The sequence below is a fragment of the Rhamphochromis longiceps genome, linkage group LG17 (assembly GCF_057381845.1).
Source record: "Rhamphochromis longiceps isolate RC_006_pf linkage group LG17, R_longiceps_female_GT1.1, whole genome shotgun sequence".
In the NCBI taxonomy this organism is placed as follows: domain Eukaryota; kingdom Metazoa; phylum Chordata; class Actinopteri; order Cichliformes; family Cichlidae; genus Rhamphochromis; species Rhamphochromis longiceps.
In genome coordinates this window covers 24,619,369-24,763,547 of record NC_140573.1, presented here as the reverse complement: position 1 = coordinate 24,763,547, position 144,179 = coordinate 24,619,369, and the positions used below count along the sequence as shown (strand labels likewise).

The window sequence follows — 144,179 nt, the reverse complement described above, 5'->3', positions numbered from 1 at the left end:
CTGCAGCCATATAAATCAGCTGTGTTGCATCAAGGACACATCTAAAACCTGCAGGACACCGGCCCTTGAAGCCTTGAGTTCCCCCACCCCTGATCTACATAATAAACAATATATAAATATTCACCACAGAAGTGGCATCTCATAAAAATATTCACATCCCCTTTACAGGATTCAGTGTGATGATTTTAAAGTAAGCAATCAATATATAAGTAAGTTTAACTTTGGTCTTTCTGCAAGTTAATCCATGTCTGAGGTGCAAACTAACCTTGGATTATGGCCAGTACCTGTTTGTTATACAAAAACAATCTGTTATGTATTATATATTCACATCTAATCTAGACAGTGATGTGACATTTTCAGCTTCTGGCCTTTCACAAGATAACCCCTTACAGAACATCACTGTATAAAAGGCTTATGACATGACTGGAAAATCTTAACATTTAGGATTGGCACAATTAGTTAAATAAATGAAGCATATTTATTCATTTTTCTACACAATCTAATAAGTGGTTGCTCTCAGTAAAAGTAAACCTTTACATTTGGATTTCTCTCCAATTATACTCAGTCTGTGCAAAGAAACTGACTTCAGAGTAAACCCACACTGGTGCAGTTGTCTCTTTTGTTAACCAGCTTCTCCCACGTAATCACAACATCTTCTGGAGTCCGAAGATGTTAAGCCCGATTCCTCCCACTTGCAGCTGCCTTTTTATTTTTGTGCCTATTACTTTTGTTCTCACTTTAGCTTTGATCATGAGCAGTGTTGCACAGGCACGACTCGCCTCTGTGGCCACACAGTGATTTTCAGAAACTGGTTAAATGACTGCAGCTATGGAGGAAAATTAACCATTGTAGGCTTGTACATCATCCGTACCACCCACCTCGAGAATCATATCTTCTTCCCACCTTAATCACTGGAATAGTGAAAAAACTACATAAACAGTTCCTGCTGTAGTAACTGTTGATCCCTCGGTGGATGCAAAGGATCCGTATTTAGAAAACATTTGGCGAATTACATCATCCTCAGTGTGTGGGCTGTGTATTGAAGACGGTATATGTGTATGACTTTGTGTCCACATTCACACTGTCATCCCACATAGGGTGATGGGGTGTCTGTCTAATTAACTGCATTTACTGTAAAGTTGCTGAAACACGCTCCTCACACACACACACACACACACACACAACACGCAGATTCTCCACCAATACAATTACTGGATGAGCTGCCGATGCTCCCGCTGTGCCGTTGTCGTGGCAACGCCGACAACCCACCTCTACAGGAAGAGGAGGAGGAGGCTGGAAATAAGGAGATGAGACAAGAAGGGAGGATGAGAAATGAGGAGGAGGAGGGGGGCAGAGGATGACAGCAGCGTGAGGGAGAGGAGGAGCGAAGCAGTGGGAGGAGAATGGAGGAAGATTAGAGGGGGAGGTATGAGAGAAGTGAAGGTGATGTGCACAATGACAAAGCAGAGCGAGAGAGAGGAAGGAGGAGGAGGAGGACTGAAGAAGAGTGATGTGTTCAGAAAAAAGAGGAGAGATGGTGAAGGGGAAAAATGAGTGAAAAGGAAAGGAAGAAGAGAGGAAGAGTAGGTGGTGTTAGAACTGGAATGAGATTTTTCCAAGTTTTTAGAAGTGACGTCCAAAATTAAAGTTTGATATCTCCACTGGAAGCTACTAAGGACGGGCACTGGGCAAAAATATAATTTTATATTGACTGATAATTTTACAGCTTTTCTTCCTTTGTTAAACTTGCAAAGTCATGAGCATAAAAGATGTGCGTGCTTTAAACCTGCATTCTTATGCCCAAAAGCTTCTGTATTATAGAGGTGTGTGGGGAAAACAGCCTGTGTCCATGACATCAGCAACACTTTGCTGATGAGTTTATAGGTTCAGTCAAAATTTTAGGGTCACATTGAATAGGAAAGGTTTAAATGTTAGAAAGGAGGATTATTATTGTGATCGATAACTTATTGTTTGCATCAAGGCGTTTTGTGTTGTAAGGTAAAGACCCTTCAATAATACAGAGACAACTCCTCGTTCAGATATCATGACCCAGTATGAGAAAGCACTTGGCGAAAGTAGGAAGAAAATAATAAATAATAATAAAATTAAGTAGATTTCTTTGAGGTACTTTAAGTAGAATCATATCCATTATATTGGGACTTTCATGGTGTAGGTAGAGATGTTTTTAATTTGTCTACTGCTGGGTAGCTTTTGGTGTAATAATACAGGATCATTTTCTACTGGTGCTTCAAACTGAAGAGGGTGAAAACCGTCCAAGTGCAATAAAACTATGTTAGAAGTTCTGCAGGTCAGGGTGAACCGTGCAGTGAATTGCTCTGTTGATTTTTGTCTTTACTTTAGACACTTCCTGTTTTTGGATTTGCAGTGTTGAGGAGTCGTTCCTGTTTATTTAACTGCTTTTGAGGAAGATTTATTTTCAGATTGATGGGCTTCTGCAGACTTTTTCTGGACAAATTTGCTTAAAATAACTCCAAGTCAGGCATGCCGTGTGTGTGTGTGTTTCAGAGACCACTTTCATTTTATGTTTAGATTTTTAGGAGCTAGCTATAATTCCTGTGATCCTGTCTGCTTTTAGTAGATTAGGACTCACTCAAATGTAATGGTGGCCCATGACCTCTGAATAAGAGAGTGATGCTAATGGGCCTTTTTTAAGGGTACTGCTACTTCTGTCTGTCTGGCTACAAGCCCCCCCCCCAAAAGGAGAAAACAAAACAACAAACCCCTCTCAGGTACACACTTTCATTTCAGGGTCATTTCATTATGAGTAAGAACTCCATGAACAACACACACACACACACACACACACACACACACACACACACACACACACACACACACACACACACTACTCATAATCAGTTTACAATAATCCTCGGCAGTAAGCGGCAGGGTTAAATGTGTTTGTGTCTCTCTGAAGGATCTGATTTTCCTGGTTTTGGCTGTCATCTGTGATAGCGATACTCGCTAACGTCAGTAACAGCAGCATTTATTAAAGAAAGAGCTCATGGTGCTAGAGTGCTGTGTATTTGAGTTTTGGGTTCCTGTTTTAATGTATTTGCTGTTCTGGAAATTCTTTCAGGAATTTACTTTTCGAGCTTACTTTCATTTTTATCCTCGCTTCTGTTTTTTGGTGTTTCCCTCTGTCTTGTTTTTTTTTCTGTGTCATCTTGTTTAGTGCAGGTCTGTCTACATAAAAAGTATATGTGGCACATCCATCCCAGAAAATGGCTCAATTAAGTAGAAAATCATAGAGTAAAATTAGCAAACAGTACAAGTCTTCAATGTAATAACAGTCCGTTTAAGTACAAATTTGAATAAAATACAACACTTCATGTAAAAAGTTTTATATGAAGGAAGACATGTTAATAATTTTAGTAAAAAGTAACAAAGTTAATTTAAAAACTAAGGTGACATTATAATGGCTCAGTATGCACAGTTTAAAGTAGTGTACAGGGCTGAAATGTTAACTGATGGTCATTTGCTCTCAGATGATGCATTGCATTGCAGAAAGTTGTTGCATTGCTTAGGAAAGATTTCCTTTGTCTGTGTTTCTGGCTCAGAGAAATATGAACACAATTGTCCAAATGTGCAGGTGAACACTACTGTACAAAAGTCTTTATATTTAGTTTCCAAGGAGCCAGACCTCCTTGCAATTTTGTAAAGTGGTCTTGAGGAATAGCACTTTACAGCAAGCAGTGACTGCTTTTTCACTGCTTTTCATTCCACTCCAACCATCTTTGAAAAATGCCAATGTTTGACAGGCATTAAATTATGTAAAATTTTAGTGTTTTGGCATAGTTAGCATAATATTTGTTTTCCCTACAGAGCATAGAAGAGTACTGTTAGATTTTGATGCAATACCATACAGTAAAAGCATACCTGGATAGAAAACCAGACAGTGGAACATAATCAGTCATGGACTGGCCTCCCCAGAACCCAGACCTCAACATTAATGAAGAAGTGTGGAATCATCAAACAGCAACCAACATCCAAATAAGAACTTTTCATTGTCCTTCAGGAAGAAGGACTATTGGAGAACTATTCCTGAAGACTACTTAAGGAAATTACAGGAAATCGGCCTCAGAGTTTCGGCTATGTTGAAGAATAAAGGTGGTTACACAAAATACTGACTTTAAAGTGATTGTACAAACAGTCTTTGCCTTCCGCTGTATTTCCATTCACGGTTGCACTACACCCATTTTCTTCACAAAACATTGAGAAATGAGGGGTGGTGAACACCAGCAATATGTCTGACTTCCAGTTTATTAGAAACCCTGTTTACTCATTTAATAGGTGCAGTAGGTCAAACGTGAATCAGCAGAAAATGAAACATTTTTCGTTTTCATTTCTCGTTTCTTGTTGATTTTTAAAATTGGTTTTGGCAAGCATCAAACGCACCATTGTCCCTAAACAAATGTGTGTCCGACCTCAGCAGACAAAATGAAACACAAACTTGTTTAAACCTGATAAATGTTTGCATATTCGCTTTCTGCCTTTCGTTTCACTTCTGAATAAGCAGTCCCAGTAAAACTCTGGGTTTGCTCAGTCTCGCTGCATGTGCTACTTCCTCTAATGGACTTACTGTGTTGCAGTGCCCTCAGAGCTGAGTGGAGAACTTTGTGAGTAACGAGGAGTAAAAGTGTAAAAATGAGGCCTTAAATAACGAGGTCCTTTAATCAGTTAGACTTCACTGGTATTTGTGTGTGGTCGCTGTTTTATGCGGCATATGTCCGGCCTCCATACGTCCTTTCATTTCCGGTCATCCACAGTGTGCTATTTTTATCTCAGGGGCTGTGAGCACTTGTGTGTGTGTGTGTGTGTGTGTGTGTGTGTGTGTGTGTGTGTGTGTGTGTGTGTGTGTGTGTGTGTGTGTGTGTGTGTGTGTGTGTGTCATCAGGTTACAGGGTGTGTAAGTGGACTCCTCTTTGTCCTGGCTGATAATTTTAGACAGAGGGCCACTGAAACTTTCAACAGGGGGTCAGATACTCCTTTTCCACTGACACACACACACACACACGCATGCACGCACGCATGCACACACCCACACACCTTTGGTAATGCCCATAATTACTAGTTACTATAAACATCTTGTTCATCGCCTCAACTCAGGATTTGTTTTAAATGTTCCTGATCTGCAATAGTTTGTATTCTACTGTAGTATATTTTAATATAATGAATAGTTATAAATAAATAGTTTAATCAGAAATCAAGCAGTGAGTTGTCAGTGTGTAACTTTTTTGCGTTTGAGCTACAAAGCTCTCTCTTTTTCTTTTCTTTTTGCCGTAGTGTTGGAGCACACCCTTTTCCTTTACAGCAGTACTCTTTTGCCCTTTCCTAAAAGCCCAGACTCATATGTGGTTTGGTTCAGGTTTAGCCACAGTGACAGTTCTCTCTCTTCTGTTAGCAGGTAACCACCTGCCAACTGGGTGGGAAATACACATTAAAGCATAAAGTTCAGTAACTACATCACTTTTGTGAAGTTAAGTTAATCTTGTCAAACAAATTTTCTGGCATCTCCATCTCCTTTACTAAACTTCTTGTTCATGCCAAATGATTAACTTCTCTCATTTTTACCAACTTAGTGTGAATTTGAAAGCCCCGGTCATAACACTTTAAAGAGTCCCTTGGTGTGCCTATAAAAAGCCATGCCAAACAGCATTCTGTGGGTGTGGTTTGCAAATAAAGGTGACACTTTGTCTTTATCTTTAATAGACACGTTAGGGTATTCACTGTTGTTCAAACAGGCCGGTTGTCTCGTCTTTTAAAAAGACAAATCCACAGATTTAACTTGAAGGAGAGCACTCATTTCATATTTTCACTTTAATTAATTTATTTTTTTATTTATTTTTTGCTTTCTCTTGCATTGACTGAAGCCAGTGAGACTGCAGAGGTGTCTGCGTAGATCAGCAGTTAATAGATGTAGACAGATGGGCCCTCTCATGTGGGTGACTGTACTGTGTACTTGCAGAAGAAGATAGATGAGCTATGAGATGAAAGAGTCGGGGACAATTGAAGTGGATAAAGATGTACTCGAGTCAGTTTAAGAAAACTGCAACAGGAAGTATAATGGGGCGAGCGTCTGCGAGAGATGACTGCTGACTCATCCTCTGACATAACAGATCTGTCTGCGACTTCTCTCGTCACCCCAAAGTGGCTCTGGCAGTCTCTCCGCCAAGCTGTTCCTGGTTCACCTCAAATATCTCCAGCTGAGCCCGCTTGAAAGCAGCCTCCTAATATGAATAATGTACTAAATTATACTGAAAAGTCCGAGAACTATGAAGTATCTTGACAATGATAACCGTGTGTTTCCTTCCGTTTCTTAGGAAAGCGATTTCCCGCTCAGGCCTCCATTACCTCGGCCCACCTCAGCCCTCGCTTCCTCCTGCGTCCAACGGCCCCACCAAGGAACTACGTACCTGTGTGGACTGGACGGTCAGAAATGCACATGCACATTTATTTTATATAACTGTGAATCTGAACAATGATGACATTTTTTTCCTGGTCCCAGTCTGTGTTGTCCCTATTCTGTCTGGCTGATTCACTTGTCGACATTTGCATTTTTATGCCAACAGATTTGTTAGCAGACTGGTTTCAACAGCCATATGTTCATGTGGAAATGGAAAGCAGTAATTTGATTTTCCTTCCTTTTTTTAATTCCTTACAAGAAAAATGCCGTTCTATCTCAGCGTGGGAAAGAAACTTTTATGTGTCACGACTTTGTGACGCGGTTTATTATTCGACATTTAATAGGTTATATTTAAGAAACATGAATCACGACTCAAAAGCACCAGATTAAAAACACTTTGGGTTTTAAATGTAGTGCTAATGCTTAAGGAAATGTCAACATGAATTGGAAAGTATTGTCAAAAATGCTGTTAAAGAACCCAATAAATGTATTTTTAAAAAGTCCTGTCTTCCTGTCTCCAGTTGCGCCACTCCAAACCTGAGCTTGTGATCTGGTGAAAGCAGGTATTAAAACAATGAATCTGCAATATTCACCAGATTGTGCAGTGTGTGGCACGGCAAGTAAACAGTCGTCAAAAACAGTCAAAGATGCATTAAAACAATGATAAAAATAATTGAAGCAGTTTTTTTGATGATACACCAGGATGACAATGTGAATTGAACCTAATCTGAAAGCAAAAAGACCAATGAGACAGTTTTGAATAGTATTACTGAAGCAGGCAGATAATTTTTTTATAATCATGAAATAATTTAAAATCTTTTCCATGTTGTTTTTCTTTCAAATTGTTTATCACCTTCTTTCTTTCAAATCTTCCATTGCCATTTAGTTTTATTTAATAAAATCAGATTACTCTGGGTCCAAGCTGTAAAATCATATGAATCATCTGAAGGTTTTTTTTTCTTTTTACTTACATAAACTCTTTTGTGCAAAAACTTTGCAGACTTGAAACAGATTTTTTTTCTTATGATTATGGTACAATAAAGCCATTCAAAAAAAAAAAAACATGACAAAGAAAAGAAAATAATAGAGCGTTTTCACACGAGCCTCCAAAATTCAAGAAAAAGACATCAAAGTGCTTCAAACTCAAGAAGAATATGTAAAGGTGAAAAGGTGCATTTCATAGAATTAGTCGTATCTATTGAAAATTTGCCAGCCACATAGAGGCTTTGTGAGGGTACTCTATGTTAATGGATGTCAAACTCTGTATACTGAGGTGTCCAAACATGTCATTAAGGATACGGGGGAGGTCGTCATGTGTTGTTTTTATGGGGGAAAGAGTTAAATGGGGTGGACATCTGAAAAAGTTGTGTAAAAATATATTTAAAAAAACCCCCCACCCTCTGTCCTTTAGTGTTAGTACCACTACCTCCATTAGTTATTTGATTTTATTGTATTTTATGTATTTATATATTTGTACTGTGAACCTACTGTCAAAAACAAACTGGTTTATCTGCAGTGATACAAAACATTTCAAAAACACCTTAATTTCTTATGTAGTTTCTTTTTTGTTTGTTTTTGTCCATCAAAAACGAACAACATTTACGACTTCCACTTTCCCCATTTTTCACATTTGCAAAGCCATCCCGCGGGCCGGATCGAAACCTTTTGCGGGCCATTTCTGTCCCACGCTCCATTTGTTTGACAGCCGTGCTCTAAATGATTCATGCATCAATAATGAAAAGCAAATGCAATGTGCTTTATTATTAATAGGAAGGTGTAAGTAGATAAACAGTTGTGGGCTCACATCTGAGATTTCCCTTGGGCTCCGTCTGTAGGGACACTTCCAGCACGTCATTGCTGCCCTTTATCTCTCTGCACGGCTCTCATGCACTCACTCATATATTATCACTGTGCTCAGACACTCATTAATATACACTCAGGGGTCGATTCATTGAGACCTTTAAGGTCTGCTTTTAGGTGCTAATAAGTCCAAAAGGGTTTGTCCATATTCCCAGCAGGGCCAGAACACTGGTAGAAGATGTGTAACAGGAAGTGGAAATTTAAACAAATGTCCATTCAAATTGATTTTCTAGTTTGTCACTAATTATTGTGACTTTATGAAAAAAGTGCTGCACTATGACAATAAAACCCACATTAATTACTTCATAAAAGATGCAGGAACGTCAGAATGTCTGCTCCTCACAGTAAACCCTAGAAAGTTGGTTGAGGTTAAAAAAAATTTAAGTGACTGATTCTTTTTAATTAAATTGTTATTTCAAAGTGCTTTTAAAGATTTTGGGGCATTTGCAGGTAATCCAGTCTTTAAGTGCTGACGTGACGAATCCAAACTACCCTGCATTTAATAAGGCTTTTGTGTTTTTAACATGTTTTAATACTTTGTATCTTGTTCTATTTAATCTCAAAAAGCCCCTAAAAACAGTCAGTGATCACTGTCGGTTTTTCTTACCACTACTCATTTTAAAGCTCAGTTTTTAAAACGTTACCATGTAACTACAGCCCAGCCCATGCAGCAGTATATGAATGACTAACCTCATATTGTGCATGGATTATGTCAGTTGTTCTCCTGACTGAAGTTCGGTCCGTTTACAGCATCCTACCATGCAATTGCACTTGTCCCTGACTAGAGATGGCACGATACCACTTTTTTATGTCCGATACCGATACCGATATCATAAATTTGGATATCTGCCGATACCGATATGAATCCGATATAGTGTTTTTTAATCAACAAAACTGTTTTTTAAAATATCTTGCTGCATTTTGCAAGTCTGCAAGTTCATACTCAAGTTTAAAACAACAACTACACTAAAGCTATTCTGTTATACCTGTATACAAAAAAAATATTTCATAGTTCAGCAATACTGATCAATCTAATAAACTTAGACCTACACCATCCTCCCTATTCTGGTATTTTAAAGAGTACTTAGCGTAAATATTAAGCAACCTAACTAACAGGGTTCCAACTCCCAGCAACAACAAAAATAAATAAATAAAAAATAGGGAACCACCCCTCACGCGCCACCTCATGATGCTTAATCGACGTAATCAACCTTAATTTGATGCAGTGTGAAAGAAAATGCACAGAAATCAATTATTTTTCAAGAAATATTAAATAGATTCAACATCTTTCTTCAACAAAATTGCAGACTGCACAGATGGTACCTTCCCAAAGTAAAAAGTACTATAGCTTACTAGGGTATATATATATATATTAGACTTTATAGTCACTATATACAGTAATTGACTTCTATTCATTTTACACCAAATTAAAACTTTGGGTGTCAGATAATTATTTATTAACAGCTCGACATTTTAAATGAGAATAAGAAAGAAAAGTATGTCTTTGTGCCCCCTTTTCCCAGTTAATGCCCTATCGGCCCCCCTGGCTAAACTTTGCTAGATCCGCCCCTGCACAGTTACCAGCCGTCAGCTACGTAGAAAAAGATCCTGGTGTAGAAAGTAATATTAAATAAATTGTAACAACAGCTTATCAAGCTTAAACGTGCTGCTGTTGTTCAGCCGCTGGTTTCCTCTTTCTGGCGCAAAGTGGACCAAAAACAAACAAGAGAGACGGACTCGCGACAGAAAACCCGATCAGCTGATCAGTTTCACGATTGAAGTAGCAGCCGGAGAGCGAGAGGCAGTCGCTCGTTAAGCTTAACGCAGGAATGCTTTACAAACATTCAGAGATGGACTTACACACTTGCTTTACTTCTCTCGGGGATAACTTTGTCGGAGATGAAATGCCAGGTTGCTAGCGAAGCTCCAAATGCTATCCAGACCACCGACAGGTCCCGCATGCCACAGCCGCTCTATCACGTGATGCATACTGCTCCGATGTGCTAACGTTCTGAGGTGAGTTATGGCGTGTTGCAAGTTTTGTGAGGTGCTTTCGTGATATTTAATGGATCGGATTACATTTTTTATTTTTCTCCGATATCCGATCCAGTAATTTAGGTCAGTATCGGACCGATACCGATACGTAATATCGGATCGGTCCATCTCTATCCCTGACCACCGGGAATCCTCACGTTAACTTTCATCGAGTGGAAAAAAGTTAGCGTTCATCCTCCAGCTTCACTGTGTTTATTATGCTAACATAGCTGTGTCGCTAGCGATCACGTAGCACATCGTTATATACCAGGTAGCCAAACTTCCTACAAACTCACTGTTGTTTAGTTTTCTGTCTTCATTTATGTCGGAAGTGATAGCAGAGCTGTACATCTTAATTTGTTTCCGAAACCCCGCAGTCAGGACATGCTATATTGTATTTAGATGGAAGCTAGCGAGCTAACTCCCTGCTAACTTCTAATTCCGTTAAATGTCATAAATTCCGTTTTTATGGATGCCTGGATGTTCAACTGAATTGTTACACCTGGTAGAGCAGCCACACTGATCATGTTATTACAGATGAAGGAATTTAGACAGTTTTTCAACTCTCAGTGATCGCTTGACTTATGGACCTGCAGCGGAGTTTAGGCCCAGACACGGCTAATGACGTCAGACTTAAAGACCAGATATAACAGTTTTTATTGCCTGTTTACTTTCTTCAACTTTTTGCCAGTAACTCTTTATTATAAATAAAATATTGGAATAATAGAATAGAATAGAATAGAATAGAATTCAACTTTATTGTCATTGCACATGCACAGGTACAGGGCAACGAAATGCAGTTTGCATTGAATAACACATTACTCTTGATGTAGGACCTTGAAAGGTTAGTGTATGTAGGTCACTGTTAAGTTGTAAGGCTGCAAAATTATATTTTACAATGCGTGTTTATAAGTTTTAAAGAACCTATATTTTTGCCACATTACATTTTGTAGCTCGTTAAATGTACAGGAGACAAAGAGTTTAGATGCGTATTGTGGAAATCTTTCTTCAAGCCTTGCAGATTCTTTGCCCGATTGCTAAAGATATGCCTGCATTGGCTTGGGAAGGAACTGCACTTCCTGTTGGACCATGTTATGCTCTCCTGGCTGTTATGCACATTATTCATAAAATTGAACTTGGATTGAAGTAAATAAGACATAGTGATTTAAATTAAACCCATCTTGCCAGAATCTCTTAGATCCTAACAGAGTAAAAGTGGGACAAAGACTGTTTGTGTGGGCAAAGTGGGACATGTCATGTCTTGCCAGGGGTAGTCTGAAATGTTCACATTGAACTTAAAAATTTTTGATCCATATTTTACAGTTGTAGTGATTTTTATCCAATTATGACATGGATAATGTGTCACTTTACATATTTTGCCCCAGCATAAAAGTTTAAAATAACTCTTGCAAAATAGACAAAAGCAATTTCTCAGAGTATTCTGCTGCTTCATTTCCTTTGTGGTTTTTTCCGTCATATTCAACAAAATCTGCAAAGTTTGTTACTTTCCTTGATGAGTGCTGCATTCGAAAGGAATCTTCTGACTGTAATAAAAACTTTTCCTTCATATTCACTTAGTAAAAAAGTGCATGTCCCACAGTACCAGTCAAAATGTGGGACATTATCTCGAGACAAGGGATAAAAATGCCATGCAGTCCCACATGAAGAGGGATATCTGGTCACCCTAGTCAATCCCCAATGTTATGTTGAGATGGAGGGACCCCACGGCAGAGATTTACCCTATTAATTATTATTTTTACTTCCCGGTTTTCTGGGCCAGCTTTTATATTCTCAAAGTCCTACTGAGCTGAGTCATCTTATTACCCTCCCATTTCAGCCAGGCGTTGTCCCAGATAGATATACACATACAAAGCCACATCCAGACCTATACATTATTAAATTCCATATATTTTATGTTTGAAACTAGTGTGAACCAGTAAAAAAAGTAATTATTTACTTTTACTTTGTAAGATAGTTGCCAAGCTGATAAATGAAGTTAAAGTTGTCATATACATACAACATACTGTTATTAGGAAATACAATCAGGGTTTTTCTTATGTTGCAAAAAAATCACAAAAGAGAGAGGAAAGTGCAAAATTAAGATAATTAAACAAATACAAGTTAATTATATAATTAGCAAATGAAACAAAAGGTCTTCCAATCCATTTTTCCATTACTGAATGAATGAGCAAGCAAAACTATTCACATCTGAGCTGAGGGAGCGTGATCACAGCTGTGCAGTAAACCCGGTGACACAATTTTACTCAAACATTCAGCCTGCATGCATTTACCTTGAATGTCTTTGTACGCATATACACTGACATGTATTACTCCATGTAGGAGTGTGTTTGCACATGAATCAGTAGTGTTTAAATTAACATGCACTGTGAAGTTACCCACCTACTCAGCAGTGGCTGTTATGTGCTTGACACACTTGTTGACCTCATTCGCTGCCATGTGCTCATGTCTATATGGTTGCAGTTAAATGTGAGTGAGACAATGTTGACTAATTTTATGATTATTCCCCGCTCATTTTCTCTCTCTTGTCTGCTTCTCCGTAGGAGAACGCAGTGAATGGGGATCACCTGTGGATGGAGACGAGCTGCTCAGGAGAGCTCTGTTATCTTGGAGAGGACACCTGCGTGCTAAAGACAGCTGTGAGTAATCTATAGTCCTTATACAAATCCTATGTTAGCATGTCAGATACAGTGAAAGACTTTTGTTTTTTCTAGAATATGTATATTTATTTCTTTTAAGTAATGGTCTTATGAACATTAAATAACTGGACTAAAAAGAATCCCAAAAAGATTTTGCTCCTTGTAATCAACTCGGTACCCAGATCCTCAAAAAAAGAGAAGCGAACTTCAGAAAAAAGACAATGCAACAAAACATGTATGGTTTAGAACAACTAACTAGTCTGACTGACTTATTGTTAGATTCAAATCCTCTAAAAAACTCCCGAAAGGTCCCGAAATCTTTTCAAGTACATCATCTTCAGGCTTTGGTATATATTTGTATTTTTAAAGGGAGGTTTCATATTTGTCTTATGCACTCATAAGCATTTGGTTTAGGCGTTATTCCCCCTAGACATTTAGCTTTTTGGTATGCAAAAACTGAGACTTATTAATGTTGCTCAGCTTTGTTATTTGTATTTATATTTGTGTCCTTCTGAATACAAACCAAGTAGAAGTAGTTTTGGGTCCCTCTTCGAAAATGATTTTCTCACACATTATTAAGAATTTTATCCTTTAGCAGCATCTGTGAATCATTCAGTGAAACTTTTTGAAACTGAAAATGAAAACTAATGCTAATTAATGCATTTTTAAAAAATCTTTTCAGTTTGAATTGATTTTTAAAAATGGATATAATGGCATCTTAAATTAATTTTATATCATGGCCCACATACAGCCCACTTTGGTCTTAAGTGGGCCAGACCAGAGAAACTCTCCTTTCTGTTATAGTGAAGACATTTAACTACACATTTAGTCCCTTTGATATCTTAATATAAGAAGTAACTTTTTTCTGCATAGTAAAGAAACACTGTGATCAGCGCAACTGTTTGGGTTTAAATTGTCAGAAATAAATGTGCAAAAAATACAGAAAAAGTTCTGGTAGCTCTTTACTCAGATTGTCCCTTAAAGTTTTAGAGTAGTTAATGAAAAAACAGGAAGTTGTCTGTTTATCAATTCATTACGGTTGTGTAGTATGATTAGCTATTGGGGAGGTCTTTATCGTCTACCAGCCGACTCAGTGGCCAGGTCAGTGTTGTGGCTGCTCTCGATATCATTCATCTGATTCACTTGCAAAGTTCAGATGACCTCCAACTCTGCCATCTGGGAGTGCAGCTGGTGACATTTATTGTTTTGGCCTCTGTCATGTTGGTGTTTTGGAGCCAGACGTTACCTTATATTGACCAAAGGTTGATGTGCCAATTTATCAGCTATTGCTAGTTGGCTTGGTTGTGGTCTTGTACACCCCATTCCCCCCCCACCCCCCCACCCCCTTTAGACTCAACCCTGCGACAGAATGTAAGACGGCTGCCATCAACATCGTGCTAGACTAAGTCAGTAGTTTGTCTGCAAAAATAGACTTTTATTTGAACTTCTGTAGGTTTTCTGTAGGTTTCGCTGTGTACAACAAGCAACTGTCGATGCATGTGTGGAAATGTGACAATTGCAGAGTTAATCAGCCTGAACCAACCATGACCAGAGTCTCTTATATCAGCACCTAATAATGCTGCCCGAAACACATCTGATTCTTAAAAGCTTTTTCATGCAGCAGAGTTTTGTCTCTTTAGTGCAGCTGCAGAATAAAAAGGCCTGTTATTGCTGGTGCTATGTTAATGAGACAAAAACAAAAAGCAAAAACATGATGACTCTAAAATGTGGCATCAGGAGCAGGTAATACAAAATTTCCGTGTAGTACCAGGTTGTGATTTTTAGTGCCACACATGAAACACTCATTGAAACACATCATTTGTGCTTCATTTGCAGAGCAGGTGGTCCCAGTGTTCTGCAAAAGGAGCGTTTCGTATTCTGTTGTAAATGCTAAAACAAAGCATTATTTTAAACAGGATGCCACACTCTGATTCAGGTGAAACATGTCCACAAAGCAGAGAATTAATTACTCCAAAAACAGAGAAGGAAGTGTGTTCTGAAGTGTCGTTGACTACAAGCATGCAGGGCTGCAAAGAAAGAGTCTGAATGAGAGCTGTTGTTGACCTTTTGTCCATCTATTCAGCTCTTACAAGAAAAACAGCACCTGCTATACAGAGCTGAGAAACAGCCTTTAATTCACTACACTAATGTAATGACATCTTTGTACATTTCCACTGATGGAAGGTAATTATAGTGCACGTATAAAAACACATTAAGACGCTGTCAAGATTGAGCTGCAGCAAGAAATAATCTCTCTGTGGTGATTTGTGTTAGATAAATGTCCAAGAGGATATGCCGACCTCAGAGGAATCTGAGATCGCTTTGACAAGTCGTGGCTGACGTAAGTAAACACATTCCTACCTGTTTTCAGCGGGATCAGCTCGATTTAATCTCAGTCATGAAGGAACAACCAGGCTGTCTGAAGGAAGCAGCTGAGGTTTTTACCTCATGTAAGGCAAATGCTGCAGAAAATACCTCCTCTCTCCTATTACATGCTTAACAAAGAGTGTTTTAAAAGGAAGTAAAGACCTCCATGGCATGCTTCATAATCATGGATTACCATCCACCCATCCATAAATCTGTCCATCCACCCATTCTCCATTCAGTCCATTCAATCCTCTATACCCTGGTATGTTTCTATTGGAATATTCCAGATTGCTGGGAATTCTGAAAGAAAGAGAAATCTGATTACAAATTCTAAACACCTGATTACAGCTAAAAAAAAGTTATGTAAAGTCTCAGTTATAAGTTAGTTTTGATTTACAGATCACAAGTAGCTCTTTAAAATTATATTTGACCAATTAAGATTTGTACAGTTGCACATTTCATAATGTTATTCTCATCATCTCTTTTCTGTTTTGCCTCCTACTCTTCATCGGCCTCCTCCACCACTGCTCTGTCCTCCCTCATCTACACCTCATCCTCCTCTTGAACTCAAGTCGTGACTCTAAAACAATAAAATGTGCATTAAAATGATGACTTATTCTCCATTTATTCTATTTATTTATCATTGTCAGTCATGCAACACTCCCATCTCCAGACAGCTGACAACAAGTCTGCTATAACCAAAACAGATTATGCCAGCTAAGGCTTGAGTGTCCTAAAATATGTTAAAATGTAGTGTGTACAAAACGGTTTTTATACACCAACAGTCGTAGCATCACGCCAGTTGGCCATGGCTGTTATGGGGTACAGATGGTTAAAGAAATTTTTTCAGAAATGATGGCAAACCTCTTTCTGGGACAAGAAGGGACTATTCCATCAGTGTTGTTTTGCCAATCTTCAAGCTTGGAAATGGTGTGAAAAGAATTTCCACCTTGCGTTACTCTTGTGAATGCATATTGTGTTGGAAAACGACAGATCGTTTTGGGAACCACCTCAGAAACCTCACCCCATCTCTGAGGCTGAGCCCAGACCTAGAAGCTTGTTTGCTGCTTGCATCTCACTCTTTAGTTCGGTACCCACAGCCTGTGGGCAGAGCTGAGGATCAATCAGACAGTAAATTCACATCTTCTCCTAAATGCTCAGCTCTCTATTCAGCAGAACAGACTGGTACAGTGTCCGCCTCACCTCAGACATGGTACTACTGTACTTAGACATGCCGGTTAGTAAACACTCATGAAGTCTTCTTAGTATCCTTCATGTTCTGGAGTTGTTTCTTTTTGATTAATTGGATTGATGTTTTTAGCATCATTTCAGTGAGGACCACCTTACTTAAAGGAATATTGTTATTTTTGTCTACTGAAATCTATATTTGATGGCATGGCTCGGCTCCTGCCTGGGACCTCCTCATTCTCGCTATATTATGATTATTGTCTTGATAGAGCGATGTGGTTGGAGGTGTGATACAAAGCCACAATCTGGCCCACCAACTGTATGCTGGCTGGCATTGAAATCAGCTGATCTACTGGGATTGTGGCTGAGTATGATTCCATTGATAACACATTTAAATGCCTCAGTCCCAATGCTTGTCTCTCTGCTCAGCCATACCTTAAATCCACTCATAGGTAAACTGAATGAGACTGCTGATCTGATTACAGCTCAGCGCTCTTCTGGGAAACTTCCCTATCCTGGTCCTGAGTTCAGCAGTGTTAGGCAGGAGTATTTATTCAAGGCTTTAATGCTTTGCCCGACTGGTTTAAAATTTGTAGTGCTTTATAACTACTGGTTATTTGGTGATTGTAAAATGTGTAAAGTAAAATGATGTCATACTTTGTTTCCTTTTCTGTGAAAAACATGCTGTTAAAAGGCTACCGGACATTAATTGTTTTACACAGCTGTTTAAAGTTCCCTGACAATGACCATTAAAAATGTATTTTGTGTGTAATAAATAAAGTTCCTCTGTTTAGAACCTTCATTTTTCTTGGAGTTTTAACTCTTGTGGCATCTTGAAAAAGGATGTCTTGCTTGTCTCAGCATGATAGTTCATGTAAGAAGCTGATCTTGTGGCGGGGCTTTCCAAGCAGAACATTCAGAGCTACTAACCCATGAAAAATGAGGGTGAAACGTTGTTTTTGTTGTTGTTGTTTTTTGGGGTTTTTTTCTTTTCCTTTTGTGTGTGTGTGTGTTCGTGGGAGTAGCTCTGAGTATTGCTCAGTGTGACATTCAAGAGTGAACTCATTGACTGGAGATGAGACCACTCCATTATTAGTTGTCATATTATTACTCATAATGAGTAGTTTGTCTGTTGCAAGAGCAAGGGAAGCACGGCAGTGTTATTTATTGAAGGCAAATCGCACTTTGGCATCTTGAGTGTTTGCTTTTTTTTTTTGTCAGTCACTGTGTGATAAATTACTCTGCGCTTTTAATTCATTCTTTTACCTTAGAGATTTGTTTTTTGTGGGTTTTTGTGTGTGTGTTTGTGTGTTTTTCCCAGCCCCACAGCAGTAAAGATTATTTTCTGGGTCTGGAAATTGAAGCTGAAGCTAAATTACCTTAAACCTGCATTCATTTAAATGGCCAACAGGGGGCGACTCTTGTGAAATAATTTTGTCTGTAATTATCTCACTGTAACCAGAACTTCAGTGCTGGTCTCGGTTAGGCCACCTGACCTTGGAATGTCTTATTTCAAATAACCAGGATACCAAAATTAAGTTTTAAAACCCACGTCTACAAGCCAGTGGGTCTTTCTACAATGAATTCGTCCAAGCCTCATTTGTTTTTTTGTACATTCCTTTCACCATAAAAGTCTATAAACGTTATGCAGTATGTGACTGCTCTAGATAAAATGGCTTAAATGTACGTAAATCAGCTTAAAACAAATTATCTAAATTTCAATTTAGATTTTAGAAATGTCAATGCAGGATTAAATTTCTTAATACAGTAAAAATGTAATATTTAAATGATTAAATATATTATTACATTCACTGTACATAAACTGTTAAAAGGTAAGGACTATGGTTGCTGATTTTTCTTTTTTATGTCGTTTGTAATCCATGAATGAAAATGTTAAAAAAAAAACAAAAAAAAAACAAAACCTGAATTAGTTATATAAAACTAATTCAGCTAAAAATATGCACAATTATTTATCAAATTGGTGAAAAATTATTATTTATTATTATTATTATTTTAGTGGTTCACAAAAAATCGTATGTATTTTATTAGTGATAAATGTATATATTAATAACATATGGCTTTTATTCATGATTTTTATGTATTTTTGCATTTTTTTAAAAAGAAGAACATACATGTCACGGCTGGCGGAGTGAGCCGTGTGGAGTGGAGGAAAAGGAGGACCCAAAATGCAGCAAACTGATGATACGAGTGAAGTTTATTTACACGGTGGCAGTGGCAAAAACAGGCAATGAAGCATGAGTAATGACAAACCTAAACTGGGAGAAACTAAAGAGCAAACCTGAAGTCTACAAAACGGAGAGTGGAGCAGAGAGACGCAGACTAAGGAACAGGATACCAAGAAACACAGAGGAGCCGACAAAGAATACAGACCGACACCCACTAAATATACACACACACACACACAAGGTAATCAGGTAATCACACACAAGAGGGAAGAACAGCTGAACCTAATACACATGAGGACCGGAGGAGACAAGCTGAACACAATGACAACAGACACAGACTTTCAGAACAAGACAGGAAATCTAGACCCGAACCGGACACAAGGGGGGAGGACACAGAATAGCTAGAACAGAGGAAAATAATCACAAAACACAAAACGCTGGGTCAAAATGACCCAGGACCATGACAGTACCCCCCCTCCAAGGGCTGGCCCCAGACAAAACAAAAACAGATGACCAACCCAGGGCGGGTGGCGGGGGGTCCAGGACGGAGGGACCTACACCGAACAAACACAAGCTCCAGCGAACCAAGTGGCTCGTCCAAAACAAACACACATGCTGGAGCACAAGGACAAAACACAGTTCAGGAGGCCGGCCCGGAGGCCGACAACTCAGAAGTCCAGGACAGTTCATCTTCAGAGGCCGGCCACGTCGGCGACACAGATCCGAAAGCCGACCGAGCGGAAGGCAGCGGTGGCGGAGTGGAGGCAGTTCAGGGGGCCGACCGTGCACACGGCAGCGGCGGCGACGGGGAAACCGTTCAGGTGGCCGACCATGCGGACAGCAACGGCGGCGATGACACAAGTCTGGAGGCCGACCGTGCGGACAGCAATGGCGGCGTCTAGGAGGTCGTCCATAGTGACGATGACGCTCCACCAGCGGCCTGGCAGATGACCGCCGACGTCGAGGCGGCAGTTCGGGACCCGAAGGTGGCGTGGCCGTCGCAGCACCAGACGAGACCGAAGCAGAGGCTGGACCAGGCGCGGCTGAAGCTGAAGCGGAGGCTGGACCAGGCGAGGCAGATGACGATGCTGCAGCCGGGCCAGGCGAGGCAGATGACGATGCTGCAGCCGGGGGCTGGACGGGCTCCTCGGGCCCTCCAGCTGACGAGTCTTGGGGCTGGACGGGCTCCTCGGGCCCCCCAGCAGGCGAAGCAGGAGGCTGGACGGGCTCCTCGGGCCCCCCAGCGAAAACAGTCTCTGGACCAGTGGGCACCGGGGCCCCTGGAAGACACAGGTCAGAACCAGCAGGCGCACGGGCCTCTGGCAGGAACGGGTCAGAACCAGCAGGCGCACGGGCCTCTGGCAGGAACGGGTCAGAACCAGCAGGCGCACGGAGCATTGACTCAGCTCAGGCAGCGACAGCCGGATGCAGTCCTCAGCTGGCTTCTTAACCTCCAGGGGTCCAGAGTCGGCCAGGGGCTGGAACCCAGCCTCTGGGGAGGCCCTGGAGTGTGTCACAGTCTCAGAACTGGCCAGCTCTTGAGGAATGTTTTCAGTATTGTGTGGTTTGTCTCTCTGCTTGGAATGAACAGATGAAAAATAGTTCTTTTCAGGTTGGATGGACTCAACTTGAAGTACCGGAGGAGTTGGTGAAGATGATGGCTGAATAGGTGGCTGAGCTGATAAGGCTGATGAGTCTTCTATCAACTGAGCTATAGACTGTGCTATGGACTGTAACATAGTTTCCAATAAGTCTGGCTGTGGTAATGACTGAGCTATGGGTCGTGAGGCTGAATGTGATGGAGGTGATGACCGAGCGGCTAACTGAGCTACCGGCTGGGCAGCTGACTCAACAAACAAAGCCCCGGAATAAACAGGCACACAGTCCAAAACAGAAAAAGGGTCCTTCTCACTCACCACAGCCGGCAGTTCCGAAATCCTAATCTCCGGCTGTGGGGTGACGCGCCGACGGCGCGATCGTCGCTTCCTCCCGGGCAAAACCTCCGGCGGGCCGGGCAAAATCTTCACCGCCGGGCTGGGTTGGGAAGCGGTAGCGGCTGGAGGGCGAAGGTGCAGCTCATGAAGAATGAAGTCCTGTGCGAGCGGGTGAAGAGAGTCGAGTAGCCAGCAGTGAGCAGACATCAGCTGCTGTAGCCTAGCTTCTACAGCGTGGTGAGGCTCTTCCTCCTCATGCTCGAGCCACAGGTTGACCAACCTGGAAACGCTGTCGATCACTTCCTCCCGAAACTCCTGGGACGGCGCGGATGCTGCTGGGTCCATGTTTGGTCGGCTCGTACTGTCACGGCTGGCGGAGTGAGCCGTGTGGAGTGGAGGAAAAGGAGGACCCAAAATGCAGCAAACTGATGATACGAGTGAAGTTTATTTACACGGTGGCAGTGGCAAAAACAGGCAATGAAGCATGAGTAATGACAAACCTAAACTGGGAGAAACTAAAGAGCAAACCTGAAGTCTACAAAACGGAGAGCGGAGCAGAGAGACGCAGACTAAGGAACAGGATACCAAGAAACACAGACGAGCCGACAAAGAACACAGACCGACACCCACTAAATATACACACACACACACACAAGGTAATCAGGTAATCACACACAAGAGGGAAGAACAGCTGAACCTAATACACATGAGGACCGGAGGAGACAAGCTGAACACAATGACAACAGACACAGACTTTCAGAACAAGACAGGAAATCTAGACCCGAACCGGACACAAGGGGGGAGGACACAGAATAGCTAGAACAGAGGAAAATAATCACAAAACGCTGGGTCAAAATGACCCAGGACCATGACAATACACAACATTAGAATTTCTTTTTCTTTTAATAGAAAAAAAATTAGCCAATAATCTGAAGTTCTTTGTAGAACCAAGCAAAGATATCAAGGTTTTTTTTTAGGTTTTTTTTTAAATGTTGATATTGACATGAAAGTAACATAAAAGACATTTTCTCTAAAGATTGGGTAGTGACACCTATACCTATAGAAGAGTCAGAAATATAAGCTAATGTTCTTAAAATCCTTATTTTTTCCATTTTGAATAATGGCTGGTGAAAAAAATAACAGAAACGGACTCCTCAAGCCTGGAGTGTCACTGTGCTGTTAATGGTGCTAATAAAAGTCTGCCACTGCTGTTCAAACTGAACTGGAGTAAAAGTAAAATGTTGGGGGACCTTGAGCACATCTTGCCAGTGTGTAACAGCAGGTTGCTGTTAGTGTGTTCTTACACTGCTTGCGTTTGTTTCATTTGCTGTGTGCTGTGTGTGGATTTTGTGTGTCTTACTCTGCCCTTTGTACTCTCTTTTTAAGAAGTCGGCCCCCAGGAGGAAATGTGCAGCCTGTAAGATTGTTGTTCACACCGGCTGCATGGAGCAACTAGAAAAGGTAACACACACACACATACACGCACAGACACACACAGTCATGTTGTCATATCCTTGTGGGGACATCTAATTGAAATAATGCTTTCCCTAGGGTTAGGGTAACCCTGACCATGATTGTAACCCTGTCACTAAAACCACATTTTGAGTCTTAAAAATGCCTTCAGACTTGTAGGGTTGGGTATTTTATCCACATAAGGGCTGTTGATCCCCACAAGTATTGCAAACTTCCAATTTTTCTTGTCCCCACAAAGATATGTAACCATAGTACACAGACACACACACACAGAGACACACACACAGTTTATTGTTCATACTTCATTTTTGTCATAGTTCTCGATCCCTGGTTTATGCTCTTGGGTTCTGAGACTCAAATAAATATAATATTAAATAGCTGTTCCATTATTTCTAAGATCTTTAAATGCCTTTGATAAGATTTGTTATTTTCTTTCCCTATGTAAATTAAATGAAGCCTAGGCATGATAAGAAAAAAAAAATATTTTATTTATCCCAAAAGCTACAGCAGCTGAAAAACATTAAACATAAAAAGTAATAATTAAAGTAATAATTGGTAAAAATTTAAAATAAAATTGAAAAGTTATATAAGAAACTGAATATAGAATCAAAATACCTTACTAATTATTAGCACAAGCACACATGAGACTAAAAACAACTCCAGGTTATACACAGGGTTTAACAGGGTTGTAGTAACCAATGTGCTGCTTATCTTACAGGTATTACCTTCCAAAGGGTTATTGCATGAAGTACTCCATGAAATCGGAAATTTTTCTTGAAATGAGTCTTACACTTGACAAAGCCTCTGGGCAGTTACAAGCACATGAAGGTTGTTTTTAAATCAATGCCGTGAGAGCCGTAACTTAACTTCAGTGGTCACTGAGTCATGAAAAATGTCTGCAAAGTACCTGAGTAAAGTTTAATGACTGTGCCTGAACATTAGGTTAAAAAGCCTTTTCCCCTTCAAGCCATACTTCTACTGTGCATGTAGAAGTCTGACAACATTACTGCTTTATTAACAGATCAATTCAGAGTGGTGATATGTCTCTGCTCATTTTCCAGAGCACTGATTATATGAAATACTTGTCCATATTATGCTAGTACTAGTAGCATTAGTAAGAATGCTACTAGTACTAGCACTACCCCTGTACTTAGCAAGGCAGTATGCTCTCCACCACACAGTTTAAACTGTCATGGACCTCTGCTGTTTACTTGCAACATGACTGGCTAATAAGTTTCCCATTTTGGCTTTTGATTGGCTCTTACTAAATTCTCACATGAACCTTTACAAGAGATAAAACAATAATTCGCCACTGTTTAAAAGTATAAAACATTTAATTGATGCATAAGGTTCAGAAAAGCCTAAATGCAATGTTGAGATGTGAGAATTCGGGCTCTCAGGTGGTTAAAGATGCTCTGATGTAATAAAGTTTACTGTAGCTTACTAATAATTTTTGAAAGGTCTTTATGTCTGTGCATCAAAGTTTCACTGATCTTGGTTTTGTCCTGGCTTCCTCTCCCCACCCCAACCAGTCACAGCAGATGCCTGCACTTTCCTGAGCTTGGTTCTGCCGGATGGTTTTTCCTGTTTAAAGGGAGTTTTTCCTTCCCACTGTTACCAAGTGCTTGCTCACTGGGGTCTGATTGTTGAGGTTTTCTCTGTATTATTGTAGGGTCTTACAATTTAAAGCGCCTTGAGGCAAATGCTGTTGTGATTTGGCACAATAAAATTAAAATGAGTTTTAGCATGAATATATTCCAAACTCTTTCACCCCTAAGTTTAGCCATCTCAGTCAAATACCAAATCCTAACAGTAATTCTAACTAACCCTAAGTCTTAAGGCAGTTGGAAAAGATATATAATTTTTGTGATCATAAATAAAACAAATTCCCAACGGCAGCTACAGATGATTTATGTTAATTTTTAGTCTGAATGAGCGATTCTCGGGAAAACTAAAACCCTAATCTGCCAATTTTGTACAGGCATAATAACACACACACACACACACACACACACACACACACACACACACACACACACACACACACACACACACACACACACACACATTCAGTGAGTGTATCATTATAATTATAGATGTCAGCTTTTCAAAATAGTAGCTTAACGATTGCCTGCATGTGATGCATTTATGGAGCATCTGTAAAAATGTAGCTGTGAAAAACAACCTCCCCAGATGGAAACTACAGCTTATCTCTTTTTTTAGATAAACTTCCGATGTAAGCCGACTTTCAGAGAGGGAGGATCCCGAACCCTGAGAGATGTAAGTGTGTAGCTGCATAAATGTGAGGGAGGAATCGGCTTTTTGTTTGAGGCGTTAAGTGAAAGAAATTGTGTTTCTGTGTTTGCCGGCAGAACATCCTCAGACACCACTGGGTTCACAGACGACGACAAGAGGGGAAATGTAGACAGTGTGGAAAGGTGAGTTTGCACTCAAAAACACATGCAGCTGCACACAGATGTTGTTCCTGTTCATGCAGACTGCCTCTTTGTTTCTGCAGAGTTTTCAGCAGAAGTTCTTCCACAGTAAAGAAATCATCGCCATCAGTTGTTCGTGGTGTAAACAGGCCGTAAGTCCGTTAATTCACGAGTAAATATGATATTTAACCCCACTAAGATGTTATTAGTGGGGAAATACAAGTTGTATTGTGCATTGAAGTGGATTAAATATAAACTTAAGCACTACAGGAAGTTTCTGTACCTATTTCCAAATATATATTAGAGTGACATCATTTGTTATTATTATTATTTCCACATTAACAAGGTCATGTAGACCCCACTCATGAATAGGCTGGTTGTACTGACACATCTGTAATCCCCCCAGTCTCTCATTTCCTGCTGTGTCTACAGCTGATTTTCTAATGTAGCCATACAGTAAAGTAAAGATAATCAATCATTTATGTACCCAATCTGTCTCGAGGCTGGAGGCGGAGAACTGCTAGTGTCACTGAAGGAAAGCACCTTAAAGAAAATGATGCATCACGTCCTTGTTTTTTGAAAATGTGGTTGCATTATTTAAAAATATTACATGTGTCATGGGCTCAATAGAGTAACTGAACCTATTTAATATTTTTGTATATGGTTACATAAATTCAAAATGTTCCCAGAACAGGGAATATGTCATAGGTTCAGTACTGTAATTGCACCCATTTAATGTCTGTGGCTCCCTTTATTTCCTGCTGTCTCTACAGCTGATTTTCTAATACAGCCACAAAATAAAGCAAACGTTGGGTACATAAATGATCAATAACCCGCCTCAAGGCTGGAGCCAGAGGACTGGTAGTATCACTGAAGCAAAGCACCATTTAATGTCTGTCACACAGAGCAGGGATGTCAAACTCATTTTACATATTGGGCCACATATATCCCACTTTGACCTTATATGGGCCAGATCAGTGAAACTGTCCTTACTGTCAGTGTAAAGAAGTTTAACTACATATTGAATCCTTCACATATCTTAGTATAGGAAAATAGAAGTGCAATTTCAACAGTAGATGCTGTAGTTAATGGAAGAAATCTGTCAGCTATAATTATTATCTTTTTATTTATTCATTACTTACTGCAGATCCTCCATAAAAATATTGAAAATTCTATTGTAGCTAAAAAAACCCAAACCTAACCAAAAAAACCCAGGAAGTTCTGTTTTTAAATGTGTATCTATTTCTCAGATTCTCTGGTGTCGCATGAATGGCAATGTCAGTAGGAGATGCTGTAAAACTTCTGAAAATACAATTAAAAGTCCAAAATCGCTGCCTTCCTTCATACTTTCCAAAGCCATCCTTGGACCGAATTGGAGCCTTTGGTGGGCCAGTTCTTGCCCCCGACCCTTATGTTTGACACCACTGAGGTAGCATAAGAGAAGCAAATATTGGCACTCAGGGTGTTTTGTTTTTCTTATAAACAGCTGTGTTAGAGCACCACACACGGACAATAGAATAGAATAGCCTTTATTGTCATTGTACAGAGTACAACGAAATTGGAGTGCCACTCCCTTGGTGCAAGTTTCAATAATAAATATAAATGTAAAATATAAAAAGTACAAAAAAAACAATCGTAAGTACTCAAACAATAGTATGTACAATATATACAGGATAGCAGCATTGGCACAACATGTATGATAGTTTGGATTGCAAGTTTAGCGCATGACACGACCCTGAGGAGTGTTTTTTTTGGCTTTTTTTCCTTGCAGTTCCACAACAAGGTAACATGTTTCATGCTGCACCAGATAGAGGAGCCGTGTTCACTGGGGGCCCACGCCGGTGTCATAGTACCACCGTCCTGGATCATCAAAGTCAGGAAACCACAGGTATGCTCATACCCTCGCCGAGCACCCTCCTCGATCGCTCTGCTGGTTGATAAAGTTCACTGGGTGTCATCTTGTGACAGTAATGAGAAATGATTTTGTCGATCTAAGTTTAAGACTCAAAAAGAAGGCGTGTCACAAGCTCAGTGTGTGCTAATGTGTGTGTGATTTTTGGGGTATGATGAGATGCGAACTGACACGTGTCTGGTCTGTCTGAGGGAACTCTGGGATTGTGTCTCTGTTATCACACACAGACACGCACACACATACTGCATATCTCTGTCGCGTCACATGCTTCATTGCACTTTTAATTACCATCACAGGGGACGTGGTGACAGTGAACTAACCACTGAACTCTGTGTGTGTATGTGTACCTTAGAGCTCCCTAAAGAACTCTGCCAGAAGAAAAAAGCGGACATCTTTCAAACGAAGGACAAGCAAGAAGGGATTAGATGTAAGTGATATTATCAGTTACACTGTCATAATACATTTTTAGCTCATGTTTATCCTTCATGTGATCTCGACTCAAGTAAAAAAAAAACCCATTAAACTAAATAAAAGTCGTTGCCGGCTGACTTCAAACTGTGTTTATAAAACATCGACTTCATTTAGGTATGAAATGAAAAATTCTTGCTTTAAATCTGCCTGGATTCTGATGGCCAGCAGGGGGCGACTGCTCTAACTGTGCAAAAAAATTAGATCGAGTAGAGGTATTTGGAGAAGTTACCTTATTTCTTTTCATTTTAAACACACTAAATGTTTTCTTAGTTATTTTTCTTTTATTAGTCTTCACTTGAGCATGATGAAAAAATATTTACAAAAAATATGGAGGAGGAAGTAGAATATAACTGAGGGCATGGCTAACCTGTGATTGACATGTCGGTATTGTATCTGTGCAGAGCTGTTTTTCAGTCATGTCCACACCTCGCTCTCATGCTTAGTTTAAAGAAGAAAAAAAGAACAACACCAAAATTGCCAAATCAAACCAAGCTCTAGGAAGCTATGTCCATCTTTGCTATACAGTCTATTATTGGATTATTAGGGTCATCTGATCTCAAAGCATCGCGGGCTTCTGCTCCACCATCTGGAACTGGATCGACCGACTGATTTTCATAAAATACAAAAATTGATATATCAAGCTAAAATTTCTCAGCAGTCATCATATATGCCCAAACTTTGCACCATATTGAATGGATCATGATTTTAACATTTATGTTATGTGAACATTCTAATATTTTGATCTTATTGATCTCTTAGGAGTCTAAATGGCGTCCGTTCATGCTGAAGCCTCTCCCCTCTCCCCTCATGAAGCCCATCTTGGTTTTTGTGAATCCAAAGAGCGGCGGCAACCAGGTGAGCAAATGTCTTTAATCTTCTGTTTTCATCTGTTTGAGACGCCTTCTCTTCTCATTGTTGTTTGGAGATATTGTCGCTGCCTCACCTCGTCTGTCCTCAGCCTGTCTATAATTAATTTTCATTGTGAGGATGTCGGTTCAGACAAAAATTTGGTTTATCAGATGAACTGAGCTGAGCTGTTTTCACACATGAACTCCAAACATTATCGGGAGATTCGGGCGGAAACATCTTCAGAAGTTTCACAAATGTATCACACAACAGGAAACGGTTAGCTTCAGAAGTGTTGGCGCTGCAGGAAATACTCCGTTTTGTTTAGGCGAGCATGCAGGAGGTAGGACACAGCTGTGAATCCACCGGAAGATTACCTGCACAGCTCTCAGATATATGGACAACACGCAGATTTGTACTGGGGAGTTAAACAAGTTAAAGGCTCATTCAGCTGAGGCAGATGTTTGCATCTTACCTGCAACTCCGTCAGGTAAAAGTTCAGGGCTCCACTGCTTACTATAATCTTTTAGACTTCATCAGCAACATCTTCAGAACATAACACTGGGTTTAGTTTAAGATTTGGAGATTCATTTCTCAGATTTTCACAGATTTTTTTTTAATTTGCTTGCTGTTAGTGGCAGCTTTTTAAATATTGTAACATGAAGGAAGCTGAATTTTTTTCTGCTTTTTCTGTAGGGTGCCAAAGTGTTACAGATGTTTATGTGGATCTTGAATCCTCGTCAAGTCTTCGACCTTTCGCAGGGTGGACTGCGCGAGGCGTGAGTAATCTTCCCTTGGGGAGAGTGCTGGTGTTTCATTACAGCCTACACAGTTAGGCTGAAATCACCCTGAGCTTGACAGTTTAGTACCAATTACCTACTTTAAATCTTCATTTCACATCACCCTTATCTCAGTCCACCTCTGAGGGGGGAAAGCCATCTTTTCACTCCTCTTTTATTTAAATCCAAAGCTCACAGGTGAACAATTTTCATAAAATCTGGACCAATTACACCCACTCAACACTAATCAGCAGTCTTTTATTCTATAATATTACCTCTCTGCTTTGTTAGGTTGGAGTTGTATCGCAAAGTGCCAAATCTGAGGATCCTTGCCTGCGGAGGAGATGGCACGGTGACTATACATCTCTAATAGCCACTATTTTCTATTCTAAATTTCTACAACTTACACTTTGCCTTCATGTCTCGCTGTAGGTGGGTTGGATCCTGTCTGGTCTCGATGAGCTGCAGATGAATCCCCAGCCTCCGGTCGCTGTGCTTCCTCTGGGAACAGGAAATGACCTCGCCAGGACGCTCAACTGGGGTGGGGTGAGTTCCTAGCCTTGACTTCTGCTGCAGAGTTGATGGAGAGCAGCAGGGCGCAGCGGTGTGCCCTCTCTGAGTTTATGTGCAAATTTTTTGCACAACATGACTAAATAAATTAGATCTAACGAAGAAAAAGAAGAATAAGAGCAACAACAGCTCTTTCAGCATAAAAAACAAAAACATATTTAAGGGATTTAGAGAAGGGAACATTTGCGTTCTTCATGAGAGAGATGGAAATTTCCTTCTTCAGATTAAACATGACAGGTTTATAGCCATGTTGAGTATGCTCAAATATTAATATGCAGTAAAAATAAATTCTCTATTCCCCACCACCTCGGAGAGCTACAAAATGCCTCACCCACATTCCAGGATGTCTAAAAGAGCTCCCTTCCTCCATATAATCTCCCCCCCCGACCCTTAAGCCCGTTTGACCTCTTCAAATCACAAATAAGATGACATGCTTGTTGGTGACATCACAGCAGCTTCCTGTAATTATGTTTCCTTTTTAATTCTAATTTTCTGCAGTTTTAAACAACTTTAAACACAACACAGAATCAACCCTCTGACAGCAAAACGGCTCGCTTAGCGCACCCCACCTCACTGGGAAACATCACAGCAGTGACACAGCTGCAGTGGGTGTTGTATTCAGAGCAGGTTTAAGTGTACAGAACAAACTGAGGTACAGAGTTTATAAATCCATAGGTCGAGTTGGCAGTTCACTCAGGGTTTTTCGTGCATAGGAAACAGAAAGGGTTTGGGTTTCCCTCAGGGGAAAATCACTTATACTGTAAGAAAAAACAAACCATTTCCATCATTTTTTTAAAGTAGGGTTTCATTTCCTGAAGCGTAAAATACACTGTTTGTTTTCACATTCCAGAAATAATAGAAAAAAACGCATGGATGTCTTTAAGTAAGGTATCCCAGACTCATTGTTTCAATTATATGTGGACCAGTTGTGCTCACTGAGACTCACACACCAAAATAATAAGCCGCAGTTCATTGCTGCAAATTTTCTGAAATCTCTTTGTTATTATATTGTTTATTGTCTCATAGGGGGTCCAAACAATCGTTTTTTCCCCAGTGAGCTGTAAAAGATCCTCGTCTATTGCACAACAAACACAAAGCAAATATCATGAAGACACAGCTGCTAAAAATGACAAAACAATTTCCAAACTTATACAAAGAAAGTTCTCTATTCATTAAGAAAAGCTTTACTCATTTCATTAAGAAAAACACAGGAAAAATATGACCAAGATTTGTTGAAAGTAAACCAGAAACCCCACCATTTTACTACTTTTAGAGATTTTGATTCCTCCGACTACCGCCCGGAGCACAGAAATGTGAATAAACGTGCTTATATATTTCCTGATATTGTTGCAAGTGCTGATTATCATCCAGCATTGACAGCTGAATTAAACAGTGGGCCACCAGCCCTACAAATAGCAAAAAAAACCCCAAAACAATAAAACCCCTCTGGGGTAAGAAAACGACTCAGTTGACCACAATCTGCAATCTACTGACATCTAGTGGTGAGATTTTACACACTGTAACTTTAAAGATGTCTAGAGGAAATAGTGCAATTAAGTACATTTTTCAGATGTACCTTTTTCACTCTTGAAAATTTACAGTTTACACAAGCTAAATTTATGGTAAAAGACTCGTATGGAGTCTCAAACATAAAGCATATTGTACTGTTGTCAAGGTGGAACTTTTTCTAGAAATAGCCTTACAAAAGCTGGAAGTGTGGCATTTGTTGGATTATGAAAGGCGAGCCCTCCTCTGCTGGTTTTGACCTTCCTCTCCCCAAAACTTTCAGAAAGTCTGACAAAAATCTGCAACTTGTTCCTAAAACTCTGATGAAGCACTAAAGTTTGAAGAATCTGCCTCTTGACACACGTTTCAATAACAGCACTGCAGCAGATCTTTTACGAGCACCCACATTCTTCCATGAGACTTTTCATGAGATCAGCTATGTAGGCTTGTAGTGAGGATAATACATCAAATATTTCACGTATGAGTCAAAAGTTAGAGTGAAAAAAATTGATATGTCAGCAATTTTTCTTCACATTTTTCAGATAATTGGCATAAATGTATTAGTAAATTGATAAGAGGTCTTTACAAAAATCTATTTTCTGGCTGACATGCTGCAGTAAAATGACAGCATGCAGTACAGTGGGGCAAAAAAGTATTTAGTCAGCCACCGATTGTGCAAGTTCCCCCACTTAAAATGATGACAGAGGTCAGTAATTTGCACCAGAGGTACACTTCAACTGTGAGAGACAGAATGTGAAAAAAAAATCCATGAATCCACATGGTAGAATTTGTAAAAAAATTATTCGTAAATCAGGGTGGAAAATAAGTATTTGGTCACCTCAAACAAGGAAAATCTCTGGCTCTCACAGACCTGTAATGTCTTCTGTAAGAAGCTTTTCTGTCCCCCACTCGTTACCTGTATGAATGGCACCTGTTTGAACTCATCATCTGTATAAAAGACACCTGTCCACAGCCTCAAACAGTCAGACTCCAAACTCCGCCATGGCCAAGACCAAAGAGCTTTCGAAGGACACCAGGAAAAGTATTGTAGACCTGCACCAGACTGGGAAGAGTGAATCTACAATAGGCAAGCAGCTTGGTGTGAACAAATCAACTGTGGGAGCAATCATCAGAAAATGGAAGACATACAAGACCACTGATAATCTCCCTCGATCTGGGGCTCCACGCAAGATCTCATCCCGTGGGGTCAAAATGATCATGAGAACGGTGAGCAAAGATCCCAGAACCACACGGGGGGACCTGGTGAATGACCTGCAGAGAGCTGGGACCAAAGTAACAAAGGTCACCATCAGTAACACACTACAACGGCAGGGAATCACATCCCGCAGTGCCAGACGTGTTCCGCTGCTGAAGCCAGTGCATGTCCAGGCCCGTCTGAAGTTTGCCAGAGAGCACATGGATGATACAGCAGAGGATTGGGAGAATGTCATGTGGTCAGATGAAACCAAAGTAGAACTTTTTGGTATAAACTCAACTCGTCGTGTTTGGAGGAAGAAGAATACTGAGTTGCATCACAAGAACACCATACCTACTGTGAAGCATGGGGGTGGAAACATCATGCTATGGGGCTGTTTTTCTGCCAAGGGGACAGGACGACTGATCCGTGTTAAGGACAGAATGAATGGGGCCATGTATCGTGAGATTTTGAGCCAAAACCTCCTTCCATCAGTGAGAACTTTGAAGATGAAACGAGGCTGGGTCTTCCAACATGACAATGATCCAAAACACACCGCCCGGGCAACAAAGGAGTGGCTCCGTAAGAAGCATTTGAAAGTCCTGGAGTGGCCTAGCCAGTCTCCAGACCTCAACCCCATAGAAAATCTGTGGCGGGAGTTGAAAGTCCGTGTTGCTCGGCAACAGCCCCAAAACATCACTGCTCTCGAGAAGATCTGCATGGAGGAATGGGCCAAAATACCAGCTACTGTGTGTGCAAACCTGGTAAAGACCTATAGTAAACGTTTGACCTCTGTTATTGCCAACAAAGGTTATGTTACAAAGTATTGAGTTGTATTTTTGTTATTGACCAAATACTTATTTTCCACCCTGATTTACGAATAAATTCTTTACAAATCCTACCATGTGGATTCATGGATTTTTTTTCACATTCTGTCTCTCACAGTTGAAGTGTACCTCTGGTGCAGATTACTGACCTCTGTCATCATTTTAGGGGGGGGAACTTGCACAATCGGTGGCTGACTAAATACTTTTTTGCCCCACTGTATATGTGACAGTAAGGATGGACCTTGTAGTTCAGTATCACTGAGTGTAATGAACTGTGCCGTCTCAGCCCTGCACCGAGCTGAACGATGAAGCAAGGACACGCGAATGACTTCAGCAGCTCCGGATGGAGCAGCAGTGAAAGCAATGATAAAACATTCCCGATACGTACAGAGATACACGCTTGGAGCGAAGACGGCCCTGAGTGGAAATTCTTATCTGCCATGTGATTAATTAGTCTAATTGCTCTATCCTTTTTGTCCTCTATTTCATCAAGTATTTCTGACTGCAGGCATTTTATCCACTTTGTCTATTTCCATTTCCTCTCCATTCCTCTGAGTTCTCATTTCTTATCCTTTTTTTTAACTGTTGGTGCATCTCCTTTCCTTTCCTTTCCTTTCCTTGCCTTGCCCTCACTGCTCTTCTCCTTGCTCCATTCCTTGTTCTCACTCTTTCATCCTCTTTTCTTCCTTTGACTTTCCCTTTTGCGCTTTCTTTAGAGTTTTTTTTTTCATTTCCTACCTTTCCTCTTTTTCCCAACTTTCTCCAACTTCTTTTGTTTTCATTTAATTTTTCTTTCATTTTCTGGACCTTCCTTCTTCATCCTGCTGTCTTTCCTTTACTGCTGTTCCCTCTCCTTCTTGCTCCTTTCTTTCTTCTCGCCTCTTTTTCTTTCAGTCTATATTGAAAGATAAATAAAATATATCTATTTCCTGTCCTCTATATTGTCCTTGTCTTTCCATTCTCTACTTTCCTCATATTTTCTTCCCTTTTCATTTATTTTTCCCCCCATTTGCTGGACCTTCCCTCATCATCTTGCTCTCTTCTCATTTAGTTTGCATTAGCTTTCTTTCCATTTCTTTCCACTTTTTTCTCTCCTCCTTCATTCTTCTCTTCTGTTTTGCTCATCTTTCCTCCTATCGCTTGTTTTTCCTTTCCTTCCCTTCCCTTCCCTTTCTCTCTCACCCTTATTTCTCCCTCTTCCTGCTATTTTATATTGCTTATGTCTCTTTCCTTCTTCTGTCCTGATCTCTCTCTCATCTCTCTGACACTCAGTTGTGTTACTCACCGCCGTATCTGTTCCACCTCTCGCTGCGTGAGTGTGACTGTCCCTGTGACTTGCTGTTTGAGTGTGAGCTCTCCTGCTGAGTGTGTGTCCTTGTTAGTACTTACATTGCGGGGACATAAATGGTGCGGACTTGTTTTGGACACACAAACGATCGTTTCCTCCATGCAAATGACTTGATTTGAGTGTTAATAACCTGTTGGGTCAAAGGTTAGGTTTTAGATTGTGTAGGTTTTGGTTAAATTAAGTTAATGTAAGTTGAAACCTGACTGTGTGTGTGTCAGCAGCTAAGAGGCCCTGCTGATGAGCGCTACTACCATCAGATTGTTTTCTCCTTATATGTGTGTGTGTTGTCTTTTGTCTTGTTTCCTTTATTTGTCCAAAAGGAGGGAGAAAATAAAAGCAAACGAAGACAGAAAACTGTACATGAGAGGGATCGACCTGCGGAGATTGTGAAATCCGTGGACGTGCATCATGTGGTTGTGTTTGATGCTCTTAAAGGTTATGGTTATAGTGGCAGTAATGAAACCTCAATCATCGCTCACTGAAATCCAATCATCGCATGCTGTTCCTGTCTGCTCCTCTCTTTTATTACTTAGTGTGTTTTCTTGCGCGTGGTGTTCTTGTTAGCAAGGAGATGAAAGAGGAATGGAGCGACAAGAAACAGCCTTAGCCTCTTCTTCAGTCTTCCACTGTCCACTTTCTCTCTCGTTCTTCTCTGCATCCCAGTCTGTTTTTAGCTGCTGTGCACATTCCTTAAATGTGATTCTCAAAATTTCTACTCCTTTTTTTTAATATATATATATTTTTTTTTATTGCCTGAACTCAATGAGTAAAGCTGTGTGTATATCACAGCATTTAGACTGATTTACAAACAGCTAACAAATCCTCCAGAACTGGCAGTTCTTACAACATTCTTACAGTTCTTACAATTATTTGCTATTATTATTATTATTTATTTATTTTTTACTAGAAGTTACTCTTACATGGTGTTAACCAAACTCTAGCAGAATTAATTTTTACTGCAATATTTGATTTAGTTTTAGTCATAATTTAGACATCTAAATACTTTTAGTTTTATTCGACTTGTAGTTTTATTATTAAGATTATAGGAGCCAAATTCAAAAGTTGATTCATTGACTAAAGTGAAAAGGTTTGTTATGTCTTTACAGAGCAGAGGTGCTCCACAAGGTTTACAAAGTCTTATTTTGAAATCCTTCCAAGTGTTGTCGTTTTCATGAGAAACAGGGGAGCTGGTTGTACGGATGCCATTTGTCAGGTCTAACCTTCATTCTGATTGGATCATTTCCTAAATCGTCCCGCCTTTCTGCACAACTTAATTAGTTCTGATTGGATCTTATCTCTCTGAATATTTTGTTTATAGTTGTTGATGAAAGTGTCGCTATGTTTCATCAGTTTTCGTCCGTTAGTTTTCGTTTAGTTATTCTCATGTTTTTGTGAGGGGGGGAAAAAAACTGCGATGAAAATTATTGGTCAGTGAAATTAAGACTGAACCCTAGATGGTTTACCAATGACCCAGTGGGTTTTAAACTATCATGTTTGTATAGGTTCTCAGTCATCCAAGTCATAGTCGTCTTGAGAGATATTTAACCCCTAGTGGGACTTCTCCCCTTTGTTTGTTGACCTGCTACTGATCATGAGAGTTGTCACATGAGCCAAAGTGTGAACAAAGACTAGGGTCTTAAATCATCACCAGGGATTAAGGGTAAACCACTATGTGAGACATTGTGACTTATTGAGGTAACATGAAGCGGGGTGTGAGTGGGGGTTGAAGCACATGGGGAGGGATCTCTAGACTGCATTGCAGGTAGCTGATACCTGGTGTCGTACTGTAAAGTTTTATTTTTAGCTAAATGATATAAAAAAAAACCACTTCCCTGAAAATGGCTCCACAATTTTTCATTCAGCACTGATGGGTCTTTACAGATGTGAAGGTCAACCCCTTCCATATGCTCTAATGCTCTCCCATATTGTCATGAATGCTGGATTCTGCCCTGTTATTAAAGAGGCTGGGCCTCTCTGATAGATCGAGCAGCTCTGAGGTCCTCTTTTTATACCCAGTTAAGTTTCCATTTAACCTAAAAGGTTATCAGATGCTTCACCGGGTCATTTTGTAGCAACCTACACAACCTTTACACAACCTTTCCAGCATTTTATTAATATTCATTGCTAGCATTCAGTTAAAAAGAAAATCTCACTTTATTAAACGTTTGCGTTACAACATGTCATCTTTGTCCTATTTTCACTTACTCAAATAGTTTAGATGTTCTGCAGTGTGTATTTATCCTCACTTTGCACAGATGCATATTAAATGTAACATTAAAACCCTTTTGCACGGATGACTGTGTAGATGTTGGGTAGTTAAATTTGCCTCTGTCTTGTGTTTGCTATCCTCCCTGCAGGGCTACACGGATGAACCAGTGTCCAAGGTTTTGTGTCATGTGGAGGACGGTTCGGTGGTGCAGCTGGACAGGTGGAACCTCTTAGTAGAAAAGAGCTCTGCCCAGCCAGAGGAGGGCACACAGAAGGTCAGTTTGTGCTGGAAGTTAGGATGTGTGCGTTCCATATTAGGTACACTGTTGGAATAAAGATAGGGCAGTTTTGGTGCTTTATTTTTCAGCCTCTGAGGTTTTTGCTTGTTAATATCTATACCGTGGGTTTAAAGAGTTGGGCTTTACCAAAAAGTGTGAATTTGGATGAGTATCAGTAGCTAAATGGTCAGAGTTTATGCTCAAAGAGGATGTGAGCTGTCTATGTGAATAAATTACATTATATTTATGCAAAGAGGCCCACTTCAGTGTTTTTCCTGCATCCTCAGCTGCCCTTGAACGTGTTCAACAACTACTTCAGCCTTGGCTTCGACGCGCACGTCACCCTGGAGTTCCACGAGTCCAGAGGTGTGTGAAAGCTATTTTAATATCAGTCTTTTTTTAAATTTTCACCTTGTGTCAACTCTATTCATGTTCCATTAGGTCCTCCTCTCCCTAGTTAATAGATCATTTTCTGCTTTTGTTAAAAAAAAAGAAGAGAAAGATGAGCAGAATGAAAAATTTACAAAGGATACTGAATCAGATTCACACATTTCAGGCATGCACAAATGAGTCAGTCTCTCCGTGTTACTCTGCACCGCTCTGCGTGAGTTTTCACATTTGTAATCCCACGGTCTTTGTTGCATCTTTAATGTATTCTCCTTCTTTCTCTCTGCCTCTCTAATTGTGTCTTTCCAGAGGCCAACCCAGAAAAGTTTAACAGTCGCTTCCGCAACAAGATGTTCTATGCAGGAGTGAGTGTCCCCGATGACTTTCTTTCTGCTCACACATCCACAGACACACAAACCTTTGGAGCCGAAACTCTTCCTCCCAGTCACTGTCTGTCTGACACACAGACACATGTTAGGATGAGCAGGAAGAAGTCTGGTTTAAATAAGCGAGAATGAGGTGCTGCAAAAAAATCACTCAGAGTAAATACACATGGAGGCAAAGAGAATATCTCAGCTGTTTTTCAAAAGAAAGTAAAAGCTACAGAATGTAAAGAAACATCTGCTTTGACTTTATATCCCAAGCCTCTGTACACTGAGCAGATTTCAGGTGAAGTTGAACGAGGACCAGGCTGTACTTTTGAGCAGTACCAGGTTGTGCCACCTGACGGTGCAGGGAGTCAGTCTAGCGTTCACTCTGAGGGCCTTTACACACCAGCATGTAAAATCTGTGCAAATGTTCCATGAATTAAAACATTTTTCAGACTTATCTATTTTTAATGCAGCCATTCACATCGACTGCATACCTTCGCCAGATGATTTTTGGGTAATTTTCCTGTAATCCAGTAATTTTACTGATCTGTAGTGAGCCGAGGTCATAGCACGCTGTTTTGATCTTTGATCTATTGTTAATTAATCCAGCATTTTTCCAACTTCGTGCAGCTCTAGCTTCTGAACCTCCCCGATTGAAATAAAAATTCTTAAACAAGAATTTTTAAATTCGGAGCTATTTGGAATGAGCAAATTCTCTGTGAAGGATGTGAGTTGGAAGGGAGAAGTGATGGGTGGGAGTTGGAGCGGAAGCGTGTCACGGAGTTATCTCTTTTTAATGAGGGAAATGTAATGAACTGTAATTCTGTTTGATTGGGCCCCATTCTCTGTGTGTGTGTGTGTGTGTGTGTGTGTGTGTGTGTGTGTGTGTGTGTAGGCTGCGTTCTCAGATTTCCTCCAGAGGAGCTCCAGGGATTTGTCCAAGCACGTCAGAGTGGTGGTGAGTGTTAACACACTCTCTCCGTCTTCTCTCTCGCTCTCCGCCTGTATCGTTTTCTGTGTCGACATGTTTGGGCAGCAGGTCGGTGATTAAAATCCCGCCCTCTGCTTCTCTTTTAACGGCCGCCGTGCTGAAGTGTCCTTCATTAAAGTCTTACAAGAACCACCGCGCCGCTCATTCACTGACCCTGAACACTGACATCTACCCCAGGGTTAGAGCACCAACAGTTTTTTATTAACATTTCTAATGACGATTTCATTGGTTAATTGAAAAATTCCTTAAAAAAAGAAAAATGCCCAGAGATAAAATGAGCATATTTAAAGGGACAGTTCACCCCATCTCAGGGGTGATCCAGTATGTGGTGCAGAGCAGATTTCTGGTTTGTTGTCTCTCTCTTCATGTTAGCCCTGTGATGGACTGGTGACCTGTCCAGAGTGCGCTGCGCCCTCTGCTCTGTGCTAACTGGAGCAGGCTTGGACGATATCAGCTGTAGGTTCAAGTCAACATTAACATCTACAGAGGAATGCAGGAGAGGGGTACAACAGTATCTACAGCTATCTGTAAAGCATGGCAGAGGCTGTGTCTTGGTTGGGGGCTGTATTTCAGGCAGTAGTGTTGGATATCTTGGAAAATCTTATGGAATTAGGAATGCAGATAAGTACTATCAGATTTTGATCCAGCATGTAATGTCCACCCTGGACAGGCTGGCTTAATTTTTTTAGGTATGACATTGATCCCAAATACAATGTCAATGCAGTAAAATCATTCCTGGATGAAACACACAGTCATGGATTGGCCTCCCCGGAGCTCGGACCTCAACGTTACTGAAGCAGTGTGGGATCATCTACAGGCAGAAAAAACATCCAAAGACGAGCTTTGAATGTCTTTCAAGAAGTCCGGAGAACTATTCCTCAAGACTACTTAAAGAAAGTACAAGAAAGCAGCCCCAGAAAGTTCAGGCTGTGTTGAAGAATAAAGTTGCTTATATGAAATATTGATTTTCGATTGACCTTATATTAGTAATTTGTCAATATTAGCTATTGATATATAGGTATTGTCTCTTGTGATGGCTGATTAACCATAACTAAAAAAAGTAAAAAAGAAATGAAAGAAACACCCTTCAGCCTTGTTATGAGTGTTGATGTTGCAAAGTTTGTCCACCAGAGGGCGCCCTGCAAATTTCCTGTTGGGAACTCATATGTGTGAAATAGCACATCTGATTGATTTGACTTGATTTGGTGGTGAACGGTCCCTTTGATCTTTTTTCCCAGTTAACAAACCCTGTAACTATCTTGGACTGAGTAGAACATAACTAAATTACAGGATTGTTTACTGTGTCTTCAGTGTCAGTGATGCCCCGAGAGCAGCATCTGTTGAAATTTCATGCCAGAGCAGCAAAACACAAACAGTTTTTTGATCGTCTCGGAACATTTTCCGACTTCCCTACTCTGATGCTGACTCTCATCCTCAAGCTTCTTGTTTCCTGCTGCTTTGGATAATAAATATATCCCGTCATTCAAAGAAAGAAAGAAAAAAAAGACTCAATCGTTTCCTTAAAACAATCTTGGCGCTGCAGTTTTGAACAAATATTAGTAACACAGGAGGAAAAACTGTTTGTTTGGGATTGTTTTCAGCTGCTAATTTGTTGTTGCTGTGAGTATTTATAGCAGCATCAGCAGATTTACAGTGCCCTCGTTCATTGTAATGCAGGAACTTGTTAGAGGTGTTAACGCTGATGTGTTTTATATAGTTTCTGTGAGAATAATGGAGCTGTGTGGCACAGAGGAATGAGCTCAAGCTTCGGATGCGCAGCGCTGAGGCTTTCTGTTGGTTTTGGTCTTTTCCTTGGATTTATTTATAGAAGCATATTGAATTTGACTGGACTTATCCTTTAATTATGCTTTGATTTAGAAACTTTCCTGGTGGAAAATAGATAATTGAATATGAAAAATCTGACCCAGAAATGGTTTGTACATTTAGAAAATGGCACATCTTACGTGGTTGCAGCAATAAATCATTAACGGCATCCTGCAGGGAGCTGAGTGTGGCGTGACCCTTGACCTGATTAATCAGAACGTGGGGGCGGGTTGGACCGAGAGTGAGGACAGTGAAACTGAGAGTAAAAGCTGAGAACGGCGAGCGACGCTTGAAATGACATTTAAAAGCAAAACAAACGTTCTGAGAGTGAAAATAAGTTGTTATACTGCAAATATGTGGCGCACATTCTGTGAAACGTTGGCTCAATGTTTCTCTTTCCATGTGTTTCACAGTGTGATGGCACAGATCTCACTCCCAAGATCCAGGAGCTGAAGTTCCAGTGCATAGTGTTTCTAAACATTCCCAGGTAGGTGATCATGGAGTGGCCACGATGGCGCAAATCGATGGTTCCCAGGAATTTCTTGACCTGAACTTAGTCAGGCACTGTCTAGGTTTCTGAATATTATTGATTAGCTTCATAGCTTCAAATTCAAATTTTATTTGTCACGTACACAGTCATACACAGTACGATATGTAGTGAAATGCTTGGACAACTGCTCGTGACCTAAAGAAAACAAAAAAGGAAAAGGCTATGAATAAGATAGGAAATAAATATGAAAAATTAAAAAGGGTAAATTTAACTAGGAAGGAATAAAATATAAATTAAGGTTAAAAATGAAATAACTGTACAACACAAATTAGAATGAAGGGTAAATGGCTTCAACACAAAGGGGTGGGGGTGTAATGGTGTGGAGGATTTTTTCCATTCTTTGTGACCCTTATTAGCCTACCCAAGTCTTGTTGCTGACCACGCTGATTCCTACTCATCCTCCGATGGTTGCTTCCAGCAGGATGACACATGGTGTCAAACTGGTTTATTGAACCTGCACACAGATGGACTCCACAGTCCCATCTCAGTCCAACAGAGCACCTTTAGTAGTGGTGGAACAGGAAATTCTCATCATGGATGTGCAGTCCACAAATGTGGAGCAACTGTGTGATGCTATCATGCCAACATGGATGTTTCCAGGACGTTGTTGAGTCTGTGGCATGAAGAATTAAGGCAGCTAAAGCTGTGACATAGATGTGTTGTGTCTTTGAACATCTGTGAGGGGGCGGTACTTATTTTCCCGTCACTCAGTGCTGCTGCAGTGTCAGTTCTGTCTCGATGCCTTTTGTGAACCAGACAGATTTGAGAGCTTTTCCTTCCCAGCAGAGGTCTGGCTATTTTCTTTTTTTCGAAGAAATTCACGGCGGACAGACTCCGAGCGTCATCAGTCAGTCATTGGTGAATTTAGTAGCAGTTTTGTGATCTGTGGCTCAGTCAGTCTTTTTGAAAACAGTGTTGCTGTGTTGCTTCTTTGTGAATTTCTTGGTATTTGCTCTGCTAAGAATAAATAAAAACCAAAGAAAAAAAGTTCACTGTTATTGAAAAACGTGTAAATAATGGGGCATCTGTAAGTTTTAATTTCTGTCTAACAATTCAGTGTGTGACAAAGCATGTTAAATAGCATCTAGAAAACTGTGAGACACCACAACTCTCTTGTGACTACCTGACTAATTAAATTCTTGAAGTGGGCTGAAGGTAGAGGCAGGAGGTGTAATTCAGGTTTTATGCTCGCTGAAGCTGTTGACTTCAGTCCTCCCACGCAGCCTGGAGTTAAAATACTCCTCAGTCAATAAAAACAAATTTCATACCTGTTCGGTCAGAGGAAAGTCTGCGCCGTCACTGGAGAAAGATGAATCAGCCAGAAAAGCACCTGATTTGATATTTGAGTTTAACCTTTGCTAAAAAACATCAGCAGTGAGCGTGTCATCAACAGGACGCCACAGGGGGAGCCCAAATGACATTTAAGGTGTTTTTGAGACTCTGTTGTTGCATGATTGTGTTAACACGTGTGCAGATACTGTGCCGGCACCATGCCATGGGGAAACACGGGAGACCATCGAGACTTTGAACCTCAGCGGCATGACGACGGCTGCATCGAGGTTATCGGCTTCACCATGGCCTCGCTGGTAAGAATTTCAAAAAAGAAGCAGCGCAACGAAGAGAAAACCACATCTGAAAACGTCTCTGTTGTCCACTAGGCAGCGCTGCAGGTTGGAGGTCACGGAGAGAGACTTCACCAGTGCAGAGAGGTCATCCTCACTACCTACAAGACTGTACCTGTTCAGGTAATATTAGAGTGACAGAGTGTAATATAACAACCTCATACCTGCAGGATTCAAAGCAAGAGCAGCTAGAGAATAATCAGAGTATAAGAAAACAACAAACACGTAGAATTCCTCAGAATAAACACAAACTGTTGTAGTAAATGTACAGTTTTATTTAGGAGTGTCTAACATAAGGCCCGGGGGCCAGAATCGACCCAGCAAATACTCCAATCTGGCCCACTGGACAGCTTTGGAAAATGTGAAGAAGTTTTACGGCTTTTCCTTTTGATAAAGACCCTTCACCACCAAAACTGTTTATGCTGCATTAAAGTAATTAAGTAATAGATAAACAATTAAATTTAATATACCTAGTTTAGCTTGTATTAAAAACATTAATTAATAAAAACTTTGAAATTGAAATGGTACGTGACAGCAAACTTTAGGTCCGTGCTTCTAAGACTTCCTCTGGTACAAAAACCTGGATAAAGTTCCCACTTCCCCATCTCACATGTTTAATTGATCAGTAACAATTAAAAACAATTGACTTCAGGTGAAATTAATTTCAGCACAGTCAGTCCTGTTTCCCAGCATGAAGATCAACCTTTTTAAATTCCGTATGTTTCTGGTGATGCACCTCACAGTTTGACAAACCTTTGAGATGACTGACTGATTTTTAATTTTTCTCTCTTAAATATTTGATTCAATTCTTCGTTTAGCTCTGAGTAACTCTGCAGAGGACAATATTTCATTATTCATTCTTTATTTCATTATTATTTAATCATATCTATTAATGATATTTAAAACGTAACTATAGTGCTGGCTGTAATATAAACAGAGAAGCAACAACGTTGAGAAACAAGAAAAGGGTTAAACAGTTTTTCTCAGATGGGTACATGAGAACCTCTCGGGGTAGTGTAGAGTACTGCATTGTTTAAAGTAACAGTCATGCAGAAATGATGAAGTCATTCAGCTGCAGTAAATGCAATGAGAAGTGCGAGTGTATTAAAATTGGCTATATATTTAATTTTATTTGTGATATTTAATGACAAACAGACAAAAGTGAGCCAGATGTTTGTGTGCGGCCTCTTTTCTGCAGTGACTCTGATCAAAAGCTCAGATAGGAGACAGAGATGAGAGCTGTTAAAACCCTCTGTTTGTGATGAGCAGGGGCTCAGTGTGAGATAAAGAAGGATTATTTTGAGCTGAATCGTGCAATGCCGCTCTAGTAGAGTCCGCTATACTGTGCTGCGGTTTGTGAGATTTATTTAACCTGACATTTCTTTTTATCAGGCCAGGTCAAATAAACATTACACAAGCTATTACTAAATTGAAGACGGCTCAAAACATCTCCAAGAGCCCAACCAAACCTTCAAACAATCTGTTTTGGGTAAAATGACCCCAATAATGACCATTTAAAAAAAGAAAAAGAAGGTTGAGCTCATATAAAGTCATCAGGGAAGTGTTTACTGAGGTCACAGAGCAAGTGAGTTGAGGGCCGTTTTCATTTTATAGAAGTGGAGGTCTCTTTCCAAACAAGAGTCACCCTCTGCTGGTCCTTAGAAAGAATGCAGGTTTAAGACGTCCGTCTTTTAAACTGTTTGTGAGTGCAAGTAGCTTCTTGGCTGATTTTCGGATTTATATGCTGCTGATGTAAGCCTAAAAGAAGCAAATACTATGAAGTCATTGGTTTGACTTTTAAAACATGACCTCAGCGTGTCTTTCTGTTCAGGTGGACGGCGAGCCATGCCGACTGGCTCCATCCACTCTCCGCATCTCTCTTCGAAATCAGGCCAACATGGTCCAGAAGAGCAAGAGACGCACCTCTGTGCCCCTGCTCAACGAGTGAGTCACACACACACGTGCGCGCTCGTACAGATGGAGGATCTAGGCCAGCAGCGTTGTAAAAAATCTGAATGAGTCACACAGTCTGTTTAGCAGGAGCTGACATTCACTCGTCAGTCTCCCACATCTCCGTACAGCACGCCAGACCAAGTCAAAGGAGGGACGTGTAATCAAATTAATCCAAACAAGAGCATGGGTGACACGTGACACTGGCAGTTTCCTGTGAACAGGAGATGCTTATTGATCTGTTTCAGGAGTGGCAGTGCTGCCTTGTGATTTCCTCCTGCACAAAGAGAATCACGAGACTACTAACCCTCCTCCATCCCCGTAGCACTAATATCTCTTCATGTATATCTCTGTCTTTATCTGTGTGTATTTTAAACCGTGTCAGCTACAGTAACTGTGTGCATGTGAGAGCAGGAAGAATAGAGGGTGATGACTTTCTGTAGCAGAACTTATCGACTGTCTGTACTGCTACTGTGCTATCAATGTTTGTCCACTTACCTCTGGGCTTTTCTCCGTCTGTTCCTCCTGTTCTTCTTCTTCTTCTTCTTCTTCTTCTTTTGTCTTCCTTCATATTCACTTCTTCATTCCTCCAACACACACGCCGGTGTGATCTTTAATTATTTCTTTTCTTTTCTTTACCTTGTCTCCTTCCCCTCCTCTTTTTTTCATTTCCTTTCCCCTCCTCGTCATTTTCTCTTTTTCCACCCCTCATCTCCCCCCGTCATACGTTCCTCCTCTCTTCTGTGTGTGTGTGTGTGTGTGTGTGTGTGTGTGTGTGTGCGCATGTGTACGGCCGTAGTATTCAGAAGGTGTGTGCAGCTGATCTGCGCCGCCTCTCTGCTCCCCCCGACTCCTTCTCTGTGTAAGTACCTGAGCCCTCTGTGACCGGATGGATGGATGTTTGTGTCCGTGTGAGTAAATGTGTTGACAGCGTTGTGTCTTTATTGATCCATCAGGCTTTGACCAATATTTGACATGACAAAATCAGCAGTTGGCATCTTCCCAGCTTTTTGTGGTCAGTTATGATGATTTTAATGATAGCAAATTATAAAATATTTGACTTTATTTGTTCATTTAACAGTTTTTATTTGTAGTATTGGAGGTGGTGCTCAGTCAAAGCTTTGGCTACTGAACAAAAGGATGAAGCAGAAAAGCTGCGACCCATTTTAAAATGAGAAAATCCCACGGGCCCCACCCAATCTTAAGTCCTCACCCTAATCATGATACAAGAGAAAGTGATATTTCCTTGAAAGTTGTGTTTAAAAAAAGCCTTAATAGCAATCGCACTGATGAAGAAACGTAAATGTCCAACCAGGCCTTTCAAACATGACACGCTCTTTAACCTGCAAACACTTTAGTACAAACTCACGGGTAATGACCGGTACATTCACCACGAGTGAGCCTCCTGCATGCTGAACTCAGGCAGTACCCTCACCTGAACCAAGCAGAGTATTTCCAGGAGCGAGGAAGAGTCTGACGTGGGCTGTCTCCTGCTGCATGTTTAATGCGAGGAAGGGCAAATCAGGACAAAGTCCCAACTTTGAAAGAGGCTCTGCATTAGGATTCCCAACTCATTTAAAGTGGCGCTTTTTGGGTTTTTAGGTGCAGGCACCTCATAGAGAGGAGACGGTTATCCAAGGACACCCTGACTAATGTTCCTCTGTGCTCGTTAGCAGCGGTGGCTAATCAGAAAGACAGCAACCTGTGAGACGTAACAGACAGGAGTCGTAATGTCCTTATTTTATAAGCCCAGATTTTTCCTGTTGGACGTGTTGGCTGTGAGGGTCCATGAACCCCATTTTGAGAACCCCAGATTTGAAATGCTCAAATAGCTGTATTGGTCAAACCCTGCTGTGTCGTGCTGGCTGTTGGTGTTTGTGTTACACAGGCTGGAAGAGAGCGGCAGAGAGAGAAAGAGCGCGTGGCAGCATGCAGATAAAAGCCTGTCCACTCCTCAGTGTGCTTCTGTCTTTTGTCTTAATGTTTCCCTCGCTGTAGTCCCTTTACCTTTACCTGAACCGAGCCTCTCGCTTGACGTCCAGACCCTGTAAAGTGTCTTAATGTTGTGCTCTGAGTAACAAGAGTCATGTAACTGTTGTAATTTCAAACGCTTTCTGTCCCTTTGCAGGTAAGATTATTGAGTTAGAGCTTTTGAGGCTCTGTGGACGTATGATTCTCAAACACCTGTGCAGATGTCTTTTATATGTCAGAGCTCATAGATCTGTTTTCACATGAACGAAAGAAGACAGAGGAGGAATTAAATATCAGGTAAAAGCAGCTGAGCTGAACTCCACTGTGCTGCTTACTGCTGAAATATTTATTCAATTCCAGTGTTTTGGTCTGTCCAGCCTTCGTCAGGTACGTGGGCAGCATCTCAGCATGAGATCACTTTCACTGAAAGTCAGACGGACCAAAACATCGTCAATAATGAAGTGCAGGAGTTCAGCTCAGTTGTTTGTTTGTTTTTACGTAGTTTTCTCCTCTGATCGAGCTGCCACTCATTCAGGTGTGCAGACACTCAGTTATATTTATATTTAAATAAAAGCTCAGATCTGTTTTGCGTTGTGTCCAGTTGTGTCTGTGCGTGCATGTATGCATCTGTATGCCTTTCTCATTGTCTGCTCGGGCATGTCTGATCTGTGCGTGTGTGCATGTACATGCACGTGTGTGTGTGTGCTTTTTCCAGTCCTCACGCAGTTCCAGATCGTCTGCGTCTTCGAGTGAACCGGATCAGCCTCCAGGAGTACGACAGGCTGCAGTATGACAAGGAGCGGCTACGAGACATATGTAAGGCTCTCTGTGTCTCTTAAATTAAAAAAGAAATCAGCTTTAATCTGACTTTTTGTATAAATTGTGGGTCACCAGCTGCAGAATTTTGTAGCTCATTTGTTTTTAGCCAAACCAACTTTATGACACACATATAGCTAGCAGATACCTGCTAACCTGTTTGTTATTGCTAAGAATTCCACTAAGGCTGAATTACATCTTAAGACTAAATTAGCGTAAGTACTGTAAGTCACACTGTTTGTCAAATAAACCATTAAAAATAAATTCCAAAAGGCAGCAACAGGATACACGAAACATAACTTTAAGCTTTACAACGAGCAAATGGATGAGTTTTGGTTATGAAGGAGGAAACTTTCCATACAGGCTGGTTTTGTACCATGACACATGACAAAAAACACATGACAAAAAAAAATATGTTTTAGTGGTTTATAAAGTAACAAACCTTTGACTCATGTGACAGACAAATAAAACTAGTATTTTGGACCCGACTGTGTCCAACATTTACGTTTCTGCAGCCTGGCACCACGTTTTCATATTTAAACATATTTCTGAAGATTTCTAGTGCAGAAAAAATTTTTTCTTAGTGTAGGTGATCAGCTGTGGATACAATGTGTTGATAAATCTTTACTATAATTACCCTAAAGCTCTAACATGTGTCTGTGTTTTGTTTTGTTTTTTCTCAGCCATCCCTGTTGGCATAGTGGTGGTGAGGGGGGACTGTGACCTGGAGACCTGCAGACTTTATATTGACAGATTACAAGAGGCAAGTCTCTAGCTTTACCACCATCATCATTATCACTTTAATTGCCTCCCTTGTTCTCCTTTTCTCCTGTTTCCTCCTCTTCATCATTATTTCATGATCCACACAGCAGCGTCGCTGCTCCTTTCTCAGTTATTTATAGATGGATGAATGACCGGCACTGCCAGGAACGCAGAGGTGCTCTTTAGCTGTCTGTCTCATGTGACTGAATGTAAAATGTGTAGAAGCTGTTGATGTTTTTTGTGTAAATGCTTCTGGCTCTTTGTTAACCTTGAAACCTGTCTGCTGTGTGCTTGCTAGGATTTACACCAGGCACCATCTACTGGCCACAGAGTGCACTACCAGGTATATGACTTTGGGGTGTCTTTCTGTGAGGGTTGAGAAACACTGAAACATTTGGACAGTCATCTAAGAGTTTAACATTTTTAGGTGGCTGGCAGCCCATAAGCATTTGGCTAAATAATAGCTAAATAATATAAACTAACTTTATCTGTTACAGGCTGGCACCCACTCTCAAATCCTTGTAGTAACCCTTAGAGTGGTAAAATCCCTAAAAACAACAAAAGATATGCACTACATGCTGTCTTATTGTCTTGCTCATCTCTGCCACGCTACAAAACACTCGTAAACAGCACTTTTGTCTTTCTCACGTGTTCTGTCTTTTGCTTCGTCCTTACTCTGATTAATCTCCTGATTGAACCCTGTTACATTCAGTTCATTGTTCAATAAAAAATGGCGACGATCACAACATTTGTCTCTTTGCCTCCAGGATGAAAGCAGAGGTGTCCCCCGGACCAGTTCAACCAGCAGACTGTCTCCCAACTGGAGCTTCTTGGATTGTGAGTGACTGAAACACCTTAAACTGGATCAGAGTCCTTCTAGAAGGATCTCGGTAACATCTTCATGCACCTGTTGTGGCAGTTAATTAAATTAAGTTTAATTTTAGTGGTCCCCAAAACACAAAAACTGCATGTATAGGGTCTCCAGCTTGCAGACTTTGACTCAAAGCATTTTAAAACCTTACTTTTTCTTCCCTCCTTGAGAGTTAAATTTCTACTAAGATGCTGTTACAGAATTATTTATGTCTGTAAACCGTACACATAGCTTCTTAAAGCCTTCAACTAGTCACCAAACTAGTCAGTTATCCATCACATCCTTTAGTAAAGTGTCAAACACAGTAATGTATTCAGACTCCAGTCCTGAAAGTAGGGTAAAGTTTATTTATTTTGTGCTTTTTAAGAACAAAGGTCACAAATTCCTTCAAAAGCTGCTTGTATTGGCTCACTTGACACAAGGGGGCGCCACAGCAGGTGATACAACAATTAAGATTATGAGCTCTAAGAGCCGTGCTTAGAGAGTGCTTTGTAGTGAATCAGAAGAGTCGACTCCCATTGAGCGAGAGCCGGTTCCTCACTTAATTTCCTTTCGCTGCTCAGCTCTCACACAGTGGCTCAGCTATGGTCCAATCCCTCCATAATGCGGCCAATCACATGCAAGGATGTAGCATAACATCATTATGTGAAAACAGAGAGGGTGAGAGACGCGACAGTGAAGTGGAGCGTGTGTCTGTCCTCTCAGTAAGTGAGTGAGACAGTAGACAGCGGTGGGCTGTGTGAGTGCATCGCAAAAACACATAAATGTGCCTGACACCCGTAAACGAAGCAGCATCTGGCTGCAGTTTAAAGACTTTTTAGTCTCCGTCTCAACTTTGTCTTGGTCTCCACCTGGTCTGTCTTGGTATTATCTTGGTCTTGGTTTAGGCGGTCTTGACTACAAGTCTAGTATTAGTTGATCCCAGGCTGAATGTGTAATGTTTGCTAACTTGCAAAGAATTCCCACAGGGGGGCGTCAAAAGTTTCAAGTTTCAAAAGCCACAAGTAGCACAAAAAAGGTTTATTATTATTGTCTTGGACTTGAGTTATAAACTAAATTTATAACTCGATAAAAATGAAAGTCGTTGAAGCTTTTTCTAAAATCATAAAAGATTATTTGGGTATCATAAAACCCTGCAGAGATTTTGATGAATGCAGCTTTACAGACGTTTTATGTCGCGTAACTGCGTGTTCCTTCTCTGCAGCCACGTCAGCCGACCGCTTCTATCGCATCGACAAGGCTCAGGTATTTTTGACTCTCCTGCTGCTTCAGAATTCACAAAGCTTGTTTCCAGGTGCATTTTCTTCCTCACGTTCCTTCTTTCTTTCCTGGTTCTCTGGGGGTTTGGGGGTTTTGTTTTAGGAGCATCTGCATTTCGTGACAGAAATCTGTCAGGATGAAGTGTTCATCCTGGACCACGAAGCTCCAGTGGTGAGCCAGGGCTCGTCCGCGGGGATGCCTGATCTGGTGGTGGAGCCCACTGCCGGGTAAGTCAGCAGATAGAGGTGACTCACTGAGGTCAGGAGCCTCTTCTGTACGGTGGTCATTCATGCACCTCAATTAAATAAATATATGAATGACATGAACAATTATTAAGCAATGTTTGCATGCGTTTTTACACCTGGTGTGATCAGAAAAACGTAGCAGGTGAGAATTATGTCATGTTTTCCCAGATACATATTGAATTAAAAAAAGGAAATTTAGGAGACACCATCTGTTTGTTTGGTTGTTGTTTGTTTGTTTGTTTGTTTGTTGTTTGAAGATATCTGAACCAGAAAACTCCATGCACGCACTTTGTGGAGAAGTTTTCTCCCTCCCAAGTGTTTTGGAGTGCAGTGCTCGAGCCTCTAGGATCATCTTCTGTCTTGGTCTTCAGAGCTGTTCAGTCAGTGAGCAGCTGAATGCAGGCAGAGTTTAGCATCTATTCTCTGACCTGCTAATAGAAAAATGGGCAGTGAAGAGTGACTATCCCTTGGAGGTGGATGCTGAGGTGGATGGGTTCAAACGGCAGAACTGACATTGCGTGATGCGAGTGAATCGTGTCATTGTATATGATGCAGCCGGCACGGCCCTGTGCATTTTATCTGCTCCCCTCACCTCTGGACAGAGTAGACAAAAGAAGGATTACAGAGAAAACTATCTCTGAGAAGTTCACGCTCCACATGAACGTTTCGTTTTACCTACTGTGTGATCACCTTTCTTATCCTGGGTATCAAATAGTTTCCATACCTAAAATGCAAATGAGAAAACGTTTATTCATAATGAAGCAGCGAGCGATTTGGGAGAAGCAACGTCTTTCTGCTCCCAGGCGAGGCAGATCCCCCTGATGCATCTGAAAGAGGGCAAGTGACATCACACGTAGCCACCGCAGCGTCACCCCTGCGTTTTAGCTGCCGCCACACTGTTTTCTGTGGAGCCAGAAGTGACCATGTTTAGGTGAAAGGATGGAGCGCATTCATAACTCTTCACAGACACACATCTTTGAATTATTGCTTAGAGGAAGAAGCCCGCTCAGATGGGACATCAAAACTAAAGCAAACGTGTGTTTGAGGCTGAACATCAGATCATTTCTCTTCAACATTTATAATTAACAGATGTGGCCATAACTTTGCACTTGCATCTGCTCAAAGATCACTTCTATCTGATGAGAATATGAAGGTTTCCACGGTTACGTGATACTAACATTGTGTAAGCACTGGAAAAGTGTTATCTACATATCTTATTAACGCTGTCTTTGTTTTCTGTTTGCAGCGCTCCGTTGACATCAGACGAACAAGGTATCACACGCACGCACAGACACACAGTCAGTGTCACAATATTAAAGTTTAACTTTTTAAGGAGCCTGAAAGTAAGAGATTTCTCCAAAAACACAACAGGCAAGGTTAAACTTTGTTGTATAAATTCATTTCTAGTTATTTATATATAACAAAAATACAATAAAAATTTCCTTAAAGTGCTTTATGGAGAGTAAAGTCCAGCAATCAGATGGCAGGCGACTGTGGGAAGGAAAAACTCCCTGGTAACTGGTGTATATTGATGTTTTTTGTTTTGTTTTTTAAACAGAAGCAACGTCTAAGCCAGGCTCATCTTCCTGCTTTGATTCCTTCTGTAATTTTGTCATATTTTAAGGAGTTTTCCAGCCCTCTAATTACTCTCCTGTACTTACCTGGTACAAAAGGGCACATTAAATGTAAAGTGTTTGGCGTGCCTGTAAGTTGTAATATTCAGAGTATGAGGGTAAATATTTGCCTGATTTGATTAAATGTAATGCGGTGAATGTAAACCGTAAACATCAGCTGGTTGTGAGTTGTCAGGTGGAAGTCACGGGTTGACCTTTGATATGACTCATAGATTAGTGCGTGTCTCAACTTTAGAAACTAAAAGTGAAACGCTTCTCGGACAGATACAGTTTCCTCATTTGCTTTTGTTTTCTTTCTGAAAAATAAGACTGAGCAAACTTTTTCCATTTTCATATGGAGATGGGCAGTTTAGGACTTTTCTTTACAGGTTTCTGTCTTTGGTAAATTGATTTGCTTTCTTCAGTGTGTTCACACTTCTGAACACACTGTGGAACGGTGTTTGCGAGGCCTGTTTACAGAGTCACATCATCAGTCATCCATATTCCCGGGACTCCCCAGTTCTCCCAGAGAACCGGTTGTTCCTTGTGCTTCCAGTTCTGCTGCTTTTTTTCTACTTGTGCCGATTTATGATTTTAGAAGCGCCTTGCTTGGACCGAAATGTATTGCTTTTAACACATTTATTTAATTATTTTCCTAAAAGCAGCTCCGACGGTCAGTCGCTGACTATGAAATCCTCATCCGTAAATGCTCCAGACACACATTAAGTGCTGGAGTTTTAGTTTCCCTGAGATTAATGCTGTCATTAAGTGTTTCTAGTTTCTAGTTGGGCTGTTCAGAGCAGCACGATGCCTCGAGACAAGAGGAATATTTCTCCTGTGTGGAAAAAACACCTCAGCCTTCACCTTTGTAAGAAAGTGGAGCAAAGTTAAAATAGAGCCCTGTGGAAAGACTCAGGCTGATGCTCCCTTCAAACAATAGGTCACCTTAATTATCTGTTACTGAGAAAAAGATCCCTGCATTGTTTTTCTGCTGTAAACAGTGTTTGAGCACAGAGACAGCTGCAGAAAAGATGAAGAAAGTGACTGCTTTGTGTTTGTGTGTTCACAGCTCTGCTGACAGCTGCAAGTTCTGGGGACCTCTCCACGGTAATTCACATCTACTCTGTCACGGCCTGAGGATGACCTGTTACTAGCCTGTGTGTTAGCCACTGCAGAATTAGTTTTTGTGGTTTAATGTTGCACAACAGTAAAATTCCCTTTGCCCAGCCGATCAACAAAGACTCAGCAGTTTCTTAAGTCATGAAAAGGTTAAATTATGCATCACTCCAAACACCACAGGATCCTTTTTTTTTAATTACATGCATGCTGTGACTCATACTACAGGCATTCTTACAAAGTTCCCTGTCAGCCATGACAGTAACACCTAATAAAGGGAGGAAATCCCACAGTTTCTTGTTTCTGTCATGTGTACATGTGACGGTTTTTCCCTCTCTTGGTTCTGTATCAGACCAGACATCCTTCATGGGGCAATGAAACTTGGCTTAAAGTGGGAGGAACTAAAACAGGTTGTTCCAGACAGAGGATGAGCTAAGGGGCTGTTTCAAGAACTGATAACAACAAAAACAAAAAGCAAAACAAAAGTAACTCTGGTTGTGTCAAAGAATTGAAGTATGCAACTAGAAATGAGTAGAGTCAGGAAAAACTAGAAGTAAAAAACTCCCCAAAAAACAGATTATTGATGTTTGCAAGATCACGAGAAAATGTTTTAAACTGGTTGTGGCCTGGCTCATAGTCCAGGACAGAAATGGAAGGGGCACTATAGCAGATGGTTAATGAGAGGACTTATTCGGATACAGTAAATGAAAGAAAACTAAAAGTGATAGCAGTGGAATGCCCACATCTATGGGTGTATTTTGGCCTTTTATGTCAACAAAAACAGAGGGGAAGAGTTCTGATTTTTGTGGACCAACAACAAATCTGTGTCTTTATCTCCTGTTTTTGTCACCTGTTATTGCTTGCGTCTCACGTCTCCTGTGATTAAGATGTGGGGTGTTGCGACAGATAAACAAAACTAAAAGAAAGACACGCGGGTCCACCGGGATAGGAGCGAGACAGTTGTTAGCTGAAGCTGCTTTACCCTGATTCCCAGACAGTAGGATCATTAACCACTCTTGTGTTACACAGAGAAGGCGTCCTCTCAAGGTAGCAAGTTTAAAAATTATCCTTAGGCACTTTGTCACAAAAAACCCACTTAATTTAATTTCTCTTGAAGAATACCAAAGCTAACATCTTAGTAATCACCTTGTTGTTCTTTGACAAACAACAACAAGGTGATTACCAAAGAGCTGTTAGCTGAATGTGTTTTTGGAAAGTGGAGGATGAAAAAAGAATTGGGGTCTAAAAAGATAAATGAAATAACATATAGAAATAGATTTTCAGTGCTTTTATCAAGAAAGAACAATCAGGTTTTTCTATCAAGAAAGATTTGCTCTTTCTTTGTTCCTGTTTTTAAGAATCCTGGTTGATGTTGAAAATCTTGAAATCGTGTCTTCCTGTCGGCCTCTGCAGCTCTCACAGTGTGTGGATCGAGGCGTCAATTTGTTGGTCCGAGACTCTGGGGGTTGTTCGGCGTTGCATTTAGCTGCTCAGAGCGGACACGCAGACCTGGTCCGCTACATACTGCAGCAAGGTGAGAAAGTGCATGTTAAATAAATATCTGTGTTCCTGTAAACGAAAGTCTCCAACAGCCTCCTGGATCTACTTTCAGTCAGTCACAAAACTGAAAGACTCAGGTTGTTTAGGGTTAAAATCCCACAGCTGTGTACAACTCAGTGTCACAACAGCAGTTCTGGATATTCACAATATCCAATGTTCATACTGACACGTTTTAGTATTTCATGAAAACTCTTGTCTTACTTTGAATTTAATTGCAGCAAAATGTCTCCAACAAGTTGGGAAGAGGGCAAAAAAAAGCTGAAAAAGAAACAAGTGGAGGAACATCAACAATGTGATGATTGGGTATAAAAAGAGCTTCTCAGAGAGTAATGAGGTGCAGATTGGTGAACCTGTGCACAAGACCTGCATGTAGAAATTGTGGAACAATTTGAAAAACATGTTCTTGAATGTAAAATTACAAAGATGTCGAATATCGCATCATCTACAGTACAAGATATCATCAGAAGACTGAAAAAAATTGGACAAATCTCTGTGTGCAAAGGCCAAAAATAAATACTGGATGTGAAATGATCCAGAAACACTGAGGCAAAGTGGAAGACTGTTCTGAGGGCAGGAAAACATGGACTAAAGAGGATTTGGACCTTCTGGCTTGTTTAACAGCATTTGTACGTTCAGATCACTGCTCACGCTTCCTGTTTCTCCCTCCTCAGGCTCCAAGGTTCTTCTGGATTTAACAGACACAGAGAAGTACTTTCTGTTTCGTTTTCTCTGAAGGGAAATGTATCATTCATGTGTATTTTATATTTGTTTAAAATTCACACGTAGTGATTGTGTGAGAACCTGAGTGCAGACAACTCAATCCTGTAGTGTAGTGTGGTATAGAACAGTCTGACCACAGTGACGTTACTGCTTTATCTATGATCTTTAGCTTTATATATGAGTTGTATCTGATCACCAGAATGTGTGTGTGTGTGTGTGTGCGTGTGTGTGTGCGCGCGTCTAGAGGTGACACTGCATTGCACAAAGCAGCATCAGGGAAGCAGCACGCAGTGTGTCGACTACTGGTCGAGGGCGGGGCGTCACTAGAGAAGACCAACTTCCAGGTAAACAGATGTTTAAATGGTAAATGGACTGGTTCTTATATAGCGCTTTTCTACACAACTTTAAACAGCTGCACATACAATTCCCGTAAGTCCCGATGAATCACGCAAATGATTTACAGTGAAAGGTTTTGTGGCTTCCAGGGTGTGTCACTCACTGTGAAAAAGGAATCGGCCAGCAGCTGATACCAAAAGCTTAAAGAACAGGAAGTATGGCAATAAAAAAAACAGGCTTTACCAAACAGATCAGTGCATCACATCTTTGTCCTGAGGGGAAGTGTGTGATTGTCATTTATATTTTCAGGCAAAGAAGAGGTAAGTCAGTCGATACTGGCTGCAATAAAAGAGGCAAAGTTCCCCAGGACAGTTGTGACCTGAAAACATGTTTAAAGATTAAAAGCTTCTTTAGTTTCTCGCGTTCACTGACTTTCTTTAGGTTTTAGAGGCTTTAAGGGGCATTTTACACCACAGTTATTTTGTTTAAAGCACCAAAAATACCTTAAAAAATCCTTACAAGCAAAAACTTGTTGCAGAATTACTAAAAATGACTTTCGTCAGACTGGGTTAAACAATAAAATGTGGAAAGTCATCTTCTCAGAACCTTGGTAAGACATGTAGTTGCATCTAAACATGCGTCCTCCATGGTTCCATTTAAAGACGGTGATTTATTCTTTAGGCCAGATTAGCCCTCCATTATGCTAACTAGATTAGAGATCTCGCTGTGGGACACCTTCCTCCCTTACCTTCCATTTTTAATCCATCCCTCGGATTCATGCTGCCGCTTTTGTACGTTCCTTTTGGATGAGAGGCACGCTCCAATCTAATCGTCTCTTTCCTTCAGGGGAAGACGCCGGCAGACCAAGCCGATGGAGACGCTGAGCTCGCCGCCTACCTGAGCTCATCGTCTGCAAGCCACGAAGACCTGGAGACGGCCGTGTGATCGCGAACACGCTCGCGCACTCTGTGTCGCTCTGGACTCTGCGCGCTCGACGTGGAGAGGAAAACGTTTGGATTCGACTCTTCGGGCGGAGAAGTTGGAGACGAGCCAGAAGAGATGAACTGCTTCAGCTCGCAGCAGCACTGCAGAGGAGATTTTACTGGTCTACTATTTATTTGTATTTATTTATTCATATTCTATTTATTGGTTGTGCCGATTGAGTGAATGACTGATCGTAGGACTATCAGGATGCAAGTGCAATTGGACCAGCCGTCACACGTCGTGAGTTCACCTGTTTCTCATCTTATAAGGGATTCATGCATATTTTACTCCCTGAGACTTCTGCAGTGGTTTAAAGTGTATAAAGTGTCATTTCAGCGCTCGTAGGAACAGTAAAAGTTTTTGTTTGTCCCTTAAAACTTGTGCCAAAGACATTGCACTAGCGTAATGTCACATCTCGTCCCAAATTTCAGTCATTTTCCCATCATCTGTCACATAGTTTGATTTCCACGCCTTCCCTAAACTTTCTTACTCCCATGTCATTAAATATGCAACGCTAGCGTTTGCAATCACGTGCTGCCCTCTAAGTCACACATCACAAAATAAAACAAACAAAACGAACATATCCTCCCCGGGTGCGCTCGTCCTGAAGTGCTTGTAATGTTTTCCGCTTTCGGCTTCTTGCGAGTCCCGACTCAACGCCACTTCTTATCCTATCAGAGTCGTTGCTTCGCCGTGACTCATAAAAATGACAAAACGCTTGTCAGCTTTCTGACTCTTTCAAGCAGCTGATTACTTCCAGGAACACTCAGTGGACTAAATGTGTCACATTTTCTACAGACAAAACCATGATTCAGAGCTACGTGTACAGATGAGTTTTTAAAAGGTTTTTTAAAATGAGGATCTGCTCTTGCCCACTTTTAACATTTATTTTCATTTTATGTCTGCGTCACTGCATCATTTCTCCAACGTCTTGGCATGTGCTGGAGTCTGAGAGGTTCACAAAGAGATCTTTAAACTAAAGCTGCGATTGAGTTATTCGCATGTTTAAAAATTTATTGTGGCAAACATGATGGAGGGACTTTATGTTCTCCACAGCAGCCACACACAAAAAAATACACAAGCTGATATTAGACGAGTGTAAATGTGATAAAGCCAGACAAAGAGCAAAATATCAGTGTTTCTCAGTGGTAGAAGCTACAAGTATTTAGCTCTATTTGCACTGTCAGTAAACCACAACAATTCAAAACATGGACACAGTTTGGCATAGAAAAAAATCAAACCTGCATGAACTGTGAAAGCTTTGAACTTTTCTCACAAACTTCTTTTAACTGCAGCTTTTTCTCCAAGTACAAACAACACACGGAACAAGTGACCGAGTGGGATCATTTATGACTCCAGTCATATCTGTGTATGTGCTGCTGTGACATTTTTATAACCAATTATGACTCGGATTGTATAACATTTAATAGAATTTTAATTAAATATGTCTGTTTTTTAGCATTATAAGCTTTGATTTTACTGGAAATGACCATTTCTAATCACTACATTGTAGAAAGGCATGTACGCTATATGGACCAAACATAAGCTGCTCAGCCATGCAGCTGAAAAACTCTGTTATATTGGGACATTATAGACATAAAAAAACATTATGAAATCAAAAGTGATCCCACCTGGTTTCAGTAGCTAAAATCTCTTGTAGATAACAAAAAGCAGCATTTTTTGGCTCTTTCTGGGATCCCAGAGAGTACAAAAATAACGGAATAATCACAACACGTTTCAGGAACCATGAGCTCATTAGCTGATGGAAAATAAATCACATTTGTGTCATAGAAATGCCTAAAATGTGCCGATCTCTGTCACATTTGTGGATATGTGCTTGTTTTCTTTGTCATATTTCTAATATTTTGCTTGTCTTGGTGAGATAAAGGTGATAAATGTTTTGCTCTGGGAGCCGTTTTGTGAAATTTCTTAGCCGAAACAAAAAACCCCCAAAAAACCCTCATATTTCAGAACAACACGGGACTCCAACTCTTTTTGTGGACAAAATTAGCGCTGAGCCATCAAACCAGTGACCGTACCAAGTGATAGTGAGAGGGGACCAGTATTAGCCCAGTATGGAAGGAATGACGCTAACCCAAGATTCCCGTCGTTTGCGTTTGAATTCATTTTTGGACGTTAGACCAGAGTCTGTTTAAAAAATGGGAGATTTAAAGTATTTTCGTTGCAATGTTTCTTTCAAACTAAGATTTTAACTTTTCACAGTTCGATAGTGTGTTTCTGGTACTCCAGGTGTGTGTGCGTGTGTGTGTGTGTGTGTGTGTGTTTGCAGCATTTGTCTAAGAATAAATTAAAATCTGAGCCATGTTCAATGCAATATGAATAGATTATATCTTCTTGTTTTTGCATTTCTATGTTACTCATTTACATTACATTAATGTTTGTAACACGGTCGAGCATTTAGCACCGAGGAGTATTGAATGTGCGGTTTTGCTTCAGTGCTGGTTAGGAAAATGATTCTTGTTTCGTTCGTTCTTTTCTTTTGAGAGCACATATGTCAGTGGACTGAAATGACCCTGTGAGCTCTGCAGTAACCTGTGCTGATATTTGCAGGACATGATGCTTTCCCAATTATTTAAGGGGACATTGTAAAGAGTCGTGATCAGCCATCATAGAAGTCTGGCTCCCAAAGTCCCAGCTTACGTTTACTGCAGTGGCTTTTCTCCCTTTCCCTCAAAATTCAAACTATTAGTCGCCAACTTGTGTCCTCAGGTCTGCCCTCAGGAGGTTGGTTTGATAGAAGGTTTCCGGTACATCACAGATTGGCTCTGGAGTCCCTTTAGCGTCATAGAAAGCAGATATCCTAATATGGTTATCTCAGGGATGCGTAAATATGTACTGACAGGGTGTTGGTGCTTTGCAAGCACAACTATTCCTGTGCAAAGACAATCCCGCAGAGGCACCTATTTGTAAAATATATGGAAAATTTAAGAGCGGTAAAAACATTTGCAGTAGGAATACAGCTTGGGTCTATTTTCACTGCACTCTTATCAGCCAATCAGATGGATCAGATCTCTCTGCCCTGTTTTACCAAGGGTTAAAACGTATGATGAGTAAAGACTCGTTTATTCCAGAGCTGTGTTGTTTAAACCCTTCGAATGTTCTTAGAATTTCTTGACTGAATCCACACTTTAAACATCCAGAGCCGATGTCTCGCTCTCTTTCTCTGCAGAGGTTTCTTGTTGTAAGATGGCTTCCACAAGCCAGATATCAAACTCGGTGGCCTTCCTCCGAGTTTCAGCAGTTTACACGGACAAAATGTGTGTAAAATAAAACCACAAACTGATCATTTCCAGAAAGTGACTGTGCTCATGTAAGCTACGTTCGTTCTGAGCAGCACACACACACACACACACTCAAACACACACACACACACACACACTCAAACACACACACAGGCTTATTATCACTCTTTCTATTTAGTAGAAACATGACTTTGAATTAAACTGTGTCTATCATCAGCGTTGGTTATGCATGTCCTTTATTTTCTTACCTCCCTGGGATTCTGTTCTGGTAATGGCATAAAAAAATGGCATTATTGATGTTTAAACTGTTCAATTGTTATCATTTTAAATGATTTATACTAAAGTTTCTTGTAAGGCTGGGCACGTGGTTTTGTTTTGTTTTGTTTTTTTTGCTTTTGTATTTTATTTTTCTGCTACTGATGATGATGATGATGATGATGGGATTACTTGAAGTTTGTTGTTTTTATTTTGTCATTTGGTAAAAGAAGATGTGACGCTGTTGTCTTGGTGTCTGACCTCATTTCCTGTTTGAGCGGTTGCCGGGGAAATCCCCTCAACACCAGCTGTTACTTGTCAAAACAAGCTGCTGTTTTAAGGAAGACACATCTTTGCAAAGTCATGCTGGCAAGTGCAGAAATTTGAAAACAAACAGCAGATGCGAAGGAGTTCACATGTGGCTCCTCAGTTCAAGATTACATGACAAAAACAAAAGCAGCACATATATGTAACTCGGTATGTGTTAGCAACACTCAAAAAGGCTGAAATATGCTGATGTTTGCTAAATGTAAGACAGCACTGGATAAAATACTGGTGACACATAATGTACAAATCTGACACCAAAACTGGGGAAATAGAGTTTTTTTTAATGGAATTTATATCTAATCATGTCTAATTAATATCAAGGCCTTTCTCCAAAAGGACTCACAGCCTCATGTTGGCAGTGAATAGAAAAGTCATGGAGGTGCTTAAATCTCTGACGTAACTACTCTAATGACAAGACCATAAAAGCTATAAAAAGTCTAATCTGTAATGTCAACTGGTCGTCCTGAGGGTGCACCTGGCCTCCTTATCATTGTGTCGCAAAGGGCAGAATTAAATATCAGTGTTTGTGGGATGGAGACTCGTGGAAGGTGATGGGAAGTTGGAAGCAGGAATGTCCTTCACCTGCTGTGTAATTTACTGGCAGGGTAAAATGGTGAATGGACTGATTCCTATACAGCGCTTTTCTACTCTCCTGGAGTACTCAAAGCATTCACCCATACACACCCATTCACATACGCAGTATTATCTATACTTTGAGTGCTTTCTAACTATCATTCATACGCCGATGGATGCATCGGAGAGCAAGTCGGGGTTAGTATCATGCCCAAGGATATTTGGCATGCAAACTGCTGGAGCCAACCTTTCGATCAGCAGCTGACCTGCTCTTCCTCCTGAGCTACAGCCACCCCAATCTGGTTCACCAGATAAACCAGGCAGATGGTGGTTTTGAGGGTAAAACAAATTTATTAAGGAAACAAGCTCTCTGAACTCTCTGGAAGGAGTGTCTATCCCCACTTGTACATCTTAAGCTCCTCCTACCGTGACACCGTGCATGCTGTTTTATCATTTAACTCATTTCATAAAAAAGAAATCCAATGACCATTTCTAGCACAGTCTCACAGAAACATCCACAACTGTCTGCTGACAACATTCTCCCCTCTGTTTTCCATCTATCTGATATCCTGCAAAACTCTACCATAAACAGTCAAACAGGAAAAAAAATCCCGTTTGATGGTCTGCTCTTCTTTCGCCTGCTTCCTCCAACCCTCTGCGTGGCATTCGCTATATCCAAGAATCTTCTCTAAGGTCTTCCTCTTTTCCTCCTGCCTGGCAGCTCCACCTTCATCCACAGCCTCTCCTCTGCACCATCCCAGCCTTACTTCTCTAACCTTCTCTCCAACCTTATGCCTTCCTGGTGTGTTAATCCTTTCCCTCCTGGACTTTCTCGATAAAAATCTTCAGCTCTTCCATGCAGCATAATGATAACAACTGTGCAATCTAAAGTCTTCAGAGGTCAGGGGTTACCACCGTGACAAGCCTCTTTGATAAAGGAGTCACAGAGAAGCCTGGAGCCTGAGCCTCTGTTTGGATATTAAAAACCAGCCATGTTTAATATGATCATGAAGTTTAAAAGTGACACAGAATAAGAAAAAGCATAAAAAATCCAATTTAAATGGTAAATGGTAAATGGCCTGTATTTATATAGTGCTTTACTAGTCCCTAAGGACCCCAAAGCGCTTTACATATCCAGTCATCCACCCATTCACGCACAACATTAAGCCAACATTAGTCTGTTTGGAGCACCAGGCAGGTGGATTTAAGTGCATCATGATTATATATGAAATAATTTTATTCATCATGATTTTATTTTTGCACCTTTGTGGATACAAAAGTGTCTTTGAAGCACTCTGACTGTTTCACATTCATAACCCAGGATTCAACAAGCAGCCACTTGAAGAAATTCTGCCCCGCCTTTCTTTACTGTTTGATATCTGAGTCATAAACTTGTTTGAACCTTCACCCATATTACAGTTTAATAAAGAAGAAAGAAAATCCCCAATGACACATGGATGAGACATTCCACATGTAGATATCCCCGATTCACACCTGGGAACGAATGTGGAGAACTTCTCTGAGCGAAAAACTGAGTATTTTCTGAGCAGTTTAAGGCCTTCTTTTAAGAACTGAGATTGATTTGATTGATTAAACTTTAAAAACCTCCAGATTTGGTTGCATACTTTGTGAAATACTTCCTCTTTTTAATTTAACCCAAATCACAATGAACATCAGTCAGAGCCAGCTCACGATCATGTAGACTTACTCTCTTCAGTGTGAAATGCTCATGCAGAAATCGATTCTTTTACTTCCCTACATCAAAAATCCATCCAAATTCCACGGACCCCAGTCAGTCACAGCGAGACAGACATGCCCACAGTAGGCACAGAGTCACTCACTGACCCAACGCAGATTTCTTTGTCTTCCTCGTGTTGTTTTAATTGCTTTTATGGGCCTAAGATCACCTAAACATGATTTGGTAACTGAAAGGAAAGTTAGATGATTATGAAGAATCCTGCAGACACTTCAAACTGTCAAAGTCTTAAGCAATTACTAATTTTTCAGGCTTTATTTATCCCAGTGGGATTGTTTTTTTTCTTCATATGGTGTACAATGACCACACCCCACTTCCTTTGTCCTCCACTTGTCTGCTTTCAAACTTTGTAAAGGACACACTGCATGCCATGCTGAGATATGCCAAGTTATCAGATACAACTTACCAATGTTTGTTTGGTAAGGTGTCTGTTATCTGACTAAGTGTTATTTGGTTTTACAAAAGGAAATTCTTCTGAACTCAGTGAGGCACGTAAAGTCCCCAAACAATGAAAATGAAAGAAGCCCTCTGTGCACAAAGAAAAACTTTAAAGATGGTCTCCTGGAGAGCTCAGCAGCAATTTGAAAAAAAATGAGAAGCACATCTGGATCCTAGGAAACAAAAAAAAAGGAAAGTACTGTTGGGACACCTGCTGTCTAAACAATGGCGTGTGACACACAGAAACCCCCAGTGGAAACAAGCGTGAAATTCTTTGCTCCTTATAAATAAAACTGTGGTTTCTTGGCAATGTTATACTCAAGCTCTCCTTGCAGTGACGTGCAGGAGCTTGGGGATTTTTTCCTGCCTTACCTGCTGATTGTGGAGCTTGATGACCGTCTGGTAAGGGCATGCCTATGGAGCTCCTGGAATGTGGACACAACTACTTTTAGTCTGAGCTTTCATTTCTGCTCAGATCAATGTTTCTATGCACAGTGGTGTCACTCTCACCTTTATGTTGCAGCAGTTAAGCAAGCATGAAGGCAGATTTAGAGGTTAGCAGGGTAACCTGTTGCTGTAATAACAGGATGTTTAAAAAAAATGAACAAGAAAACTTCCAGTTTATGATTCCAAACATTGGATAGACAATTATGGGCGCTTGTTTCTTCCACTAATTGTACATCAAATTTCAGGTTAAATATCTCAAAATTTTAACTCAGTATTTCAAAATTGAGGTTACGATTGAGGTTAGTGTTCCTCTGAGACTAACTTGAAGTGCTGGAAAAATAAACTTGAAATTTTGTGCTATGTGAATGTGCATGTGAAGTTTATGGGAATTTAAAGCAGTTCAACTTTTGTTCTTCTTTTTCTGCCTAATTAAAAGGTGTAATATTAGCAACGAATCTGTGCACTGGGGACCATGGAGGCCCAGGGGGAAATTGTATCTGCAGAAATAAAGTCAAGGCCTCCCTTGGCCTGTGTTTGTTTGACTATTTTTATTTTTAATCGTTAACATAAGCTTCTTAAGATCTTCCCCTGATAAAGACCCTCCATATTATAACACCTACTGAAACCATCTAGTCAGTATTCGTCCATTTAATTTAATTTAATTTTTTTTTATAAACGAATTAAAACTAAACTTTCTTTCTATGAGAAACTAGACTGCAAGCTCTGGAAACTGACTGAAATCCACTCAACTAAAAACAAAAACTTGGAATTACCCAAGATTCAATTTTGGGTTTTTTTTTGGAAAAACAACAGCAAGTTTAGTTGGAATTATTAAGCGATTAATCACGGAGGATAGTTGTTGTGAAATGCACACTGACATTGTCAAAAGATGAAAGTGATGCAAGTGTACAAACGTGCGTAGAGGATTGGGGGGTTTATTTTGTCGTGCATTAAATACGTTTTTTGTTCATTAAATGTACAACAGAGAAAAATGTGCAGATGATCTGTCAAAAAAAAAGTGCTCAGGAATGTGATCACCCACTTTTATCCAGAAATCTAGAAGCTGCGCTTTGCAGTTTCTGGCAAAGTGATTTATAGATACGGACTTGAAAAACATTTTCAAGGAAAATTTGGCCGAGAGGACAGCAAAATGTGCAACAAATACAAGATAACACAGGTAGCGTCGAACACAGGGTTGCTGAGTCATAATACCTACGAAGCACGTCGTCTTATTTATTCCATATAATTGATTATCTTTGATCAACTGTGCTAACTACTGCCTGTTTGCGGAAATCACCGTTTTCTGACATTTACAGACCACTTCTGTCTGTGCGAGAGAAAATCAGGTAAGAATATACCCTAACCACATGCATTTAAAAATGTTTATTTGTGTATTTTTTATGTAATTACTTGTAATCGAAAATTACGCCCCGCTGGAAAATAAATTAATTCCCCCTCCAAAAAGGTCTTACGAGATATGTAATCCGAAGAAAAGTTTGTTCGGTTTGTCTCGTCGTAGCTGGAGCTACGTCATAGCACGTCAGCACGTGACAAAGTCGCCATACTTAAACAGGCTCGTGGACTCCGACCGGCGCATAGTTCACTCAGTGACTATACGAGTTGGTGTGGCAAGTGTTTTTCCTTCGTTTAGCGTCTGTTTGACCGCTCGGACCGTAAGTATATCTGTTTTTGTGTATTCTAGAACTACTTGAAGTATTTAAAAGTGCTTCCGTGTAGCTGACAGGTCGTTTTTACTCACATAAAGTACACATTAAGTTTAACTTTCTAACTCTTCTTCTTCTTTTTATCGTGTTGTTAAACTCAGGGGCAGTCTCGGTTGGGTTGTTGTTGTCTAACATTTACAGCCACTTAAGCTCAGTCAAACAATGGCGGCTCGAGTTTACAGCTACTTTTACACAACTTCACCGGCTAAAGTTTCAAAGTCAAAAGATATACAATAAAGTTTTTCTTTCATGGCTAACGTAGAGTAGCTAGCTAGCTAGGTCGTCTTTACACGGATTTATGACGGCTTTGACCCAGAGAAACACGGCGCATCACGGTTAGTTGTGGCTTCAGGAGTTCCCGGTGTATTTCATTGAGTTTGGTGAAACTATCAGCTGTTTGCCGAGACACGCCTCGACAAAGTCCTGAAGTCAAGAGGAGGAGCCACACAACAACACTTTAACATTAAGCTGACTTTAATTACAGGAATATTACAGATGTTCACAGTTTGGACATGAGGATTTAACAGGTACCAGTTAGACTACATTTAAACACGTCAGGGTGATTTATCCAGTCAAGTGTGTCAGTGTTCTCATTTTAAAATTTAAACCTTTTTTATTGTATATTTTTGTAGTCAGATGTATTTTTTTATGTTTAACTAAAGCTAAAAACTAAACTATGAGTTAAAGTCGTTTTTAGCAACTAAAGTAGAAATACTTTTTTAGGTCATGGTTCAGTTTGGTCAAATTGCCGGATGACTCTTTGGCGTGTATTATTTATTTATTTCAGAGTGCGGATGACGACTGAGTCACCTGTCTTCACAAAGTGAAACCAGGTGTTTGTCTATTTTAAATTGTAATATCTAATCTAAACTTCTTAAATTCTTCCCCTGACAAAGACCCTTCATGTTATAATACTTACTGGAACAATCGAGTCAGAATTCGTTTATTTAAATATATTTTATAAACTAACAAAAACGAAACTGAAACGAAACTTTTCTTATCCAAATCTAAACTGAAAGCTCTGGAGACTGACTCAAATCAGCTAAGCTAAAAACAGAAACTGGAAATAGGCAAGATTAAAACTTTTTAGACTAAACTACAGCAACCTTAATTGGAGAGATTAATCACTGAGGATGTAAATTTGACCACATCTGACATTTTAAAATATGAAATTGATGCAAGTGAACAAAGAAAGTATGATTAAAGGATTCGGGGTTTATTTTAGTCGAGCACAAAATATATTTTTGTTCATTAAATGGATGAAAGTAACAGGAAAATGAACAGATTTCAGTTTAATCTGTGTTACACAGTCATTACCTTAAATATTAAAGACACTTCATGTGCCAGAAACACTGAGCACACTTATTAAATATACAGCCGGCAGGTTGTGCAAAATAACACGAACAAGCGGAGTCATGCATTTGTCACAAATAACATGATGTATGCTTAAAGGAAGAATTTTCCTTGCTCAAAATGGGATGTGATTTCTCAGGAAAGCATCATTGTCTTGCTAATACTTGAGACAAGTCTTTGTTGCCTCACTTAAAAGAAACCAGTGCATTTTCTTTCATTTCTGCCTTTAGACAGTAAAACCATGCTTAGAAAATAGTTCAGATATCTCTTTAGCTATTTGGGTAATTTTTCCAGGAAACCCCCACTTCCATGAAGAAAACTACCACTCACATGATGGCTGGGTCTCAGTTTGACTCTTCTTTTTTCGTAACAGTAAGCCAAGATGACAAACGGACACATCGAAATCTACGACCCCATTCCCCGCCCTGCTGGCCGCTCCACTGGTACATACCACGACCCCGAGTCTACCCCAAACGTGGCGAACATGGAGGACACAGTGGAGTTCAGAGTCCTAATGGCCTACGTGACGAGGAGACGACCAAACACACAGAGGAGCCCGGTCAGGGAAAGTGGTGGGGATGACTCAGATGGACATGTCAAAACTCCACTAAAGACACCAACACAGACTGAGAACAAGCTCACAGAAAAGAAAAACAGAAAGAAGGGGAGGAGATTGAAACGCATGTTGAGCATTTTCAGCTGCACCAGGCCTCAGACGAAGAATGAAAAAGACGAGGAGGAGCAGCAGCAGAAACCAATGGAGCCTGCTGATGAAGTCTCATTCAGATGTTTCCCTGCTACAGGTGAGGAGAATAAAGGTGTAGCCTTAGATAACACGACAATTAGCCTCGCTGATTAATGTGCACCATAGTTTTGTTTATAAAATATTAGTTCACTATCATAACATGCAAATAAAATCATTCACTGTGAAACTGATGCCTGAAATACACTAGAAGACTGACATCCGGCACTGTCTCACCGATAAAGACTCCAGGTTACACGTTTTAGTCTTAAATCAGCAGAGTGATAAAAACCCGAGGTAATCTTAAACATGTTGGATTTTTATTGAAACAGTAAGGCAGGAAAAGTACCAGCTCCAACTGGAACTTAATCATTGACAACTTTATCAACACTGTCATGATTTTTATTGTAGGGAGGGGCATTGACATTGGTGTAAGGTTCACAGGAAAAATCTGACAACGTTATAAGTTTTTATGGAAACTGGAAGAAAGTTTTTGTGCTGTAGAGGCGGGTAAAATGAAGAAGATCCTCTTGTTTTGTTTAGAAATGGGTGAAAGTCAATACCAGGTCGAAGATGTCACACTAAGAGTCCTAAACTCTCAAAAAGTGTTTTTATAAGTGCGAGAGGACAAAAACACCAGAAAATATTTACTTGTTGCAGAACTTTTTGTCTTAAAAAATGTCTGAGTCGACTGTCAACAGCATGCCATAAAAATATTACAAAGGTAATTTTGTGGACCTCAGCCCTTTTTATTTCTTTTTAGTGCGACGGGTGAACATCCTGCTGGTTTCACGCTTAAACTGGTTTGAGTCCAGTTTGAATTCTGCAAAGTCAGGTGACCTGAAGACAGGTTTTAGTTTCTCATAAACGCTCATAATTACAGATAAGACCAACTCGAGGTTCTCGAAATGTAAAAGCATGGACGACCAGAAAGTGAAACTATGCTAAGTGTATGCAAAGTGCTGCCCAATACTTTAATGCTCTACTTTATTTCAGTTCAACTTGCTTTTTTTGTTTTTGATAGACAGATTTTTCTGCCGGAGCCAAAAAGTTAGACAGAGCTTATGAAATAATTTTAACATGTTTTTGTTAGTCAGGTTTTCTTGTGGCAAAGCAATGAACAAAATCAGTTTATGAATGGGACATTTTAACCCCAGTAAATGTGCTTGTATATTCCACCCAGTTAAATAAGGTCAGTCAACTATTTGAGTCATCGCAGTTCCCTAAAAGGTTTTGAGCTTCTTTGTAAAGTCACTGGGATATGCCAGAAAACATTTGAGGACCACTGGGCTGAATCACTCACTTAACCATAAGACTTATTGGTTTCTTGCGTTTTTCCTGTTTCACAAGCGTATACAGGCGTATATTTTACCCGGCCGATCAGCCACCGCTTACTGTGACACCGTCCTTTTAGGGTCTGATTTGATATGTTTGTTCCATTTTTCCAGATGAGCCTGAAAAGGAGGAGGAGGACGAGAAGGCGAGTGAGGTAGCGAGCAGACTGATGGAGCTTGCTGATGAAATCCAATTAATTCCTCCAAATATAGAGTCGGATTGCCCAGAAAATGGTGAGTTTCTTCTTTTAAGATTCATTTGTATCTCTTAAAAGGATTAAAACTAACCTGATGAGTGACACAGAATACACATGTGAACGCTCTCACAGGAAAAACCAAAGAATTACCCAGGAATAGTAAAACATTTGAGGCGGTGCCTGTTAGAGAGCCAACAGAAACATGGTATGCAGCCTTAGGAGAAGGAAGTTAAATTCTTCTGTGAACTCGGTCAAGACGGGCAGCGCTAACCCAGCAGGTTCTCTGGTAACAGAACAAACAGGAGTTCCTGGAGGAAACAAATCAAGCACAGGGGGAACATGCAGCACAAAACAAAAGGGCCCCGTCTGGGTTCAGATGGCTGACTGCTGGGTCACTTTATGCATCTAGGGCAGATCAGATTTTCCCTGAGTAATGCATGTGTAATGTTTGCACATCACATTGTAGTTTGCCCAGTTTAGCTGAAGTTAAGTCAATATTTGGGTAATTGGATGACTTAAAGATGGTGTTTTAATAAGGCGTCCATTTCCACCTTAATTTGGTAGAAAAGTAAAATCTGAAAAGCGTTTTCTAGCTTGTAGAAACTGATTACCCACTGAGAACAATCGGTTCTAAAGGAATGCTGTAATAGTTTAGTTTAAGATCCCCAACAGCAGCAGATTCTCCAGGTTCAGTAAAAAAAAAATGTGCCCACCAGTAATACCCCTTCATGTTTTCATAGCCGAGACGCCACCAAACAAGTTTTACTAGTTTTACACGACAGACATTTATAGAAGGCACTGCGAAGTTCTGGGTCTAGATTCAGCGTTGTTTACATGCCCAACACATTTTTTTTCCGTCTTTGTAATCATGGCAGCTGAAGTTGGTGCCTTATTAAAGCAATCAGCAATTGCAATATGTTTTTTCATATATATATATATCTATATATATATATATATATATATATATATATATATAGATAGATAGATAGATAGATAGATAGATAGATAAAAGTGTGCGCCTTTAATCCCTTAAATGTTGTCTGTCTTGTGTTGTTGCTGCTGATAATCGGGTCTTCTGTTCCTTTTTAGATGAGGTGGAGAAGATAATTGGTCTGCTGCTGAGAGAAACTGGAGACAAATATGACGGCAAGGTACAAAAACAACTTTGATCTGATGTGAAAAACAACAGAATATCTTCCTTTAGGAAGTAGTTTACCACCAGTTTGTGTCATGTGATCGCGCTTCTGCTGAGTGGTTTTGGTTTTTCACGCATCCTCACGTGCAGGTCACAGATATTTCCGTTATTTGTGAACATATAATTAAAAAAATTATATGTTCACATTCCTCCAAATCAGAAACTTCATTATTACTTAGTTGGTGTTTTGTTTGTTTTTTCATCTTTAGTGACTGAACTTTATTTGTTTTTTGTTCTTTGTTTTGTCTCTCTGTGTGTGTGTGTGTGTGTGTGTGTGTGTCTGTGTGTGTGTGTGTGTGTGTGTGTGCCTTGTCAGGTGTTGAAAGATGCCAACATAGCAGCAGAGCTCTTCTGGAATTACGATTTCTTTAAGAAGTTAATAAACACCTTCCTGATACGAGTGGGCCTCAGGAGCCCCTCGCCCAACTCTCCAGGGCCGCAGGCGTCTCAAAAAACCCAGATGGCTGTGATGTGTGAGGTAAGAGCGGCTTAAGCTATCAGTGAAACTATGAATCTTAGTGAGACTAACGCTGGAGGAGTTACCAGAGTAGGAAACTCTAAGGGGCCTTTATGCTTTCCATGTCGCTGGTGTGACGAGGCGGCTGGACATGCACGTCTTGATTTGGCCACCGCAGCTGGGTTAAAGGTGCAAGTGTATGATCCTGTCAGTTTTTACTGCCATTTTAATGACATTGCAGTACAGATGCTCAGGTATGCAGATATATAGAGGGAGATGTTGGAACTGTTCGAAGACTTCTCCTATATCAGCGCTTACGTGGAGATATTGTCTCCACAGCAGCTTCCTGTGCCTTAACGGCGGGCATAAATAAGAGTGGCTGTGAGCTGCAGGAGCTGTGGTCAGGTAGCACAAATTGCTGTAGTTTCAATAACAATCACATATCGTTTATCGGTATCCTTGACTACGAACAAGTGATATACGCCCTGAAAAATCAACAGGTCAGTTCCTAGTTAGCAGTAAGTAAACCTAGGAGCAAGAAGACTATTCACTTATAAATCAGGTTCACTCCAGGATAAAAACAGTTTAAAAACCCCCCAAAAACAAACAAACAAAAAAAAACTTGAAATGAGTCGGTGTATACTCGGGCAGGTGTGGCAGTGTGAGGGACACCTGTTTGCTGAGTTTTGGGAGTCATGTGCAGGTCTGCTGACTCATTTTCACATGACTGTCTTGGCTAACCTCTGGAGACATCTGTTTTTCTTGTTTCAGGTCACCACTCGTCTGTCAGCTGTGGAAACGTTGCCCACAAACCGCCTGCTGAACCATGGTGCTCAATACATACAGAATAACTTTTCATCCTGGGTGCAGGACCAAGGAGGATATGTACGTTTAAAACAAAAGCCTTCTTAATTAAGCCATTAGCTTGACCTGTTGAAGTTTTAAAAACACTCAAGTATCTGCTTATTTTGCAGGATGCAGCGTTTGATGAGACTGAGGAAGTCGACTGAAAGCAGAAGGGATGTGGTTTACAAGCTCCACAGCTCCCCCTGTTGGCCAAAACCTGCACGGACTGTAGCTTCAGGAGCTACTAACATTAACAATGAACTCTAACAGCACAACAGGACATCTTGGAACTGTACAGAGAATAAAAATGAGTTTACAGACTGCAAAACATCAGAGCCAATTTCTCACAGATCATGTAATAGTTCTTATATTTAAGTTTCAGTGAGATTTAAATAAGATATTTCTTGTTTTTTTTTACATGTCTTAAATTTTGTATAAATGCATTACATGTTTTGCAAACTTATGCACTGATTTTTTTCTTTTCTTTTTTTTTTTTCTTGTGATCTGATGGACCATCACATTGAATTAAAAAAGTTGAATAATGAAGCACTTGCACTTTTCCCTTAAAAAAAAAAAAAAACCCCAAAAAAGCCCCCAAACAAATTGAACAGCAGTGACAAAGCATTCATGTGTTTCTAATGTTGTTTACTATTGTTTCTAATATTTGCACACAAAAAAAGAACTCAGGAGGAGACACGGATCCCTGTGGCGTTTTCGTATGGAAGTAAATATCTGTTAAACATGTGAAGAAAGGCCCCTGCTTATCCAGGGGAAAAGCAGCAGCCAAAGAAAGTTTGTTTCTGTGCCCTGTAACAGATTTTCAGTATGTAAAGGGAATATGACTATGGAGGGGGGGAAAAAAAGCTCAGGTTAATTAAAAGCAGTCTTTGTTTGTATTAAGTGCTTCCTGGTCACTTTAATGTGCATATTTATAGTTCACCAAAACCCAAATGACCATAAATTTAAAAAAGCCTTTTATTAATATTCATGTCAAAAGCCATGACCTCAAAATAAAAAGGCATATCAAGATTTCTACTTCTCAAATATGAGATAAGGAACTTGAAACAGGCTTGTGGACAGTCGAAGCAAGCTTCCATAAATTGGACGCTTTACTAAAGTCTGGCTTTTGCTCACTGGGTGTGAAGAAAAAAAAATTAAACTACTACAAAGAAATTCAGTTAAAAGTGTCCTTGGGCAAGACACTTCACCTACCGCCTACTGGTGTTGGCCAGAAGGGCCGATGGCGCGATATGGCAGCCTCGCTTCTGTCAGTCTGCCCCAGGGCAGCTAGTTTTAATAAAGCTTAGCAAAAAAATTGCTAAAGAAAGAAAACATGTTTGCAGTTCAAGAGTTACATGCACAAGTTGTGTGATTATTTTTTAAAGCTAGAATATATGAAAATGTTATGGTTGTTGGGATTCAGCCACTCAGTGTGTAGTAAAGAAGTCCAGGACATGTTTTATGTATTCAGTTAAACAAAAAACAAAATCCAGATGTCTGGCCTTTGATATGACCCTATCTTACCAATGTTCCGCTGCCAATAAACATTTTCTTTGTCCTCTACCTGCGGACACCTGATCTTTGTTCACTGAGTGGAATGGCACCATCCTGTGGTCAAAAGAGGGACTACAGAGTGATGCAGCAGCAGTTTGACACACATTATATTGATTTGTTTATATTTCCCCCGATTTTAAATGGTTACGCTCAGAGTACTTGCAGACATATTTGGTTTGCATTGTGGAGAAAATTATCTGACAGAGGAGGCAACAGGCAGTTCAAAAACAAGTTTTATCAGGTACGAATTAAAGGGCCAACCGGAGAAACTGGATAAGTTGTTTAGGTCTTGCTTGGGAGGGAGATGTGTGATGATAACGAGAAAGAAAGCTTAAATTTGCATGTCTGTAAACGAAGTCTGGGACGCAGTCCTTCCTGGAGCGCCTGTGTTTCATGTCTCCCAGTGAAATGAGATCCAACCCGTTCTCCAGCACACCTCCGACCGCCTCAACCTGCTCTCCGACTGCGAGCACGTTATCGACGGTGTCATCGTCAGACATAACAAGACATCACCTGTGTGACTCTGGCGAATACACTTCCACGCAGCGGCGGACTATGAAAAGTGTGCGTAATGATTAAACATCACGCTCGGAAATACGCCCCCCCGCGCTCATCGGTCACAGATGACTGTCCGCTGGCCCTGCAGGCTGTCCATGTCAGCAAACACCACGACACGCTGAACGAGGGAACGTGGCCGCAGACGGGCGCCAAGATGCGGATCTCCAAGGCCAACAAGGGCGCGGCGGTGGTGAGGGCTGTCCGGCGGCAGGCGTCTCCTCAGCCGTCCAGTCTGGAGAGGATGTGGAGCGACAGAAAGCTGTCGAACTGTGGACCTGAGGGGAGAGACGGGGCAGAAGCTTCTGGGAACGGGATGGAGGGACACGAAGGGGGGCCACCCCGTGGGAGGAAGAAGGCATCCAAACCACATGTGAAGACCATTTTCTCCCCCGAGGACAAGGACCCCAGGGTGAAGGAGGAGACCGGAGAGGGACACGCCTTCGAACCCGGAGGGGAGAGCAACTGGTGTGATTTGTGCTTCGAGTACATCTTCGAGAATGGTCTCACCTGTGCAGGTGAGGGTGCATGTGATTAAGTCAGGGGTGTGGGGGAGCCCACAAGATAAGGGGTCTAAATAGAAGGTGGAGGAATCCCAGAAGATATGGAGATTTTAATCTAAGCGGCTTGAAGCATTTAATGCAAAAGATCTCCCAAATATCCAGTTATTTCCTTTTGCTGAGCTTCACACAAACTCCACCACAAGTCTATGATCCATCTACATATGCTTTGGGAAATACTGTCAGTTATTTTGCTGACCAAAGAGGTAAAACAGTTGCAACAGTCCTACATGATATTTATGTGGATAAATGAAAGAAACATGCAGGTTTTCAGCACTATAGGTACAAGTTTGCCATTTTGGGGTTGGGTTATTTTTTGGCTTGTGTTTTGGATTTTTTTTTTTTTTTTTTTAGAGAACAATGAACCAGTTGTTCATCAGGTCTTTTAGGGAAGTTTAACTGATTTGAATGAACAGGTACACTCTATCAGTGACATCAGCATTTTCAGGTAGCGCCATCTGATATGTAGTAATCGCTCCTTGTTTCTGTGCTGGTGATGACTTAAATAGGCAGGGCTACGAAAGAAGCCCAGCGCTGGAATGCATGTTGGCATCCAGAAGGACCGGTTCAGGTGTAAATGAAAACTGGGTGACTCCTCAAGGGCAAACTCTGGACCTCCCTGTGTGTCCACTTCTGTCGAGCAAACAATAGAAATAGGAACCTTAGAAACAATTTCTTCTTCCCTAATGTGTAGAGCTCCAAACATGGTTGCAGTAGTATTTGTTTTTCGATGGAAATTAGATGGAAGTTTTGAATATTTGAATATCTGCTTCAAATACATTAACCCTTTGTACTGCATAACTACATAATCGTCCTTGTAGAAATTCCTAACTTATTTTATAAAATGATAAAACGTGTCATGACTAAGATTTTCTGTCAGATCTTCAGTTTCTGTTTCAACCTCAGTTGTGTTGTGGAATTCAAACAATGCTCAGTTGTTATGAAGGAATAAGGTATCTCCCCTACATTATAACACTACCAACAGCTCGAACTAAAAGGCAGGATCCATGCTTTCATGTTGTTTACAGCAAATCCTGACTATAACATCTGAATGCCGCAACAGAAATCGGGCCCATCAGAAGGATTTTTCCACTCTGATGTTGTGCAATTTTGGTGATTTTGTGTTAGTTGTAGCTTCAGTTTCCTTTCCTGAAGTGGCACCCTGTGTGGTCTTCTGCTGCTGTAGCTCATCTGCTTCAAAGTTTCAGACTTTGTGATAAGTGGTTAGGCTATTTCAGTTACTCTTACCTTCCTATCAGCTCAAAGTAGTCAAGCCAGTTACCCTCTGATCTCTGAGATCAACAAGGCATTTTTGCCCAGAGAACTGCTGTTCACTGGATTTTATCTTTTTCAGACATTTTCTGTTTGAACTCTATTTCAACAGCTTCTCAAATACTCAGTCCAGCCCGTTTGGCACCAACAGACACGACATCTTCAAAGTCACTTAAATCATCTTTCTTCTCCTTTCTAAAGCCTGGTTTGAGCATCAGCAGGTAGCAGTTACCTTAGTGCATTGTGTTGCTACTATGTGATTGGCCGATTAGATAGCTGATTAAAGAGAAGCTGAACAGGTGAACTAATAACCCTTTCAGGAGTTTGAGACTCAAATGGTTCTGATTTTTTGAAAGGTTTCCAATTTTAAACCACAATTCACCTTGTTCTCACTGTACTCATTTACTTCATCTTATAAGGATGGATCAATTTAAATGTGAAGATATTTGAAATATACTCATTTGCCCATATATATATGTATCAATGTTAGAGACAGAAAAAAGTTTAGTCAAATAAACACTTTTTATTTTATAAAATATACCATCCTCAATTGCGTATCATCATTCTTTTCACATGTTTCCTCTCCTATAGTAGACTGGCTAGATATTAGCTAAAGTATGCTAATGTTAGCTAGGATTAACAAATTCAAGATCTATTTATCCCGGTTAGCTGAAAACGTCTCACGTAGAAAACCTTTAATATCCAACATTTTCCGTTTTATTCCTTCATGCACTATGTTTTCAATTTTTCTTCTACTTAATGCTAGAAAAAATATTATCAAAGAAGGACATTAGCTAGCTTTAGCTATAAAACTATTGACCTGCTAATTCTGATTAGCTAAAAATACTCACTCAGATTTTATTAAGAAAATATGTGCTACTTTAAATAGTAGCATTCATAACTTTGGGACTGCCACAAACAATTCTGATAAGCAAATAAAACAATAAATAAAATAAAACAACTAAATATGAAAAGAAAAGAAAACATTATATTTGATTTGTTAGCTTCATAAAATTGAAGTTGGTGTTAAAACACTAACTGCAGCAATAAATACGCTTTGCAAATCTCCAAAACTCCCTCAATAGGCCTGATTTTGATATCAATATGCATTTAATCTTCTGTAATATTATACTTAAACCACATATTGTACTGCATAAAAATCTGAGAAACCCAACAGATACAACACAAACTGTTTTACTACTCTATCTCTCTCCCTTTAGCTATTTAACTTCATTAGCCTACATTTAATGGATAATGAGTTTGCAATGTGCACTATGGCTTCCTGTCACTTTAATCAGCCATGCTGATGGAGTTTGTGTTTGTGCCTATGGCTTTTCTCTATTAGCAGCCACTCACAGAGTCTGTTACAGACCCATGATTTCACCTAAATTTTAACAAAAAACCCAACCCCCAACATTATTATACCTTGCAGTTGTCCTGCAATCCTCTACAGAGCACTGTTAATATCCGTATCTGTCACTCGCTCACTTATTAACACACAGAAACAGTGACTTATAAGGCATCCAAGCCTTGCAAGAGCATGGTTCAGTTATTTCTTTCAAAGGTTAATTTTTCAGCTGAATGTTGAAATTAAAGTTTTCGCACAACACAGTGTTCGGTAAAAAGACTTAATGGAAATATTATAGCTTTTACTGGGGAATACATGCTCATGGTTTTGCCAGAGTAAATCAGCAACATAAGAGAGAACTGAAGATCATTGTGATGATAATGATTGCTGAAAGGTAATATAACAGGAATCACTGTTCGCATGTTTTCCATTACACCCATAACTGGTACCAATAGAGTAATTTCCAGGAAACTTCCAAGAAAATTATTAAACCATGACAAGCCTGTAAATGAAACAATGCCAAGTCCTTGCTGGGGTTTTTTCTTTGCTGAGGAAGAGGTTGGTATTTTAAAGAGTATTTATAGACTTCATGTCACCTTTAAGCTGTATCTTCCTGATTGCAATGTTATGGGTCCATTTGTTATTGCTATAAAAACTAATCTAAATAATAAAGTAAGTAAAAAGAATAAGATTTAGAAATGTGAAACTGTAATATAATAAAAAACAAAGTTTTTTTTAATATAAAAAGAGTTTAAATAGCTCAATATTTTTACCTAATCTAAATTTAAATATTTAGAGTTTCTCTGACATTTTTTTACCTGTTTAAGTTAAAAGTAAACTGGTTATCTTTGATTAACTTGACCAGTTTTGCAGATTAAGAAACCAGTATTTAAAAATAAACTTCACTGTACTGATTTCTATTGTTTCTCTGTTTCTGTTGTTGGGTGAGGATTCATGGAAAAGAGTCAATATTAGCTTAAAAGTTAGCTAAAATGCTTGACATCATACAGCACTCAAAGTTTTGTCCATAGTTGTTCTGTGTCTGTTAAAATGTTTGAGTTTCCAGTGTACTCTAATATTTTATGCTTTTTAAACAATAACTGGTTCAGTTGGGAAAAGTGAAATGAGCTACAGAAAGGTAACGTGTTGTCCTTGGTTCAACTTCTGTATGAAAGCGGTTTAGCTCACGCTCTCTCTCTCTTCCTGTGGGTCTGTCATCCTATGGCTCTTTCTCCGAAGTAACAGGAACCACCGAAGAGAGCCGGGGATCTTTGTCTTTGGGTTTAATGTTGCATTAGTGTGTGTATTCATTAGTCGGCTCTGTAGAAGGGATTTCTGTAGGCGGCTGCAGCTTGTTTCCAGTCAGTTTGCTCTCTATTTTTGATGTGACAGAATAGAAATAGCAGCACTTTGTCCTCCCTCAGTGTGATTCTTCTTCTTCTTTAAATGGCTCTTTATTGTTAAGCTTCTGCATCCTTCAGTTCAAGCTTGTCCTCTACATTTAAATATGGCTTAACCCACTGTTCTTCCTATTTTTGTCTACTTGTTCAGATCTAGAGCTCCTTTTAAAGAAGCCAAGTGCTTCTATAGCTTACTTAGCATTAGCCAATAGATGAAGCACTCAGGCTAACGGCTGCTGACATCCGTACTCCATATGAAGCCACAAGAGCTGTCAGAATACCAACAAATTAAAATATCCCATTAATTGTTTATTGTTGTTTACACGGTCCCATTTTCACAAGCTCAAAAGGAAACACACAAGTTTCTTAGCCGAGTGCAGGTTTTTTATTTCATGACTAATCAAGAAGATAAAAGACTCATTTAACAAAGTGATGACTTTGTTAATGGAAACTTTCAACATATGTCACACAATAGTGCCACCTTATTGTGTATACATACATAATATATTAGAAACAGATATATATTTGTACTTTGTAGCTCTTATTTATGGTTATTACATAAAAAAAACCCAATGTTTCCAGTTAATAAGCAGTAGCAGCAAATGATAATGACATTACCTTTAAACAAAGGAGAGATTTTAGGAAATGGGGTAGGATTAATTTCTTCATTGTAGTATAGTGTTATAACTAGTGAAAACATTAATCTATATTAGTGTTTTATTATAAGGTAATAATACAATCACATTGTTGCTATATTAAGAATGTTTATTTCCAAATACTACACAGAAATGATGATTTTTATTGCTCACACTGTTTCTGCCTGATGGTATTGCTACATTTTTTCACATTATCACTCCTAGTTATTATCACATTATGTAAGTTTCAGTCCAATATTACTCAGCTAAAAACTACAGTTGATACTAAGCTATTACTTACTTATAATTTGATATCTAGCAGCTACTTCCTTTTTATTTCCACATCATTTCCTCATGTTACTACTGGGCTGTGCCATAAGAATAACAACATGCAAGTATGATCAAAATGATTTAAAAAGTAGCAAAAAAGTTGACATTTAGTCATTAATACCTAGATGGAGGTTTGTTAAAGAGGCGAGGATAAAAATCAACAGATCGGCGTCTGAGCCGGAGACAGTGGAGAGGTTTCATAGTTCAGAGAGTCATTTAGAAGCACTGTGAGAAATACCAAAGCTCATTGTTCAAACCTCTTCAGTGTAGTCTGCCTTCACCGTGTGTGTGTGTGTGTGTGTGTGTGAGTGTGTGTGTGTGTGTGTGTGTGTGTGTGTGTGTGTGTGAGAGTCAGCTGCTGTCCTGTTGTTTGTTCAGTCACTGTGACAGTTTGGCTCCACAAGACACTTTTAGCCTGTGGCTAATGACACACACACACACACACACACACACACACACACACACACACACACACACACACACTACAAACACAAATGGGTGACGGTGTCTCTGGGAGGAGGGACCAGAGTAGAGCAGTTACTGCAGACAGAGACGCATCATGGATGGGAGTGAAGGATGACTATTTTGTGGAATTATATCAAGTTATGTTTGGATATGAATCACCACCTGAAGCCTGCAGGAACCCAGAAAACCTCAAAACAGTGTTTGTGTGTGTGGGGGGGAGACAGAGTGTGTGTGTGCAATGGGGTTTACCAAAAACTTTGGGAAACCTCTGAGGAGAATGTCCAGATTTTTCTATCGCTTTCCAAAAGTGATGCGACGTTCTGGACGCCTGGAAGTCAGTCTGCTGTGGAGAAGCTCTGGTGAGTTATGAGCGATGAACAGGACAGACCATTTAGGTGGCCAGTATTCACCACGGTCAACTTCTCTTATGCAGTTTCTTTCCATTCTCCTCGTCTGTTAGTGGAAACGTATCCTATAGTTTACAGTAAACTGAACTGTTCTCTGGTAAGAAGAAACCTAAAATATCATGCTGTGGAAACAAAAATTAAAATAACTTGTTAACCTGTTAACTTGTTAAACAAACACACCTCAAATGTCAGTGCCCTGCTTCATTTCTGCTGCTATTAGTGTGTGTGTGAATGTGCTGAGGTAATGTCAAACCTCTTCAGTCTTTATTTTTCTCTTATACTTTTATCCTTTTTATACGCTGACTGGCTCAAGGTTTGATTACATACGCCCAAGCGCGTGTCCAGACATGTTGACAGGAACAAAAGAGACAAGACTAGAAAGATAATGAGGGGATAGCAGATGGCTGCTGTATTCAGCCCACACCTGTCCTCATTCACGCACCTGTCTTTGTCTTCTAACTTGTGTACAAGTATTTGCAGTTAGTGGACACAATATGTAGTCCTACCTACATATTTCACGCCGGATACTTAACCCTTTCTGCAGGAACTGCATTGTCTGATTTTACATTCCTTGTTAATGCTTTCTCTTTAACTCCTAATGCACCAAAGTCACTTCTATTATCCATCCATTTATCCATGGATGTGGAGCAGTAGCAACTACCTCCCAGTCTACTAGTCCCCAGTTGTGTTAAAAAGGTTCTGTTTTTTTCGGTTTTGAGAAGTGGAGATACACAAGGACATTGCTTTTATTTTTATTACACAAAGGAGCACGATGGTAAAGGGGAAGCTGCATCCAGGAGAGAAACAGCCGCATTTTACTGCATTTTTCAGGTCCTTTAAGCACCTGCACAGACAGCATCCTAATGCTAAGCTAGCCAGGAGCACAGAGTCATGACAAAGCTGAGTGAATGCCAACCCCATCCCAGCAGCTAGACTCTGAACTTCAACAGGTAAAAAAAGAAGCGATGAGCAGTCAGGCTGCATTCCCATCACTCCCATCCTGAGGCCGCCAAAGTGGAAGCCTTTCGGCAGTTGGATGAAGTGGAAATTCTGTCCATAAAAATTATGAACACAATCTGTGGTAAACACTTTACCCAGGTAAAGTCCAACACTCACTGGGAACAATCTGACCTACTGCTGCTAATGCAGGCCAAGCTCTCACTGCATTTGTAAGGGACCGAATGGCTTGTAGCAACTGACCAGATGCCCTTTATGCCCATGTTTACTTGAGAAAAATGTTTACTTATGGCATAAGTAAACATTTTTCTCATTAGTTTATAGTCCCAGACTTGATTTAAGTCTTAATAAAAATTGAAGATTATTTTATAAATAATGACCCTGTTAGAATCACAAAGGAAGACAAAGTAAGGCATCCCATATGGAAAAGATATATATAAATCTTATAAAGTTTGTATCTGTCTTGTGTGAAACTTGTATGAAAAGCATACAAGAGTGAAAACACATATAAGATCCCTTGAAAAATTATATAATGAAACTTGTATGTTTTGGATACTTAACAATATATGAAAGTAATGAGAAAGTGGCCACTTTCATGAGTAAATCATAAAATTCTTTACTATTTCTTTTCCATATGGGATGTTTTAAGCTAGCCCAACTTTATGATTGACATGTCTGTGCTGTGTGTGTGTGTGTGTGTGTGTGTGTGTGTGTGTGTTTCAGCACATGAGTGCTAAAGGAGCCGGAGCCTCATGGTCCCTCTCGCTGCACACACAGAACAAATTATAGAACTCGTGCTAAAAAAACATTTCACTTTTCACACACGGGTGAAAAATCCATAGTGTCTAGCCAGTTTTGGATTTCTGACCTTTGACCTCTGATGTGAGACCCTGCTGAGTTTTAATGTAAGATGCTAAAAGCCAAACTGAAATGGTAGTTTTGGCTGCAGTCAGTCAAGTTTCAGATTGTCCAGACTCATCAAAGCATTTTATTATATTTTGGACAAAATAAAGAGAAAAGTAGCGTTAAATACAACAAATGTAATTCTAATTTTTGATAAAACGTTCCTCAATCTGACCTTCCTAAATCAAGATTTTCATATTTGAGAGAATTTTTTCTATTATGTTTTGCATTTGCTGTGTTAACCAACTGAATCAGAACTAAATTCAGAAGAATACAACGAGACAAATACTTTTAATATACAGCTCACTTATTAAAATCTCAACAAAAGTTGTACATTTTTCGCTCTATTAAAAAATTGTGTCGTGTTTATCTTTTTAAAGTAGTTTCTATGTATCTTTAATTCAGTCACTTGTTATATATTAATACAGTGACAACTCACTGTAAATGAGCCCTTTCTCAAAATGTGTTTTCACATGTTTATAGGCTTAAAGTTAGGTGTAAAAACTTTACCATTCACGCTGCATCTGCACTGAAAAAAAGAAAAGGTTACAGAGTTTATGTGTGTGTGTTTGAGACGTTCCTCCAGCGGGCTGATTGAGTCTGATCGATTTGTGGAGTCTGGGAAATGCTTTTATCCCTGAGACAGCAGATGAGGCAAATGGAGACGAAGATGATGAAAAAGGAGGAAGAAAAAAAAACGCAAAAAACTGAGATATGATGGAGATCACTGGAACAGCCCTAACAATTCCTTACTGAAGATGAATGTTTACCTTTTTTGTCAGTTATATTGCAAATGCAAGGACATTTTTTGGTATTCCTGTACACAAATTTCCATTCATCCATCTGTTCCATTTTCCAAAGCCAGTATCAGTATCGAGTGATACATAACAACTGAAGACTCCTGAGAACATTTCACTTTGTTGAAGTGGTTTAAAAGTCATGAACACAAACTAATAGGTGCTTTTCACTATTAGACTACAGGCTGCTATTAGACAGTGTGAACACGCCATTAATTATTTCAGAATAAAATATGAATGTAGCCTTCACCCATTGGTTAGTTAAGACGATGACGACGAGCGGATGATGGCATCATTGGCTAATGATCTATGAGTTGCGTATAGCAAACAAAATACCCTTGATAATCCTCCTTTCTGACACTAATTATTTTGCCATAATTTACTAAATTAATTGTAACAGAAGTGAGCTGTTTCTGTTTCACAGCATCTTCCAGACTAAAAAAAGATGCAACACTTCTCACCCAGCATTAACAGCTGAGTCCTGGACAAATGTGAACACGCCAGATGGCCGCGGCCTCGTGGACAATCTAAATTTTATTTTTTTTGATCTCTCATGCCTGACTAAAACATGTTTGTCCTATAGCAGACACCGTAGCTAGGGTGATGCACCTGAACTGGAAGGGGTAAGACAACAGAACCCAGTTGACTGCAATCTACTAACATTTAGTGGTGAAAAATGTCACACACTGTAACGTTTAATTTTAGAATCAGAAAGACTATTTATCCCCAAGGGGCAATTAGGACTTAGAAGCTAGATCCATCTTTTTTCCGGGGGTTTTCGTTTCAATTAAAAGTAGAAAATGCAACTTTATGGCGGAACCAAAATCTTTATCATGGTTTAAAGTGCTACACTGACTTTTTTGTGGTTTGGTTTGACGCAGCACCTGCTATGTGTTGATATCTTCTTCATGTCCAAAAATAACCCTGCATGCTGCATAATGGTATTGATGGATGGATGTACAAGGCTCTTTATGACTTCCTCTGTGGATCAGGTTCATTGTCAGAAGGGATTGAGGTGGATGATTGGACAGGCGGATGACTGGATGGGCAGGAAACTGGATAGGCCGACCCAACTGTAGTCATAACAAGCTACGAAAGAGAGCAAAGGAGAGAGGGGAGGAGAGAGTGACTGCAGATGGCTGAGTCAGCAGTCCTACATCCATCCATCCATCCACCACTGTCACCCCTCCTCCTCCACCTCTCCTGTCTGTGTGCCCATCTCACTGTGGCCTCCATTTGACTGTTAAATCACCCACTCAGCACAACAACAGAGAGAGAGAGGCAGACGGGGAAACGGGGGAGAATGGCACATCAGCATCTGAAGCACGGCCGAGAAACACCGCAAAGGGAAAGAGGAGAGAGTGTTGGCATGTGTGGTTCCATTCAGCGCGAGTGTGTGTGTGCAGGAGGATGTCATGTTGAGGCTCGTAGACAGGATTTCAGTGAGTGTATGAGTTGAAGATGGGGAGATGGGAGCAGCCATGTGCAAACTGTCGGATAAAGTTGGACAGCACGTGAGAAAGAAGTCGACAGGTAGGATCATGGGACTAAAGACACACACACACCTGCACGTGCGAGGCTCGTGTAGGGTTGTGTTGGGGTGAATAATGTTTGTTTGATTACAAGAAGTGACTATGAACAACCCTCCTCCTCGGTTCTATTTGTTTTAATGGTGCATTTGGGTTGTAGCCAGTTGTAGCTAGCTCGGTGTGTGTGTGTGTGTGTGTGTGTGTGTGTGTGTGTGTGTGTGTGTGTGTGTGAGTGTGTGTGTGTGTGTGTGTGTGTGTGTGTGTGTGTGTGTGCCACTTAATTTAAAGTTATAACAAAAGTTGGGCACCACAGGGAAGAAGATATGACTTCAGTGGCTACATTTAGTCTGCAGCTAACTTGTTTTCATGTTGATTTAGCCTTAAATATTTTTTATATATTCCTGTGTCATGAGAACAAAGCTGTAAACATTGCTTAATAAGCTCTGTTGTGAGGCTAAGACTGTTTTTAAAATGGGTTTTTATGTCCAATCACAAAAGTTGAAATCCCTAAAATGATTGACTTAGTGATCAAAAAGATGAGGAAATCTATATTTTCGTTGTTGGAACAAAATTTTCATGTTTTCTTTGATAAATGGATAAAAAGATGATTCTTACTAATTGCTTAATTTCTATCAAATGACTGGAGTTTTAAAGCTGTAGCAAACAGTTTGTCTGAATTAAATATGTTTTTAGTTGCTTTGGTGATTGATGTGTTAGAATCTGTAAGCTGTCTACAATTAGATAACTGCATTAATGAGATCATGTTTATTCCTTAAAATATAAGAATGGTACATGAACACTGGAGGATCAGATGAGCTCATTCAGCCAAGCTGAAGCTTCAAAGCTGCTGCTCAGTGTTTTTGTCCCATGATTCTCAAACTTTTTCAGTTCATGGAAACATTTTTGTTTCTAAAGCTTCTCACGTTGTGGCGATAGGACCATCCTGTAGGATAGGCTCCAGCCTGCCACGCTGAATGTGATGAGTGGAAGAACATGGATAAGTGGATGGCTGTTTGATTTTAAGCCAAACTTATTTCTCTAATTAAGAAAAAGCACTTCTATAATCAAAGAAATGATGCTGTATTTGTGAGCCACCACTAGTTTGCAAAGAAGATGAATTTGACTCAATCAGTATCATCCAGAAAATGTCATTTTAAAATTTTCCTACAGGCTTTGCTCATCTGAAGTATCCTTGAATGTGGAGCCCAAATCTTGCTCACTGACTTTTTGTTTTTATTTAATGGTAATTTGGAAAAGAAATTGTCATATTTAATTCCTCTTTATTTGCATTTCAATGTTAAAACATAGTTTAATCTCACCGGATTTTATTCTGAAACCTCTCCCTCCTCCATGTCATCATTTGCATGTTGTTGTTTTCCATTTGCAGAAGAAGAACCTTAACCGACACGCTGCCCTTATCAAAAGAGCATTTGCATATACGTTACAGAAACTTTTTTCCGTATGCATATCTGCTCCTTACTGCTAACCCTATCATTTATACTTTTATTACCAGTGAATGAATCTATAATCAGGTCATTTCTCTGCAGGTTGCAAGTACGCGTGCCACACTGCATGTCGGGACAAAGTGGCACTGGACTGCCATCCTCCATTGTTGCCCGTCAGCCAGGACCAGCTCAACAACAACAACACGCCGCTCCATGTGAGTACACAAAACACTCTGACTGGGATTTCTCGCTTTTGTTTTCCAGTCAGCTCAGTCTAATCCAACTCACGAGAATCTCTTTGTGTGTAACTGTGGTCCAATTATCCACAAATATGTACTACAGTGTGGTTTAAAAAAAAAAAAAAGATTATTTAGTGTTATGTGATGGTGAAATAGTGTTTAAGGGGAACCACACACTTCAGTGACCTCCCCTCTGTGCTGTCTGATGATTAGAGATTAGTGTTTTATTGTTAGCCAGTAACAGCAGTTAGTTTTATTATTATTATGTAAACTGTTATTCTCTCCGAAATCTTCTTTGTCTGTGGAAACAAAAACTACATACATTTATTTGTTATACTAGAGGAGTCTAAAAAGTCTCCTGCGTTGTAAAACCCAGGTTATTTTAAATTTCGGTTTATTTGTCACTGTAATGCTGTTGATCACCTCTGGATTGTGCTGTAGGCTCATTTTTTAGCTGGTGCAGTTTGCCGTTTACCACTTTTGAGCTATCCACACACACACAGTACAAGAGAAAAGAGGAAGCTAACAGTTTATTTCATTATCTTTTGTCGAATGGTGTTAATGCAGTGCTGTGCCTCGTTACCTGGTAGTACAGGCAGAGTAAGACACGCAGATTACAGGCATGACGGGAAAGTATTTACTCTTTCATCCTTTGGTAGAGATACCCTCTACCGAAGGATAACAACCAAATATTAGTTTGAAAAACATTTATTTAAAACTAAAATGGGCACAAATATATATTTTCAAAATGTCACCGTAGTTACCAAAGTTAGGATATTATTGCTTCAGCAGCCAAAACTTTAAGCACAACCTGTAACAAATTATCTTAAAAGTAGAAATAAACTTAAAATGACAAAAAAAGACAAACACTGACTGTACGACTTCATAAATCCCTAAAATAAAGTAGATCAATTATTTTATAGTTTTTCAGTCACTGATCAGACAAAACAAACGTTCTGACATAAATATAGGTTTTAAGAAACTTTGTTTTGTAAGTGCTTTGCTACTTGTTCTCTAATGTGTGCCGTTCTCCTATTTTTGTATATCGCTCTCTTGGTTTTATTTCTGTTTCTCCTGTCTGCTGTCTGTTTATATTTTATTCCAGCACAGTTGGTGTGGAGCACCCACAATTTCGTTGTACATCTACAATAACAATAAAGGGCTATTCTATTCTATTCTAGTCTAGTCTAGTCTATTCTATTCTATTCTATTCTATTCTAGTCTAGTCTATTCCTAAAGTGCATTTTAGAGACCCAGTTCATGAAGTGATTAGTTAATTAGCTGATAATGTGATGGATGTGGTATAAAATGATATTTATCTGAGCTGGAAAACATGTTGGAGTCTGTTTTTGATTGTTTTTGACACTCGCACACACCCATCGTGCATCACTCACCAAGAATTGTGTGTGTGTGTGTGTGTGTGTGTGTGTGTGTGTGTGTGTGTGTGTGTGTGTGTGTGTGTGTGTGTGTGTGTGTGTGTGTGTGTGTGTGTGTGTGTGTGTGTGTGTGTTAGCACAGCCAGCTAGAGTTATTTCCTTCATAGGAAACAGTTACAGGATGTGTGACACTGGCAAAAAGAGAGAGATCAGCGTGCAAACACTCACGTGTTCGAATCACAACACTTCTATTAAAATAAATAAACCACTCGTCTTTCTCCGGTCAACAGTCACATTCCATTTTATACAAGTTAAAACCCTCCCATTATTGTATTCATGCACTAATCCACATTTTAATGGATAAATATTTATATATGCACAGATAAGTTAATGATGAGTCAGCAAATGAACAGAACACAGAGAGGAGCTGTGATATAACAGCACTAAAAGTTAGTTTTTAAATGTGTTTTAAGTGTAATAATCAATGAAATATTCTTCCTGAATCCATAAAAAGGGGTCCTATTGGGCTTTTTCTTCTTTTGTGATATAATATATCTAATGAAGATGTACAAGTAATCCCTGTGAACAAACAGCTCGGACTTTAGATTGCTCTAAATGTTCAGATTCAGATATTTTTCTCTATGTTTGGCTACTGTGTGAATCATGCAAAGCTGCTCTAGGATAGTCCAAAAATAGAAGTATGGCTGTCTCTAAGTCCCACCCTGATAAAAGATGGCTGGGAATTAAATGGAAGTAATGTGATGCTTCTGGATTTTGAGTTTTTCTCTTGTTGAGTTTTTGATCCGTCTATCCCTCCATACATACAACCATTCCCAAGCCAGTCAAGAGGCTTAATCTCTCTATCTTGTCATGGCTGTTTTCCTGGCATCTTCCCAGTAGGAAATGCTCACTGGTATCCACGATTGAGTTCTTTTGGAATGGGAACCTTTCCGTAAAGTGACCATCGCCGTCAAACTTGGCTCTCTCTTCACCACAACGGATTGGTGTGTCTACATCACTGCTGATGCCACACTGATCCATCGATCCATCACTCACCTGCTCCAGTCTCCCTTCACTGGTGAACAAGAGCGTGAGATACTTAAACTCGTCCACCGATCCCAGCAAACATTTAGACGTGGAATGACCAATCTGCTGCTGGTGTTAGTTTCAAAATAAAAGTTGCGCTGATGTCGGAGACAGAACCTCAACATTGTTTCGAGCTGCTTATTGACAGTAGCACACAGACCTTTGTTAGGCCTTTTAGCAGGAAAGCGGACACTGCAAAGATACCTCAGACTCCGCCCTCTCACTCTAGGGCCTATTTCTGATCCCACTGATTACACGGTCAATCCAGCACATCACAAGGCTGCTGACATCAGGGATGATAGATAAGACAAAGTATAAGATAATATACTCCATTATATCCTCTTTAGATTCCCATCATGTTCTTGATCAAACCAACGTCACACCTCACTGCTTACATCCCATCTGGCAGTGACATTGTTGTAAACTCCACTGAGTTTCAAAGAGTGGTTTTGGCTCTCGTGTTCATCAACACTGGTGTGGGTTTATTCTTCGAGGAGGAGGAGGATTAGCTCAGCATAATTTCAAACCAATGCTGAGCACATTTGCTTTCTAATAGTGCTGAGTAATGCTGAGTAAAGAGCTTTTGTGGGCTTTTAGGTGTCAGTTATTAAAAATACATTTCTGGTGTGGTTGTGGTGTGTGTGGCCACAGATGTGTAGCAGACATGCATGTGTTTTCAGTTAAACGGGTTGTATGTGTGCTGAGTCACTGATTGATAATGAGCATGTACTTTTCTTTTAATAATACATTTAAAATCCCCCTTTTTTTGTTGTTTTTGAAAACGTGTCAAAAATGCAATGTTGCCTGTAAGGTTTTTTAAGACAGCTGAATCATGTGAGAGAGCGACTGTCTGTCTGAGGTCTGTGGCGGAGACGTCGGCTACAAACCGAATGCCTGAGATAACGGCGTGATATGCCGCTGTAAGGCAGTCGTGAGTGCTCGTGTTTTAGAGAAAGTAGTGAAGTCTGAGTGTGTCTTTGTGTATGTGATCAAGTCAGTTGTGGATTGTGAACCTGCAGTCATTTCTCCATCGTTTCAGGTCCATCCATGTATTTTCCTAACCACAAACAGCCATTCACAGGCACACTACAGCCAATTTAGACTCACCAATTCCTCCTAAAGTCCAAAGACTGTACGAGGAAGCCACAGAGAACTCACACAGACACACTGAGAGACTGCAAGCTACACACAGAAGTCTGATTTCAAGCCCTATTTTCTAAATTTTCGCCTTTTTAAGTGTCAGAAAGAAGTATTAGCTTATCCAGGTTAAACTCATTGGCTAATGGCTTTCAAGGCAGTTTTCTTTATATAGTGCCAATCACGATCCAATAACAGAGAGAAAACCCAACAAGCAAGCACTTGGTGACAGTAGGAAGGAAAAACTCCCAGGAAATCTGCATTATGGATGAACTGGAGGCAGTTAGCTTTTAGAACACAATGACAAAAATGAATTATAGAAGTCCAGCCTAGAAGTAATAAATGTATTAACTAATTTTACAGCATCATTCTGAGACAGGATATATCTAATTTCTGAGATATTTCTCAAATGACAGAAAGCAGACCTTCATATTTGTTTAATATGCACGTTGAAGGACACATCCGGGTCAGAAAGAATTCCAAGATTTCTCACAGTCTTACTGAAGGACAAGGTAGAGCCGCAAGGCGTAAGCATCCGGTTAGACTCCATGTTTCTAAGATTTTAGGGCTGACTACAATAACCTCCGTTTTATCTAAATGTAAAAGCAGGAAATTAGAGGCCATTCAAGTATTTATGCCTTTAAGAAATGCCTGCAGTTTAACTAATTGGTGTGTGTCATCTGGCTTCATGGATAGATAACGCTGGGTATCATCTGCATAGCAGTGAAAATCTTTATCTTATCTCACTGTCACTTGTTATCCATCATTTAGAGCTGGTTTGTAACATCCTGGACAGCTGAATGCAAACATAGTTACAGGTACAGAAAAACAGCCACCTACCTGTATGTACGTATGCTATACCTTTTGCGTTGTACTACCACACAGCTGCAGTTGTCGTGAATCATGTCTGTTAGAGCTGCTGATTGGCTCTTTGGGGGCAGGAATAAAACAGCCCTCCCATATTAGATTTCTATTCCGGGTTCTCGCTCTTGTAATGTTTATTGGAGTTGGAAGTGTAGATGTGGATGCCTGTCAGCAATAGCTGAGCTACACACACAAACCCACATACACACACCTGTGTTAGTTATCACAGTGACAGTGATCTCACACAGCAGCCAGCCAGTGTTTGGAGGCATTTACTCAAGAGTGTAATACTAGCGTCCCGTGAGAACAGCGTATCAAGAAGTAGGTCAGCAGGCATCAAAAACAGTGCAAACACCGCACGCGAAACTCAAACAGCTTGAGAGGAAACACTCGAAATTTTAATGTTAAACTACTGAGTGTTTAATTAGGTAAACGGTCAATTCAATAAGCTAATTCTTCTAGTGTGTTTTACTCTTTGTAGTATACTTTGTACATAGTACAATTTACTCTTTACTCATTGATTTCTTTTCTTATTGAGTTTTCTTATCAATTTCTTTTTGTTGTATCTTATTTTTATGTCTTTTTATTTTCTATTTTTATTGTTTTTGATAATATCTCTAATTTAGTTTTACTGATTCACTTTATAATCCTTGTACTGCTGTAACAAGGAAATCTCCTAAGTATAGGATTAATAAAGCTAATATCTATAAACGATAGAAGTAAAAACTGTCACTATGTGCTTTTTTTTTCTGTACAGTAGATTAACGTATGTCCTAAATTACCTCTAGTCCTAACAGAACTCTTAACAGACAATAAATATTGACCAACCACAACAAGTTATTTTTTCCCCCTTGAGGCCTAAAAATGGTTCTTCTTTCTTTTTTTATGTATCTTTAGTTATTCTTGGACCTCTTTCCTTTATCACACTTTCCAATACAAATGTCATTTTTTTGAAAATTATTACTTATATTCTCCTGCATTTGATTTTTATTCAGTAAAACTTTTGCAGAAACATCTGCGGGTTTGCGTTCCAGTCAACTGCAGGGGCATCAAAACTTTAGTTATTTTTGAAACTGACAAAAGATACAAGCCCGTTATTGCTTTGAACTTTAGTAACCGGAGATAACATTTACACAACCTCCTCTGGAGAGGCCGTACAATATGTGTACCAGTTATAGTCCTGCCCTGTGATAGGTTTAGCTGAAGGGGGAGACAGTTAATGAGTGATGGGGAGAAAGAGGGAATCAGGTCTATTTCCTCTGTGCTGGGAAAGACAAACATGGGCAGACGAGAGGAAACCAAGACGGCACAGGGAAGGCGACTGATCTTTGGCTCTAATGGAGCCTCTTTAACACCACCCAGTCAGTGGAGGATGATTTATTGGGGCCTGATGTCACATTAACTGCCGCGTTGGGTTTTCAGGAAAATAGCCGGAGTTACTGTAAAGACCATTAATGATAGGGAACACTAATTTCTTATCATTACCTTCAGCTTTTCCTCCAGTGCTGCTGTCCCTGATCATTACTGGTGACTCCCACTGACTTAATAAAATAACCACAAACAAAGCAGAAAGAAAAATGATTGCTAAATTTCATAGTATACTGTACAATTAGCAGATGCGTAGTGGCTCAGACACAATATGGCACTGTATGGAAAAACAGATTTTCTGGCCCTGAAGTGAGTCCCAGCAGTTAACAGCTGTTTACAGATCATGAAGCCGACATTTAGAGGAGCTGGAAACCGTGGGAAATATTTCTGCACACAGGAGGACTTCCAGAGTTAAGTGAAAGTTGCGTCAGGGCCAGGGGTGTCAAACTCCTTTTAGTGTCTGAGCCACATGAAGCTCAATTCAATCTCAAGTGTGCCAGAAAAGTAGAACCACCTACCCAAGTCTACCGAAAACTCTCAGCAAAAGAAGGTATTTTTTTTTGTTTTGCTTAATTAATTGTATAAAAAGCCTAAATCCTCAAGGTGCTTCATATTATAAGGTAACAAGAGAACCTCCCAAAACACTGCAAAGATCATTTAGCAGGCTGCATGTTAGACACCATGTCTGGTCTCTAGGGGTGTGAAATAGTATGAGGCGATTAGCATTGCTGCAGATGACTTCTTGCCCAATTTACAAAATTGTTTTATTTCATCCACACAGAAAAGTTTTCCAGCATGAACAATCTCTTTAAGGTCACGCCAGCACATCTCAGTAGGATTTTAGTCCATTCTAAATCCTTAATTTTGCTGTTTTTGAACCACTCCGAAATGGACTTGCTGGTGTGTTTTGGATCCTTGTCCTGCTGGACTAGCTGAGGGTGCTTGAGCTTCAGGGCATGAACTGATGGTGAGAGATTTTCCTCCAGGATTTTCTGTTAGAGAGCAGAATTCATGGTTTCATGACCATCACACTACCACCACCATGGTTCACTGGAGTATTTGCAACCCTTCCCAGACTCATGGATGTCAGTGACTTTCAGCTTTTTCAGCTGTTTCTTTAGATCATGGCTTCATGTGTTGCTCTGCTTCACTTTGTCACACGGGTTCTATTTAAGTGATTTTTGGATTCAACAGTGTAGTTTGTATTTACTCGGCCTGTCTTTGCCTAATATTAAAATTAGTTTGATGATCTGAAACAAGTGTGACAAATATGCAAAAACAAAGAAAACAGGAAGGGGCAAACACTTTCACAGCACTGTAGTCCTCGCCACAACGTCACAAAGTCAGAGTTAACAGTGAGAAACAGCATGAATCTCAGTGTGCAAATATTTATTTGAAAGGGTTTTATATTGTAACTCAGTAGGAAGGAGAGCGGGAACAAAACTCAAGGTAATGGTTTTAAAGTTAGGAAGGCAACTTTAAAAAAGAAAAGAAGGAATTTTAATGGGTTTTCCCTCTGAGTTTTATGGTTGCTCATTAACAGCTATATGCTAGAGCCGGGGTGAGGTCACATTAAAGTAAATACACACAAACACACACACACACAAGCCAAACCAGTGGAGAGCAGCTGTAAAATCAGCATGGGAAAAGGTTTCTGCTCTTTTTTTCTACATTGTTCCTCCCAGAGTTTATTCTGCTGCTTAATTTGGGGCTTTATTCTGTTTCTCTGTCTGTCTTTTGTCAGTTGAGATTTAACCTGAAACACAGCAGTGTTTGAAATCCTATTTTATGCTTTGACCTTACTTTACTACTGTCTTGGTGTATTGGCACATTTTGTGAACATTATCCTGCCTGTAGTCAGGACAAAACTAAACTATAGTTCACTGTTGCCGACTTCAGATACTAGTTGGAGCGAGATTTACAGAAATTGGTTAACAGCTTAATACTTTTAAAGGATGAAATGTGTAGCAGGTGAGACCTGTAGATCCTGACCATTCCTGTGTCTGTGTCAGGGATAATTAAGGATCCTGCAGATCTGCAGATGTAAAGCTCCTCTGGCAGAGTCCAAAAATAAAATATAAATATATAGATCTGGAAATGAGCAGTTCTCTTTTCAGTAACACAGCCTTCCTGACTGGTTGATGAGTCCCCAACCTGTTGGTGCGCAGTTGCTTGAGGTTGCTGTCATTCGCTAGGAGAAATTGGTTCAAAAGAGGTATATGGTACTGCCCTAAAAAACTTTGATTGCCCTAGTTACCCGTAGTTTTGTGAAAAACACTGGCTTTTCTGCAAAAAGTAGCTGATCAGTAGTGAAACTGTAAAAACTACAAACAGTCATTGTTTGGTTGTGCGCTAATGCAAAACTTTTACACAAGAATTTTCTGTTTCTGCACTCCAAATGTCATGTAGACTACAGGCAAGTCTAGCAGTGCTAACAAACAAAAGCAATTTCAGGGAGGTTATTGATGCAGCCTCCTTTCTGTGACTTATTCTAGTGACAGCCTCCAGCGACCACCTGTCAGCCACTTGGTGATACACATTTTCCCCAGTAACCAGTGGTTACCATAATCATTTAGAAGAAAGACTTCCACAAACAGCTGTAAACAAAAACAAAAAAAAATTTCAGGTAACATATTTTGGATACTTGAATTATAAAACACTCTCTGCATTAATCTAAATTGCAAAAGTGTTTGTCTTCAACTTGTAGAGCGAAGTAAATGAGATAAAACTATATGAAATATAATTTGACAGAAGTGTAAGTATTCACGTATCTGCTGATTGAAGGATTCTGTGATGCAAGTGAACTTTTTCTGGCTATCGTACTAAAGACACTTTGTTATATTTTAGTCCAAACCAATAGACAAATGTTGGTACTGTTTTGCAGATATGGAAGAGTATATGTGACACGATCTTCAAAAATCCTAATATGCAATTCAATTCAACATTTGTAGTATGAGCAGAGGATTTAAACTTGCAGCATTTCCAAACTGTTTTATGACTTTTGTCATAAAAAGCTGAGTATGTCGACTGTGGAGACGTTTTCATTAACAGACAGTGCCAAACAATTTTATGTAGACAGCAGACGACTGAGAAATTGTAACCATTTTTCATTTGAAGTGTGTGTTTGTGTGTTTCTGGACATAAATAAACAGTTGCTCAACAGTTTTGATGTTTCTTGGTATGGAAAATGTTAAACTGACATATTCACTGTGGCACCAAAATGTGGAAACTCAGCAGAAGCTGCTGGGGTGGGACACACACAAACACATGTGGATAAAGCTCATAACTACAACAACTAAATCATCTGAGACAGAAAAAAAAAAGTTATTCAGAGTTATTCTAGACGTTTCACCTCCACACAACCTTTCAGCAGAGCTAAAACAGCACACACACACCTTTTTTTTACTGCAGTATCATCACTTAAGATAAAGGTCAGAGTACGCAGACTTCATTCTTTTTTTTTAAGAAAATAAAATACCACTAAAACTGTTACATTTTAATAGCTACTTCATTTTATGTTGTTGACTCACTGTTGAACAAGGAGTTCAAAACATGGGCGGAGCACGCTTTAGTGTGTGGTGCCCATGGCCCCCAGTCTGGACACCTCACACAATCACAGACAGCGTAAATACGGACGTAGCAACCATGACGTCAATCGCTGGTGAGCAAAGTCGTGTTGTGAAGCCTCAAGATGAGTTTTCATCATCGCCATCTTTTGGAACTGGGCATGACAATCACTGGGAACAAATTGCCAGTCAAAAAACGTTAGCTGCCGAGCATAAATGATGATCGTCTTTACGGACACTTAGAATACCTCAATTTACAGAATGGATTTAATGCCCTGTGTTAAAAATGGAGAAATGATAACTTTAGCAACTGTTTAAGATTTTTTTTTTTTCAATCATCTGAAGGTTAAAACAAAACTTAGACGAGTCTTTATGTGGTGGAAAAATCAGTTTCAAAATCAGAAAGCTAGAAATGGCTAAAGCCCAGTTACCGCTATAAAATGTGCACTTGTCTACAAAAAGTTTAAGCACTTTTGGACATTTGTGTAGATTCTCTATACACAGGCTTTTCTGCCAGTGCCACCCCTTTGTATCTAATGCGGCCAACACAAACAACAGGGAAGGAAGCACACTGAACTACGGTTCACGTTCATGTTCAAAGTAAAACAGGAAGTAAACTCAGAGAGACGAAGACAAACACTAAGCTAAACGTGATGGCAGAGACACAAAGCAAGAGAAACTAGAAAAACAACGATAAACCGGCACAAAAATATAAAGAATAATATAAATAAAACACGTGTGAGGTCTTCACTCGCATGCTCGCTCCCTAAATCTGCACTCAGATATCAGGAATATAAGAAGCTCATTTCTCCAATGACATTTTGTTTCATGCTTGAATCGGGATTTACTGTGTAAATCAGACAGGATTAAGAGTTGGATTGTTGCACGGAGGCAAGCTGCTTTACCCTGTTTGTAGTCTTAGACTAGACTAAGCCGACTGTCTCCCTGGCTGCAGATTCACAGTTAGCGTACGGATACCAGGGAACTATCACAGCTGTCTTCTAAATCACTGAAAAAGGAGGAATAAACATCCAAAACTTGTTTACTGTTACATTAAACCTCTGAAACGGTATTTTAAACCTTGTTGGGGTATCGTGGTAGTCCAGATGAAGCCAAATCATTTAAGTGCAGCATTGAAACAAAACGTCAAAAAAGTATTTTCATCTTGCAAAGCTGAAAATTTCCTCCTTTTTTTTTCTTGTAAGCAGTTGTTCAATCAGTTAAAAACATAGCTGCTTCAGTGTTTCTTCTCCAGGCCAATGAAAGACTTGAATTTCAGGATATCCCTCAGCCACCCCGTCCTTATCTCACATCTGGATTCATGCAGTTGTCCCTGTAAACAAACATCATCACAATCCGTCTTATCATCCCACTCTTCCTCTTCGTGTATCTTTCCTAATCTTCCCTTTTCTCGGCTCCTCTCCTCTAATCAGACAACTATTGTGTTAAAGAAAACACAGACGGATCTGAAGGCTTACCTGGAAACAGATTGAGACAAGGAGATGGAGGCAGAGCCTGAGAAAAGGTCAAACCTGTTGAGATAAAATATGTTTGCATAATAAGCAACTGCCATTTCAGCTGGAAGAATGAGGCAGGCAGGGAGATGCAGGCAAGCGTGAAGACGTTAATCAAAGTCGAAAAACTTCAAAGAATCATACATTTGAACAACTGTAGGACTTAAAAATAAAATGACAGATACTGCAAACCTGTGTCGGGTGAAGAATCCAAAGATTCGACAAACCAATCCTTTGAATCACATCATCTCATTCTGAATCACATTTGACAAATTATACATTGTTTGGAAGCACAAACCCTTCAGATTCAAACAATATAAACATTTTAATGATGCTAATCCTGCAGGGACAATTGTCCCTTAATTTGTAATGGAAGTGTGTACACAGCAAAATGGCAGCTTCCTTCAGTTTCTGTCTTCTATTGGGGTCACACAGGTCCTGAATCGCTGAGCTCTGGATACCATTTTCATTATCCTACAAACACAAAACAAATTATAATGGTGGTTTGTGAAATACTCAGGACATTTAATATTTCTATACACATATTTTACATTTTTAAAATTTTTCTGAGCACAAATTTTCATCAGTACTGATTTCTGTCCAAGTGAACCTTTAACGCGTGACAAAGACATCGGGAGGCTGGAGGAGTCTGTGGTGGCATGAATCAAGTTGTTGCTTTTCCACTTATCCGATTGGGGAGCTTGGAGCAGACTGGGCGTTATTCCAACTATCATAGGCGAGGTAAACTGTGGACAGGTCATCCATAACAGCGGTATTGCTGCTCATATTAAATATCAGTAACAACTGCGCTGTGATTGGTCTGGTTTAGCTGTAAGGGAAGGTGTCAGTTAAGTGTAGGGTGCAAATCTGTTAGCGATCAAAGTGATTGAAAGGAGGTTTTGTGTAGTATTTAGAAAGAAATCACTTAGAGACAGGCAGCAACCTCCAGCAAGCACCACCAACCAGTTGGGGAATATTCACTAACCGGTCTCTAGGCCTCTGTTACTGAGGCCTGTGGATGAAATAAAGCTAATAGCTCATTTTTCTTGGAAGTCAGTGATAACATGATAACACGTGTAGACTGTTGATTATTTTTTTTAAATTCACAATTCTTAACTAACAAGTTTACAGAAAACCATCTCTCACTTATTTTTTGTAAGAATTGCTCTAATTGTTTTACATTTAAGGATAAGGGGTTTATTTTTAATGGTTGCTACTAATATTTTATTTTACCTTTTTTTTTTTTCAGCCAAAGGTGATGCAAAGAAAATCAGTCTAAAAACGATGATGAGGGTTTTAGATCAATAAACACAGAGACAAAGAAACTCAGGGACAGTATGGAGGCAGTGGGGGGTGAACTGTAGCAGCCAACGTCGCTCTGTAATCTTTGTGGATTGTGCAGGATTAACTCCACAGTCGGATACTGGTCTGACAGACAAAGCTCCCCCATCATCAGCTGCCTGTTGCAGAAACAGGACACCAGTCGACAGCTTAGAGACCCAACAACAGACGAGTCCCAGAGATTTCATTCATATTTGCCTCCCAGCGTGTCCTGACATGGCCAACTGTGCAGCTCATGCATTTTAGACCAAGTTAAAGAGAACACCAGCTGAGCCCCGCGCTGCTCTGTGGGGACTGTTTCTGGTAATGCATCTCAGAGAGCTTTTAAAAGATGCGCAAAGGTGGCAAATTACAAATAACATGCTTTTCTTATAAATAAAAATCTCTGCTTTTAGTGGTTTCAACCCTTATGCAAGTGATCTTTTCAAAGTGATTTCCATCCATGAAAAAGCCCAAACTGCCCAACCCTAACATATAAACTGCTTTTTTATTTATACTGTTGCCTGGCCACTCTGATCTAATTCCAAGGGTGTCAAATATTGCTGTTTTATCCAAGCTGCAGGCATCACAGTCTGTCCTTTGGCGTTGGTGTCATCAAGTTTAAATGCACAGGCTAAGCTCATCTTTCAGTGTGCAGGGTGTGTGCTGTTCTGATCCAAACCATTATCTGTTTCTATACCGAACCAGGTCATGAAAATCTAACCCACAGCAAGAGAAAATAAAAATGAAAACGTGACGGGACATTAACCACAACCCATTCAAACTCTGTTATTGACACAGCCACCAAAGGATGCTGCTTGTGGTTTGCTTTTTCTCTTATCCTGCAGGTAAAACTTGTTTTGACAGTGAATCCATCCTCTTGTTACCCCGTGTTATGTTTGCGACTAACAGAGCACTGACCTTTTTTCCCTTTTCAAGCTATTATTTGAATACAAAGCAAGAGCTCAGCGTGCCTCTCTATGTGCTGCTTCTGCTTATGTGTTTAATGTCAGTTTTGGGATTCTTTCTTTTGTCGGGCATCCAAGCAGACAAGTACACAAGACGGGTAAAGAAGAAAGTGAAGGCAGGGTGGAGACGAGCATCATGGGTGATTGGTGCCAGAATAATAAGAATCACTTTATTTGTATGACACTTTTCAAAACACACAGTTACCTGCTTCACAGTTTGAATACAAGTCATGGGTTAAAAATAAGTGTACATGCTCGAGCATACACACACATTCATCTACACAGACACGCACACAAATGCACGAAAATCTATCTTAACCTAAGTTCTGCTCACGTTTGTTAACCTATGAACCGTGACTTGTAGTGAGCCCGATGAGCTAACGTGTCACTGGTGTTGTGATTATTGCTTCATTCAGTGTTTGGCTGCATCTTCCTGTGTGTCTCAGTGTCTCAGTCCTCTGTTTGTCCCTCAGTCTGCCTGCAGTGTATAAATAGGTCATCTTCTTCCTTATCACTCCTTCTTGTGTATGTTCGTGTCCCTCTTTACAGCCTCCCTTTGCTCCTGTGTTTTTGTGGGTGATTCTCAGCCTTTTTTCTATGTCTGGATTTCTGTTTTACCAAATAATTTAGATCTAATGATAAATATACTCATCATGTTTTGGGTTTCATGCTTTTGAACACAGTCTTTAAATCAGCCATTAAATGTCTCACTTTTCTTATTCTTTTCTCTAAACTTCGAACCATTGGGTCCTCTCTGCATTACCAACTGTACTCTGTGACCACTTTACGTGGCTGTAGACTTTGACCTTTTATCCTCATCTCTTCTCTCTACAGCACTCTCTTTAACTCACCTGTGTATTTAGAAATTACATTAAAGTGGTTCCCACTGGTTTATAAGTTTGAGCCTGCAGCTTTTAATACGGTGCCAGGATGTTTTAACTCGGGAACAAGGTTGTTAGAATTGGAAGTGTCCAAAAAGTCGGCTTCCCAGCAGATTTCTTTATCTTCTCTTGAAGATGAAGCTGATGTTTTAATGTTCATCCAGTGGAGAGGTACAAAAAAACTACAGAATTACCAATGTTTGATAGTGTCAGCCTAGAATGAACCCAACCCAAGCCCAACACTCTATTAAGAGAGGCCTGCAGCTATTTTATCACAAAATAAACCCCAGTTTTATCTTGTGCGTGTGCGCAGAAGTCAGTGGCAGAGCATCAAGGGGTAAACCGAAGCCCATTGGAAGTAATTTTTCTGCTCAGTTTGTGGGCGTTTCAAAGGAAAACACAGATCTGCATCAGGGTGGAACTCAACGTCAGACTCCTGAGTGTGTTGGTGTGTGTTTGTTTGCGTTTATCTGTCCTTATCCAGGCGGACGATCTCAAACCAAGATACCAACGGGCCGAGAGGAGAGTGCACTGTAAATGACCCACATTCAGCATTCATAGAGGCCACACAGAGCAGCGGCACGGTGACCCTCCTGCCAGCAAAAAGGAAGATATGCTGTTAATCGACCAAACTCAGATTAAAACAACAGACAGAGGAAAAAGAGAAAAAGGCATTTAAAGTAAACAGAAGCGTCGTTGTTAGTGTGATCATTTAAAAAAAACCCTGAATATAGACAAATTCTAAAACTAAACAATGAATGCAAGATTATATTCGTTCATTTATTTATATGAAAAGTCTGAGTGGAGGTTATTATTTTAATCTGAGTGCCTGCTGACGTCTGTGGGAAGGAGGGATGGTGAAAAAGCAGGAGAAACATTGTGTTGGCAAAGTCAGAACTTCTTATCGTACCGATGAATCTCCTCCTATTGAATTAAACTGTGTGTGTGTGCGTGTTGGACTTGTGACTCTCACAGATCTCTTATTATGCTGCTGCTGCTGCTGAAAAGCGGCTTCTTTCCGAAGTCTGGCTTTTAGACCTTCTGTTTTTCCTTATCGTGTTAGATGTGAAGTAATTTAATTTAATATCCAGCTCAAAAATATTATTTTTTATGAAAGCTCTGTTTCCTGTGATTGAACCAATGCTATTACAGCTGCCAGCAGCATGAAAATGTTGTGATTTGTGCTGTATTAATGCTCACTTAGTGCTTACGTGTAAGGAAGAGTTCATATCGTCAGAGAGCAGCTGTGTGGTTTTTAAGCTATTGCACAGTTCACATGCACAGACTGTATAAAAAGATGGATGTTGTTACGCGCAGTCCATGTTCTTTCTCAGATAATTCAATTAATAATACCTCCAGAAAATGCAAAAATAGTCAACAGGTCCAGTCACCCACCATCCAGCTGTAATGAAGGTGGCAACAACTATTGGTCTTTAATTGAACTGAAAAGTTAGACTAAGCTTGTGATTTTACTGAAGGTGCCTGAAGCTGATGGGAATGTCATTTTTGCAGATATTTGATGAAAACTGAGTAATTAACTGGATGAAAGATGGCACTACTTGACAGCTCTGAGGAGATTTCCTTGAAAAATACATGTCATATTTGCTGGAGTCAGTACAATGAGATGTGTATTTGAATACCATGGTACTCAATACCACGTAGAGTACCATAGAACACTGTTTAGCTACAACTAGCATAGCCTGAACTTGAAGCAAATAAGCAAAAGTGTCTCCGTTTTTAGTGTCTTCCCTTCATGTCCCTTCCCAGCCTGACCTGCGTTAACCTTGCTGTGTGGTTCGGATCATCCAGCTGCAGTGTAATCTACACAGCTGCTGTGTTTCAGTTTAAGCCTGCATCCCTCCTCTCGCTGTGTGTCAGTGATTATGTGATACACCGAGAGTCTCGTGATCCTCCAGCAGCATTCCTCTGCTCTTTGATCACGAGACTCTCGGTGTTTTGTCTGTCAGGATGAAGAGCTGTGGCTGCAGGGGAAAACACACACGCATGCACACAGAAGAGGCTGGGAAACACTGAAATCCACACAAAAATATACTCAGTCTTCTCATATGTATATGCTCTATGGATGATAGTCGTGAAGTGTGCCTTACACTAAAGCTTTCATACATTTGTGAATTAGTTTCACAGTCCCTGAGGCAGCACTGAGTTTGGCTGGATATTTAACACCTTTTGACACCAAAGCAAAAAGTACCGGGAAGGCCTCACTCTATGCCACATTAATGTTAACTGTCCTGCACCCTTAAGCTGTGAATCTTCTTCCTTTCCTTCCTTTTATGTAAGACGTTTGCACCTTGAGGCTTTGGCTTGATTATATCCTGTATTTTACCAGTTTGAGCGCTCCCAGACCACAGTGGAAAACCTTTAACACAAACCCTTCGTTCTTCGGGATACTGAAGTGCACTTTTGACTCACTGCAGATCTGAGCTACTTTTCTACCTGCATGTGGGGCTTTTCTCATCATCGTGGCACATAGAGTTGCAATTAGATTCACAAAATCTTTAAAATGCTCGGCCTGCCCTTTGGTCTCATGACCACTTAACTTTTATTCTTTTGGATTTATCCCTTTCATAAGTCTCAATGTGCTCCTGGGCAACTCCTAGGTGAGGTATTTCAGGCATGTGCAACTGAGTGGAGGCCCGGGGCCGGACCCAGGACACCCCGTAGAGATCACTGGAAGGATAATTTATAGGATTAATAACCCTAAACTTTAAAATCTCAGATGGGTTTCAGCACGATTTCTGTCACGTTAAAACAAAACCTGCACATTCTCCTTAAAGAGGCTTTTTAAAATTAAAATAAGAATTTATGTAAATACTTAATTTACATAAAAATATGAGGCTTTTGTGTCACTCCTGCCTTTTAAATTTTGGGGATATAAATTAAACGTGTTAGTCTTTGATCTAGCAGTGATTTTGCCCTTTTACAGAAGTTCTCTAGTTTTACAGCAGACACGCCCACCCCCTTTAAAACTCACAGTGCCTTTAAATTAGGCAACAGCTACACACCCACCACCTGCCCAAAAATAACCAATAAGCACACACCTGGACGTTTGTGCAAATAACACAAGGTGACGACATCTTCACTCAATGAGGTCATGGGAACTTTTAACACTCCTCTCTCTTCATTTGTCTTTGTCTCTTTCCACCTTGGTTTTCTAAATATGACATACTCTTCACAGTTTGACCTATCACCTTCATCTACCTGCTGGTGCCCTGATTTCTAGCCTATGTACCAACGATCGTGCACCCTGTGAAGTCAACATTAGCAGTCAGTACCCATGCTATATTGTTCTGTACATTAGACGTAAAGGAATCCTTACTTTCCCCAGGCTCCCATGGCTATGCACATTCAATATCCAGTTTTCTGGAAGTTTTTTTTCCGGTTCAGGAAGTTGTGCTGATCTGCTTCCAAATTCCTGTCAATAGCCGTTAACTTACACTTCCACAGTATTTTATAGTGCTGCTTACTGGCAATGGAATCAATGCAGTTAAAGTTGTTGAACAGTTTTTGTTTTGTTTTCAGCAGCGAACCCGTGTGCCTCAAGGCTAACGCAGAGGCCCATGTTCAAGGCTAACCCCAAGGCAATTTACTGTGAGTTTTTCTGGTCTATGAGGCTAAAAATCCTAAAGAATTTAACATAAGAATATATATAATATTATGTAATATAATATAATATACCATTTAAAAAAAAAAAAAACCCGTAGCATTTTGTTGACCCGTCCATCCTCTCCAACCTCCTCCCTAAGGCTTGGATTGTACTCAGGTGTAGATGCCATGAAACCACTAGAAGGCGCTATCATTTCAACGTAAATGTGCTGTTTGTGGTATAAGCTGCTTGCCAAAACTCTGAGTTTATACCACCGTCATCTGGCATTGTGATTTTAACTGTCAAGGGATCAAGTGACAGCTACTCAAATGTACAAGCAAACCTTTGCTATTTAGATGAAAAGCCTTCAGTTCACCTTTGATCTTCTGGTGCTGCTTTCTATCTCAGCACCCAGGATACATGTGGGATGTGGGTACTGGGTGAAGCAGGGGTCTGCAAGAGCCTGCTCCTACTTTGGAACTGGATTAATGTTTAACTTGACATTCAGCTGCACAACAGACTTTCTCATCTTATCTTTGGAGTCATGGAGTTTAAAAAAAAAAAAAAGCAGGTTTCTGTATGAAACATGCAAATACAAAAGCCAAGCCTCTGCTCCAGTTACATGCTATCAACTACAGTAACAGCTTGATAAAATGGGTAATTAACCTTTTGCTGTAGATGTTTCTGGTCTATTTCAAAAAAGAAAAGTAAAAACATCTAGAAGAGAAAACTGCACCTAAAAACATAAAATCAAGACTTTAAACTGTGTTTTAAACCAGATTTAAAGGAAATATGTGATTCTGCAACATAAGCAGCACTTCCTTAACCAGTTATTATTAAGTTACTATTTATCTATACGTTTTTAAAAAGCTTTACATGCTTTGCATTCAGACTCAAAGTCATGTGAATACATGAAAACAGAAAAAGGTAGCAGTGTTAAATGAATGTAACATGTGGAATTTGGTTGCATGGAAAGAATATTGAAGTTAATTCATCAAAGCACATGCATGAAAGAAACTTCAGAGTAGATTTAGACTTTGAGCAACATATAAAGAAGAGCTGTCCATCCCAGATTCTTCCAAATAAGATCTAAAGTGAAATGGATGCTCTGAAGAACCAACCTGGAGAAAGTAATTCATGCTTTTATTTACTCTAGACACATCTCTAGTAGGTACATCTCACCTATCCTGGCTTTTCTTCATTGGCTCCCTATGTGAACTGACCCAGTTGATCTGAAGATTTTCATACTTTTAAAGAAGTCTATGTCTGGCCACAAGCCATGCAGAGGCTTAGATCCTCAGGTGGGGTCCTGCTATTCAAAAGGATAAAATTTTAAATCTGAGGATGACAGATTTATTAATTATGTTGGAAATATGCATATTTTGTTCTCTTTTTTTTAAAAAACTTTCTTTGACATTATTCTGTTATATATTTGGCCCTAATATGTAACTGTCTGTCAAAGCATTTCATAAACGCTGGTTTTAATATAAATGTAATTATTACTGTTGCTTACTTTTGAATTAATGCAGAGACAGTGAATACCTCAAATACTTCCTGACTAGTTCTGTAGGCTGTATGTAATGTAGTGTAACTACACCTGCAGTGCTGCAGATCATCCATCTCACAGACCAGCTGATAGCACTCCTCCACCAAAACCTCTCTGCTTTATCTTGTCCATGATTATATAACTGTAACCTTTCATTCACGTCATGTATGAACATAGAAACCAGTTTAACAGACCACTGTGCACACGCAACAAATTATATTTCTCTTTCTCTCATTAATTTTTCAACACTTACATGAACTAAACATTAAATTGCTGAGAGGATGCATTTCTTTATGAAGGGTTTAGCATGGATTTAACTTGACGGCCAGAAAGGAGTACATAATCCTCTAACTTATCTAGTAATTGGTTTGACCCAGTAGTAGAGGCAGTATTATGCATGCTGCATAATAACAGCTGAATTCCCAGTTTGACTCCCAATCTGTTGGATTTTTACCGCATGCCACTTCCTCATTTCCTGTCAATGCGCACTGCGCAATCTAAACAAAATTGCCAAAAATATATTATAAACGTATCGGGAAATCTAATATATGGACAGTTTCATGTTACTGTCATTTGCTGATATTTAAGTATTTTTAAGGTATTTGAGTCCTGGAGAAATTTGTGTCTTGCGTTTTTATTCAGATTGAGTGCCGTGCCCGTTTTGGTGCTGTGGGAAAGCTTTAATCTCCTAATCACTCCACATAGTTACAGTACAGTGACTGTATGTTAGGTAGAAGCTGCCCCTACTCCTGGAATGTCAGTAATGTGTAACCAGACTGGCTCCAGGCCAAAGTGACTGGACAGCAGATTAATACCATTCACCACACGCACACATGCACATAAACAGAGCTCTGTGAGTGTTTGTCCTGGGTGTGGCTTTCAGTTCAACTCTCGTTGTTTTATTCTATTTGTATTATAGTCAACTTTTTGCAAAGTTTTTTTTATTGTATTCTTTTTACTTTGTTAATCTTTATTTATACATTTTTAAAACTTATTTTTCTGTCTAAATAATATAATTTACCCTATTGTACTATTTATTTAATTGTGTTTTTGGGTTGGCAAGTGGTTTCTGGCCGTTGCTAGGTGTAATTAGATGCAAAGAGGAGTACATTGGTGCTTTACAAACCTCTTTGTGCATTCTGAAGAAAGAAAAAAGGACTTTGATACTTGATCTTTTTCTTAAAATGTTGTTTTTTTTATCTACTTGCCAGAACAAACCACGTTCTGATAGGGTTAAGGATTAAAGGACTTATCACTGATGGTGTTTTAGACCTCACAGGTTTTACCAAATCTCAACGCCTCAGTCTCTTTAGTTTGTTTTTTGCTGGGTAGCATATATGCATTTATTAACATATATGACTCAGTATGGAAATTGCACACCTGCTGTATGATAGTAAAACACTAAATCATCGTATGAGGAAAGAAGTGCGATAAACAATGACATGTAACAAAAATCCTTGAAATTAAATCCCTGAACCTCTAGACCGGCTCGACTAGGCTAAAACACAAGGCCGTTTGATTTGATTCATAAAGGATTAGAACACAAGTTGATCTAAAGTATGTTTTTCTTTATTTACACTCGTTCTGCACCAATACACTGAAGTAAATGGCAGCATGGTGGCAAATCTGCTTATCTGTGTGTATTTGTGTGTGTTTTGGATGATCTCTACAGAATTTGAAAGGTATTTTTGGTTTGGCTGCTCCAGATGTGCCATATTTATTTTTGGTCTCTTCTCTAACTCCGCTGGTTTTAAATTAGAGCCTGTATGTCTAAAAAATCTCCCAGCTGTCCACTGGTTTTTCCCATGTGTGAGCGGGTTAGGCTTGATTTAGTGCAGATGTACTGTAGATTTCAATCTGATGCTTAACCTGCTTTGCTGATGTTTTGCACCTTTATTGCAGCTGGGTGGGCTACAAATGTACAGCATGAAGTTAACAATCTTTAACTCTGCATGCAGCAGAGTTAAAGTACCCAGGAGGTACTCCCCAAAACAGAAGGTACATAGCCCATTAATTGCCCCGCTGCTCCATAATAGTTTCCAGTTGTAGGGTGATGAAAGCAGCTTTAACACCACCCGCTCAAAACATGAGTGAAACTCCATCCATTTAACAAGCACATAAACTCAGCTGTCGGTCAGGTTTCCTTTGAGCGGAACATAATGTATAAAACGATTTTACTCTCTGACATGTTTTATGACGCTGAATGACGGCAGCATACAGGCTGTAGCTTCATTTCTGGTGAAACTCATATTTAATTAAAAACACACAGCCAAAAAGGATGCTATAAATAGCTATACCTTAATATTGCTTGCAGGTTATAGCTGTAGAATAAACATGTTCCTACATGTGAACATGGAGAAGTTGTAGGAAAGAGGAAAGAGTTTTTTGGTGTAGGGAGCCTGTTGGTTTATAATTTACTTGTGGTCAAGCAAGCAAGCAAAACACTGGTAATCATGTGATGACCGTTCAGTAGATTCCATCCATCCATCCATCCTTTGTCTTCTGCTTATCCAATTCAGGGTCACAAAAGGGAGGGTGGAGCCTAACCTGTACAGGCTGCCAGTTTATTACCGGGCAAAAGACAGACAGACAACCATTCACACTCACTTTATACTTAAAATTACAAATTAATCTTTGGACTGTGGGAGAAATGCCAGGAGAGAACCCATGCAGTCACAAAAGGAACATACAGCCTCCACACAGAAAGGCCGGGCTGGATTTGAACCCAGGACCTTCATACAGTGTGGAGGTGCTGAACACTGGACCACAGCATGTTGCAACTTCAGATTTATCTGAATTCATAAAAAAGGAAGCCACCAAATATTGATAACTGTTGATAACTGCCTGTGGAATAAACCTACGCTATAGGTATGGTACAACCACAAATCCTTCTAAAATCCTGAGACCATGGAGTAGCTTATAACAATATAAAGTAGAAAAGTCTTTGGTGCGCTGTAATTGGACCTTTGTTAGGTTCTGGCTCCAGAAACGAACCTTCAACACTGATTGAACACAGGAACTTTTTTGCTACTTTTATTTTTCAGTGACATTTCAATCCACTCTTTTTGTGAAAGATTAAATGTCTGGCTCCATCTCTCCACCAAAGACCAAGTCTTATGGTAATACCAAGACACACCCACAGAGCCTTCTCATTTGGGTTTGGCTGATTTTATTCTGAGCCTCTCATTGTCTGGGGCAAACTTTTTCCTGACCCCAAATCACATCTTGCCTCAACAGATTTATACAATTGACATATTACAGTTATTAGTAGAGATAATACTAGAGCAACTTAGTTAGTTAGGATTCTGCCATCATAGTTGTATTTCAAGGAATTTGAAGTGAGAGTAATTGCAATGGAAAACTTAACTGATGTTGAACTGGGTTTAAAAGCTGTCAGGCAGCATCTTCTCGCCTGCAGCCTTATTTCAAGTGAATTAGAAAAAGAGCAGAAGGGATAAATGTCCTTTTAACTAGGATACCTACCCCCTGAGTTTCTAGAACATTCATCACAAGAAAAATCATCTCTGGATAATCAGTTAACCCTCTCAAGGCAGGCGTTGCAGATTTGCAACAAGTAAAAGCTAACAACCTGATTACCTCACATACATATTTTATGTATGTTTTTTTTACTCAGAAGTACCACTGTAGATATTCTTTTGTGCATTAGCAACAAAAACTTAATTTGAGCCTGAGAGGGTTAAAAGGCTGAAAAGACTGGTTCCACCCAATGACGACTGGCCTTTTATTTCTCCTGCATTTAGATACTAGCTGGTACATGAGAAGCATGCTTAGAAAGCTATTGTTAATTTTCTACCTGTTGATTGAGGTAAGACACAGGGTTTTTCTTATTTATTTTTAGTGTTTAGGTAGATTAACGAGGAAAGGAAAATGTAAAAGCTCCAGCTGCAGATCAGTGCTCCATAACTGACTGACCTCTGACTTTTTTTGTGTTCTTTAGGAATGCAGGTAACTTTATTCTTCTCTGTAAAGGGTTTTTAAGACTTTTTTTTGCATAGTCTGTGGGTTCACAATGACAGTTTTCCTAGGTGACATTTTCAGGAACAAATGAGAGACTGTAAAAAGGCTCTCTATCTTTGCCTTTGGGTATTTTGAATATCAGCAGGTAGTGAAGAGGCTAAAAAAATGCAAATTGGAATCTGCTCTCTGTGTTGAAGTATTTTTAGAAATATGCAGCATCCTTTCACAGATTAACTTACAACTGTCAAAAAAGGAAAATAAAATTAAAAAAAATTACCAAGTGTAGAACAAATATGCTTGTTTTGAAATACAAGAGAGAGGATATGTGTGTGTATATATATATATATATATATATATATATATATATATATATATATATATGTATATATATGTATATATTTGGCCAGATTCTTTGATCCGCGCCACTCAAACTGGGCATCGGAGCGCTGATTGGCCAACCTGTTGTATTGGGCGAGGTTTTATTAACTGTCAGGCAGGGGATTGGCTGGCTGGAGTTATTGCACCTAATGGGAGTGGTCTTACTGTAGCCTCGCCTCGCTGTCACACAGACTCATGCATTTAACAGACGGCGTGTGAGTGGAACTTGTGGGATTTCTTCATTAGCACTTTCGAAATTGGTCTATTAGTTATAGTTGCTGACATTTCTGCTTCGTAGCAGCTACTAGCTTCATTTTCTGTTTATAAATGGAGAGGTTTGATTGAGTTGTTTTGACTATGCCGGTGGAGTAAAGCGAGGAGGAGAAGAGGAAGGGAAGAACGGGAGAGAGTTGAGCGGATTTGAAAGAGGAAATCATTCATTGCTGGTCGAACAGCGAAGCCTGCGGACAGAAACAGAGGGAGGTTTGGCCATTTACTGAGGCTGGAGTTTGTTTAGAGCTGATATTTGTTTTCTTTTGGGTGGTTTTTTGATGTGGCCGGTTCTCAGTGGAGAAGTTTTTCCCGCAAATGACGTGGAATAGCACGATGAGCAGTGGCTACAGTAGCTTGGAGGAGGACTCCGAAGAGTACTTTTTCACGGCCAGGACCTCTTTCTTCAAAAAACCCTCCGGAAAAATCACAGAGAAAAAGGTAAAGATTAAGAATACACACACACACTCTGTCTACACAAACTCCCTGTACGCTGCTTTTCCTTATAAATAAGTTGTTCTGTGTTAGAGAAGCTTTAAAGTCGAGCTGTCTCATTCAGATATGGGCGTCGTTCCGTACTGCATTAAAAAAATCTCTCAAACCTACATTTCCCTTATTTCTAAGAGATGCTCATATGAAGAAGAAAATAAACAGATTTTTCACTTACGTAGCTTTACTTAAATCCGGCATATAGCCAAAGTAAAACTAAGTAGCCCTTCAAAGTTTATCCACCACTTTTATATTTTATTCACCTGTTGTGTCCCTTTAGCTTAAAGGAGCAGAGACACTTTCAAACCCTGCAATCCTGTGAATTGTTCTTTATGCTGAATTTGTTAGCGGGAGCAAGTTTCCACTTTATATTTTACCATGTTGAGCTGTCCCTGTAGTGTCCCTTTAGCTCGAGCTATGAAGTTGAAAACATAAAATCATCAGAATTGTTAATGGGGTTTTGTCAGTGTACAAGCAAGTTTTCGGGATATTTGCATAACAACCTCCCATTTGTGGCTTAATCCCTTTTTGACAGTTTTAGCAGCAGGTTTAACCTACATTAGATTTCATAACAGGTGTCCTTTGTTGGTTATTATATTACAGGAGGTCATTAAAATGAAAATACATGTATAATTTCAAGGATTGTATCCATTTTAATCACTGCATATGGGAGATTATTTCAGCAAAACAACTCTTAAAATACATAAGTGTGGGACTGTAATCAGCATAGTGGTGATTAGATGGTGTCAGATGAGACCACCACACCCCCAAGTCAAGTCTTTTCCCTGCAGATTGTATAAATTAGGGCTGGGCTGAGCTCAGGATTGAAGTACAACCATAAACATTCAGCTTTATCATGTCTGGAACTTAATAAACAAGGTCGCTTTTCAGATCTTTGACTTACTGCACTCCTAAAGTCACACACAGTATCACAGACAGTCCTGCAGACACAGCTGGTTTGTTCCACACTCAGCATACTGTAACATAATAGAGCTATTCTTCTTGTCTGCCCACTTAAAGTGTGTGTGTGAGAGATGAGGAGCTTGCACATTCTCCAGCAATGCATGACCCTTCACGTTTCCATAACAGGCCTTTAACACAAGCCCTCATTCCTCATGGAAGTGTGTGTGGAGTGAGAAGAGGATGCACAATGTGGCCCACAGACCGCTGCGAGAGAGTTTGGGACCTGTGGTGTCTTAAACTGGACTCGAAAAGGGGGCGCTGGCTGCTGTGTGGCGGTTTCCCACATGCCAACAGTAATTACAACTACAGCGGGGACGTGTCCCCTGAGGAAAATGTTTGCGACCTCTGTATAAAATTGCTGGTTGTGTATCGGAGAATAGATGGTTATTGAGAGAAGATGTGTATTTGTGTTCACCGCTGAGCTGTGTGGAGGTAGTAATTGATTACTTTAAATACTGGCGATGGTTACAGCTAAAGAATCTGGGGAATGTGCTCACTGCAGTAAAGACGGTAGTGTATGAAACTGGGGTTATGTCAGTATACCCAGGGGAAGCCTGTGTGTCTGAGGTAGACCTAAAGACACTCACATAATGAAAAAAATTAAACTATGCTGGTAAATATGTCGTCAAATTAAACGTGGCTGCCACCCTCTTCTAAGTTGTGGCAACTCCCTGCAAGTCCTGTTCTACAAATGCATTTATTTTGGGGAGGATGCCTAAGGCAGGGATCTTCCTCAGCCTCAGACGCAAGCGGCAGGTCATTCCTGTTAGACCTCCCTTAAGTCTGCTAGGAGGGTTCATGTGTAGTTGGTGTATTTTGCACAGTCACCTCTGATGACAAAAGCTGCTACAGCGGAGTGCCAAATTTCATTACACCGCATCTCAGGTCCTTTACTCCAAATGTTCTCCCTCAAATGCCTCAGGACAGTACTGTGATACTTGGCCCAGACCTGCACGACCTTGTAAGTGTTGCACCCGTGACTCATCATGCCTTACTTCTGTCCTGGAGGCTGCTGTTTGCTCCTAGGTTTTATTCGTAGAGCCAGCTCAAATCACCATCTAAGATGTCGTTACTTTCTGGAGACAAAATATATGAAATAATGAAAGGCTTAAAGACATAAAGTGGCCCATAAAATTGGTATCTTGGCCAAAATGATGCACAAGTATAGCTCCAATTGAGCCTAAATCTGGTTTGTTATGTTGAAAATGTTATTTATGTGTAAAAAGTACTTCTTTTGCTGGTAGCAGCAATAGAACCAATTCTGCTTTTCCTATGTTTTCTATGCCTTTTCATTTTAAAATCTGCTGTATAGCAGCTGAAATGAATGCCACATTTATGTGTGTTTGTATGAATTAGAAAACGAGGAAGTCCAGTTTGAGTGCAGTTCTATCTTCAGCTCCACCACCAAGTGTGATACTTACAGTAACAGTACAAACAGTAGCAGCACTACATAGCCTCCCCATTTATAGTGATCAATCAAGAGTGGCGTTTTTCATTTGGTTTACGACAAAGTGAAGTTTAATAAGCTTGAGTTTAAACGGAGAGGAGGACGACAAATAAAGAGTGATGGACCGATTCTGGACGGCCAACCAGGGAAATGAGATGTAGCAGTCAGGCCGGAGGAAGCTTTATCTCTACACCCACGCCTGCACACATCCACCTTTTCAGTGTGTGAATGGCGTTTCTGTCGGGAAAATGTCATGCTGACCAGTGGTTCTGTGTGTCTCATTCAAAAAACACACAAGGCTAATCCCACCCCAGCCCCCAGGACGCTGACACTGGACAGCTAAAGCAGCTCATCTTTAATTCAAATCATGCTTTCAGACTGTAGGCTCACTGTGCGCTGTTTTCCGGCAGTTTCTGACTCTTCCATAATTAGTCCGATTATGAGCTGCCGTCAAATGTTTTGTAAAACCTTTACATCACTGCAGGAATATCACTTGATTTATTGAACGTCATGTCCCTTTGAGACTGGAAATAAATACACTATGGAGCTGCAAAAAAGGTGAAAATGTGAAGAAGGGCTCCCAGTTCTTGTTGGGTGAATGGTTTTGTCATTTAGATAACTGGATTATGCTTGCTTCTGTTAGGCTGTCATATTTATTTGGAACATCTTTGGGTTTGTCTTGATGGTACGGATGATCTAATACACTTTGCTCTGACAGTGGTAGCGTTGTGCTTGAGTAATGCATGGATGGATGTCAGCAGTTGGGTCTTCACTTACCCGTTTCAGCTGACCATGAATAAGTTAATATCCTGTGGGGTCAGGTATCAGTAGGCGCTCCCACATGGAAGTTCCACATTTTTAAGAATTGGGGGGTAATTCAGAGATATGATATTTGACTAGATCAGTTATTCCCGAACTGGAAAAGGCTGGGATCCAAATGGTTTTCTGAAAATCTGCATCCATCTGAAATCTTAAAAAAACAAAGAAGGAAGTAGGTACTTGTTTTTTCACTGATTCATTTTGTTGCAGTTGATTCAGATTTCCTTTGCGTCTTTCTGCCCGATTTTTTTTTAACTTTTATTTTATCAAATGAATTTTCCATCCTCTACATGATATGAACACACAACAGCTTACCCAATGTGAGCAAAAGAAATCTCTAGAATCCAAGTTCAAACCTTTTTATTAAATTTTTAGACTCATTATCTGTAGTTTTTAAATCATTTCATTTAGCAGGAGCCTATTATGCTTTACCTTGTTTTCTGTGGTTTATGTATACTGGTATAATAGGATAAACATGGCCAGAGTTTCAAATAATGAATAACTAATCATAAACAAGCAGGATGAGACAACTTTTTATACTCTTGGATCTATATGATGTCACTGAAACTGCATATCCTTGTATGGTCATGAGCACAGAAGCCCCGCCCACCCCTGAGGCTGCTCAGTTATGGCAAAAATCTTAATTACAGTTGTCTCATTCAATATTGCCCTGATTATTTAGCATGATAACTGTGTGATTAATTTAATAACATTTTAAAATATGTATTATAACTGGGGATTTCCTTGATTATTAAATGTTTATTTAAATAGAAAACAAACACAACAACATACAAACATTAATAATCTCTCCACAGATTACCCCAATCAAACTTTGTGATGGTTTATCTAGATCCTAATTACTGCTGGCTAGGGCTGCCACAAACGATTATTTTGATAGTCGACTAGTCACCGATTATTTTTGCGATTAGTCGACTAATCAGATCATCATCCATTGGACATACAGCTTATTGCACCAGCAGCATCTGCTCTTATATAACTATCATTAGCTTACAGCTTTAAGTGTTTAAGGTATGTGCTAACTAAAAATAAAGACAAGATGATAGTTTATTAAATTTTAATGAAATCTGCAGATTGTTGTGGTTTAATAAACTCCTTGCTATCTAAAATATAACAGGACACCGGAGTAAATTCTTGAGCATCTCACACTTCTGATAATCAGCTGTCTGCTTGACGTTTATTCAGCTGTGTAAAAACTTTAATCTCAGCCAAACCGATTTACTCAGGAACAAATAAAATACTAAAAAAAGCCAAACAATAACATTTTGAAGTTATCTAAGTGACATATATATATTTAACCTGAGTAGCGAAAGACGGCGGTCGGTTTGAAAACGATTTGCCGGGAGTCCGGTGTTCTCACGGCTCTAGTTAGCCTAGCCTAGCCTCCGGCTAGCTATCGAGCTAGTGGGTAACAGACGTCTCTGAAAACGTCGGAGCACTTTTGAAAATATGTGGTGTCTTGATAAACTGAGCAGATATTTGAGGTTTACACAGCTACATTCTCGCCTAAAAATATGTTAAACGTTTATTTTGTGACCCAGAAAGAATAATAAGAGTAAAACCAACTAGCTGCCACCATTGTTGGAAACTGAGCTGGGCCGCGCTATGAATTCTGGGACACAGCTTCTTCTTCTTCGGGGTTTAACGGCAGTTGGCATCCTTGTACATGCAGTGCTGCCATCTTCTGTTTCAGTCTGTTATTACACTCTTAAATCCTGCTACTTATTCCTGCGTCTTTCAGGATCTTACAAAGCTTCAAACGACACGTCGACTATTAAATCAGTCGTCGACGATTTTGATAGTCGACGTAATCGTGACTAGTCGACTAATCGTGGCAGCCCTACTGCTGGCTCCCTGTTAGTTCAGTTAATGAACAGTGAAGGAGGATGGTTAACCATCTACTGCTGTAAAAGAAACCAAAATGGCAAATAAAGACCTTATTTTGTTCTAATAATCATTGGAACCCAGCTCTGCCCACCTGCTATTTAAACCTTTTGTTTAAGAGAGGCAGCCAATCAGCACAAGCCTGGCTTACAGAAAATTATTTGAAGCTCAGTTTTCTTGTGTAATAAAGGGGGGGGACTTTTTGGTTTTGTAAATGTTGCACTTAAAAAAAACCTTAAAAAAGATATGAGGTATACCTTAGAGAATTAACCTCATTACTTACTCATCACCACTCCTAATGCCTGAATTCCCAGCCTATAAATCATGAGTACTACATGACAACTGCAGTGTTAGACTCAGACTCATGAGAGGAACTTGAATCTTTGAATGTGCCAGTCAGAAGCAGGAAGTTGCTATTGCTCAGCTCGTGTTGATAAATATGACACTGTTGAAGGAGGTAAAGACAACAGTGCTCAGCAGTATGAGCTACATCCAGCCTGTGTCAGCGTGTTCGCCCATCAGATGAGCCTGACGTGACTTTGTATAGCACGGTGTGAGAGAATAGTATTTGTTTGTGGATCCTCCCCCTACTGTTGATCATTCACTTCCCCTGCTGATAGATTTATGGTCCAGTATATTTTCCCGGACCGCACCCTGTAGCCTTCTCCAGGTGTTTTGTTTTTTCCCCCCTCTATCTTCTTTAGAATGGCAGGTATAGTAACAATTGCTTCATATGTCTGGTTAGACCAGTATTTGTCCTGCTGGATTTACCTTCTAATCAGATGTGATTTTTATGGGAATTTCTTCAGGAATCCGAGTAAACATTAAAGTAAGGCCATTTTCTGCTATTGAGCTTAGATTTTAACCACCTTATCTCGTGTGTGCGTGCGTGTGTGTGTGTGTGTGGGGGGGGGGGGGGGGTTGAATCTCATGGTTTTTGTCTTCAAGGGTACCTGATAGACAGACTGACTGACTGTTGTAGAGGTTTACAGATAAGGATTTTATCTTTCCTGTTCGTTCTCTCTCTTACTTGCTGTGAACTCCTGCTTCATATGTCTGGTTAGACCAGTATTCCTGCTGCCACAGCCCAAATTGCAAATTATTCCCACTTTATTTTGTAGACTTCTTACATTCTTTTACCTGCAAACTGAACTTCCTTTCCTCTATTGGAGAACATTTGTGTTTTTGTTATGTCTAATAGCAGGGGTTCCTAGCATTTTTTTACTTCACCGGGCCAAATATAACTAAAATGCAGTTATGACTGGTCAAATAATTACATAGATGGAAAATTAGAATATCTGTTCAGGGATAATGGGGTTCAAAGTAGAGATGTTGCTCTCACATCTGAATGAGACATTTATATTGGTTTTAGGCCTCTGAAGCGAGATATTCTAGGCATGTCTGACAGGAAGTAGACCCCGGGGCACACCCAGGGCAAGGTGGAGAGATTTTATCTCGCAGCTGTATTGAAAACCCTTCGGTGTCCCATGGAAGAGCTGAAGGAGGTGGCTGCCTCAGATCCACATCACCCACATTTTTTGGACTGCTGGCCTTAAAGAATAGTCTCCTTTAAGATTTCAGCTTATGAGTACCTTATACATTAAACAAAGAATAATAAGATACGTTTTGTCTTAGTTAACTTTAAATATAATTTGTTATCTCTTCTAAAATCTTCCCATCAGATGAGGACGGGCAGATGTACATGCATACATGCTACAGTTGCTGTCATTTGGTTTTACATGGTCTCATGTGGGATTTGAACCCAGCTTCTCCAGATGGAATTTCACAAATCAGCCCATTATATCTTACTTGTTTGGATTCAACAGATGTGGTCTTAACACTTCTGATTGGCCAAAGATCCCAGATCTCAGGTGCAGGAGTATAGTTCCTCTTTCAGACTTCTTAAATATAGTTATATACAGAGAGGTTATTATAAACTACTGTTACACACGCATTGTTTGCCTGAATTTTCATAGAATGAAAAATGACAAACAAATGTCCAACAGACTCAAGTTTAATCAAATTAAACGGTCTTTAGCCAGCCTCCTTTGTAGTATAAGATCCATGTGATGTGAGATTGTGCCGAATTGCCCAGTTTGAGAATAGTGCAGGTAACATTCAGTTGTCATCAACCCAAGGAGAACTTTCACTTAAATTAAAAAAGAGAGAAGAAAGCTAAAGTGAACTGAAGTGGAAACTTCGGCCAATCTCCTGGCCTTATCGCTATAAAATGACTATTTCTTTCCAGTTATGCCAAAAACCTTTGCCTACTCCAGCTTTTAACATACTGATAATTAAACATGAGCATGTCTGAAATGTAGCGTCCTGTATTTCCTTGTTTGGATTTTCACAGTCAGTTGATTTGACTTTAGGGAAGAAAGTAATTCTTTGGAAATTGTTTGTTTACTTTGAAACCTGACTTGATGACCGATGGCATGTCATCCAGAAAGACTTGACGTTTGTGGTTGGAGTCAGCTGGAGCGACCAGAAGAGAGGAAGTGATTATATCATAGCCGTACTTCTCTTTCAGCGTAAAAAGTCTGAATTGTTTGCACTAATTTCAGTTTAAAGTCTTTTCACTGTGTAACCAGTGGATTTTTATAAAAACGTGTATACAGAGTCAGTGATTTCTGCTGTGGATGGCCAGCGCTGATTTATTTTTAAAACGCCACCTTTGTTTTAATCCTGTGTTGTCTTTCCTGTCTGTGTGAATCCAATCCATCTTTTCTCTCATTCCCCCTCTCTAGATTTCCTTCCTCTGTCTGTCCAACATGTTCTCACCTCCTCCAACCATTACCCCTTCCTCCATCATTGTTGTATGTCACCGTGGTCTGTTCTCAACTCTATATCCTGTTCTTTCTATAACAAGGCCACCCAAGTTTTGTTGGAGTTCACTAACTGTAGCCATATTGCAGATTTAGTCTTGACTTGTTCTGTTTGTGTCAGTCTTTCTCTCTTGACGCTGCTCCAGGATTGTTTTAAATTCTTTTCATTGGCATTGCTGTCTTGTCCACCTCTCACAAGAGTTGGTGGCATGCTGCATCATAAATAATTGTAATGTCAAATTGTTTTTTCTAGCAGAGGTCATTCTACCATCAGCAAATCCTTCTTCCTTTTTTTCTGCTGCTGTCACATTTGGTTTTGAAACAGTTGTCACAGTCCAGACAGTTGCTTGTACTAGTTCTTGGTTTTGTAGTACGAGTACCCAGTTTAAGCTTCTTGTCCAATATCATGACCATTAAGTCCTAAAGGTTTTAGTTTGAATTAGAGCTGGTTTGTCCTTGGCTGTCTTTGAACCGTGCCAAAGACTACTGGGCCACATCCATAGATGCAGATTAAACTCATGGTTAGTGTTTCCCACACAGACTTTACTTTGGCGTGCTGCCTGGCTATACATATTAAAGGCTGGCCAACTGTTTTTCAAGTCATTTTGCATTTCGTAGTTTTTATTTTTCATCTCTTCAAAAGAACAAGACAACCATATTACTAGTGAGCAATCCCCTTGCTCTTATTTTGAAACTTTAGTCATTGCTAACGATCTATTGGTGGCCGTTTCCACCCCCACCTACCAGCAGACCTCAATGTCCTGCATGTCATTAGGCTTTCTCAGAAAGTCCTTCATCCGTGGTTGTGAAAACACCAAATTATGCTCAAGTTAACACAATCTTAACTATGGAGACCAATAATGATTATGTTTACCCCACAAACAGGCAGGAATAACTCTGGATAGCAATGAGGCTGCCATTATTTTTTTTTTATCATTTATTATTTCTGTGCAAGCTGCAAAAATTATTGATTTTTTCTGATCACTAATCAATATTCAGGGCTGGGGAAATACAGTAATAAAGCAAAGCAGTGCCCTGTCCATCCTTTTATTAAAAAAAAAAAAAAAAAAAAAGACAAACAAGGACTTCAGGCGTGTCTTTCGTCAGTCTGTGATTATAACTTCCTCAGCTGCCACAGTGAGAGACCTCAGGTTGGTCATCTGGCAGATCAAGCATCATGTGATTGTGTGTGAATTGCAGTTGTGTTTAAAGTCCTCTCAGTTAACCTTTAGTGTGTTTAGACTCACAGCTTTGCCATGCCAACTGTAAACACTGAGGTGGTGTTAACAGAAGGTCTCCTTTCAGTTTTGTAAATGCTGACATTGAAGGCCTCAAAGCTTTCATACAACTTGAAAAACCAGGTGCTGAAAGTTGTTTCTAAACTGCAAATTGTGTTTCTATCTCAGTGAACTAAATCTTTTGGTAAATGAAGGCTCAACATGCCCAAGAAGAATGTCATCACCTTGATGTTTAACTTTTCAAGGCTGCTTCATGAGATCAGAATATTATTTGTGATACTTTGACAGATATTAAGATTATCACTGTAGCTGATTGTCGTAAAGTTCACAGTGAATCCTTTATATGATGTAGTTGCAGGGTAGGAAGTACCTCAATAACTTATTAGATTGCCTGGAATAATATTTTGTACAGAAATTACAAAATCGTGTTCCCCAGAGGATTGATCATTCTCACATTCATGATCCCCTGACCTTGTCTTTCAAGGCTATAATAATGGAAATATTCATGGTTTTGAGTGCAGTATTTTAACAGCTATTACATGGATTGCAATGCAGTTTTGTACAGGCAGTCATGTTCCCCAGAGGATTGATTCTTCTGACTTTCAGGATCTACAGACTTTGCCTTTCAGGGCATTATTGGTTTAAATTGTACAGTTTTGATTTAAACGTCCCACCAGATATTGCATTGAGTGCCATGAATTAACATGTACAGGGTTCATGTTCCCCAGAGGGTTTATCATTAGGACTTTTATGATTTCCCTCAGGACCACAGCAGGTTAATCTTTACTGTTGTGAAGCTGCAAGCTGAGCCGGGGCTTGCTGAAACTAGACGTAAAGAGCATAAAAATTCACCTTGGTGTTCTATTCAATATGACTTGAAGCAACAGATTGAGCGCATACATTTGTGTGGAAAGTGTTTGCAGAGATTATAAAGTGAGGGCAGGTTTCCCATACTTTATGGAAGCTTAGACCTGGAATCCATGTCCTTCGTTTACATGGTGAACCCTTTGAGACCTGCTAGCTTTGCTATTAAACCTGTCTTCACCATGCTTCGCATTTGTCTGACTTTCTTTTTTATGTTTAAATGGCCCCTCAGGGTGAATTCTTAGCTTCAGATGCTTTTAAACACTGACAGAAATAAATTGACAAGGCCCTTCTGCATACTTTACTGCAGGAGGGCCTTGTAATTATTTTAGAGTAGTTTCAAATTTGAACCCATCGACTGCTTCAACTCTAAAAACTGCCCTTTAAGATATCACTAGTTGTAGTGTTGCAGCTCATTGTTCTTTGAGATCAATCTCTGTTGATTGCCTCCAGGTTATATAAAGCTTTTTATGAGACTCTTGCCTTTGCCCTCTCTTATGTTCTGCTTTTCCAAATGAAACATAAGTGATATTGTTCTCAGCCGCGTGGCCCTCGCTATCTCTTCAAACAGAACCAGAGTGCTTTTATTCCTGGAAGCACACACACTTATATACACAGACACATGCACACACAGGTCCTCTGCACAGCAGTGTTGTATAATAAGATAAATCTGCCTTTGAATCAAACCACCTGCGTCATGGAGAATATGAGGTGTTTGTCAGGATTGCGTGCATGCTGGAGACAAAGTGGAAGAGGAAAAGGATCAGAAAAAGGTCTTCATGACTTTATATATATTTAGCATATTGGAGAGTGCAATAAAGCACATTATTTATTGCCATCTGCACTATGCAATAAAAAAAACTTCTCCCATTGTTGTCCCTCAGATGTTGTAGGGGGCATAAAGTGTCCCTTAACAAAACCGGTGTTACTGAGGTTACCATTTATCAAGCATTAATGCATCCTCTCAAATGAGGACTTTCCTCTATTCTCTATATTTAGTGCATCAGTAACTAAAATAGATGAGTCCTCTGAATTTGAAGATATGTTTTTTTTTTCATTACAAAAATAATCATTAGCTGCTGCAGCTGCACAATAACTCTTTCACCCTGCTCTTTACTTGTGAGCCTGCTCATGGCTAATGATGAATCACACAACCAGCTGCCTGAAACAGACACGTTGCTGCACGGCTATCATCCAAACTCACCGAACAGGTGGTCAAGAGGATCACAAACTATCACCGCCACCACTAATTTATCATACCTCTCTGCGAAGAGACTGGCCACCTGTAGCATCACATTACAGGGTCAAAGGGCACCAGATGGAACGTGGATCTTATGTAAAGGTGTATTTTTTATTTTTTTTTCAAAAGCATTTCTTAACTCAGGGGATTGGTATGCGAGCGCTTCCCCCTGAACTTAAACCTGATCCCAAAGTGTACAATCAATGTAACACGATGCAAAAGCAACAGGACAATATGTCGTTATTTATACTTGTTTGTGAGAAAGTGAGCAGTGGGCTTTCGTGCCCTGTCTGCTCTGTGTTTATATGACCAGTAATGAAGCATGCGTCGGCTGGTCCCTGCTGTTACCACCGTCTCAGATAGCACCCCTCAGTCACACAAGCTCATCTGGGAGTAGTTACGCCGGCTGCGATCTCCGGGGCACCATTATCAGCAAACCACAGCACACTTTGAGGTGGTCTGGAGCCCTCTTTGATGTGCAGAAGGAGAAAGTGAGACTCAAATAATGATAAATTGTATCAGGTCTTCAGAGAATGTGTGCTGATGTGATGAAGATGGCCTTGTCTTGCAGGTTTTGAAGGTTCTCTTGTCGACAAGGATTTATTTATTTTTTATTGTTTGCACATGTTGTGGTAAATTAACGGTTACAGTTTTGGTAAGAAGAAGCTGCTTTTGGAAAGGCGGGTAATGAATAAGGACAGGATGAGTGAGCAGTGTTGTTTCTTATATAACAGAAATAAAGGCAGCATTTTAGTTGGTTGTGATTTCAGATCAAGTGTTGTGTATAAAGCTTTGAAGTTGCTAAAGGCAAGAAATCTTTTTTTGTATTGGATTTTATTGAATTTCTCTTTGAGCCAAGCTCTGCACAGCATGGAAACAGTCCCCTGCACAAAGGAGAGTAATTACACAAAGATGTCCCTTTCAGACCAACATCATGCTCGACTTTTTAGCCAGTGAACCTACCTGACCAACTCTCCCTAATAATGACCATAATGTATAAGGTGAACTTGTTGTTTTTATTCAGTGTGTGATAAGAAACTGGCAATTGAACCCATAAGGCCATCAGAAACATTTTGTGCAACATAAAAATGATTATGAATCATGGCTGCCTCAGAGACATTTTAGATATTGAGACAGCTGAAGCTTAGAGTGGTTTACAACTAGCTGTACTTCCTAATACGAACATGTTGTGTTGTACAACTGAAACTCACCCCCAACCTGTTGCAGCAAATGGCTGAACCTCCCTGAGCCTGATGCTGTTAAAAGGCAGTTTTTCCTTCCCACTGTCACCAAGTGCTTGGTCATAGAGGGCCATCTGAAAGGGTTTTCTCTGTATTATTGTAGGGTGTTTACTTCATAGTATAAAGCATATTGAATTTTGAATTCCATGTAAAAGTCTGGGTTTCTATTTATTATGCTGCACTGTAACATTGTTTGCATACGGTGTCTTGATTCTCTGTAATTTGCTCGTTATCATCAGAGTGAAATGCAAGACATTCATGCACAACTGTCCTTATTTTCATTTCTTTTTCCAAAACAACAGACCTGCGGCATCTGCATCTGCTGCCCTTGGTACAATAGAAAAACAAGTTCTCCTCTTGCTGCCGTTAAAGTATTGAAGTAAATTAACGCCGTACTACTTCATCACTGATCCTTGGCAGACGAGCTACCTCACCTAAGTAATCCGTTCATTAAAAAAGACGTGTTATTGGTGTGTCTGTCAGTAAATTTCCATATGCCCCACTCATCGCTCCATAACATGCATAACGTTAGGTTTAGCCCTGATGACAGTATGAAGACTCACAGACTTGTGTGTGAAGTAACCCTTCATCCTGTGTGTCATTTGAAATAGAGTAATCTTGGATCTGTCACACTGAAAACCTCCACGGTCTGTTTTTTTTTTTTTTTTTTTTTTTTTTTTTTAAAATGGTCTGGTGATCATTATCTTGGTGTGTGTGGTTTCAACATTTGGGTTTTTGCTGATTATAACCGAACCTGTGTTCTAGCTGATTTAACGTTGGTGTACGCTTGTATGGAGGTGGAGAGTTATTCAGACTCTTAAAAAGGATTTTCCACCATAGTGTAATTGGTGTAGGGCTGGTCTAACTATAGGGCAACATTACACTCTTCATCATAACATCCACTTGGAGTTGCATATCTCACAGGTATTGTTTGCTTTCACTATAATGCCCATCCAGACCCAGCTCATTGTTTCCATTGTATTGCCACAACAATTGTTAGCACTACTTTATGTAATTTAAGACTGTTATAATAAAACAAACTATGAATCAGTTTAATGACTATGAATATGAGTAAATGATATGATTGCAACAAGCTCCTGACCTAGGTTGTGTAACTGGTTTAAACTGGAATTATAGTGATATGCTTTTCCTTATTTTCCTTCAGATATGCACTTTTGTTGGACGCTCGTATAACATGGCCAGACTTGAATGATCAGGTCAGTGTCAGGGCAGCAAATCGCTGTGATTTCCTAAACTTTTCTAAACTGTTCGCAGGTTTGGATTGTTAGGTTTGAACCAATTTTCAGCAAAGTTGTAGTGGTGCCAAAATTGTCCAAAACTCAGCTATTCGTTGGAAATCAAATCAAACCTTTTGAAGCGTTAAAGATGGATGTAGCCTCTGCCATGGCACCTATTGGCTTAGGATGTTTTACAGTTGAAGACCCAAGCTGAGTGTTGGATGTGACCAGGGAGAGGTGAGCTTGAACGACTTGTGGTTGACATGTCTGCCAATGAGCCATTGGACATCATCATAAAATGTTTAGTAGGGTCACAGTGAAGCGAAGGTGAATGACATTTTCCTATCGATTTCTATACTATTGGAAGTCTTTGTGTAACCAGGTGAGTCACTGTGTGCTGGTATTTAAATAAATAAATAAATAAATAAATAAAATATATATATAATATATGCACAGCCATTATGGATATAGTTTAGCCTTAAGCACTAAGGATTTCAGTGGGGGTTTTATTTTTAATGTTTTGCTAGCTTTATTAGCCTGTTTTTAACCATTGTTTACAAGACTGTATACTTTTACCCTTTCACTGGCAACTATTCAACTACTCAACTACTCCTTGTTCTCATATGAGCTTAGCTGTTAGTGTTATCTGGTGGAGTCTGCCCTGGACCTTGTTATTGTTTATTATCTGAAGTAGCTCCATCGAAGACTTGCCTCGTTTCTGTCTCTAATCTAATTTCACCACAACTCGCATTTTTGATTGGCTTAATATCTGCTAGTTAGCGTCACATTTGACTTTTGTGCCATTTTAATCAAAGTCAAGGTCAGGTTTATTTATACGGCACATTTCTAACAGCTCATGCTGCACAAAGTGCTTTACAAACGAAAATGCAACTAAAATAAGTAAAATGCACAACAATGATGGAATAAAATATAAAAGAGAAGGAATAATACCATAAGAAAATAAAAACAACTAAAACAATAGCATCGTCCCAACACTGTGTCCAACATGATCAGGTTGTAGCATGCTTTCCCTGTTCCCCACCAACTCTGTTTATATTCCTGTATTTATGGTGGTCTCCAGCACACTTGCAGCACTAAAATTGAATCCAGCGAACCTACACTCTGGCTTGTGTCACTGCTTAAAAATCTCACTGTTTATTCAGCACAGCATTACTGAAAAGGCTGCTGGATCTTTATTTAACATGCTTCATTTTCACTTTAATCCATCTTATCAACAGTACAACACAAAGCTAACCACAGTTGTGGTGATGGGAATGTACCTGGTCACATGGTGCTCGTGGTGGGCGTATAAATTAGACTGACGCCTACAGTATCTTCAGAAAGTCATAAACATGTGTGCTTACACACCCAACAGGGGCTCAATATAACTTTCCTGGAGGAGGAGTGTTAGACTGCCTGAGGCTGATTTAGTGTTCATGTTTTCAGATATGACTGACTCGCTGTCCTGTTGCTTCATGTGTGACTCGACTGAGGCTGCTGTGGGGGGTTTGCCAGCAGCGAACCTTGTTCCACAAACCTTCATTGCCAGCGTTGTTTGTTTGCTTTTGCTTTCTTTGGCCGTGTTTGTCTAAATTATGACTGTGGCTCTCAGAGAGGTTGTAACATCTCATTAGAGGATTTAATGAGGCTGGTTTGTTTGTTTTGTTTGTTTCTTTTGCATGAGAGTTGGCGATGTAGGACTCTGGAAAACTGGTTTGGGGTTCCTGTAGTCTTCCAGCTCCTCAGTAAACTTTAAACTTTTAAGTCTTATTGGTGTCTGGGTTTTTAACTCCATCAGACATCCTCACATTAGCTTTGTTATTGTCGGTCAGTAACTTGTTTTCATGACCATCAGGATGAAAATGTTTTTTGTTTTTTGTTTTTTTTAGAAATAACACTATTTTTGGGGCCGTACTGTAACTGTTGATTCAAATCAAGGATAAGCAATGTGACAGGAGATTATATTAGTTTAACCAAAACTATCAGCTATTAAGGTCTTTCCAACCCTGGGAAAATGTGAGAGAGCCCTGAAAAAGCGCTCCGTTTGTGTTCAACATCACAAATTGTCCTCTGGTTGTTGTTTTTCGTTGTAATCAGCGTGACTTTGAAACTAATTTATTTACACAGGCAGCATATTTTGTAACTGCAGCATGGATCCAACCCTTATGCTTCATTTCTAGCACTGCGGTGTAGGACGCAAGTTTACATTTATGGGACATTTGTGGTTGGGCTGTTGATGTTGATGCAATGGTGCACATCAGGTTTAACCCACAGCGTAGGAGTACAAGTCCCCTGGAACCCTATGAAAAAGGTGATAACCATTGCATTTGAACATTTTTGAAAAAATAATTTGTTGTTTTTTTTATCACCTAAACCTACCCAATTAATTTACAGTTAAAAACTCCACTAAAAAAACTGTAGCAGTGAGACCATTCACACCACTGCCAACCCTTCAGCTTCCAAATGTGGATGTTTTTTTTTGGGGGGGTGGGGGGTTTGTTTTGTTTTGTTTTTTTTCCCATTTTGCTTTTTTTTTTTTTTTTTTTTTTTTTTTTTTTTTTTATGTCCTAAAACATGAAAAGTGTCCAGACGTACTAATCAATAGATGACTATTTCACAAAGTTCTGTCAGATTGGGCATTTCAGTGAATGTCTTGGCCAATAGATGACAAAAAAATAATCAGTAATCAGAAGTACATTTTAACAAATCAGTGAAAAAAGGACAAAAAAACCCTCCATATTGATCAGGTTCATGGGTCAGGCGATAAATGATTTATTCAGTCATCAATAATAACTGAAAATGATATTGAAAGTAATCTGCAGTTTGTTTTCAGTGGAATAAAAGTCTCGAGGGGATCTCTCCATTATCTTTGGCTCGAACACACCTCGTTTGTTTCACTGCCTTCCTCCAAGGTCAGAACTATGAAGTTTCAAAATCTCAGCCCACACATGCTTACTCACTCCCTCCCCCCAACACACACACATGAACACACCTCTTTGGGTCTGTTGCTCAATTCTTCTTGTGCAAAGCCTCGACTTCAGCCAGTGTTCCTGGGAATCGTTACGGTCTTAAAATCAAGAATAATAAGGTCCTAAAAATATATTTTATTTGTGCTGTCATGTGTGGCAAGACCAGAATAGACCAAATTATAATGCATTATTCCAACATCAGTCTTAATTTGTATCGATCGAGGGTTTGTTATAGACACGATTGCTTGTGTGAGTCTTTCCCCAGCAGTGTGTTTTCCCCTGTATGTAGCTGTGTTAATGAAAGCCATTTTCAGGCTAATGAGAACATTTCTCAGCAGGCACTTAGCAGTTTGGGCTGATGACCCAAACGGTTAGACAGCAGCGGCGTCATGCTTTCAATGTTGTATTAATCTCCAACGCAACTGTGTCAACAGCCTGAGTGTTAGCGGAGCCTGAGAAGAAAAGCGATTCGGCTTTATTAAACGTGGCGTCAGAATATGACAGCTGCTAACGACAGAAACGGTTTTGATTTATTTCATTTTTTTCTCTACTTTTTCTTTTCCTCACTCCCTGCTTTTTCTTCTAACCCTGTTCCTTGTCCATCTTCTGCACGTCTTTGTCGGTGTTGGGAGCAGAGCGCTCTCCATCTCTGGGTGGCCTGGTGGTCTCCTCACAGGCTGCTGATTGAGCTGAGGCTTAACTGTGTGTCCTGAACATGTTTTCATGGTGTACTTCCCTGACCGCACTCAGAACGCATTGTCAGCGGTCCAGTTTGGTTCACATCATTGTGCTGAAGTGATGTCTCTGTGTGGTCCTGCTGATTTAGTCTGCAGGTTTTTACCTCTTGGCATGCAGACAATAACATCATTTTCTCTTCTTTCTGACTTATTTCATATTTTGCCTGTTTTTAAACTTTATATTTGAGGTTAAAGCTGAATATTTTACTTATTATCAACTTGATTTTGGTCTATAAATAAGTGTTTGGATTGTATTTAATGATATTCTGACTCTCCTCTCTTTTGATGAGGTTTTGTAATTATCTTTACATTCATTTTAATGCGGATTATTTTTGAGCACGTTTGAATCTTCAAGAAAAAGGCAATAATATCTTTAATGATATCAGAAGAACAACAAAAAGCTAATGTTGCTCAGGTTAGTTTGAGAGTCAAAGTGATACACGTTTAATCACCTGGCAAGCATTTTTAAAGTAACTTTATTTTTTCAGTTTTGTTTCTTTTGTTTTTGTTTATTTAAGCTGAAATTGCTAAAGTTTGCTGGGGGTAGCTGTGTTATTTGCAGCTTCTCCCCCTCCCCTTTATAAATCATGTACATAATATCTTAGCTTTGGGCTGTGTTGAGGAGTAACACTGGATATTTTCACTCTTTTTTTTGAAGAGTTAACAAAGCTTAAAATAACAGCTCAGAGACTGCATCTAGCAGCTTTGTCAGCCTCGAGGCTCTGGAAATCATCCAAAGTGTGAATGAATGATAGCTAGTGGTTATAGAAAATGGATAATTGTGGTTTACAGCTACTCTGCTGGAGCAGCTTTGCAAGTTTCAGTGTTCAAAGTAATCCTTATTTGTCTTATACGTAGCCTTGATGCAGCTTCTCAAATCTTCATCATCTCAGCTCTTAAACGGATGATTTGAACAGCAGGTAGGCGGGGATATCCCCTCACTCTATGACATCATATAAAAACAAGTGTAGAAAAAAACTGTTTAGAGCAGTCTGAATCTCCCCAACCCTTACTGGGATTACTTCTGCATACGTCTGACCTTGAAGCTTTGGTCATGTTTAATATAAGTATCTGACAATGTAATATTACATAGAAATGACAGAAATAAAGAAAAGAAAAATACCTCAACATGTATAGATGCACGAGTAACTCTGGAACGTGTGCGTACGACCTGTCTGTTACAGAAGAACAGTATGAGGACGTCTGTGGGACATTTAAGTGATGTTGCACATGCATGTGCACGTGCATTACTGTAGGAATGCTGAGAGGAAAGGTGTGGCTGGGCTCGACTTCCCCCCATGGATCGGCAGGAAGTAACAGAGAGAGGGAGGCTGTGGAGGGGGGAAATTAATAAAAGGTGCTTTGTTTTGTTTTGTTATCCTAGTAGAAAGTAGCCTCAGCTTTAAAAGAGAGATTGGGAATAAATTTCAGTAGTTGCTGCTAGTTTCTCTTTCTTTTTGTGTGTGCAAAGTTATTGCCAAGTATAGTTGATATAAACGTGTTCACCGTGTGGACTTTTGGTTAATTATTTCAGTTTAGTGGGAAACTAACATGATTTGTAGTCATCGAGTCAGTACAGAAATGTGAAGCTGGCCTCGAAGCAGGCAGAATTAATTTTAAAATACACCGTTTACAGTAAGAAATGAAGGCTCGTTGTTCATTTTTATAACATAAAACAGAATTTCAAACAATCTATGATTAAGCTTCTCCAGAGTGACGCTTGGCGCTTTCTTTAGTCTCATGATGATTTTCAGATGATAATGAAATCTTTAAAGATGTCCCATCAGACTTTAAAAGCTTGTAATGAACATTTATTGCTTTTTTTTTTTTTTTTTTTTCATTTAAGTTTTAAGAATTTGTTTAGGAAAACACAGGTGACATTAAAACTAGACCACAGATACTGGAGAATCTTCTAGAATCTGGAAAAAGTCAAGAGCTTTCCATGAAAGCGCCAGCACCACTGAAGATAAAGGAGGGATAGAGTTGAGAGAATGATGTAATATATTGCACCTATAGAGGAGTGTCCCGGTGTTAACTCCTGTCAATGTTTTGCTAAACGGACTTGCCTTTAATTATCCCAAACATACAGATCTGAGTCAAAGACAAGGGCAGAAAACTACCCAGCTGTACTCGAAGTGTCTTTGTTGTCCTTTAAAATATAGGTTCAGTTTAGGTGAATGACTGTGTTTAGTCTGCCTGTAGCACCTTTAACACACAAGTGCACAGTGTTAGTCTGAGCTAAGCGTGTTTTATCTACACATGCACACAGTGATGTCATGTGTTTACAGACAGGCGATGCAGACGAGCGTGACGGTGCTAAACAGAGACAAATGGTGTGTGCGCGATAAGATCCAGAGAAAACAAAAGACCAGTTTTCCTTCAGATTACTTCAACATAAAGCCTGATATGACTCTCCCCTTTGAGGGTTTCCTCTGTTCGCGCTTCGTTTTCTGTCTCCTCACTTTTATACAGCCTTTCTCTTCCTTTTCCCTGCTGACTCAGTTCTGTTTTTACACTTGGTCTGATGCACTGATTATTCTTCAAATATAAATACTGCCACTTTGTACTTGGAAAGCATTTTAATAGCCTGTCGTGAATGAAATACGTCACCTGTCTTGATACAATAAACTTAAAAGAACCACAACTTTTCGGTGGTTTAACTGAGCATATTATTGCCTTTATCACCTTCCACCACTCAAACCTCATTTATGCTCCATTAGCAGCATGTTTCTATATAGCTTTTGTCTTTTTCAACCTGTGGACAGAATACACTGTCTTGCATACTCACAGTATTAATAAGACATATCATGTTGATATACAAACTTAATAATATATATTGGTGCCCTGTCTGTTTAAACAAGTAATGCAGGATCTTGGACTTTAGGATTCACTCGTCTGAAAAAAATTCCAACAAATTTGGCCACAAAGCTGGAAAATATTCAGCTTTTAGTGCAAATCAATACTTCTAAAGAAGCAGTTCAGCACTTCTTTAAAACTTCTGTCTTCTGAATTGACGCAGAATCAAGACTTCCCTAGAAAACACTGAAATCACTTCCCACACATACCAACTGTAGACTTCAGTGAAGTGATAAAGGTGGAGCCTGATGTTTAAAGGCCTTTTTGTCCTTCTTTGACTCATTGTGATTAATAATGTCATGGCAGACCTCTTTTTAAAAACCTTCTTTCTGTTCTCCTCTGTCCCTTCAGTGCAGCGTTGCTCTTCCAGCTTTGGTGGGAGTGTTCGCTGCACGCTTAAATTGGACCATGACCTCATTGTGTTGCAGCTCCGCTGTGCTCTGCTTGTCCTGTTTGTTTGGATTGTGGTCACCGTCTCCCTCCCAGTTACCTTTAACCCCGTCTACCCTGCTCAAAGTGGAGAAGCTGACACGCCCACATTCACACACACGCCTGCTTCGTACTAATGTCACTTTAATCCTGCTGTTTCTCTGCTTAAACTGGTTAATTAGGACTTTTATCGGGAAACACATTAGAGGGAAGGTGTGTGGAAGCATTGAATTGACTATTTAAGATGAGGTGAGGACAGCTGATGTAGATCAGCAGGGTTATCTACTGACCTACACGATCTCCCACAAACGAACACAAACTCTGCAGAGTCATGGAAGGAAGGATTCCCCTTGAGGGAGTATTTCTTATCATATCCCCACTCACATCTTACCTTCTCTTTCATTTTTGTCCTCTCCGTGTGCACATTGAGATGGCACATAATCTGCTTATCTGTCACTTCCTGCTAATAAGCTTTGACTCGTCTAACCTAGCAACCACTTAAAGGTGAGACCGATGGTGGAAAAACCCCAGCAGGTCAAAATCAACGTCACGACACTCAGGTAGACACAGGTATTACCAAGTAGATGAAAGCATCTGTGAAACAGGGACTCGAACTGTTGTGACTTTGTTTCTGTGCCTGTGTGACTGATCAGATCTGCTTTAATCCCAATGAGTCAGTGTCTGGACTTATTACACAGACAGATTACGATCAACAGGGTGTCAGGAGGTGACTTCAGAGGCGTGTACTGTAAAGTTCAACATAACCAGGCTTTCTTGACAAAACCTAAAACAGGTTTTGTCAAGTCTCTCACAGCACAAAAGGAGTTGTTGACTGAGGTGGAAAACTGAGTATTTGGAGCTTTCAGCAAAAATACCAAATTGAAAGATCAGGTTGGGCAAAGAAATAAAAATAAATAAATAAAGGTTTATTTTATGTGTCACAGATTTAAGAATAAAAACTAATTATTATTATTAAGGATTGTGTTGATCATAGTGTACTAATTAATGAAGGACTATAGCAGTACCACAGTGCTAAAACTGTACATACTTAGGTGTCACTATAGAGGCTGAATAATAGCTCAGTAAACATGCATGCATGATCATTTTTATTATCTTGTTTTGTTGTTTGCAGTGATTTCAAATTGCTTATTTTTATGCAACAACTTGAAACCCCAGAAACCCTCAAAAGGTAAAACAGTAATTTCTTACTTTTGAGAACTCAAACAAATGAAGCTAAAAAACAAGCTAAATTTTCTTTTAATCCATTTAGTGACCTACTTCAACTCATAAACCATCAATAAATGCACGGGTTTCATAATTTCAGGCAGTGACCGCCAAGTTCCCCCTGAAAAGATCCCCATATTTTCTTTTGTAATCAGGTAAGCATGCATTAGAAGAGTAAAGTAAATGTAGCTGCAGAGAAGTAAATCTGTCAGATTAGTGTTATCCTTAAACATAAAGCACTTTAGCGCGGACCTAAACTGGCGTTGCTGTTTTTTCTCAGAGCCATAAACCTCAGTGTTTGCACATGCTGTATTGGCACCTTGTCTTTACTTTGAGCACTGTGTGCGTGTGTTATCCATATAAGGGTGTATGTGCCTTCAAAGCCTGCCTAGATTCTGCTGTGCGTGCGTGCGTGTGTGTGTGTGCGTGTGTATGTGGTTTTTAATAGATGCTGCGGAGAGCTGCACTATGCCCATGTAAGCTCAGACTGCTGGGGAATTAAAGTCTGTCTAGAGCATCTGCACTGGCACTCTCATATATAAACAGAAAATAATAGAAATCAGGTTTAAATTCTGCTTTGAACATCTGGAATCCACTGCTTTGAGACTTAAAGTTGTAGCTTTAAAAAATTATGTGACTTGGAGTAAAAAAACATCTGTGGAGAGGAGCTGATTATTTACTCCGTTGTTCTATAATCTGCTGATAATTTTTTTGACATTAAAATTTGAAGATGTCAAGTTCTCGGCCACACAATTAATTGGTTTTATTATAGGAAGACAATGTTTGGCTTTTTAAAGAGTTTAGATGAGCTGCAGTGAGCTTTCGATAAGTCAAAGCGGTTAGACCACAAAGGCCAGGCAGAACATCCATAGGATTTACCCCCTTATAGTTCTTATAAAGGAGGATGCTGCTCTTAGAGGATAAGACGATTTTTGTTTTACATGTTAAAATATTTTTGCCATTTTAAGATGGGAGTCTTTGGATATTGATTCACTTTAGAGTTATCCTAAAGTGGCAACTAGAGGAACTGCAGTCTATAGCCCTTATATGTTAGTTGTTGCTTGGGTACTTCCCCTGAGCCCCAATTGTAACACATGGAGGCTTTCCTGAAAGGTTTAAGGAAACATTTAAACCTTCCTCGTGGTCATTTATAACTCCAAAACATCAGTATTCAGGTTTAAAGTGGGTAACAGCTGTTATTTGAGCTACATATGAATCACTTTCTTACCTCTGAAAAGCGGCCATGTGTCTTCAGAGGCTTCTAGAAACCATTTTATTTGGCTCTGAGGTCAACATCCCTGACTTTACAACCCATTATGTAACGTATTTGTTTCATGTGACCTGAATTACAGTTTTACGCACGTAGCCTGCAGTTACATATAATGCATTCTCATTTAGGATTCATTAAAAGGGTTTGGATGTGTATGTTTGTGTTCTCATATTGGTTCTTTTTGTCTTTATTGTGAACATTTCCTATCAGCTGACCTAAGTTTGGACCTTCCCCACCCTCTGGCCTCCCCCTATCTTCTAGGGTTATTTATAAAACCACAGTGCTGATGTGTGATCTGCGACTCTCACAGTGAGGTCTGTTGTGTGGCTGACTTGTCAAACATACATGCCACACACATCACAGGCTGTTTGAATCGGTTATGCATGCTCTTCAAGTCCACGTGGCCACTCGTCAGTCAGACGAGACGTCTCTCTCCTTAAAAACACTTTTTTTTTTTTCTTTTTTTTTTGTGCTGTTTTGTTATATTTTCAAATGCAATTCTCATGAAGTGTTAGCTCTTTCCTCCAGGATGTTTTAGTCTAAAATTAGGAGTCAGTCGCTTATCATGAGACCTACACTGATGTAAAAAGGTGTTTTTGTCATGTACTCGCCCTCCAGTCAGAGCTGTTAGTTTAAAAATAGATAAAAAAGCAGACGCTTGACACCTGTTCCTGTTTATATTCACAGGAAGGTATATTTTGACAAAATATATTCATGACAAATATAAGTGGGGATTACATTTTGTCTGTTGCAGAGCACTTATATCAACAAACATGATCTTAACAAGTTTACTCTTCTCAAGCTGATATGTAATAAAAAAAAAAGCTGGCTTGTTGCACGTATAAAACTGGGCTAAATATGATTGGGTTTAATACTATTAAATAGCTTTATTTATTCATTTATCCATCCATTTTCTGCCTGGGAACACCGGATAACCAGATTATATCATCAAAATTTAATAAGCATAGTATAAAAATCAGATGATAGTGGTTAAAAAAATGCTTGATTTGATTTATGTTAGCATGACTTGTTTGTTCGAATCCTTTTTTTTTAATTTTTTTTGCATGATGAGAAAAATATGAAACTCTACACATTTCGAGCTGTCGGGGTGCTCGTTGCTTTCCTTAATGAACTTAAACAGAAACGAGGATTGTGCAGAAGCAGAGCTTCTTCTTGGCAGCTCTACACTCACCCTGAGCACCTTGGAGCTCTGGTTATCTGTTTTAAGGCTTGTTTATAAAGAGATCTTTTTGGTTTTAAAGTTGTCTCACCCACTTGAAACCAACAAGAGATACAGTACATTATGTCAGAGTAATGTGCACAGCTTTGTAGTATTGCCGTGTATCATCCTGTAAAATCAGAAAATAAAACGCTGGTTCTTGATTTGGATTAGAAAGAATTATTCCCCCCCTCGTTTTTGTGTCCCACCGCTGTTGTCTAAACAGAGGATGTATTGTTTTAATAGTCCTGGCTGGTTTGTGACTTATCATGTCGCGTTTCCTTTCCTTCTTTGTCCCTTTTCTTCTAAGGATGTGGAGAAGGAGAGAGAGTTGCGGACAGAGTTCAGCAAAGAGGAAATCTGGCAGAGAATCGAGCAGTACAACTTGCTAACCAAAGACCACCTTAAAATGACGCTGGTGAGTATAATATGCACACACGCACACACACTCACGCAAACACACCTTTTTAAAAAACAAAACCCATCAACCAGGGCTGTCTTAATGGTTCCACGCTCCAGACTCCTGCAGAGCTGTGCAGGCTCTAAATCTCAGATTTTGAAGTTTATAATGTTGCTGTGTTACTTCTGCCTCCCTCCTGCTCCCAGCATTCCTCAGTGCTCGCATCAGAGTGATGTGATGTTATTCCTGCTATTGTTCTCGCCCTGCAGTGTTTTCATTGGCAGCGTGACAGGTGTCTGAAGTTGTCTCTCTCCACTTCAACTCAGAGTGAATTTCAGTAGAAATGAGAGATGTCAGGTGAAACTGGGGTTTTCTGGCCGTTAAAGCACCACATGAAAGAATGCAAGCATTTTTGAAGGAGCGGCAGGTTACAGAGGATGTTTCCTGAGGTTTTTTTCCCTTAGTCATGGAAAATCATCTATTTTCAGACAAGGAGTTAAGCTGACCGCACTCTTAACAGATGGGAAACGGCACATCTAAAGGCCAGTAGATTCTAGTCTGACACTCAGAGGGGAGCCCAGACATAATAACTGAGTCTGTCCACTAAAAATCACATTTTAACTGGCCAATAAAAAGTTTACATTCATTTATACATTTGAATATATGAGTTTTTAGAATATAAAGACAATAAATGGACAAAAAAGCTGCATAGACACATAATATCAGCTTATATTGGTCACTCATGCCCAAATCAGCATGTATGTAATGAGATCAAATGCCATACTACTAGAGCATTATATAAAGATTAAAACAAAGTGTTGTCTAAGGCTAATCTGTGCAATTATCCAATTGATAATAAAGTCTGTTGGGAACTTGAGCTACCTTTAAACACTCCATTGTTAATTACTTGTCATTGTTTTGCTTTTTTATAACTGAGAAAAAAGACAAACTCACTGATTAAGGAAATAATGATGATACTTTCCAAAATATTTTATGCTGAAATGAGTCATAACTCAAAGTGGGTGTATTCACAAGATGCTCATCGTGAAACTTTAACTTTCACAGTCAGTTTGTTCCACAGTCATTATAATAATGTCTGTAAATGGGTTTCAGAGCTCACATTCAATCCTTTAAAAAAAAAAAAAAGTCTAAATGTTTATTTTCATTTATATTTGTAAAAAAACTGAGAACTGAGAATATTTGTTACTTTTGCAGTTAATAGATCATCAGGACAGTTTAGAGCCGATTGCTCTGCATATTTTAAGTAGTGAGTGGATGAATGGGTAGTTTCACTATGAGAAGCCTGCATGTTTCTGTTTCAGCACACCTTTTCTGTCCAATTTCCGTCTTCATTCTTTAGGATTTGTCTTTCTTGTTCATCCCGTTTTTGTCTTTTTATCATTCCATCTTTGACGTCTACTTGTTTTTTTACTTCTCTTCATTCTTGGCCTCTTTGTCTACTCGTGACCTTCACACACACTCCTCCCAGCCCCATATGGAGTAATGAGATTAAGATAGTCTTCCTCCATCTGGGGCCATCTGTCCTGCAGGTCACACTGGGCTTATTGGGTGAACTGGGCTCACTTAGAGAGATCATGTAGCAGCTACCATAGTGGCCACATTAAAACATTAACTCTGTCTCTGTCAGGGTGCGGGCGGTGTGTACACGGGTTTCATCAAGGTCCAGATGGATTTGCGGAGGCCAATGACGGTGCAGGGAAGTCAGACAAGAGCTGGGGAGGCCTTCTATCTGCCCCAAGGAGTCTCCAACACCCTTCATGTCAGCTCTAAAACCACAGTCAAAGAGGTTGTTAATACACACGCAAACACACACATGTGAACACACTGCAGCCTGCTTAATAGGTTAATTAAGATTTGATGACAGACCGGTTGAAGTCGAGAGACAGACAGGGCTAAGTTCATTGATTTCACTCAGTTTTGTATGTTCTTTATCCTTTTAAGCAATAAATTAACGACAAAGCAACACAAAAATCTTCTAGAAGAGCTGTCAAAGTAATATTGACGGGTGTTTTTCTTTCTCGCGTGTCTTCAGGTGATCGTCGGCTTGCTGAGCAAATTCACAGTTGCAGACAACCCGGCTAAATATGCCCTGTACAAGAGATACCGGCGGGAGGAGCAGGGTAAGACTGGGTGTGAGAGACGGGGTTTCATGCCACTATTGCCACGCTCGGTATGAGGTGTGTGTGTGTGTGTGTGTGTGGGCCTCACCCTCATGTTGGATGCCAGAGGCTCTCCCTACTATAACAGCTCACCAGGGATACCCACACATGCAGATATAAATACAGCGCACATCCATGCTGTGAATGAGCAGCTGTTACAGGCTGTTGGGTGTCACACGATGTCTTTCAGTGAGGAGAAGACAGTTTATTAACCTTATGCATTGATTTAAAACTATAAACACAACCTGCAGATGCTTGTTTGAAGCTTGTGAGTCATTTCAACTCAAATTTTTATAGATTTAGAGTGTTTTTGTGTGTTTTCTCCCCCTTCTTTAAACGCTCCTGTTCTGGTTTGCATTCATGACTGGAGACGTACAGCTAATAAAAGACAGAGTCTAGACAGACGCCTGACTGCAGACACTTGAGGACTTTTAAGGCAGAAGTGATGCTGATTGGTCACTCCTTTGAGATTTTGTTAACGAGCAGGGTTACTGGTATGCCAGTGAGGGTTTTAACCCAAACTGCAATCTTTTCCTAACCCTAACTAAGTAGTTCTAAAACACAAAGTGCTCAAAAGGAGTAGAAACCAGAGTCTTCTGGCTGTTAACCCAAGAAACGATGCCCCCAGCACTCTCCAACCTCCTTACAAGGACTTTGCATCTTTGTTAAACATGAGCAATACTTTTGGGGCCAGAGGGCTAAAGGGCACCTTGCAGAAGGAACATCACAAAGTGTCACTGGGCTGAGAACACACTGATGAAGCAGGAGGTCTGTAAATGAATATACACACTACCCTGACATCCTAATTACACCGTAAGCCCTGAAAAATCGGCTTTTGTCCTCGGTTGCTGTCAGCAGACAAACCGATGAGTTTTCAGATTGAGGTTTGGAAATATGTGAATGTCAGAATAATCAAGCCTCTAGCACCTTCTACATCTTTTGCAGATGTAAATACATTGCTGGCAATAACAGAATCTGTCCCTCACTGTCTGTTCCTGTAAACTACCGCATGGTAATATGGCGCTCCCATCCTTTCATCCTTTGCCAAATCCATTTATATGTGCACAGAGGAACAGCTGCCTGTGGTTGCATGCAGCGTGCATACTGTACAGACTAATTAAATCTGTTTGTGTGTGTGTGTGTGTTTTGCAGTTTATACATGCAAATTGGCGGATGCTGAGAAGCCGTTGTTTCTTCGCCTGGTGGCGGGACCCGACCCAGACCTGCTCAGCTTTGTCCTGAAAGAACAGCAGACGGGAGAAGTCATGGTAACACTGATTATCACCACATTTCAGCTTTATTGACATCTTCCTGGCCTCTGTGCTCTTTCGTCTCCGAGTTCAGCCATTCCCAAACGAGACGCTGCTGTGGCCCATTTCAAAACTTTAAACTCTAATGCACAATTCTTTTGTGTTTTCATTTGATTTAGATCTTCTGAGGATTTACTTATTGAGGCTGACCTGCCATAAACTGTTTGATCTCAAGTATCTCCCAGCATTTGCTCTTAACAAACCTATGAGTTTATGATTTTTTTTTTTAAAAAGGCAGAAAATGAACAAGTACCTTTTTTTTTTTTTTTTTTTTTTTTTTTTTTTTTAATATCCCCATGACTTAAATATTCAATCGCAATTTTTAAGCAAAAATGACAAAAACTGGCAAAGAAAGTGACTGTAAATTAATTCTGTAGTACCTTTACAGCCCAACAGGGGGCCACAGTGTTTGGCAATCACCATCCTAGTCTTTTTTTCCCCGTTCCTTTTAAATCTTTTACTTTAAGTTATCATTGTACATTATTGTTATCATTCTATATTCAAACCTAGCAGCTGACTATTTAAAAAAAAAAAAAGAATTGTTTTCCTAGTGAAACTTCTACGACAAACTTTTTAAAAAACGTGTTTTTAAAAAGTAGTAAAGGTGCCATTGTTGTTATCCCAAGATGGATGCTACGCATAAAAAGAGAAATAACCACTCCTACTGTACTATCAAGCATCATCCATAGACATATACTTTATCAATTAAAAAGGAAAAAACAGAACTGAGCGAAGTTTTCTTGCTTTTCTCCTCAGTGGGATGCCTTCTCCATCCCTGAGCTGAAAAACTTCCTGCGGATCCTTGAAAAGGAGGAACAGGAGCAGAAGGACGCAGTAATTCGTCGCTATGAAACCTACCGGCAGAGACTGCAGGAGGCACTGCTGGAGGTCAGGGGGCCTTCTTAAGAGGATATAACCTCCTTGAAAAAGGACTACTGCCCCCTAGAGGGACGAAGGGGATGTTTTGTTTTGTTTTTCATTTTTAATCTCCTGGTGTACATTTTGATGGAGGGAGGGATGTGAACACAGAATCGGGAGAGAGGATCCAGCACCTGGAAGAAGGGATAATAAAGGATGACAAGAGGACAGAAAAAAGAGACTGCAAATAAAAAAGACGAACAGACAGAATTTTGGTTGCTGGATTCAAGATTTCAAACTGCTTCCCGCTCGGCTCCGTCTGCCTGCAAACACCAAAGATTCACTCACTGTGCCATATCCGTTCATCCTCTTCCCTGTTCGCCGTCCATCCCTCTCTTCTTCTTCTTCTCTCACTCTGTCCTGCTGTCACATAATTTATGCAGTTCATCCTTTTTGTTTCCCTCACCTTTTTATCCTTTGAACTTGTGAAAGACTCAAGGCCATATGTTGAATTATTTTTATTTAACTTGTGTGTTTTAAAGGTCTGTACATTTTTTTTTTTTTTTTTAATTTATATGGGTGAAGCTTTTTATTGCTTTTTCTTTTTCTTTTTAAAACAAAGTCTTATTTTTGTTTTATTGTAGAGGCGGAGCAACAATCTGCTTGTTGACACAGATGCTGAGAATAGTTTTTTCAGACTTCAGCAGGACACAGAAAATCCAAACATCAGAGCATGACAGACCATTTAAAAAAAAGTTATTATCATAAAATGGAGTTATTTTAACTCACAGTAGTTGTAAAAGTAAATACTGATTCCAATAATAATAGCTCTAATTACAAAGAATGAAAATGGATTGGAGTTCTTCTGGATTTATCCGTTCCAAAAACATGTCCAATCAAAATATATGAATCTGAGAAGAAATTCTTATTATATTCGTTATCCATTTATATGGAATTTAATTATCTGTTCATATTTTTTGGCACATTTAGGACTCCATAAAAGCCAGCCTGAGATTGTTTGCATGAAAGAAAGGAGAAATGAAAGGTGATGTAACGGAAAACAGATGCAGGAACTCTAGAGAGATTTTTAATAGGAAGAGTAAAAGAACGATAAGATGAGTCTTAACTGGAACTTAACAGGAAGTAGTTTAGTTTTGGTTGCAGTTTGTAAAAAAACTTAAAAAAAACCCGCTGTTTGTTTTTTCATGTGGAGTGAAGATGAACTGGTGGGATCTGAAGCCTTTGTGTTTTTTCCACCACCAGCAGAGTTTCGTGAACCATGAGCTGAATAGACTAAAGCAAACTGCTTGAACTTTGACCCCCCCCCCCCCCCCCCCCCCCCCCCACCATGTGGTCAGTGTGGAGATTTGACAGGTTTCTGGAAGTTGACTGAGCGGTTCAGAGGAAGTAGAAAAGAAACATTAGATGCAGGAAAGACAAAAACTAGGGGAAGATAAATGGCACGAGGAGCTAATACATGGGAAAGACTGTCATACAAGCAATGTGACCGTGGCCTTGAGGACCGTGACGGGGGTTTCCTCCAACCGCAAGTCACTTTGATTAACTGCTTGTTCACTTTTTGCATCATGTGAGCTCCTCGAATCAATGAGTGCAAGAAAAGGAGGTCTGTGAGTGCTGATAGCTGCTGAGACCAGAGAGGAAAAACAGCGGCATTGTGTGCGTTTCAACCAGTCTGTCAGCAGGCATTCATTTAAAACGCAACTTTTTGATACGCTTATCTTGAACTAAAATGTGCAGCCTTGACCTCATAAACCTCTCTTAAGGATAAAATAAGAGTGGGACACAAATCAAGGCACGCAGGACTGTAGTAAACATGAGGGTTTAAAGGCAGAAAAACTAAAGAAATGCATCAGAGTGCAAAAGAAGGCTCAACGAGAAAAGGGTTTTCTTAAGAAAAGGCCTTAAAAACCTGTGATATATATATATGCAATATTTTTTGTGACGATGTAATCTATCAGTTAAAAGTCAAAGAGGCTTTTTCTTGTTTGCGTGGAATTTTTTTATTTATTTTTTTTTTTGGGGGGGGGGGGTAATTTTAAAGAAAACAGTCAATAATCTGGACAAACAAGTCAAAACATTAATGTTCATTGCATTTTATCTTTATGTTGCAAAATGCTGTTTGCTGTTTGAGCTGCAGGTACTAAATGATGTCAAACTGAGGGTGCTGCAGGGCGTTTCTGTAGGAGACTGTCGCCATCTAGTGGTCAAACACGCCAACTGTTCTCTTGCTTCTGTGTCAAACTTGATTTATCTTATAGAGTTATTTTGTTTTTATTTTTGTTATAACCAAAGATATTTTTTTGTGTTGTTGCCTGGAGCAAAACATCTATTAGGGGCCTCATCCCACCAGAGGGAAAAACATACAGTATATATAGTTTAGAGGTTTTATTTAAAGGGGTTTTAACCCCAGTTTCTTCTATTATTAAACACTGGGTTAATATTATGGAAGCAAAAAAGGGCCTTTAGAATTTAAATTAATTAATTTTATATATAATCTCTGGGTTATCATGGGCAAAAGTCCAGCATTATAAACTTTAACACGCAAGGTTTAAAAGAGAAGGCGGCCAACTGGAATATGTTAGAAAATGTTGGATTATGGGAAATGTAGTATCTATTGATTTGGAGCATTTCTTGGTAAAAGTTGAAACACCCTGACCCTTTCCTTCTCAGAATATCAGCATTTTTTTTAAAATTCCTTTTTCAGTGTCTTGTAGAAATTCCCAACTTTTATGTAATTTCCAAAGACAAAACTCATTTAATAACTTAATGGTTACATGTAAATACAAGAAATTAAAATTTGGAGGTCTTTTTAAATATTAATTAATTAATATTAATTAATTTTTAGTATGTCATTTGAAAACTTTGAGTATATAATTTTAATTATTGGTGGTTTTACTTTTTCAAGGTTAACAAATTCAGAAAACAAAATACAATTATTTTGGCCCTCTTTTGCTTCCATACTTTATAGTTGAAAGTGATGCGAAAGTCTGAATGGAAACAGTAACTGAATCTTGAAGCCATGTTGTTGCTTTTTGTGTATCTCATAAACAACTTTAGCTGTTAAAACACATCATCCCCGACTATTTGCATGAAATTTAATTTTTGGGGCACTTTAACTTTGAATTCAGGGAAAACGGGTTTTTAAAATTTAATTTTTTCTCCTGTGTACCGCGATCACATGCTCTACTTTATCTTAACATCTAACACACTATAATCTTATTATTCTTTTTCTGTTTTAACTGATGAAAGTATAGTGTGGCAGAAGTCGACGATTGTGAGGTCATTTAATAAGTTTTGGTCTCAGTGAGCTTCCGTAGAATTTCGCTCAGAGTTGGCTGTGAAATATTTTGCTTACTGTAAACAATCCTGGGCTGTTCAACATTAAAAGCATGCGTTATTTTAGATAAAACAGCAGTCGGACAGCGTCTGGAAAATAGTTTTCAGATGCCGTGTACCTGCTGCTGATAGAAATTAGGATTTCTGAGGAATTATGTCATGGAAAGCTTTTTGGGCCAGTAGTGTTCATGTATGAAGATCAGATATAATACCTTGTATGTATTCAGAGATGTTGTTTTTAAGGCTGTTCAAACATACCTAGAGTCTGATAGCGTGCAAACCATTGGCTCCTTAGTCTTAATTGAAATATTCTTATACTTTCTGTCATTTTACACTATTTAAACCTGTTTTCCTTGTTAGCATAGGTTTTATTTCTTTAGATGTTGCTGAAATTTGACTATTGTTCTGATTGTTAGGCTAATTTGGATTAATTCTTTATAAAAACATCACAAAATCATCAAGCCTGTTGAATGTTAATATTTTTACGCTTCATGCGTATTTAAGAGCTTTCAGCCTTCCCTTTGCTTTTCTTTGAAACTAGCTTCACATTTTCACTTTTAGTATTTTTTTGTCCCCAAACTGGATATAAATTTATATAGGATAATATAGTGTAAAATGACAGCTCAGAAAACATTCACGAACTTTACATGTAAGAATATGTATTACTTCATTGTTTTAAATCTTTAAATCTTGTTCTTTAAAGACAAACGAAAAAACCCAAACAAACTAAACTAAATTCGTTCACAAGCTTAATTTTCTGAGCAGTTTTGAAGCTTCTCTTCTCAGATTTGTGCGCTTGGGTCTGAGGTTTGAACATCCACAAACTGTTGTGTTAAATGCCAAAGACCTGTGTTGTTGAAGCTCTTCCTGATTTTTCCCAGTGATGCTGTTTTTGTTGTTGTTGTTGTTCACCCAGACTCACTATAGAGAAGCGATACACCTTTTCAGGTTTATGACGAGCTTGAAAACACAACGCTAACTCTGTTGTTCTACACTTGAGTTAAAAAAAAAAAAAATCTAAAGGGTTTTCTGGGTAAAGGTTTCAGATCTGAGCTGCAGTTGGAGCTCGGTCTGAAATGTCCCGATCTCTGTGCCTTTGTACAGTTCAACAGCTGCGGACAAACCTGAAGGAGAGGCTGAAGGTCTCATCGTGTTCTCTCTCCGTAGGCTGAGGCGGGTTTATTTTTGTAGGTGATTTCAATCGTTACCAAATGTGGCCTTTCCTCACGGCAAGGCGGGCTTCATCTATTAAAGGTGAAATTATAAAAGAAACTTAAAGGGTTGTGTGATTTTTGTCTTCTGTTTCAGTTGTTTACTCATTATTTTACTCAGTTTTACTAAGAATGTGACCCCATTCCTTTTGAATTATCTGAGCGTACCTACTTGTTCTTCAAATGGTCTCACTTCAGACTTTTTATTTACAAATAAGCCATGTTGTTCAGGGCTGTGGACAAGTATTTGTCCACTTCCTGATTTCTTTGGGGTTTTTTGTGTG

The 144,179-nt window shown here is 39.8% G+C and overlaps 3 protein-coding genes across 5 annotated transcripts in view; all 3 read left to right on the top strand.

Moving 5' to 3' along the window:
* Positions 1-58,668, top strand: part of dgki (diacylglycerol kinase, iota) — a 112,011-nt gene extending 53,343 nt beyond the window's left edge. The window contains exons 2-34 of one of the 3 annotated variants that reach the window (XM_085385979.1): positions 6,345-6,453; positions 12,883-12,978; positions 22,043-22,114; positions 24,350-24,406; positions 24,499-24,564; positions 24,645-24,713; positions 26,333-26,449; positions 26,826-26,900; positions 27,704-27,799; positions 28,487-28,569; positions 28,861-28,921; positions 29,002-29,115; positions 36,373-36,498; positions 36,789-36,867; positions 37,198-37,253; positions 38,155-38,217; positions 40,488-40,561; positions 42,099-42,210; positions 42,283-42,369; positions 44,078-44,190; positions 44,996-45,058; positions 46,883-46,983; positions 47,667-47,746; positions 48,044-48,088; positions 48,513-48,582; positions 49,821-49,861; positions 49,979-50,103; positions 51,368-51,393; positions 52,804-52,841; positions 54,264-54,384; positions 55,082-55,118; positions 55,375-55,474; positions 56,313-58,668. In XM_085385979.1, coding sequence (XP_085242105.1) covers positions 6,345-6,453; positions 12,883-12,978; positions 22,043-22,114; positions 24,350-24,406; positions 24,499-24,564; positions 24,645-24,713; positions 26,333-26,449; positions 26,826-26,900; positions 27,704-27,799; positions 28,487-28,569; positions 28,861-28,921; positions 29,002-29,115; positions 36,373-36,498; positions 36,789-36,867; positions 37,198-37,253; positions 38,155-38,217; positions 40,488-40,561; positions 42,099-42,210; positions 42,283-42,369; positions 44,078-44,190; positions 44,996-45,058; positions 46,883-46,983; positions 47,667-47,746; positions 48,044-48,088; positions 48,513-48,582; positions 49,821-49,861; positions 49,979-50,103; positions 51,368-51,393; positions 52,804-52,841; positions 54,264-54,384; positions 55,082-55,118; positions 55,375-55,474; positions 56,313-56,411 — 2,671 coding nt within the window. In that variant the 3' untranslated portion in view covers positions 56,412-58,668. Of the gene's footprint in view, positions 1-6,344; positions 6,454-12,882; positions 12,979-22,039; positions 22,115-24,349; positions 24,407-24,498; positions 24,565-24,644; positions 24,714-26,332; positions 26,450-26,825; positions 26,901-27,703; positions 27,800-28,486; positions 28,570-28,860; positions 28,922-29,001; positions 29,116-36,372; positions 36,499-36,788; positions 36,868-37,197; positions 37,254-38,154; positions 38,218-40,487; positions 40,562-42,098; positions 42,211-42,282; positions 42,370-44,077; positions 44,191-44,995; positions 45,059-46,882; positions 46,984-47,666; positions 47,747-48,043; positions 48,089-48,512; positions 48,583-49,820; positions 49,862-49,978; positions 50,104-51,367; positions 51,394-52,803; positions 52,842-54,263; positions 54,385-55,081; positions 55,119-55,374; positions 55,475-56,312 lie in introns of all 3 variants that reach the window. The other 2 variants (XM_085385978.1, XM_085385980.1) reach the window with 2 other exon arrangements.
* A 6,380-nt stretch (positions 58,669-65,048) lies between these two features.
* On the top strand, positions 65,049-71,624 carry LOC146649753 (uncharacterized). Its single transcript, XM_085385933.1, has 7 exons — positions 65,049-65,182; positions 66,960-67,389; positions 68,777-68,896; positions 69,949-70,010; positions 70,371-70,532; positions 71,283-71,396; positions 71,486-71,624. Exons 2-7 carry the CDS (start codon positions 66,969-66,971, stop codon positions 71,519-71,521), a joined length of 915 nt encoding a protein of 304 aa, XP_085242059.1. The 5' UTR covers positions 65,049-65,182; positions 66,960-66,968; the 3' UTR covers positions 71,522-71,624.
* Positions 71,625-73,051: 1,427 nt separating this feature from the next.
* rassf3 (Ras association domain family member 3) lies at positions 73,052-143,956 on the top strand. The gene is made up of 7 exons (XM_085385932.1): positions 73,052-73,984; positions 85,617-85,729; positions 134,890-134,997; positions 136,628-136,786; positions 137,033-137,120; positions 138,312-138,427; positions 139,226-143,956. Exons 1-7 carry the CDS (start codon positions 73,483-73,485, stop codon positions 139,373-139,375), a joined length of 1,236 nt encoding a protein of 411 aa, XP_085242058.1. The 5' UTR covers positions 73,052-73,482; the 3' UTR covers positions 139,376-143,956.
* The last annotated feature ends 223 nt before the right edge of the window (positions 143,957-144,179 follow it).

Coding starts and splice junctions, on each gene's coding strand:
- LOC146649753 (XM_085385933.1), top strand. CDS start 66,969: ATGACAAACGGACACATCGAAATCTACGACCCCATTCCCCGCCCTGCT. Junction 67,390..68,776: donor CAGATGTTTCCCTGCTACAG/GTGAGGAGAATA, acceptor CCATTTTTCCAG/ATGAGCCTGAAAAGGAGGAG. Junction 71,397..71,485: donor TGCAGGACCAAGGAGGATAT/GTACGTTTAAAA, acceptor CTTATTTTGCAG/GATGCAGCGTTTGATGAGAC.
- rassf3 (XM_085385932.1), top strand. CDS start 73,483: ATGATTAAACATCACGCTCGGAAATACGCCCCCCCGCGCTCATCGGTC. Junction 73,985..85,616: donor GAATGGTCTCACCTGTGCAG/GTGAGGGTGCAT, acceptor ATTTCTCTGCAG/GTTGCAAGTACGCGTGCCAC. Junction 136,787..137,032: donor CTAAAACCACAGTCAAAGAG/GTTGTTAATACA, acceptor GCGTGTCTTCAG/GTGATCGTCGGCTTGCTGAG.